The 144179-nt window shown below is 37.3% G+C and overlaps 1 protein-coding gene across 4 annotated transcripts; it reads right to left on the bottom strand.

Moving 5' to 3' along the window:
• Positions 1–52887: 52887 nt before the first annotated feature.
• Positions 52888–134999, bottom strand: LOC131065544 (uncharacterized). Of its 4 annotated transcripts, XM_058000074.2 has the most exons (7): positions 134692–134999; positions 129779–129811; positions 129507–129579; positions 128933–129370; positions 105279–105619; positions 53343–53579; positions 52888–53260 (listed from the first exon to the last, which is right to left on the bottom strand). In XM_058000074.2, the coding sequence occupies exons 1-6, from the start codon at positions 134740–134742 to the stop codon at positions 53364–53366; spliced, it is 1152 nt and encodes a 383-aa protein (XP_057856057.1). In that variant the 5' UTR covers positions 134743–134999; the 3' UTR covers positions 52888–53260; positions 53343–53363. The 4 variants fall into 4 exon arrangements, with proteins under 4 accessions (XP_057856057.1, XP_059075760.1, XP_057856060.1 ...); XM_059219777.1 differs by having other exon boundaries at positions 52888–53579; XM_058000077.2 differs by lacking the exon at positions 129779–129811 and having other exon boundaries at positions 52888–53579; positions 129507–129573; positions 134692–134998.
• Positions 135000–144179: the final 9180 nt, after the last annotated feature.

Below are 144179 nucleotides of genomic sequence, written 5' to 3'. Positions count from 1 at the left end.
CTGATTTAGACTTGCTTCCCAAGGACACAACTCCCAAAAGCTTTATGGAGTTCATCCAACCATTTACAACTCTAAATTCGGTATTGGATGAAACAGTGATGTCAAGTAAATCTTCTAAATATGGAATGTTGACGAAATTGGAGTTGACTTTCCATAGTTTACAGAATATTGACCTTTCATCAGACAAAGAGTGGAGCACCCTACAAAAACTGGCACAAAATTCTTAAGAATCATAGTATGTATTGCACAATTTTCTTCTTTTATTCTTAATTTCAAGGATTTATGTTTTTTCTGTTTGTTATTTTGCTAATCCAGCCTATGAATCTATGATGCACTCGCTATTGGTATTTTGCTAATCCAGCCTATGAATCTATTATGCACACATTGCACAGTGCAAAACTTCAGCCAGTAAATTTGTATTCTCAAATTCTCCCTTGCTTTAAAATTTATGCATTTCTCTATTTCTGATTAGTAGGTTTTAGGCATTGCTATTATCTATGTTTAATTTGTCATGCCCTGAATTAATATTTAATTTTGAACTCTGTTTTTTGAACAAGAGACATCAAACATGTAGCAAATGTTAAATTGCTAATACGGCCTATGATGACCATATAAAACTGTGTTGAGTTTGTGATTTTGATGTTCAGTGTTCACATGTTGCAAACTTGCAATTCGACCTGAAGCTGTTGTTGCTCCCTTGTTTCTATAAAAGGGAATTCAGGGTCATTTGCAATTTTGCAAAGGGTTCTGAAACTTTGTATTCACTTTTGCATGGACATTGGAGAATCACACAGGAGTTGTTGTTGCTCTCTTGTTTCTATAAAAGGGAATTCAGGGTCATTTGTAAAGGGTTCTAAAACTTTGTATTCACTTCTACAATTGGCATGGAGAATCACAGAGATTGGTGTATTACTATTGAATGAATTGTATCATATGGCTATATTTTGAAAGAATTAATGAAAATCTAAGTTCTTGACATGTGTATTACTATTGAATGAATTGTATCATATGGTTTTGAAATGTATCACACATATTTGAGACTCAAACATGTATAAATAAACAATAAACATCTTTGTATCAATAAACACATTATGGTTTTTTTTTATTATGCTATTTTAAATCTGGAAATAGAAAGTTGAAAAATACAATTACAAATCAATATTAAATTCTAATTGCAAAAAGTAATATGCTTTTGTAATATGAATGATGAGATACAGTAATAAGATTAATAAATACCAATCTCTTACAGTTTCCATTCATCCTCATCAAATTCAGTGCTTTCTTGATTCTCGTCTATGGTTTCTTCACTCTGAGTTTGAGTCTGCATATCTTCGCCGAACTGCATCTCAATGCTACTAGTAGGTCCAGTAGTCCCACTGACACTTTGGTTTGAAGTGTTTCCCAAACCTCTTCTTTCACATTTGGACCTCCAAATTTGCAGTGCCCTATCGTAAGGAAAAGTGTGGACATCATACCTAGATGTATAGAGCCTCAAGCAATTTTCCAAATTTTTGTGTATTTTGTTTCTTATCTTTGATTTTAGGAACCTCAAAGCACTGAAAACTCTCTCATCTTCCATCGAACCCAATATCATGGTAAGACATAAATCAACAATCTTCACATATTTTGGCATTGAATCATGTAGGGATGCGTTCTCAGCTATATATTTCCAAAGCCTTGTTACTGATCCCTCTTCGTGGGGGTTCTCCATTTTGACATATTGTTCTTTCATAGTGTATGCAAAACTAGATGATTGCTCTCGAAGATGTGTTTCATCTAATGTTCTATTTATAGTTACTCCATTCAATTCTCTGGATATGCAAAATTGTTTTATCAAAGTCAGTAGCTTACTTCGAAAATCGGATGCACTGTTGAGGCTCCAATAATGAGGAAACACAATAGAGATGGCTTCGAGTAGGCTGTCAGGAGGGAATCTACTTCTAATTTGTGAGGAAAGATCATATCCAATTTTCTTCACAGAAGTAGTTACAGTCTCAACAATCTTGTCGAAATCTTCTTTTTTAACTCTTGCTAGTTTCTTCCTGGGGCGCTTTCTTGGTTCCTTGGGGTCGACCGTGGCATAGAAGTGCATTCGTATCTCAACTCCCCGTACATTGGCACATACCTCCCCATCTGCACCGATTTGTAAAAATTTATCAGGATTGTTCAAATCTGTGAGTGTCCGCCACTTAACAAATTTTTTATCAGATAGTGTTGGTTGATTTCGATAGAGATTGTCGAGGGTCATGCATGTCATCTTACGTAGCGTAGCATATTGTGCAATATACAGAGCTCTTTTTTGGGCAGCCTTCATAATATTCCTCATTTCCTCTATCATGGGTAGAAGAGCTTCTAAAGTTAAGAGTGTCTCTAAATTACTTAACCTGCCAAGAAGTTAGGAAATTTCGGTTGATCTGATTCGTCGTGAGTTGTGTAAAATAGTCCAATCAAGGATGGATATTATGAAAACACTCAATGTGTTGGACCATCCAAAGAGATCCATCTGGTATCATTATCCTTGAGAAGCTTGTTCCCATTAGTCAATCCATCAACAAAGTGTTGAAATTCCATAAATCACTTGGGACTTCGACAGAAGTGTGAGTAGATCTCTCTGATTAAAATTTCAATTTTTTTAACCAAAACAAACTTGCTCACAATTCCAAAAGCTAGATTCATTCTGTGTGCCATGCAGTGAATTGCAGTAATGTACAGTGCAAATGAAGTTTCAATCTTTGTACAAAGACCGTTCCTATGACCTTGCATTACTGAAGCTCCATCTGCTCCAACACAAACCAATTTTTTGGCTACCATCATGTCATCCATACCTCCATATTCAATTAAACTTCTCTTTATTAGCTGAAATAAATTTTCTGCTGTCGCACTCTCCTTCATTTTAGCAATAGATAGTAGATGAGGTTGGCGGGTATGATTCTCTACAGTATAAACATGCATGCATACCCATGAAGTATTGTCTACTGCCATAACTTCATCTAAAGAAAATGCAATGAAGTTTGACTCTCTTATTTTTTCCTGTACATATTCTTTTTCAACCTCAACAAGACAACTTGCTCATTCCCATCCACTGTTTACTGACCAGTGTCTATTAGGATAGTTAGGAACTTTCAAAAAGTGTAATAAACCACTAATTGATGGGAAATATGTCATAGAATGCCCTCTGCTCAAAATATGAAAAACAACGCTTAACTGAACAACTTTTCCCAGATGTTCTATTTGCATTGCTTTTCCAAAAACAACTTCAATAGAACCTTTAACTTCAGCAGGCTTCATCTGTAATTTCTCATGAAAATAATACTCTTTGGCATTCCTCACATGCTTACATTCCTCCTTTGTTTTCCATCTTATCACTGATTTTTCAACCCCGTCTATCATTTGTTTTTCATAAACTTTACCCATATGCTTTTCTATTGTGTCAAATTTTAGCTGCAACCTAATTTCCTTGTTATGTTTCCAAGTGCAAATCTTAGACATGCATTCTATTGGAGGCTCGCCTTCAATTGGATTCTCCACTGGTTCAATGAATAGATACTTTGATGCCCAATTAACTTTAAAATTCCTCACTGACATATCCCACTCCTGATCCTTTTTTGATTGTGGTTCACCCTTTTTTGATATGGCTTTTCTTGTCCCCTTCCGTGCATTATCATCAATGGCATTATCACCCAAGTCGATTATATCATTCCGAATAACTTGGGTATCTACTAGATAATCTTCTTCAAGATCATCCCAATCTGAGATATCAAGTTTGTCAGCGTCTTCAACATGCGGTGCAGGTGGCAAATTTTGTACTTGTACTTGTACTTGTGATGATGTACCTTCCTGGTTTTCACCATAATCTTTTCCAATGCCAAAGTACGAAGACAACGTTCTACTTTTTGTTGGCCTCTCCTGGCCTTCCCCACATTCAGGTTTCCTACCCCTCTTCCTGTTCGACATCTCCAACGAAATAAAGGCAGCCAAAAAAATATCAATTTGTTGAAGAAACAATAATAGACTATAATGTATAATATACCACTTCAAAAATATGATCACTCACCTTTAGGCTTTAGGTCACTAGCAGTCGCCAATGCAGTCAACAACAATGATTTTCCTTGGTTTGAAACTTCACTATTGATCAAAATTCTGACACCAGATTGTGTTGAGATAGATCTGATCTTTGCATATATTTAAATTTTATACCAATCCTTATATGGTGAATTCCGCGGGAATTTTATATGGTATAAAAATATTTGGTGAATCCCGCGTAACTATAACACGACTTATGTAATTTTCGAGGCAATTATAGGTCGTCCAAATACGACTTATGTAATTTTTGAGGCAATTATAGGTCGTCCAAATAATAGGCGAATACAATATAGTTGGCGAAAGTTGGCGTGAATGGAGACACGCGTCGGCAAAATGTCGAGCGAATTGGGTCCCCCTGGCTAACAAATCTTCACATGCCTATAGGAGAATTAAGGTCATCTATTAAGGCAACCTCTGAGAGTGTAGGGGAAACAATTAAATTTACCGTGTGTCCACCATATATTGTATTGGCGAAATCGTTGCATAGAAACATTTAATTGCATAAAACATATGGCGATCGGGTCGTGACTTTGATGGAAATTGATAATGTTCTGGCGACATGCCCCCCCCCCAATTGGTACAAAATATTCGTCATTTCCGACATGGCCGATGTGAAAAATTCACCATTGGCGAATATTCGCCACTAAAGTAATCTCTGCTATTAGTGAGTAGGGTTTCATTAGAGCTCATCAGTGACACCAAAGACTTGGTAGTTGGTCCTATTTGTTTATTTGAGCCTTGCAACTTTGGGGATGGCCTTCAATGACCCTAACCTCCTTTGTGACCTTGTCCTAGGATTTTGGAGACCTTTACCCTTGTTAAATTTAAGTTTTGGGTGTTTAGACTTTCACATGTGCATTAATACTTGTTTGAGATGTGTATGTGTACACTTGAGTACTTCAAAATAAAAAATTTCATTTAAATTATTTGTATTTTTCTCATATCCTCTAGGGTTACTTTGTGTATCATTACATTTGTATCAGAGCCCATTTTGCAACACTAAGATCTCTAGTTACGTTGTTTCCCATGAAGACGATGTTGTGGCACATTGATGCATGAGTGTTTGCATCATGCATCATGAGATAATTGCTATCTTGTTTCTTGGGAGCCTTGTGTGGCATTATTGAGAGTTCAAGATCAATCAACCCAAGTAGTATGTGGTGGAGGAAGAGTTGTAGTACCCTTCCTCGTTTGAACTTATTACACTCATATTTTATTATTGTTTACTTTCAGTGGATACATTACCATGATGTGTTATTCAGATTTATATGACATTATTTCGTGCTTTATCTGGATATGAGATGCATAGTTTATTTGCAGTATTTTAGTACTTGTGATTTATGGTATTTTATGGATTATTGCTATTTACTGACAAATTACTTTATCTATGCAATGTGTAATTATTTAGTTAATATGGTAATAAATTAAATTCCAAATTAACCCCATCCACGCGGGCACGATTCTCGAGGCAAATTTTTAATAATAATAATATTTTATATATATATAGTATTTTTGTGGTTTTAATTATGTTATTTTGGAAATGAAAGATATTTCAAAATTAAATCTTCTTTTTATTATATATTTTAATGAGATATAATTATATAATATTATATTCGTATAATATATATATTTATGTAATTATATTATATTATTATATATAATTTTTAATTTGGAGTTTAATTTAGATTATTGATATAATCTAATCGGGTTTATTTGTAAATTAATCATGAACATAAAATTAGGGGGTTAATTTTTATGTGATTTAATTTAACTTTATTGAACAAATGATAACGTTGATTTCCTTGTATTAATATAGTTGTATTTTCTATTTTCTGGGAAAATCTTTAATTACAAGTTATTTATGCTTTTGGTTGTTTTTAAGAAAAGATTGTCTGTATTAGGATCTTGTGTAAATGGTGTTTGCAGTCAAGCTTAATTTCATTGCAATTCTGGTTGAGTTGTCATTATGTCATATGTTGTTATATCTCCTTGGTCAGGTGTTGTTGTATAACCCTGTTGATGTGAGCCATTGTGTGTTTTATTCCAAATGGTTAATCCTGGGTTAGTGATTGTGTATCCTTCACCTGTGATTTGTCAGGATTAGTTATGGTTGTCTGTTTCGCCATAGAGTTGTCATAGAGAGACCTTTCCTATTAGTGTCCTATGAGAGAGAGTGCCTTTCGAGCAGGGGTCGTGCCCGAAGTGGATGACAGGATAACTCGTCAAAAGTAAATTAAAAAGTCCTAATAATTGATTTGCGAGGGGGGGGGTGGAATAAATATTAATTAAGATAATGTACCTCGTGCATAGGTGAAGTGCTAGTACAGGGCTCATAATGTTACGAGAAGGCCTGGAATGGCAAACTTACCACCTTGTCTTCACGAAAGGATTGGTAGGGTCCGCATGAGACTTAGTTGGAACCGGAGGTTCGGGAGAGGTTACCAAGACAGTGAGTCGGGACCTATGGAGGTTGTACCATGGTATCCATCTTAAGCTATGCGATGACACTCTCTCCTTAGAGTCACTAGTGTTTGTGAGTTGAGTCACATGGATGTTTGCGGAGTCATGTAGTTCTTTCATACTTGTCTTATTTTGCTTGCTTGAGGGTTTTCTGCTATCTCCTAGCACGGTGGGGTGGTTCCATTTCGGGATCACATAGTCGGGTGGTAGTGACACTTCCCATTAGATGTTCTAGATTGTATCTTCAGGTGAGGAAAGGCTTCGCTAGTGTTTCTTGGTTCGTGGTTCATGTACCAGCTCATGTTTGTGATCATTGTTCAGTTGAGACCTTGTGGTCATTGTATCAAACTTTTATGTAACCTTGTGATTGTAACTTTGTAATCTATGGTATTATTGGAAGCCATGTATTTAAGGATATTGTAATAATTATGTCAGTAGGATGTATGTTAAATTCAGTTGCTTTGATCTTATGTATAAATGATTTATGGAAAAATTGAATGCATTGGAATACTTGAATCTTTCATTATGGAATTTAGATGTATGTGTAGTTTTAAACTTAAGCATTTAATTTATCTAATTAAATGGACAATTGGATTAACCGTGGTGTTAATATAATCTACGATTAATCTTCACTGGTAATCCTTAGGAAATCATGTGTTAGACTTCCGCTGTGTTATTAAACGTGCAATTGTTATACTTAATGCACTTAATCTTTAAAAACAAATTATTTCACCCTTTAGTTGCCTAGTTGTGTTGTTTTCTTTTAGGGTTCCTGACGGGGCATTACAAGAGTACCTCATGGATCTTCTGCATCTTTTAGAGATGGATGTATACCCTTGTGCGAGAGCCTCTTAAGAAGACTAAGGATCAGTTGGTCATGCATTGCCCCGTGTGTGTGAGATCGTGTTTGGCCTTCATGTGGTTGGTATGTGTGGATGATTTTGGCGACAATAGTTATGTTGCCTTGTTTGACCTAGCATGATATTTGTAGAGTGTATGTTGTTTGGGTTGATTTACCCTTGTGCATGTTGAGGAGTCCCCTCTAGTATGATGGTCTCCTCAATGATTCATTCTTGCTTTCATGGACGATAAGTGGCCCTATTGCCTTTGTTTCCCTTTTGGGATGATGTGATTGATTTTACTATCTAATTTGTCTTGAGTTCTCAATGATTAGCTCCCAATTGAGCTTTACATGTTGCATTGTGTAATGTTGAATTTATATGTGATAGAGATAGAATTAATTCATGCTTAGAATGTGTTACCAATCATTTTACTTTCATTGCATGTATTGTGCATGATGTTTTTGAGAATACACTATGGCATAAGAGAAATGGATGGAAGTAATTCATGAAAGTGATGTGTTGATATTGTTGTGTTTGTATCGAAATGCATTGTGCAATGTTGTTAGAAATAATGTATCATTGTATATGTGAGATAAATGGCCATAAAAGAAAATTGTGTAAATAATCATAGTAGGTCAATTGGGTGAAGGCCTCAATTGCATTGTATACAGTATTTGTATGAGTGTTCATGTGGCTTAATTGCCTTGTGACATAATGAGGTCCATTGAATTAATTTGTATCATGTACATTTTACATCATGAACATGGTATCGTGTTGTTTTCACCTTGTGTGAGTGCACCATATGGTGTTCTTAAGAGTATATGGCATTGTTGGCCCTGATCTTGTTTGGATCTTATCTTGTGAAGTGAGCAACTTGTATTGTTAATGTAGATTTGTATTATGATACCCTAGTGTTAGTATGATAAGTTCTCTTGATGATTTGTTTTTGTAAGTATGATAATCTCAATATATTCTAGTGTGACAGTGATTTGTAATGTTATTTTATGCATTCCCTTATGAGGATAATATCTGTGAGATCGATTATTGGTTGCCATTGCATATGTTGATGCATAAGAACTCTTGTATTGAAGTCATAATGTACTTTGGAGTATCCCTATGCGGTGAACATATGATTAAGGTGGTTCTTGTGTATTAATCCCTTATGATCATAATTACCTCATGAAAATGTCAATTTAAGAGAACTTCAACCATGCATTAGATGTATTGTCATGTGAATGTGGCATTATATTCCCTTGAATATGTCTTCTTACATAAAGAAATCATTGCATTACAATAAAAGAGTGAATGACTGAAAATAAGTACAAATCAAAATTTTATATCTTATTGCTTAAAAAAAATTGCTTAGTAATGTGGTGCATAATGATTCCATTTTTTGCCATGCTTGGGCACATTCTATAATGCATTTAGGATGTTGTATCCTTGGGTGTCATGTAACAATTACTCCCTTAAATGTGTGATACTAGTAACTCTATATGTGAATATGTAATGCCCCGCCAGGAAACCCCGAAGGGATTAAGCTAAAACACAAGAATAGAGTGCAAATAATTTTTTTAAAAAATTAAATACAACACAATGGTACAACGAGTTATCATAAGTTCAAATACTACTGTGTATGGTGAAAATGGATAACAATAATAACAAAATTGAAAGGCTAAATGAATCCAACCACTAAACCCTAGCCTAACAATGAACAAAGATCCACCATAACATATGAAGATAACCTAAGATGCAAATAACTCAAAATCACAAAGATTATACCATCACATGTCCAATAGGGTTTTGATATCCATTCTTCCTATCTCCATTGATCTTGCTTAATATACTTGCTCTCAGATTTTTATATGCACAAGAGCTCAACAAAGAACGAAATGTGGTTGCAAGTGGAATTGTAGTGTAGCCAAGTACTCCAAAATCAGTCATTAGGATATGTCATTAGGATGTGTCATTAGGGTTTGACAATGAAGAAAGCATCTCCTTAAATAGAAGACACAATGAGAAATGGAGGGTTAAGATTGAGAGGTGTAAAAAGAGAGGTCAGCTAGGATTAGAGGGTAGGTAGAGGAAATAATAAAATAATGAAAGAGGTAGGTAGTGTATGAATTAAGAGATGAATGACATGTGTCATGTGTAGAAAAAGATAATGAATTAATTAAATAAATAAAGATTTATTTAATTAATAGAAGAAATAGGACAATTAAATAAATAAAATATTTATTTAATTTAGGAAAAGGATAATTTAAATAAATAAATGTATTTATTTAAATGAGAAATAAGGCTAGAAGAGGATAAATGAATTAATTAAATAAATAAAAATTTATTTAATTAATAGAAGAATTAGGCTTAGATAATTAAATAAATAAAATATTTATTTAATTAGACATGACAATTTTGAGTGTCTACATTTTGCCCCTCTTTGAGACAATGCGGCTTGTCGCGTTGTTTCAAAGAAGATAAGATGAACTGATACAGAGTTGCCCCAGGATGGGAATGATGTGCCCCCTCGAGAGATTGGATGAAAATGTCTGAAAAGATTGCAGACAATCTCTCGATAAGAAAGACGGGATAGAATGGACTGATTAGATAAAGTGACAAAGTCACGAGATAAGGAAGACTAACTCGGGAAATGAGAGCTAGGGCAGTCGATAAGATAGACCACGGGGGAAAATACATCCTCATTGTCATCTACACCGTCACAACAGCATAGTGCAAAGCGAAAATAAAGCAGCAACAGTCAGCAGCGATGGCTTTTGTTCACAGATTCGACCGTGTTCGTCGATTCTAGAGGCCAACGGAGGCAGGAGAGCCAGTGAGTACCACAAAACCTCCTCGTACTTTGATGCATTTATTATTGTCATTAATTCATACTAGGTAATGTAATAAATGCACATTTATGTCAAGAAAATGTGTTTGTGTCCAAAAATGCGAATTTGTGTCTTCCAGGTCAAATCGGCAGTTTTGTGATGAACATACGCTGTCGATTGGATAAGATGCTGAGAGGATACACTCAAGAAGGTCCTCTAAGGAAGACTAAGATAGATCAAGGCACTTTGTGATGAACAGTGAGTACCAAGATAGAGTACTTTGTGATGAACAGGGAGTACTAAAATATGAGTAGCACTTTGTGATGAACAGGGAGTGCAAATGTGAGTAACACTTTGTGATGAACAGTGAGTGTCACTAGGATAAATAGCTATGTGCATTTAGATAGCGAGTAGCATTTTGTGATAAACAGTGAATGCCACTATGACTGACATGATTTGATTTGCTTGACTGCAGGAGTACTTGCCGATGCTGGAGTCACGGGAGAGATTTCCATCGACTCAGAGGTTGCGACCTGAGTTGATAGCCAAGGATTGAGCTGCGATTGAGGTTATGGGATTGAGATACATTCTGTATGTGCCTGAGTTTCGGGTGAACATGGGATTGCTGACTGCACTGGCTGAGAGATGGCACTCAGAGACTTGTAGTTTGCATTTGCCGATGGGTGAGATGACAGTCACCTTGGAGGATGTATATAGGATTCTACGGATACCGATCGATGGGGAGTTAGTACCCTATGATCGAGATGGAGATAGGGATGCACTGAGATGAGTGTTCTAGGATCCAGGACTAGGAATGAGGGTGGGACATGTGGCATGGGATACCATGACATGGACAGGATTAGCACTACCAATAGTGTTGGCAGGAGTTATCAGTGGGTTCCTCTGTCTGGATAGGACGACACGAGGGGTGACTGCAGGGGACACAGGGGCCAGGAGAGTTGATCTTGGGGTGGGTCCTTCTAGGGCTCAAACTCCGTCGAGGTCAAGCGGCTCCGAGGGAGGGAGTTCATCATAGCCTTAGAGGGCTCCCTATGTATCAGTATTGTACCATTTTTGTATTGTAGACACCTGTGGGTGATTGTAGCCATATGATTCTTTTGACATCATTGTATCATGACACATTTTGATTATATATGAGAGATGATCCATTTTTGCGGCAGCTATATGCATGTGTACCTTATGTGATGAAATGTTCTTATGTGATACATGTTTTATGATATGGATGCTTATATGATGCAATGCAATATTTTTTTGTTCTTTTATGTTGTATATGTGATGCATGATGCAAATGTGAATGTATGTAATGCAAATGAATATGATAATGCAAATGATTATTTATATAATGAAAATGTGAGATGTGTTGTATGCAGGATGTGATGCAATTGTGATATCTATATGTATGTATGAAATGCTTATATGTGGTGATGTAGGTGTAACTATATGAAATGCAAATATTTTTGGTGTGTCATTATACTCAGTCATGTGATAGCGGGCTACGCGGACTCGAGAAGGACAATGGAAGTCAATCAAGAAAGGGGGATGGAAGACAGAAGATATGAACATGAAAGAGCGTCTTGTGCATTATCATCATTGAGCTTATTATGGCAGAATAGGTTATGACAATCGAGGCATTTGTTCAGCCCAGAAAGTCATTGTACATGTTTGCATGGAGATAAGACAGTCACAAACAAGGAATGCCCCAGTTCATACTAGACTCACAGTGTCCTCATATCCTTGGACAAGTCATAGCATTACTAAAAGACAATCGACAGACAGCAAATGCAAATAGGTGACGATACCCCATCCTCGCCTTTCTAGTCAAAGACATCCTGGAGATAGAATCTCCAGTCAAAGACATCCTGGAAAAGCTAAAAGACATGTCACCAAAAAGATAAAATCAAAAGAAAACCAAGACTCGACACCAACATCCACTGTAGTCCTCAAGTTTAGTGTCTCTTGTCACTTGTTTAAGTCTTATTCGATTGTGGTCACAATGTTCACTTTCACAAAAAGGATAGATAGCACTGAACCATATGTTGTCTGAGTCTGTTGAAAGATTTGATTTTGTTGAAGCTCATTGTTGTTGCTGTGTCTCATCTGAAACTAACTGAATCCATGAAACTGATACTTTATTGCGGAGAAGACGAAACTTTATTGCGGATCTTCGATGCAGATGTTGCTTTATTGCGGATTGTGCGCGGACAGACTGAAGAAAGCTGGAAGAAACTGTACTCCTTGAACACGTGACGTTCTTAGTTCCACACCCATTACTAGACTTAGGAATTGGCCGTAGTCACAGATAGGATCCGATTTATTATGGATGAAAAGGGGGTGAAAAGGGAGGGTTATGGATGGCTAACCAATCTTAGGTAGATCAATAACAAGCCATGATGGGAATGGGTAAGTTTATTGTGAGTGAATAGGTTGTGAGTGTGTGCAAAGTGAAAGGATGAAAGAGAATCCTGAAGGAGAGAGGAGCAATGTCTCTACGCATGGCGCTGGTGACCCAGTTTTCACCATGGTACTTGCCCAGGGCGCCACTGAAGTGGTTTTCACCATTGGACGAAATTATTTTTCTTTACTTTTCTCGATTTTTCAATTTTTTTGTTGTCACAAGGCGCCTGTTTGCCAGGTTTTCACCATGTAACGATTTTTTTGTTTTATAATTTTTTTTGTATTTTTGAAAATTTTTGATTTTTTTTGTATTTTTGAATTAGGATGTTCCGAAGAGCTTATGTGTAGAACCTGCGAAGGTGCATGCTGTTGATAAGATCCTCCAAAGATTCCCCTTCTGTAGTTGAGAGCTGATATGCCCCAGATCCATATGCTGCTGTGATAATGTAAGGACCAAGCCAGTTTGGTTCGAACTTGCCCTTCTTATCTCTGTCTTGCTGATTCTTGGGGTTCTCTCTGAGGACTAAGTCACCTACCTCAAATGTGCGAGGCTTGACCTTGTGATTGTAACTGCATTGTTCCTTGACTGAATGATGTGTAGCTTGAGTGACTGTCTTCCTTGATAAAGGAACTGAGATAGAATTACTAGTGTGTGGACTACACAGGCCCATATGCGTGTCACCTGAAGAAGTTTGGGCATCTCTGATAACAAATTCCTTCAAGGAAGCTCCATTAAAGGTCCATGATGTATCGCCAGAAGGGAAAGGATGTGTGGAACAAGTGGATGAGTTATGAAGGCTTATGATTGTGAAAAGAAGTGAAAGTAGGATAGCATGATGGAGACTTAGGATCAACAAGTATGCTTTTTGACTTAAAATTTTAGAGCTTTTGCCCCCAGTTATTTTGGTATTAGGGGAGATCAACTCTTTCTCTTTTTGCTTCATAGGATTTTTATCCTTGACTTTGATTTTTGCTGAGTCCAGTAGCTTTTGATTTTGATTTGGACTAAAGGATTTTTCTTTATTTTTGACTTTCAGATTTTTCTTTTCAAGGCTTGATTTTTGATCCCCAATGAGTAAGGGCTTTTGTAATTCTTGTTGATCCAAGTCTGGAAGTGGAGTGGAAATGGAATGAGTGGATGAAATAGTAAGGCTATGTGAGTTATCAAGAGGGTTGGCGATAGACTCAATAGATTCTTTGTTGGAACCACTCTTAGGGCTATTGATATCAAGAGTTGCTTGCACCACTAGAGGAGATTTGCATTCAGACTTAGTAGCCACAACACTAGGTGGTTCACACCCAATTCCTTGATATTGCAAATTGTTTGTAGGTTGCTCCTGTCGATTGAATGTCTTAGGAGACTGTGGGAGTTGATCAACATGAAAGATATACTCACCACATCCCATGTCTTTAATCTTGAACTTGTCTTCTTTTAGCTCTGCCTGTTTTGATGTAGAGGCTTTTAAGGATTCAGGATCCACATATGCCGATGAAGGAATAGCTTCGCAATTGACTGGGATTGTTATTTCTGATCTAGGTTGCAGATTGTTGCAATGTATGAATGGATTTGGATCCGCTTTGACAGTCACTTCAGCTCCATTGTGTGGGAACTTGATACATCGATGATATGTAGATGGTATTGCTCTCATTTCATGAATCCACGGACGTCCTAGCAATATGTTATACGTGAGATCTAGATCTAGGACTTGACAAACCACATCCTTTGTGACTGGCCCTATTCTTAATGGTAAGGTGACTGTGCCCTTGGATGAGCGCTCTTCATCATCATATGCCTTGATGGTAATTTGGTTTGTAGAATTCACAGCCTTGTTAGAATATCCCAATTGTTTAATGGTGCTCAATGTACAAATGTTTAGACCTGCTCCTCCATCTATGAGGACTCGCTTTATTCGGTGTTTATGTATGAAGGCTTCAACGTGTAAAGGTGCATTATGAGGCTGACTTATGGAGGCATCATCGGCTTCTGTGAATGTGAGGGAGTGTGGAACGGATAGGTATCCCACCATGGCTTGAAACTGGTCCACGTTCAGATCAGTAGGGACAGCAGTGTCTCTCAAGATTTTGTCAAGGATGGCTTTATGTGCAGGAGATATACGTAAGAGCTCAAGAATAGAGATGAGTGCAGGTGTCTTCCCTAGTTGTTCTACAAGATCGTACTCAGGCTTGGTTGATGAAGAATTGGTATTCTTAGTGGAGCATCCTGGCAATGTGATCTTACCTTGACGGGTTGTAACATGACATTCAGAGGTAGATGCGGACGAAGATCCCACACCTTTTAGGACAATCTTGGGTCTCTGAGAAGGATTCTCAGGATTTTTGTTTTTGATAGTAATGGTAGAGATATGATTGTCCATTGAGATGTGATTGATAGTAGAATCATAATTGTAAGGTGCTCTAGTATAATTGGCTTGATCATCTGTGACTTTGCCTTTTCCTTTGTCATGTTTTTGGAATGGTTCCTTAAACACCTCATGCTCTTGATTAGATGAATGCCCCTCAATCTCAATATCTCCTCTGTCAATGAGATCTTGCACAATGTTTTTCAATCGATGGCAATTACTTGTCTTGTGACCCTTGCTCTTATGAAACTCACAAAACTCATCATCATTCCACCAATTCGGTTTTACCTTTGGTTCATATGGAGGAAAATCTAGGACTGTGATCACTTTGTTTGCTACAAGCTTTTTGAATACTGATTCAAGTGGTTCTCCCAATGGAGTGTACTTCCTTCGTGGTTTTGAAGTTGTTTGATTGTTCACTTGATTGTTGGTAGAACTTGATCCAGAAAAGACGAACTTTGGTCTCACTGTGTTGGCATCAACAACACCATCATTAACTGTATTCTTATTCTTGTTCCAAAATTTTGGTTTGTCCTTTCCTTTGAAGTCCTCTTTGTTTTCTTTGAATAGCTTGATAACTCCTTGTTCAATTAAGACCTTTTTTGTTGCTAGGCCCTTTTCAATGACATCCTTGAATGTAGACAAACAAGCTTTTCTGAGATCATAGCCAATAGCCTTGTTAACATTTTGTGTGAACATCTCCACCATTTGTTTTTGCGGGATCTCACAAGAGCATCTGCTAGCTAGGTTTCTCCATCTCTGTAAAAATGTTGCGAAAGATTCTCCTTCCTTTTGTTTCGTATTGCACAAGGTAGTCACTGAGACATCTGTTTCAATGTTGTAAGAGAAATGCTGAATGAATGCCTCTGCTAAGTCGCCCCATGACTTAATACCAGGAGGTAATTGAGAAAACCATTCCATAGCTTGGTCACCTAAGCTCTGTGGGAACAACCTCATCAAGTATGTTTCTTCTGCCGCTACCTCAATGCAAGCTGTGAAGAATTGTCTTATGTGTGCCTTGGGGTCTCCTCTCCCTCTATATTTGTCAAATTTTGGTGTTACAAAGTGCGGAGGAAACAGAGGCATTGGAATGCTCTTATCAAAGGGATAAGGGCATATATCTCTCCTAGTGTATGTAGGTTTGGATGTACTCATGTCCTCCACTTTCTTTTGTAGATCTCTAATTTGTTGCTCCAAATTATTTTTGGGAGGAGATTGATTTCTTGTAGCATACCCCATGTTTGTAACACCCATTTGAGGAGGAACTTGTTGCATGTATGGATGATACTGATCGTAGACATGTCCATATGGAGGTCTATATTGTTGCGACATATATGGAGCACTTGGCATAACTTCTTGTTGAGGGACCCCATATCTGTTTTGTGTGTATAAACCATATTCAATAGGCCTTTCATTTTCCATTGTGTTGCCCCCAATTTTGACATGAGGTCTCCTTGTGTCAAAATTTTGAGGATGTCCTTGAGTATCCACTTGTCTTGATTGATCCATACCTTGAGCATGTGTTTGAGCATAAGGCCTCCATGATGGTCTTTGAATGTAAGTATCATATGTTTGAGCTTGTGTATGTGGGATTGCCGGTTTTTGAAGCAGAACTGATGGTGACTCAGGCATCATATTCGGTCCTCTATTTCCTCCACTATTTGGTCTCCTTTGATCCATGTTGGGTTGAGCTTGTTGTGAGGGTCGACTTTCCATAAGTTGAGATAAGTCAAAATCATGCGGTATTTTAGCTCCACTTTGTGCCATCATGTTTAAAAAGTATTGACGATCTCTCTTCATTATCTCTTCAACCAATCTATTGAATTGAGGATCCATTATGGATTCTTGTATATCTGTTGATAGTATTGAAGAGTTGTCAACATTGTCATTGTGTGTAGTATTGTTGTTTATAGCGTTTGCGCTTTCCACATTTGGATTATGTCTATAAACATTCATGTCTGGTAATGTAGTGTGCTCAGGATTGTAGAATAGATCATTGTCATACTCATAAGAACTCATGTTTACGGATTCTTGAGCTTCTTTAGCTATTCTCCTAGATTTTTGAAGGCGGGTTTCAACCATGAACTAGGTGTTTGACCAATATGTGAGAGACTAGACGAAGAATGAAAAGAGTATGGAAGACCAAGAGTTGTATGGAGTGTAAATGAATCTTGAGATGTACTTGCAATGTCCAAAGTGTAAGACCAAGTATGTAAGTAGTAGAGTAGGTGTGACTTCCAAAGAGAGGATAGTTTCTCTTGATGAGGTAAGCTGACCTTGACTCTAAGTAAGACCAAATGAGACCCAAAGGTAAGAAACCTTGATGAGGGACCACTTAGCAAAGTGTAGTTGTATGTAGTGTGTTGACAAAGTATGATGAGGACAAGCAAGTGACCTTTTGACTCAAGTTTAGACAAGTATGAATGTAAAATGAGATGTGAAGCAATGATGGACTATGTGAGACCTTAGAACAGGCTGAATGCTAGATGAAATCTGAAGAGACAACCTAGGAAGCTCAAGTATGCCGAAACTGATTTCTTTTGTTTGTTGGACTGTGAAATTTTTCCAATTTGTGAAGTTTTTGGTTGTGACCAAATCTGAATGTTTGACTATTTTTCGTGACAAGAGGACACAATGTTGATGAGGACTCAGTGTTTGCAAGTGTTTAGACTCCAAAATGACTCCAAGAAAAGTGTGTTGTTTGATGTAAAATTGTTTTGCATACACTTGAAGACACAAAAGACACAATGTTTTGCTGTTTGGTCTTGATTGTTTGAATGTTTAACATAAGTCAAGCACAATTCTTATGGCTGGCCAAGACAATAGTTGTTGATCCCACATGGGGTTTTACCCCCGAGGCTACGCTATTCAGAGCGGATACTTAGATGCTTGACCTCACTGGCTCCACCCTCGGCACTCACTTCTCGGGTCAGCCAAGCATCAATCCCCATGAAAACTCCCCATGGCAAACTTTGTATCTCTACTAAGAACCGTATGTGTGTGGGCCGCTACTAGAGGTCCGACCTCCTGCCCCAACAACTAGAAGGATTTGGGCTTCTAAAACAAAAAGGTGCTAGTAAGGGCATCCGCTCGTGTGGCCATACATGCGGCACTTTCAGCTATGTAAATACAGAAGGCTCCCAGCCGGTAAGGGTTACGCCCTACAAATGATCAAATAAATTTGATCAAACGGGTTTATGGGGAGACATAGTGTCGGTATGAACTAATCAGCACACGTTATTCATAGTTTTCACCATGAATACATTTGATTATAGTGGTTTGGATGAGGTGGGTTTTCCTCGCTACCACTTGGGTCGTTCTCTTCTCACTAGTAGTCCTAATGACCACACGGGAAGATAGGCCCTCTAAAGATTAAACAAAAAGAGCCTATTGCTCAAGACACAAAAGACAATGATTCAATTTTAGTGCACCAATTGAAGTGTTTGCTAGTCTATGAAAACAAGGCACACAATAAAAATCCAAAAAACCTTGCCAAGGACCTGCAACAAAGATTTATTAGTAGTTTGGATTGTTTCAAATGATCACCCCTTCCTGCAAGCACACAAGTTAGGTAAATTTTAGATCCAAAAGACTTTGTGAAATAGGGGCCTTCAACAATGCGTTTTGTTGACCAATTCAAAGACCTGATTCATCATAAAAAAAAACCACCTGTAAAATTTCAAGGGATTTCCAGAAATGTAAGAAAATCCAAAAAATTTGCTAATTTGCTCCAAAAATTAATTTTTTACGAAAAATCATAAAAAATTCATATAAAATGCAAAATCGATCAAAAAAATCTGAAATTTTTACTGGATATTTTTGATGGTCTTCCAAAACTGCACAAAAAATTTCCTGCAACAAATCCAGGCAGTTTGTGAGATATGAGTAAAATAATGCAAAACCCTAATTTTCAAAGATCTGATTTTTAAAGAATGATTTTGCATCAAATTTAAAATCACAAAGAACAGATCCTGTGTATAATTCTGAGAGATTTCCAAAAATGTAAGAAAATCCAAAAAATTCACTAATTTTCTCCCAAAATTTATTTTTTATGGAAAATCATAAAAAATTCATATAAAATGCAAAATCGATCCAAAAAATCTGAAATTTTTACTAAATCTTTCTGATATTGTTCCTGACCTGCACAAAAAAATTTATGAAAAAATTCGAAGCCGTTTGTGAGATCTGATCAAAATAAATAAAAACCCTAATTTTTAAAGATCTGATTTTTAGGGAAATATTTTGCATCAAAATTAAATTCACAAAGAACAGATCCTATGTATAATTATGAGAGATTTCCAAAAATGTAAGAAAATCTGAAAAATTCTCTCATTTGCTCTCAAAATAAATTTTTTATGAAAAATCATAAAAAATTCTTAAAAATTGAAAATATGCTCCAAAAATTCTGAATTTTGGCTTGAGAGCTCCTGATACTTTCTTCAACATGCAGAAAAAATTTGGTGCAAAATTTCCAAGCCGTTTATGAGATATGATTGAATCTCTCCAAGATCTTGATTTTGTGTCCAAAACCCTAGCTGCACAAGGTTATTCTCAAAATTGTTTTACAAAATAGCAATATAGGGTTAGAAAAATCTGCAAAAAAATATAGATCTAAGAAAAATCCATGTCCCACTGGGCGTGCCAAAATGTGTGGTGAAAATGGATAACAATAAACAACAATATTGAAAGGCTAAATGAATCCAACCACTAAACCCTAGCCTAACAATGAACAAAGATCCACCATAACATATGAAGATAACCTAAGACAATGCAAATAACTCAAAATCACAAAGATTATACCATCACATGTCCAATAGGGTTTTGATATCCATTCTTCCTATCTCCATTGATCTTGCTTAATATACTTGCTCTCAGATTTTTATATGCACAAGAGCTCAACAAAGAACGGAATGTGGTTGCAAGTGGAATTGTAGTGTAGCCAAGTACTCCAAAATCAGTCATTAGGATATGTCATTAGGATGTGTCATTAGGGTTTGACAATGAAGAAAGCATCTCCTTAAATAGAAAACACAATGAGAAATGGAGGGTTAAGATTGAGAGGTGTAAAAAGAGAGGTCGGCTAGGATTAGAGGGTAGGTAGAGGAAATAATAAAATAATGAAAAAGGTAGGTAGTGTATGAATTAAGAGATGAATGACATGTGTCATGTGTAGAAAAAGATAATGAATTAATTAAATAAATAAAGATTTATTTAATTAATAGAAGAAATAGGACAATTAAATAAATAAAATATTTATTTAATTTAGGAAAAGGATAATTTAAATAAATAAATGTATTTATTTAAATGAGAAATAAGGCTAGAAGAGGATAAATGAATTAATTAAATAAATAAAAATTTATTTAATTAATAGAAGAATTAGGCTTAGATAATTAAATAAATAAAATATTTATTTAATTAGACATGACAATTTTGAGTGTCTACAACTACAACGGAAGACTAAATAACACCTAAAGAGTTTCCCAACGTGACTACTTAATTCAACATTTAACTCAACTCACGTTAATTAATCCAATTAAGCTGATTAACTTAATGACAAGATAATACTTAAACAAGGATAATTTATTTCGGTAAGATAAAAATATAGATCACATGATAAGGTTCATCCATTGAGGTTAAAAGTATAGGTGACATGATTAAGTTCATCCAATAAAATTTAACCAAGCATTACGTACAATCTTACATTAAACATATGCCATGCATCTAATTTCATAACGTACTTTAATTTCATCATAAACTAATGAATACTTTCCATGCATACTTAATTGCATAATCAATAACTGGATATATTTCATTATTCAAATATGCATTCTTCATGATCCAATTTACTGCATTTACTAAGATGACCACATACATGCATTTAAGATTAACTTTATCTAATCCACATTATACATACTAACATAATGCCATCCATACATGCTAAATTAAAAGGAAACATAAGAATGTTAAACACCACATAACACCAAAATGATCTCGGAGTTCACCCCTAGTGGGCTACATCTTCGGGTCTGCTCAACTGCAAGACCCCTCTAATAAATAATAGGGTGAAGAATACATAAGGTTCACATCATTTACATCCTTCCATCAAGGCGTACATAAACCAATAATACACACGACCACATCGGTCCAATAAATACATGAATGATCCCTAAATAGGAAAAGATCCAACTGAACATGATAAGAAGTAATTACAAAAGATCAACTAGAGCATCCATGAAACTAAGTTTTTGCAACCCATCATAAGCAACCCAAGGTCTAACATGAATATCAGGTTCTCACAAGGGCATAAACAATAGGACGACTCCACAACATTGCTCCTAACAAAGACAACACAACCAACACACTAGCGAACATAAGGGACAAGTGTCATCACATAACTTGGTATGGTTACCAAGGCAGTTCTCCATAGGTTCCGACCCCATCTATTGGGTTACCCTGGCAACTTATTCTGAACCTCCAGCCCATCCAAGCCTCATGTGGACCCAACACTTCCTTTCGTGAAGACAAAGTTGTTGGTTTTCCATTTCAGGCCTTCTCACTACATGTCGAGTCTGTACTAGCACTCATCCCATGCGTGAGGTACAATTATCTTACTTAGTGTTTTCAATAACTAAACTCTCTAATATGCTATTAGGTTATCACTTATTTAGACACACTTTCGATGGGTTACCCAACAACCACTTTGGGTGCGGCCCCCACTCGAAAGCCACTTTCCCATATGACACTAGACCATAATCAAATGAACTCCTAAACCAAGGAATACACTAGGACAAGATTACAGAGTTCAATATGGTAGGAATACCCACTTGGTCAAACAAGACTTCATACGAGGTGCACTGACTGACGGTACTCTAACTAGAGACCTGACCAATATGGTCAACCACAAACCAACATTTAACACTCGCATAAAGGCCATGACCGGATACAAAATCATCACAAGAAAATAGTCAAAACTCGAGATCAAGGACATAAGCAAGTACTCAAATCAACATACTACAATATCCAACAAACCAAAATCAGGGACTTACCATTTCTTAAGCAAATGTGAATACATAAAATTAAACATGCAAAGGCATAAATCGGAAAAGACAATCTTCTTTCATATTGTTTAAACATTAAAATCGATCTAGTTTTATAATGGATCTAAGTTTGATTGCAGTTTGTCTACCTTGTTTAGGCACGTGTCGCTCATGGTTTTCTAACTCACTAAAGTTCATTTTGCATCAGAAAATAATATGATCACTTCATCCTGAGTTTTCAACCAAAATCACATTAATATAAATATAATATACGCAGAAAACTCAATGATATAAAATCAATTATTCATTAATCACATAAAAATATGATATTCATTTTCAAAATAAAACATCATTTTTATTCTATCTTGATACAGTTTATCTAAACTTATTTTCTTTTCGATACCAAGATATACTTTCCAGAAAATAGAAATATACATTTAAGGAAATTTAAACTAGATAATCATTTTCCAATGAAATAAAGTTCCCAAGCATATATTAAAACAAATATACCAGCTATATATATATATATATATATATATATATATATATATATATATATATATATATATATATATATATATATATATATACCTTAATTAATAATCCATAATTAACAACAATTAATATATATTTAAAAATATACATTAATTAAAATGACAATTAATATATTATTTAATAATACACATTAAATTAGTAATTATAAATTAATATATTATTAATAAAATATATTAATTGAAAAAAAAAATATTTAAAAAAAAAACTTTTTAACAAAAAAATAACTTATTTGTTTTGTTTTAAAATGGGGTCCACGAGCCCCACCACGTGGTCTCCCCTTTCCTAAGGGAAGGGTTGTGGGGACCATGACATGGTCTCCCCACAACCACGGCTGTGTGGAGACCATGCCATGGCCTCCATGCCATGGCTCTCCCCATGGCTTGGGCAGGCCTCGACTCTCCCCAGCCATGGGTCAAGGCCGTGGTTCCCAATTTGCCCCCCAAAACAACATTTGTTTATTAATAATTGTTTTTTTGTTTAATTTATTCTATTAAAACAAAAAACCTCCAATCAACAGTCTCAACAGAGACAATATTCTGAGAATCAGTTTCCAGAATATGAATGCTCAATTTATAAACACAAATATATATATATATATATATATATATATATATATATATATATATATATATATATTAAAACAATGCATTTCCAAACCATAAACCTAGAAAATGGTAGGGAGGATGAAAATTAAGCAATCTATTGGAAATAAACAATCCCAACAAGCTAAAATTGGGGAAAAATTAACCAGCATATCCAAAATGCTCAAATTTGCATTTTTTTTTTGCCAAAATTAAACTGTGGACAGCCAACCCCCAATTTTAATTTTAAAACAACCCGAGCAACCAAAATCTAAACTTGAGGTTGGAAAAGAAGACAAGGAGGGTTTGAATTGGAGATTTAATTACAACTCTTTCATTTTCCCCAAATAAATGAGATTTTTAACCTTCACAACCAGATTTCTACAAAATCCAAAACAATCTCTTTTAAACAAAGAAACCAATGAAATAAATCAGAGACCTACCTGATTCAATAATCCTGGAAGAGATTTGATGAAGAGCCTAACTTGTAAGCTCAAGAAATCCTTCCTTTCCCAAAATGCCCAATTTTCTCCATCCAAAAATACTCTCCAAAAATAATCCTCTCCAAATTATTTTTCAAACCCTAGGTTAAATGGAAGATTGTTGACCGAAATTCATTTTTTGAATTTAAATATTTTCTTTTAAATAAAATCTAAAAATCATTCTTTTCAACAAATCAAATACACTAAACTTCTTGTTCTAATAAAATTGATTTTCTCAAATAATTGGAATTAACCTTTCTATTACCAAAATGCCAAAGAGGTTAAATTATTTCTATTTCGAATAAAATTTAATCTTTCCTTTCAAATGCATAAACTAAATAAATTTATCATTTAAAATTAACCATTTAATTGAACTTGCTACAAATATGAATAGAGCAATTCTAATTAATGATTACTCGCATAAAGGGAACCTATTTAATTTAGTTCCTTAATTACTAATGTGTAAACATACATTTAATCAAATTAAAAACCAAGGATTAAATACTCAATTTAACCACACACAAAACACACAACCCAAGAAAGCCAAACAAACAGACGAACTGCATACCCAACCAAAGGGAATAATGACGGACGACTGACGACGCTCATTAGAGCACGACTAGGGTAAAATGAAGGTCTTATGACCACCTAATCCAATCTCTAAGGACCAAAGAGGTACACTCAAACCTGCAAATCCAAGTGGAGACAAGCCTCGCATCCATGCGGTATTGTACCTGCAATCTCCTGCAACCATGAGTCATATATATATAATGAAAGTGTTAGCTCGAGATTAACACAAATCAAGAGAGAAAATAAACTTACATAAGAATTGGTGCGAAAACCACATTAACAGGTACGCACAATAATCATAATATCTGACTATAACATTATAACATGGAAAACTAACCAAGGTCAAATCAAGATTAGAATCTGATTAGGGCAGGGGTACTACAGAATATGTTTCATGTTTGACAAGTTATTTTGGTTATTGATGAATTGTTCACGTGTTGTGCGATCTAGCATTAAATTTTTGAACTTCCTTATCTCTGGACTAGTCACCGAACTCTTCTATCTATGTATTTTGTGACCCTTGCCACACTTGCTTTATTCTTGAAATTGTCAAACTTATGTGATTTGATGTTGAACTTGATGATTCCCCCACTTGGGTTTTCTCTCTTTGAATATTATGGTGACTGTTCCAAACATTTGATATTGTTGGCCTTGTTTTGTGTTAGGTGTTGTTTCTATCATGTTCATTGTGAACCTCTGATAGTATGTGCAAGGGAGGACATCATAAAGAATGTAACACATATGTACTTGGTGCTAACTAAAAAATGATTAGATTAGAGAATATTTCTAAATGAATTGTGACAAAATCCTTGATATGTATTTAAAATAGAGAAGTGCATTACTAATAATGTATACTTGTATAAGTGTAGCATTAATTAAGGTTGTGTCAGATCACAAGTTTTTTACTCTATGTGGGTACAAGTGTGTGTATTGTGTAACTAATGGTAATATGTGTTGTTAAACATGTGGCTATTGGTCGATTACAATTGTAGTTGGATAGAATAATTATAAGATATTTTCCATGACATAATGCAATTTAAACTTCTTGAATTATATGAAAATGATTAAGAGATGTGTGATTGATCAAATGTGAATTGTATAGTATTGCATTAGTGAAAATAGTAATGAATTGCAAATTCCTTGTGCTCAATGAATGTTAATGTGTGCCTAATGTATTTTTGGTCAAGCATAGATGCCTATGTTAGATTTTTCAAGTGAGGTGTGTATTGATTGTTTGAAATGTGCCTATGGTGATTCCTGTATGATATTTTGCTTATGATAGTAATATCATGTGTTTTTATCATGTTCAATTTAGAGTGATAGCAAATGGCCTGGTGTTGTGTAATCCACCTATGATTATTATTATTCCTTTTGTGGTCTTGAGACTATGTTTGCCTAGTGCTTAGCACTCTTGGTGTAATTTAGAGGTGTTTGGGTACACCATGGATCTTGCTATTGTATTGCTTGCAAGTACTTATCATTTCCTTCTAGATGAGGATTCCCTAGCTACACGCATGGTTGACATAGTGTAGGGATGTAAAGTGCCCTTAGTTAGTGCTTCAACGCTTAATGGTTATATCCTTATCAACTATATTTATATGTATATGTCCTATCATGAGAATCCTTGTAGGAGGTTGGTTTGGTGTTGGAGGAGCTCTCCTTATTAGTTTGTGTTGTTCCCAGCCTAAAGCTACAAGAGGATGAAGCTCTTATGAGTGGAATTGTCCATCCTCAGTTTGGTTGAAGTTGTGAGTGTGGGATATTGACCCTAGTAAGGAATTCATTGTCACCTTGTGGTTTGTGAATCATGATCAAGATGGAGTTAGTAACCCTTCTTTTCGGCCATACTTGACCATTCTATAGCAGAGAAATCTTACTTTACTCCTATTCCTTGTGTTTAGTTGGCAGCCGTGTGGCCCTTCTTGTGGAGATTGGGGTTGGCGAGCCTTTGTAGTGTGGGTATTACTGGTCGTGAGAGGCTATTTCTTCACGTTCCTAGCTCTAAGTGCCTTATGATAGTCTTAGTTTCTTGAGGAGAAGTGGATTGGATGAGGAAATCCTTGTTCTGGAATTATGGTTGAGAAAGTGAGACCTTTTATGGAATTAAGTAAGCTCTGGATGAGCATGATGGTACTTTTTTAGTCTTGTGAGATTATCTTTTTCCCTTGATTTTGGGTTGTATCTCTAAAAAATTTGTGCCTTGCTCTAAAGAGAGACCTTGGAGAGCGCAGTGTTCTACATGGTTACCTCATGACGAGGTAAAGTTGTTTGTGTTTGTACTTTTTCTAATGGAGTTGGTGGCTAGATGGAGTTCCTAGTACTGTGTTGTGACTTGTTTGTTGGATTTAGTGAGTTGTTGATGCTCTTTGGACAACATGGTGGGACCAGTTCCCATTGCAATAATCATTGGTGAGAGAGGTGTGTGTTGTGGCCTAGACTTGTGAGTTAGTAGAATGATTGTTTTTTTATGCTTGATGTGCTTGTTGGAGTATGCACTAATTGTGCCTTAATCTTGATTTGTAGGCTTTTGAGAGTAAGCTTAATCCTTGGGGTGGAGGGTGTAATGTCTCTCCCATTTTCTCTTCTACATTGCATGCTTCTTTATGTGGACTTTGCTTTGTGCTTGTGCTTGTGCCATTTTGCAGTTTGGATGTGGATCATTTTTGTGGTGCTTTGATCTTGTTCTAGATACTTCATTGTTGCAGTATGTGACTTTGGGTACTTATCTTATGCTCTGTTTTGATATATGGACCAATGATGTATTGGATTGCTTCATGATGATCATGATTATGATATTGCATTGAGATGCATGCTTACTTCTTGTGCCAAGTTGTGAGAACCATTCTTTTGTTAAATATTGCATTATGAAATATATTGATACTTGAGTTGAAAGGTGACGGTAACTTGATTAGTCGATTAAAGGACAAAATCATATTTTATGTTATTTGATTTTGTTAAAGGGTTTAAATGCTAATAGACACAATTGATGATGTACATGTTAGAGTTCAATAGATGATTATTGTTAGTTTGATATGGTTATATTGTGATGTACTAATTATATGTTGATTATATTATGTTGATTTGAGGAGATATCATGCTACTAACCAAGTTGTTATGTGACCCCAATTGGGGAATGACTATATATGTATTTTGTTATATTATGCATGTATAGGTATATTGTTGCATTGTGGATGTAGGTATAGGGCATCAACTCTAGCTAGATCCATAGGTCTGAACATTCCCATTTCCCCAATGATGGTTAACAAGAGATAACACACTGGCCAAAATAACCTCGACCCAAAAACCCGTCGTACCTTAATAAGGACGACTTCCTTGCATTTTATTATTTGAGCCTCAACTACCATGGTAGTATTCACAAAACCTAGTCATAATGTTTAGTCGGCCTGTAACAATTGTTTGTGCATAGTCAGTCGTTTGTAAATTGTCATCATTTAATGCATATATTAATGTTATTTTAATATTGTTAAGCTGATTTAATATTTAATTGTGAAATGTGCCTTGATTATTTGAATTGATGAGAATTGTATGATTTGATTATAGGGGTTATTTGGGGAGTTTGATTTTGATTTAAGTTTTACTTTAATTTTTTATTATTTTATTCCCACTCAAAAAGTGAGTTTATATTTGTGTTGGAATCACCGTTGTCGTTACACCAAAAGCTCGAGCTGTCAGTGAACGGGAGAGCGGCCAAAGGCAAGGATCCACAAGAGGTAGGAGGAAGCCATGTCGCGAACCCCGAGGAGGTGTTGACCACCAAGTCAACAATCCCCCCCTCAACATCGACTGAGGGTTCCGCACCGACAGAATGAAGGGGACCTCCTGGGATTCGAACCTGTAACCTAGCGCTCTAATACCATTTGTTGGAATCACCGCTGCCATTACACCAAAAGCTCGAGCTATCAGTGAACAGGAGAGAGGTTAGAGACAAGGATCCACGGAAGGCGGGAGGAAGCCATGTCACGAACCCCAAGGAGGTCCTGACCACCAAGTCAACAATTTGTAATTGGAGTCTTTTTCCAACACTTGGTCACTTTTACTCTCATGTGCTCTCAAAAACCCTACACCATGGTTTTGAAATGATGAGCTTGGAAGATTTCTTTGGAAGATTTTTGTAGGTAGAGGCTTAAAACATTTGTGTTGGTGAATGCTTAAGGCTGTCCAATAATTTCATCCTCTTACACAGTGTGCTAATTGCATTTTAATTTTGAAGATTTGAGCCAATTTGAGGTAGGAACTCAATTCTTTTCTTATATTTTAAATTTGATCATTCCTATTTTGTTGCACATGGTTTATTGAGTGATTTGGAAAAAAACACTTTCAATTCGTAGATTTCCATTTAAGTGTTTTTATAATTTATTGTTTGAAATTTTGGAAATTTTGGGTTATGTGGGGATATGTTGCTCAATTTTTATTGGATTGTTGAAATGGCAATTTGGGGGCATTTTTGTGACATTAGTTTGGTATGAACCAATGGGTTTTCTTAGATTTTTGATCTATGCATTTCAAAAATTTGAGCTTTTTGGAGGTACACCAATGGTGGATGGCCTCTTGGACGGGTTTTTGGTAAAAGTTGGAACATCATACAAAGTGGAATTTGATGATTGTGAATTGATATTATAATGTGGAATGACATGTTTATATATGTAAATCTCATTTTGGGATCATATGGGATTCATCTCCATGATGTGAAGGCCAAGCGGACAATTGTATGCATATGCGTAAATTGAGGATTCATTTGGCAATAGTGCCTTGAGATCAAAATTGGAAACATTTTGAAAATGGCAAGTGAATTATGGCATTGTGTTTTATTTCTTATTCCTCATTCAATTGAATGGGATGAGCTTAGGTCTAGGTATTACAATGATTCTAGGGAGTGGCTCCCACTCATGTCCTCGACTCGTAAGTTACATGCTGAAAATCAAATTTGGGGAGTCTCTTAATCAAATGAAAACTTCAATCTTTGGATTGGTATTAAACATTAGCCAAGATAATTGGTGCCATGAACATTCCTTGAGTGCTAGTATGAGACAGCGGATGTATCAGGAAGGCATGCACACACATGCAGGCATTGTATCTTACCCATAGTGGTATTCCTACACATGTAGCACCAGGACTTGCATGATCGCCATTCTCGTCACTTTCTAGTATTTCACATTTCATTTTGCCTTCTCCTTCCCATTTTGGACCTCAGGTCCTAATTTGAGGCCACATTGGAAGGAGCAAGGCACTTAGAGCACCCTACTCCTGGGAGTGTGCCAATTAGGGTGTCTTGATCCCCAATGTTTGGGCCCAAATTTAATCCACTTACAATCAACTTGGTTAGGTTAGAATTCTTTGCCTGTGTTGGCCTACTTAGAGTTTTGCATCTTGAAATGCTTGGGACAGGTATATAACCAAGGTATCCTCCCTCATTTTGGGTAGGGTAAGAAGAAGAAGTGAAAAGAGACGATGATATGATAATAATTTCACACCTCCAATCCTCAAGAGAAAGAGATCAAGCATCAAGATATTGAAGATTAGAAGTAATTTGCAGATCTATGCATTTGTGATGGCATCCATACTCTTCTCTTCCTAAAGTCAATTACATTCAAGTCAACATTAAGCATCTTCATGAACAATTCTACATCAAGAAGGTTTATGAAGGTATAAGAATTCCTTTTTAAGCTATAACCTCTACTACCTAGCATCGTACTTTCAATTCAATTCAATTTCAAGGTTAATTTCTAGAATTGGGGTTTGACTTGGACAAACCCCTTTCTACCCAAAATTTTCCCTCTTTTATGTGTGCAAGAATAGGTGACAGACCTTCAAAACAAGTACAAAATGAGTGAGAGGGGATCTACAATCTACAATTCGTTAAAGCTAAAATTGCTAAGAGTTGATCGAGCAAGGCACCTCAGTTCTAAGAGCAAGTCGAGTTGGGCACCCCAGTCCCTCCCATTTTGCCTAAAATTTAGTTTGTAGGTTAGTTACAATCTTCTCTACCAGTTCTTCTTCTGGAATTTGTCTGTTACTTACCAATCTTCTTGTCCATGCTAAAAACTATCATTTTAATGTATGTGGACCTACTTGCATTCTTCATTTTCAATCGCATAGTCATATTCCCCTACAGTGAAGGACCATTGCATCTGCTTTGTGCTTAAATCATCTTGAGCCTCATGAATCATTCTCCTTCCAATGTAATGTCATAGGCAATGAAATAGATTCTTTGTTTACATGCGTAGACTTGTGAATCATATTTCCCCTACCTTACAAATGGGCATAAGAGAAAATGGTACGTTCTTGTAGTGTCCTAAATTGTAGTCGCCTACAATTTTGTCCTTGCTTACGCCTCACTATAGTGTTCCGTCCTCCAAATCCTAATTGCAATAATGATTCTGCTCACATCACTCATCTACCTCACATTTTCATCAATTTTCCAGCTTGACCCCCAGTTTGGAGTCTTGATTTTCAAGACTAGGATATACCACGCCTTGGTCCCAAATCAGGACCAAGACGTACTATGCACTAGTCCTAAATCAGGACTTAATTTTGCCCAAAATTGGCCCCCTCTAACGATTTCCTTTAAGTGGGAAATCTAGCCATGTATTGACTTGTTGCAGAAATTCAATCAGATTTTTGACAAGAAGGATAAAAGGAGGTTTACCCCTCTCATTTTAAGACTAATCCAGAAATTCAAAATCTCAATTACACTAGCGAATTCAAGTGAGCAAGCAATTAGTCTTCTATCAAACATTGGAGAAAAAGTGAAGTTCAGATTCAAGCATTGGAGATGACATTCATGTTATATGTTTTATGAAGACAACCTACATGAAACCCTAATTCCTTTGTGGAGACAAACAAACCTTCATTAAGGTATATCATTAATGTTTCAATCATTTTTAGCCTTTCCCTTAGGAGGAAAGTATTTACTGCAATATTTCATTTACATCTTTCAATTCAATTTCATGGTTAATTCCAAAATCAAGGTTTGACCTAAGGCAAACCCCTGTTCCCAACAATTTCCCCCTTCTTTATGTGTGTAGGAAACAAGTACAGAGTTGCATTTAGGAGGATCGACAAATGAACAGGTTCAACTTTCGACAGTGAGAAATTCAACAGACCATGGTGAATTGAAACTACCTAGTCCTAGAAAATTAACCCGATCTTCTAGGAATAGATTTGAAACATATTCTACTACTCAAATTTAGGTTAGTGGCTCCATACGACATTTGTAGCTTACTATTTCTATCATATTGCTTCATCGTCAACAATTCAATTCAAATCAATTTAAAGAAGAGCAACCCCTATCCAACGAACCAGGAATCTGATTAAAATCTTGGTCTTTCAAGGTTAAATCTATTAGATTCTTCTCTTCTTTAATGTAATTGGTTAATTAGGCCACTTAATGGTTTTATTATCCTAATTTAACCCTAACCATAATTTTCCACCATTACAATTCTTAAAGTAATGGCTACACTCTTTGGGAGAGTTTACACAAAATTATTAGATGAGGAATTAAGGTTCAAATCAAAGAGTAAAAGACATAGTGTTATAAGACATTTTAGGTGGAGCCCCTAGAATTACATCAACAAAAAGAATGGAAAGATGTTTTAGAAGTGGACAAGTAGAGTGGACATCACAATATTGAGTAACATCTACAACCACTACAAGTTAAAAAAGCCTATCACATAGACATACAAACTAATCTCAGACAAGTAGCATGGTTTTTAAAGACATTTCATTTAAATTAGCTCTTGATACAAGATTTCACCATATTATAAAACTAGAAACAAGAACAAAACTTGTAATAACTACTCCCTATGGGCATCCATCAAGATTTAAGGAAGAAATTGAAAAAATAATTAAGGAAATTCTTGAGATGGGTCTTATTAGGCCAAATTTCTCATCTTTAGTTGTCTTAGTTAAAAAGAAAGATGGAACTATGCAAATGTGTATTGATTTTAGGGCTTTAAATAAAATATATTAAAAACAAATAGCTAATCCCCAAAATTGATAAATAAATAATGATTTACATACAAAAGTGTATTAAAAAATTGTTTTGAGATCAAGGTACCATCAAATACAAGTGTGAGAAGATGTGCATAAGATTGCTTTCAAATGTCATTTTGAGAAGCCGAGAGAAGGAGTTTTAAGGAAAGTGCTGAAAAAATGGGAGGTAATAAGAAAAGATTCGAACCCACCTCTTCTCAGACTAGAGAAAGAACAACAAACTGTGGGATATCCTTCAGCAGGGGGGTTTGAATGTGTTCGTGGAAAGGCTAAGTGGGAAAGATCCCACAATTACCAACTATTTCATCAAGAATTGGAAAAATGGCAAAATACTGGTCGGGTCCCAGATGATGAATGTTGATGAGGAGGTCATTGCTGAGGCTACGGGGATGAGTACTGAGGGCATGAAATTTTATAAGGACTGTAGCATATCAGATAAAGTAGCAGACAAGTTCCCAGTCACAGATGATGAGAGGAGAAAGATGGTGAAAATCGACAACTCCTACCATGCCCCAAAGGATTTGCAGGCCATGGAAGTTTGTTTTATTTGCTTCTATCGCCTACATTACTTTGGATGGTAGGTTTACTAGAGCCTATGGTCATCACTTTGTCCTGCTCAACCATTTCCGACATGGGGAAAAGGTGAGCTTGCCTTATTACCTAGCCTGTTCTATGGACCACACTATCAAGGAGGTTCAGAAAGATCCCAAAGGTGACCATGCCCTCCACCAGGGGCTTATGGTTCTGGTTTATAAAATGCTTAAGGGGAAATACATTGAAAAGCCTATTAAAGGCAAAAATGCAAGAGATGAGACAACGAAGAGTGAGGCCAACGGATTCAACTTTAATTCGGAGACTGAGGAAGATTCGGAAGAGACTAGTAAAAAAGGGAGGATTAAAGCTAAAAGGAAAAAGATTGTGGTGGATTCAGACATTTCAGAGTCTGAAACTAAATCCTTTGAGAAAAAAATTATTAAAAAAAAGAAAGGGAAAGCAATTGGAAAGCAGATTCAGAGGAAGAACACTAATATGGGAAACAATAAAGACATCAGCGATGTTCTGATTGATTCCAAGGAGGAAGTTGAAGAGAACAAGAAGGATGAGGGTCAGGATAAAGAGGGGGAGGAAAACCCGGTGATGGGCAACATTGAGGGTTTGAACACTATAAGTCTGCAAAAGGAGGATAAAGGGGATAAAAGTGATATCGGTGATACTATAAAAGCTTTATGTGATACCATTGGAACCATGGTGAAGGATATTAACAGTTTGAAGACTGATATGAAGGCTATTACAAGAGTCACGATTGGTGATAAACCCCTGGCCGAACATGTTAAGGAACTGGTTGATGTACTTCACAATGCGGAAGCTATTGAATGTATGGTGGGTGAAATCATAGCAACAGAAAAAAAGGTCAATGAGATGGAAGATAACAAGGAGATTAAAGAAATGGAAAATAAAATGAACAATCTAGGTAGCAGGATCGATAGGCTGGAACTCAATGTTAAGAAGATAGCATATCAAAATTTTCAGATCCTCAAAGCTTCGGTGGATAACATGAACATCCTGATCAATAGGTTTGAGAACAATGCAGAGAAGGATGGTGATAAAGATCAGCCGTACAAGAAGGTCATGAAAAGAGGACCAGAGCTAATACAAGGACCAAGGGCGACATCAAAGGTCGTGAGCTGGAGGAATTAAAGACCTCAGCGAGCAACATGAAACAAATGGTTGTCCATGCTAAGGATATCATGACAAGTATTTAGGTCTCTATCTGTATCTGCAGGGGTTCTAGGTTCTGTCTTTTTGTTGTCGTTGTGTTGTCCTTTTGCTGTCTGTTTCTGGTTTTTTATGTTTTGTAAGCTGATCCCTTTTTGTTCGGGTGAGATCTTTCTGTTTTTTGAAGTGATCAGACACCTTTTTTTCATGTTCTTCTGATCTCCTGGCTTGTACAAGGTTCGGGTACCTTTCAAATACCTGCTTTAACTTAATCAAAACACTCCCAACTTTCAAAACATGTATGAATTGTGTATTTAATAATCCATTAAGAAAGTCTTTGTATTCTTTGACAATATTTTGAACTATAATAAATCATGGGACAAACATCTACAACATTTGGATGGACTTTTGGGAATATTAGAGTAATAATCCTTTTAATTATAACACTCAAGGAGAGAAAGTTGATCAACAAAAGATACAAAGCCATTTTGGATTGGCCCCCATCAACCAATTTAATTCAATTAAGAGAATTATCTAAACTTTGTAGCTATTATAGAAGATTTGTCAAAGGATTCTCTCAATTAGCTATTCTATTGGCAAATTAAACCTAAAAGGGAGCATTTGTAAGGACATAATCTACTCAACAAGAAATAAATTCAAGAAAGTAGTAAAGTCATGCCTTGTACTTTCCATTTGGGATTTCTCACTTTTGTTTGTTCTAGAATGTGATGCATCTAAGGAAGGAGTTGCAGCAATGTTAATGCAAAAGGAACATCCAAGAACCTTTGAAAGTTGAAAGTTAAAGGGCATCGAAAATAATCACCGAATCTATGATGAGGAAAGGTTAGCTAAAATGCATGCCCTCGACAAATTTAGATAATATTTGGTTCGTGGAAAGTTTGTGGTCAAAATACACCACAATTGTTTGAAGTTTGTTCTTAGCCAAAGAGATCTAAATGATAAGCAACAATATTGGGTAAGCAAGCTTTGAACCCTTGAATTTGGCATGGAATATGTCAAAGGTAAGAATGATGCAATAAATGATGCTCTATCAAGGAAATCTTAGTTTTATTCATTATCAAAAACTTATCTTGATTAGAAACTAAAATAATAATAGAATATGGGAAAGGCACATTTTCTATGAACATTTTGGAAGAGAAGATCATGATAAAATATATAAGGTAGTAGATAGCCATATTCTATACAAAAATAGAATTTATCTTAACCCAATATCAAAGATCAATAATAAGGTTTAAAAGGCTACATGTAACATACCACTAGCAGGTCATCAAGGTTACTTTAGGACCTATCAATAACTTAGGGAGAAATTTTCAAGGGTCTCAAAGGAGTTGTACTTAAGTATGTTAGGGAGTGCCTTATCTACCAACAAAATAAAATAGAAAATACTTTTCCTATAGGGTTTATTACAACCATTACCAATTCCAAACTATAAAAGGCAAAGTATATATTGATGGATTTTATTACCAGGCTTCCTAAGTCACAAGTTAATGATTGTAAGATTGTTGTGGTCGACATAATTAATAAGTATGGCCCATCTCTTTGCCATATCCATAGAGTTTAAGACACCTCAAGTAGTCGAATTATTTTTCAAAGAGTTTTTCAAGTTAGATGGCTTAACAAAGAACATAGTAAGTGACAAAGAGTCAATTTCTCAACTTGTTTTGGTAAGAAATAGTTCAGTTAATGAAAATTTAACTAACTCCTAGTATCAATTATCAATAAATGGATTGAGGTTTGTTTACGTAATTATTTAGCTAGGCATCAAACAAGTTGGATAAAATGGTTTTATATGGGAGAACACTATTACAATATTAAATATCAAATATCCATCGGGAAGACACCTTTCAAGGCTCTATATGGTTGTGATGCTTTATCCTTAGTGGATTTAGTCATCACCAATAGAAAATTTCCAAGAGAAAAAGACTTGGTTAAGCAAAGTCAAGAAATTTTAGGATCACTACAAAGAGCACAAAATCAACAAAAAAAATAATGTGAATCATCTAATTGAAAGAACGTTTAAAGTAGGAGATATGGTCTTTTTAAGGCTACAACCTTATTGACAATCTTTCCTAAAGAAAAGTGGAGTGGAGAAATTAAAAGTAAGGTTGGATGGTCCTTATAGAAGACAAAATGAGTTGGGGAGGTTGCATTTAAATTGAAATTACCAAAAAGTAGAAAAAATCATAATGTATTTCATGTATCTTGCTTAAAAGGAGTTTTAGGAAGCCAAGTAATTCATTCATTAGAGGTGCCCCCACTTGATGACGAAAAAATACTAATTTGGATAACAAGGTTATTATAAATTTCATAGAGAAAAAATTAAGAAATAAAATAATGATAGAATATTTGATTCAATGGAAATGTTTTCACAAAGAAGATGCAACATGGAAGAGTGAGAAAATCCTTTAGCATCCTAATTTGTGATTGCTTGAGGACAAGCAATCTTGAGAAGGGTGAATTGAAATGCTCCCTCATATACAATTTTATTTTGTTGCAGTAGCTTCTTCCTTCACTCCTATAATCTACATTTATAGTTGGCAGCAACAAGTGAGCAATTCTACTTAGACTGAAGCATAGAGCCTTCTCTTGTGATTTCCTTAAAGATAATAAAAGCGAGTGCTCAAGGGAGAACAATTAATATTATAAAAAACAATTTTTTTATAAAGTTTAGTTTTAACAAAAAGTCATAAGAAGATCAATCAAGGAGAAGGGGACATCAATTTGGAAGATTTTATATTTTATGCATTGTGGAATGTGAATTGTAGTTCAACGACCTAAGGGCAAAACCTCTCATCCGAGGATGTCCAAAGCTAACCAACACTAATGCTTAAATTAGGATAGAGAGTCATCGGTTCATTCCCCAAAGCTCGACATCAATCGGAGATCAATCACAGGGTTCATCCTTAGGGATGGGTGTAGTAAGCTAGCTAATGTTAAGGGCTGAGCGGAAAGGAGGGGTCAAAATGAGGGACAAATGTTGGGTCTAAGAATCGTCGAATCCCTTTCCCCCAATCATAGTTGTTGCATGTAGGGCCTGAAACTCTTAAAGATCCGCTTGCAACAATAAATTCCACCCTGCATGTAGGATCAACATGTTATGAAAGGAAAGGGGAGGGAGGGTTCACTCCTTTTTGGCTAAAGACATATCCAAATTTGAAGAGCAAAACTGAACCTAAGAGAAAAAAAACACTTTAATTTCCATTACTAAGTTAGTGGACAAAAATTCCTAATTAATGCAAATTCTACGACATTTCAAGGCATTTAAATAGAGTTCACTACAAATTGGAGGAACATTTACAACAAAAATAAGAGGATAAGTTCTAAATTTTCTAAGATATGTTCTAAACATTAAATCTGAATTATGTAATAAACTATTAAGCTACAATTTATAGGTTGATTACATACTTATAATTAATTGCACGACTATTATTTTTAGTTAGGATTTATTGTATTTAAAGAAAACAAGAAAAAATTGAAAGGGGACTTTACACTATCCAATCATCTTCCAATTTTCAATGCATTTTCCTTTAACAAAACCATAACTCTCCTCAATTAGCTCTCCTACAATTTGAATGTCTCTTAGTTAAAACAAGACTACATTAATGACCTCTTCACCATGTGAAATGTTGATCCTAAACTCCAACAAGATAGACAAATCAGCTAGTGGTAGAGAACTATTGCCTATTGTACTATGTTTCATTGTGACTACAACTAAAGAGTTGCTACTAAGTGTTGTAAGCCTAGAAATTTTCTTAAAGCAATTCTCAATTTCTTATGGCTTCCAACCTGCATAACATCTTTATTCAATAATTGGTTGCTAACAATAATATTTTGCTTTGAAATTTGATTGTTTATAAAGATAAACGAGCAATTGTACATGCTCACCTTTTCTAGATCATAGATGGAGCTAGGGGATTGAAATCTTCTTTCAATTTTTGCAGCATGAACGTAGAAAGTAACAGATTTCAAGCATTAGATCTTCTAATGACTCCACAAAAACTAGCCATTTTGTCATTATGCAGGCATTCTATGAGCACCAAAAGAAACTTTTCATTGACAAGTTAATCTGTGAACCCCTTAATATTCATTATTATATAGTGTGACAAGCTACTTCTCACACAAAATTGAGCCCAAGTACAATCATTACCATGACTAACTCTCCTTCCATTGAAGAGGATGATGAAGCTCTTCATTTGAGAGCTTTAAAGAAAAGCCCTACAATCGGTCTTCCTATTGAATTTTATAAGGCTCTTTGGTCCCTCATTCAAGAAGATTTCTATAATGTGTATCTAGAAGGGATTAAATTGCACTCTTTAAGGATTGTTATTAACCAAGAACTAATCAAGCTTCTCCCTAAAGGCAAAAACAAGTATTTTGTGGTTGGTGGCCCATCACTTTGCTCAATACCTGCTACAAGATCATTACCAAAGCATTGGCACATACAATAAAGTATGCTAACCAAGAGAGTGCTACCAAAACAAGCGAGTTTGTTAAGAGGCAAAAATATATTAGACAATATGGTCTTAGCTTTAGAGATTGCCAAATGAGTCCCATAAATTGCCCAAGCTACTTTAATATATTAGATTGATTTGGATAAAGCCTATGATCACTTATGTTGGCCCTTCATTCTTAATATGTTACAACTGTTGGGTTGGTCCCAAGATCTACTCTCCAATTTGCTGTGCTTGTTTTGTCATGCTTATTTTTAGAAGATTGAAGATTGCCTCATTCCTGCATCATCTCAAACAGTCACCCTTTCAACTTGTCTCAATATTATATGAAACTGTAAGTTCAGTTGCCATAGGTTTAACAAGCTTAGTCTTCAAATTTAGAAATCTAAAGCTTATGTTCAATATCAATTCACAAAGTGGAAAGTCTTGCATGTCAAAATTCCAATAAATACCCACCTCAAATTCCTTTACCCCACCTCTTGTCCCTTTCATGCTAAAGCAAACTCTGTAAATCACGCCTTCTAGCTCTAATCTCATGTTTGCAACTTATAGCTATTACTTTTCTCCTTCCTTCTCACGGTCTTCCCACTGATGGAAAACTGTTCCTCTGGGCATCTCTCCTTTTCACAATGTCCTCACCAACATCTATAGACATGATTCTCAAACTCCTTTGGAAGTTTGTTGCTTGACCATATTCTCCTGCACAGTCTACCCCTTACAAATTGAAATTCATGTTTGCTCAAATCCATCTCTTCAAGCTACCAATTTGTTAGCTGTGCTTTGAGAACAGTTGAGGACCAATACCAAGCTGGAAGGAATCACACAAAAGTTTAAAAGTCAGCTCCAAATTGTTTTAGGGAAGCATAAGTTTGTTTGGAATCCTCAGATGCCAATTTTTCCAGTAGGCAATAATTCGAAACTTATACTCTGACCTAGCTGCTAAACACTGATTTAATTTTTCCCATAGACTGACAGTTTCATGAACAGTTTGGATGGTTGGAATTCAGTAGGTGTTAGCAGAAATCAGCTGATGGTCTCTAGTTGTGTGGGCAATGACAAAGGCCAGGAAGTTCTTATTAAGATTGGCATTGTTAGGGTGGAATACTTGCCTTGCAGTTCTATGTGCCTCTTCAATACTCGCAGCATAGGCCAACTGAGAGTCTGCAGGCTGAGTGTTTCTAATAGTTCAATTCATATGGATAGGAACCAGTTGGAGCATTCTGAGTTAAATATCCTTAAGGATTGTGTAGGTGCGAGCTCAATGTTGTGAGCTATGTCTTTTGCATGGCTCCCACTCTATGCAGGCCTTTATCAAAGAACTCAGCTTCAGGTGTTTGGAAGAAAACAAGGATCTGGTCAAACTCACCTTGAGATTGTGAATCTGTCCAAGTTTAAAGCTTAATTGATTCTTAACAAGGTAAGGGTAGATTCATCCACAGTCTTCATTCTCCGTTCCGACTGCTGGAAAAAACAAAGCTAATTTTTTTGCCGAGTAATTCCATTGCTGGTCTTCTGATGTACTGCTGTTAATGACTGGCTATTAGCATGCTTCTTTAGCTGTGTTTATTCTGCCCTGCTTAGTCACCCTTGTGCTGTTCATTACCCTATCTGAATAAAGTAGCTTTAATTTTGTTGCCTGGCTGGGTGCTGTAGCTACTCTTGCAGCTGTTATTGCAACTATTTTTTTAGCTTAATCCAAAATTAGAAAAATGTGTTAATTGGTGGAAATCTCTTAAATCTCTTCCTAGCACAAAGGTAAGTACAGATGACAGTTCTCTCGTCTTATGCACTAGTCAGTTTTAAATTCATTTACGATAACTTGATATAATTAGACAGCTCAATAATAGAAATAAAACAGCTCAATATTTAAATTTCCATCAATGGTGAGGGTTGAAAACAAACAATCATTTGACAAAGCTGCACTCTTTCAGTATGTCATATTTCTGAAGCTCTCTACATCAGGCTCGCAGGCAACTTGCATGGAAATTGCATTTATATCTAGGAATGATTGTATTGAGTATTGACAAACAAATATAAAGCCTTTAGATCCCTAGGAAGTAACACTCAACTAGAGGTTTACTGAGAGTTCTCCACAGGCTTAAGGTGTAGCAGATTGTGCCCTATGATGACTAATCCGTGAGAATCACCCTGTCATGTCCCGTTTTTCCAGAGGCCTCCAATATTATATTATGAATTAATTAAAAGTGTTTTTCAACACTAAATTATATATATATTTGGGACCCATGGACCCTAAAGGAAAAGGTATGTTTACGAGCTATGGTGTTGTTATTAACCAGTGACTGAGAGGGGGGGGTGAATCAGTCAAACACAGTTCAGAAACAATTTAAAATTTCAAACTGACCGGTCTGCAACTACCTTTTCAATTAACTTAAAACATTGCATTAATCATGAAAGCAAAAGCATAGAAGGAAAGAGATTTGCATACACAAATAAACATCACATAACACCAGCAATTATACGTGGAAACCCTCGGTTAGAGGGAGGAAACCACGGTGGGGATAACCCACAATCTCTTTTACTGCAGTGAAAAAGAGTGCCCAATTAAGAGCTTACAATCCTGTTCCTTTTGAGAACATCACCCTGTTAAAGATAACTGGTATCCTGTTAAGAATACCTTAGAATCTGTTAGGATTCACCTTGCAAAAGATTTTACACTTCCATTATGGAGTGACCCTGTTAGGGGGTTTACAAACAGAACCGGTTAAGGTTCACCCTGTTAAGGTATTTAATCTGCTGCAATTATTAGAGAGCAACACATCATTGATCTGATGATGACACTTTTCTATCAAAGAGATCTGCTATGTATCTGCTTCAATCTCTGCTCGGTGAAGACTTCACCGATTCATAAGGAACTCTTCTGCACTTAGCTCGTTCTTCACCTTTCTCTGATTTCCAATTTCAATTCGCTAACAACTCCAACTCCTTGGAAAATCAAGATGAAAAACATGTATATAGTTGTCTTCAATCTTGGCAAAAACTTTCCCTCCAAAATTCGAACTCAAAAATCATTCTATGCGCCAATCTGTTCATTCCTTAAATCTCTTCGATAATATCGGTAGGACTATCCGTTCATGCCTCAAATCTCGCCGGTTCTCTAGCAAGCACTCTGGCTTCAACTGGCTCTTTCTAAATTTGTCAGATCCACATGACTACGCATGCTTATCCTTTTCTCTTCGTATACTTATCAATTACCGTTATGATCTACTACCGGTTGCTTTCTATATATCGATGAACTTGCTTCACTTAGCTCAACTATCGGTTGCTTCTTGTAAACCGGTTTCTGCTCACCGGTGGAAGTCTTTAGTCCCCTGTTTCTCACCGATCAACTATAACCTTTTTCCGATCGGTTATGATGACATTAGAGTCAGTATTGCCATCAATGACAACTTCTAAGTACCTCAAACTTCATCATGCCCACCATGATGCCAACAATCTCCCCCTTTAGCATTGGTGGCAAAACATCTAGCTAGATTGAACTGGATTAGAGGAATAATGAATACCTTCTATCCCTGCTAATTTTCCCCCTGTTTCGGTTCTCCCCCTGTTCTCTGCCTTTTCTGTCAGTACTACTCTACCTCTCTACAGGTACTATTCTGTCGATATACATTCTTTACTTTTTCTGCCGGTACTACTGTACCTCTCTACTGGTACTATTCCGCCTCTGCCGGTACTACTCTGTCTCTCTACCAGTACTGCTCTGCCGATATACATTCTTTACTTTTTCTTTGTACACATAGTCCTTCCTCATATGTACAATCCGATATACATTTATTCTCCCCCTTTTTGCAACAATGACAAAGGATAGAAGAATCAAAGTATACAAAAGAATTCATGAGAGTAAGTAAAAAATGTCTTTGAAATTGACCTTAGCAGTCTCCAAAGAAGATTCCCATGTAGGCTTCACCTATTTCATAGTGTGGATTTGTCCATGCAGTTGTGTGACAAAATCCTCCATGTCATCTACTGTCTTGCAGACAGGTGAACTGATAAGGCTTTCTGCTTGTTTCACATTCCCTTGCAATAAATCAATGATGGGGGCAAGGTAGCACTGTATATCTAGCAAGTTAAGAGCTCGTTTGTCGTGTTCCTCTTTCAGCTTGTTGATTTCATGAGTCAACTGTTTGACTTTTCCACTAAAAGTCGTTGCTGAGCTTGTAAGAGGATCAAAAGTACCTATCAGATCTTGGATTTCCTTTTGAGTCCGTACTCTTTTATGTTCAAGATCTTTGATGAAATCGGGGAAGTTTGAGAATTTGACCAATAATTGGCCAACTTCCTTTAAGATTGATTTCACCTCTTCAGTGCTGTTAGAGAGAGAAACTGTCAATTGATATTTGTTCCATTAATTGCTCACCTCTCCTGGTTTCATACTGCCTAGCTGCAACCTTCTCCAGATCGGTTGCCTCTGAACCGATTGCTTTGACAAGAGTGCCCAATTGATCAATGATGGGTGCATTCTCATCAACAACAATGTCAGGAATGAGATCAGATAAAATTGTCTTTGTTGTATTAAGAATTCTTGCCTTCTTTTTCTTTGCTCTAAGTTTGGCCTTTTCTGCTTGAATTCTCAATTTTTCTGAAACTTTTATTAACTGTTTGGGGGTCATCTTCTTGATATCTATTACTGAGTCTTCCTCTTCTTCCTCCTTTGTTTCTTCTTCTTCTTCTTCAGCTTCTACCTCAGAGTTGGCTGAGGTGGTGAGTTTAGCTTTCTTTTTCTCACTTTCCTTTTCTAAAACTAACTTCCTTTTCACCGAAGGAGTGTCTACCACTGTTTTCTTACCACCTTCAGGTTGACCGAGTGAGCAATCTTCTTTCTTCTTTTCTTGTTCTAGTTCCTTGGTCTCCCCTAGACAAGTATCGGTTGTTTCTGTTTCCTTCCTTTCTATTTTCTTTTCTTCTTCCTTCTCCTCTGTTTCCTTCTTCTCTGCTTCATCAACAGATGGTATTGATGAATCTATCACCTTTGGATTTTCTCCCTCTGCACCTTTTTCTGGCAAATGAGGTTTGTTGCCAATAGGATGTGCTGCGGGAATATTTATTGTCACAGGATTCCTTTGAGGTCCTTCCTCATAAGGGATGTCCTCAATTGTAACTTCATCTTCTCTGGGATGCTTAGTTTGATCGGTTCCCTTTGCCGGTGTATCATCAATATCAATAGTTTCAGCAATTGATTTTTGTTCAATCGGTGACTCTGCATCCTTTGTCAGATTAGGAATATCTGGCACAACATCACCTATGATATCTTCGACAGTAAATACATCAAACTCATCGGTGGTGTCCTTGTCTTTTCCTTTGCTCTTTTCTTGAGCAGCTATATCTTGTTCTTGTTTTACTTCTTTTTCTATTTCCTCCTCAACTTCCTTTTGCTAGCTCAAAATTGTTTTCCACATGTCAACGCCCTCATCATGCACACCTTGAATATCTCTGATGGCCACTTTCCCTGTTTTGTTCCTTATTTTGAAATGTATTTTTTTCGGCCACATAGATGCTTGATTATAATCTAAGTCATGGTGCACTTCCATGAGTGCTTTTATTCTGTGTTCCTTCTCAATTGCTAAGGCAGTTTTCCATCTCCCTTCAATGAGATTTTGTAGATCTGATGGAATAATTCCATGTAGTTCACTGGGAGTTCTGCAGAATTTATGTAAGTTCCAAATAAGTGCATCTTCAATTTTTCTTTTGTCTTCCTCGTTGCAGAGGGGATACTTTCTCCCAACACCAGCTAAACCTCCATACTCTTTGATCCCATGGACCAATTCATCAACAATTGGAGCTACATTCCTACCACTTTTTTTGACTTCTTTTACTATCACATTAGATTGGGTGTCAAAGTTATCACCCTACTTTTCATCCTTCTTGGGCTTCTTTCTAGCCTTTGTGTCAACTGTCCTTTCATTCTTTTTCTGCCTTGCATATGTGACTCCTGTCGGTCCACCTTTACCTTGGGAAGATGTAGGAGTATCTGGGTCCTTTTCTTTCATGTATGTTGCCGGTTTGTTAGATGCAACACCCTTGGATCTTGTCTTGGACATTTTCTTCTTTTCTTTTGTTTGTTCTTCATCTTTGCTTGATTTAGCCTGTGTTTGTTCACTTGTATCGATGGAAGCAATGGCACCAAATCCTTCACCTCCATATTTCTTGTCTAAGGTGTCAATCATTTTCCTAACTTTCTTTTGAATGATAGGCTCCTTGAGTTTCCTCTAAATTTTGGAGCTTGCCTCCTCATAAGTTCAAAATCTCTTTGTTTTTTTGTCTATCGGTTTAGACAATAACATGTTTGCATATACTTTGGCAGTGTCTGCCCCAATCTCATAACCCATAGCGGGTACCCAGAAAGTTCTGGGTTGAACCACTTGAATAATGCAATAGTCAGTATCAACAAGAAAGCAAATGGTGTCCTTGTACTTTTGAACTATACTGGTTGGGATTCTCTCTCTTTGATGCATTCTAGTTTGGAATTCTTTAAAATAACCCCACATTGTTTCTCCAAACTTATCACCTAAGTCTCTAATCATTTCACCTATCTGAACGGTGATAGGTTTATCTACAGACCACATTACATTGCCTTTACCGAGAAAGAAATTTTGCACATAGAAGAAGATACATACCAGTATTGAACCATACTTGAATGATTTCTTCTTGTCCTTAATTTGGTCCATGCTCACCAGGAATTGACTTCTTATCATCTCACAAATGTCGTATGTTGCATCCTCTTTGATGCTTCGGTAAGCTGCATGGATAGCACCGCTCGGCACACTGTTCATGCGGCTTGATTGATACACCCTATAAGCTATCACTACAGAAGCAAACCTCACTAATGCGTCCTCAATGTGAATGATTGTCATTGCTCTCTTGTCAATTTGGGATTGAGTCAACCGAGTGACTTCACCGAATGATATTTTCCTTAGGGTTAGTGCTTCGCTTGTTTCGCTGAACCCTGTTACTCTTTGGATCACATCCTTTGTGATTTTGATTGGTGCTTCAGCTTCCAACCATAGAAATTGGTCATGCACTCTACTTAGCACATACTCGATCCAATTGGCATGGAATTGATTAGGAATATCAACAACATACAACAAACCCTTGGTCTTCAAATGCATATGTTCTGCCTTCAACAGACCATTGTCGCAAAACCCTTTGAATTCATCTTGAATGTATTTGTCTCCAAGTTCTTCAAGCTTGCAGTGGATGAAAGAATGGATATCTTCAACTAGTAACAGCGGAGGGCACAGATGATAGGGCACCAGTCATATCAATCTCTCCAGCCTTCATAGGATGCAGCTTGAACTCGGGTTGTGGTTCCTTAACTACCTCAATCAACACAGGAGTCGACACGGAAGCTGCCATGATGAATTTGAACAGAATTCACAGATTGACTTCTTCTACCGTTTTTGCTAGGGCTTCCGATCACTAAAACTTCACCGCTTGATCTCCAAACTCACTTTGCATGTAATGCACTTAACAGATTTAAAAAGCATTCGATTGCACTAGGAGCTCACGAATGCACAAATGGAAGCAAAGTAGACAAAATGAGCTTTCATTTCCTTATTTATTTGTTAAGTTGTTCGGTGCATTTTTACAACGGTTAAGTTGTACGACCTCAAATGGTAATAACTTATAGTTTACCAGTGTCATTTCCTTACCGGTAACAATACAACCTTTAACACCTATACTCTTAACAATTCACCGATGAAGAATTACAAACAATATGCCAACTTTTTCTGCATCTAAGTAATGCAAATAAGAGTTACCTCACTTTGGTTTCCGGGAATCAGCCATGATTTTTCAATAAGTGCTCCCCCTGAGCATCGGTATGCTTAGTTTCAAGAGGAACTATCATCACCGGTGGATGATGACTTAGTTTCAGACTACTTCCCTCCTCCTTTGCTTTCTTCCTTCTTAGTCCACGTCTTTTTCATTTCATTCTTCACCTCTTCAACTATCTTCTTTCCTTTTAAATCATTTGGCCCTTTCTTCTTGCCAAATTGGTTCCTGTCTTCAGACCGGTTATAGGATCGGTTCCTAAAATCTCTGGCTAAATGACTGATCTTCTGGCAATTGAAACATGCCATACCAGTTGTCTTCCATGGTCCTGCATTGTTTCTCTGACCCATTCTCATCCTGCAATTCGCTGCTACATGACCAAAATTACCACAAGTAGAACATGTGGCATTGAGTTGATTACTCTTTCTATTAGGGCTAACCGGTTTGGTTGGAGATCTTGATGCATTTGTCTTGAACATGCATTCTTCAGCTTTGTGTCCATATTTATTGCATGTAAAGCAATATCCATTAAAACTACTTCTACTAAACATGCTACTTGATCGAGATCTACACTCACAAGCAGTGTGTCCATACTTGTGATAGTTATAGCAATAACCATCAAAGGTGAATGACTTCTTGTGACTGACTGGTCGATTTCTACAGACATCAGACTTATGACCCGGTTTACCACAATAATTGCAAGAAGATTTAGAAAACTCCATAACTTTCATTTCTGATTTGTTCCTTTTATCATCCTTCATCCTCTTGGGATTAGATGATTCTCCAGTTTCCATTGGACCTGTACCGGAGTAACCAAGACCAGTTGTCTCCTTTGTTCTCCTTTGAGCTTTTAATTGTTCATCTATCTTCTCAAAGCTTTCATTAAATTTTCTCAGCTTTTCATTTCTCTCATTTGCAGCTTTCAACTCACTTTTGAGTTGTTCAATGTCCTTCATCATCTTCTCCTTTTCCTCTACTTTGTCATGCATATGCTCATGCATGACTTCATTCTCTTGAGTGAGAATTCGGATTTCTTCATCCTTTTCAATGATGATTGCATCATTCTCTCTTAGGGCTTTTCAGCAAGCCTTTTGGCTCTTTTAGCTTTTGACAGTGCTTCTTCTGCATTTCTCTTTCTTTCCTCTACTATCCTATTGGCTTCTAGTATTTCAGTCATTCTCAAGGCCTAACTTTCATGCTCTCTTTTTAGATCTGTGATTTCTTCAATCAGCTTCTTGTTCTTTCCCAACAGATCTGAGACTGCCTCTTTTGCTTCTTCAGATCCACTCTGTTCAGAGAGTTGATCTATGATATCCCGACTCTCATTAAGTTGTAGAGCGAGTTCCTTTCTTTTAGCAAGTGATTTTTTCAGTCTATCCTTCAGTTGAGCAATCATCTCATTAGCTTCATCAAGCTGCTTCTGATACCGGTATTCCTCCATGATCTTTTCCTCAAGTTGTTAAACTTTTCTTCAAAGAACCTTGCTCTGATACCAATTGTTAGTATTAACCGGTGACTGAGAGGGGGGAGGGGGTTGAATCAGTCAAACACAGTTTAGAAACAATTCAAAATTTCAAATTGACCGGTCTGCAACTACCTTTTCAATTAACTTAAAACATTGCATTAATCATGGAAGCAAAAGCATAAAAGGAAAGAGATTTGCATGCACAAATAAACATGACATAACAATAGCAATTATATGTGGAAACCCTCGCTTAGAGGGAGAAAACCACGGTGGGGATAACCCACAATCTCTTTTACTTCAGTGAAAAAGAGTGCCCAGTTAAGAGCTTACAATCCTGTTCCTTCTGAGAACATCACCCTGTTAAAGATAACTGGTATCCTGTTAAGAATACCTTAGAATCTGTTAGGATTCACCTTGCAAAAGGATTTTACACTTTCATTATGGAGTGACCCTGTTAGGGGGTTTTACAAACGGAACCAGTTAAGGCTCACCCTGTTAAGGGATTTATCTGCTGCAATTATTAGAGAGCAACAAATAATTGATCTGATGATGACACTTTTCTATCAAATAGATCCGCTTTGTATCTGCTTCAATCTCTGCTTAGTGAAGACTTCACCGATTCATAAGGAACTCTTCTGCACTTAGCTCATTCTTCACCTTTCTCTGATTTCCAATTTCAATTTGCTATCAACTCCAACTCCCTGGAAAATCAAGATGAAAAACATGTATATAGTTGTCTTCAATCTTGGTGCGGACTTTTGCTTCAAAATTCGAACTCAAAAATCATTCTATTTTCAATACCAATACTTCTATAGAATCACCAAGGTGGACTTTTCATCTCTCCAATCATAGGGCAGAGTTTTGGTCTATCATTACCAAGGCGGACTTTGGAATCTCCTTGGGCGGACTTTTATGACTTCACCATCTTCACTATCAAGTTTGGGCGGACTTTGGAGCTCTCACAAGACATGGCGGAGTTTTAGAAGACCTCCTCAAGGCGGACTTTTGATGCATCTCTTAGGGCAGACTTTGGAGTGACCTCAACACATGGCAGACTTTTGAAGGTGTCTTCCTTGGGCGGACTTTGATGCCCCTTAAGCATGGCAGAGTTTTGGAAGGTTGGCCATCAACATAGGGCGGAGTTTGAGGCTTCTCTATGCAGGGCGGACTTCTATGACATCTCCACCATAGGGCGGACTTTGGAGAGATGTAATGTCCCCTACTAGTTAGAGATCACTTTCCTGCAAAACAAACTGTTAGAATGCAACAAAATATATATTACTAATCTAATTTGCAATTAAACTTCAATTACTTAATTAAAACTAATCTCAATTCTTAGGTTAAAAAAAGGATACGAATGAAGTATTGGGATATGTCCTTAGGCGGTTGTAATGCCTGCCTTCTTGGAACCCATCATGGTTCCAAGCCTTACCAGGGAAATCGATGGATAATTCGATTCCCGTCTTGGATGTAGCATCTTACATCCAAGCCTACCAAGGAAGATCGTCATATATGATCAATTCCTTGCCTTGGATGATACATCTTATCATCCAAGTCTACCAGAGAGGACCGGCAAGATCCGTCTCTTCTTGGGTGAGCTTTCGACACCCAAGCCTTTAACATATATGCATATGAGTACTCGGTATATACTGCCTACCAGGGATTATCATAATCCCTGAATTAGGCTAAGGGAATTTTCTCCCAATAGCCTCCATCACATAGCCAAATTCATATAACATTTTATATTTCATTATCATTTTTAATCCATAATTTATGCCTGCCTCTACATATTTCTTAATTACTATTATTGATCCTATATACATACAAATATCCTACATACATACATATATATATTGCTACATATACATGAAATAATATTATTATAAAACTATAACTCTGTCAAAGAGACAAATCCATTATAAACATGTGTGTGTGTGTGTGGCACACACATCCACACACATATTTTATTGTGGCGTGAAACTTAACCACTTACCTTTCTCGCAGACTGTTGGCACAGCTTCCTGTACCTTCCGTTTTCCCTTATTCCCCCCCGTGCCTTATGAAGTTCTCTATATGACCTTTATATCTTGCTTTTAACTTTGAAAGGCATACCTTTTCACAAGCGATACACTTGTACGTTAATCATACGATTCACACTTCTTGCTGCCTTTTAACAATTTGACTTAATAGACCTTAAATAGTTGTGGCGACTACTAAGAGATTTGATCAACCAAACATTAGTTATGTTTTAAATATAACACCAATAATAATCGTCATTTCTCTTTAACATGATTGTTGCTATCCTTTTGTACTTTCATAGCTGCTCCTTAGTCAATACCAATACTTCTACAAATTATATTAATACTTATTTGCTGAATAGTTTAGAATACCCATGTGATTTCCTCTTTATGGTCGTTGATGTTTTTAATGTTTTATATCATCATAAGATGATAGGTTGATGACCCACGATAGTCTTTGGTCCAACTCTGCCGATGGGATTACGTGGAACTATATCATCGTATGTGATTCTATTTTCTCCATTTCTTTTGAAGATATCGACCTTGGTCTTTCTTCCGTACTATCATTCCTCGATTAATGTTCTTCAATTGGTTTATTTATTCTTTACGGTGTATCTTCCATCCTCCATGATAATACAAGGCTCCATGTCTCAGCAATGCTACATATTAGTATCGTAATAATTGGTTGACTATCAAATTGATAGAGATAGCCTTTGGAAGGATGCATATAAGAGAATGATTGTGATATCTTATTCACCTATTTGGTCAATATTAAACTTGTACGTCTATTCTCATGGATTGGCTATTAGCATGTATTGTTGTCCATATTTACTTGTGTCTTCCTATCTATAATCTTTATTAACCATAGAGTCATCTTTAATGAGACTATCGTAATTGTTTCCTTCTTCATATGTCTTTGTATGAGTTCCTTGATGCCTTATATTATATATAAAGGAGTTTTCCTTTAGTTGTTCGGTTCTAGAGTTCTAGCATCTAGATAGGACGTCGCACTTGTTTATGGTTAAGAATAAATTATGATTATAATTTATAATATATAAATTATGTTTATAATATAATATTAATTTATTTTTATTTGAATATTTCGAGAATATTATTAGTAGGAAATATAAATATTAATTTAAATAATAAATTAAATTTCAAATAATCATTCGTTGGTAATTATATTAATTAATATATATGCGACGATCGAGGAGGGGACGTGACAAGAGACAACCTCTAAGGCGGAGTTTTGGGATGCCTTAAGAGGCTTGCACACCATCATGGAATGACTTTTAACATCCCTCCAACAAGGATGGTGGAGTTTAGAGATCACTCCTAGGGCGGACTTTGGAGGCATCTCTCCATGGCATCATCATACCTTGGCTAGGCGGACTTTTGAAACCATCTCCAAGGGCAGACTTTTGGCCTATCACCAAGGATGGCGGACTTTGGAAGGCATCAAAGAGGGCGGACTTTCATGAGACATCAAGGAGGGCGGAGTTTTGTGCTCCCTCTTCAAGGCGGACTTTTGAAGGTGTCTTCCTTGGGCAGACTTTTGGTCTATCACCAAGGATGGCGAACTTTGGAAGGCATCAAAGAGGGCGGACTATATATGAAATATAACATTTAAGTATAAGATACTTTAAGTTATATTTCATATATATTGTCAGGATGTTTGAGAGTGGTTTCAGATCTCTAGGACTTATAATGCAAAATCTAGTTTTTGGAGGATTCTCCAATTTTCCAGACAATCAAATTTCAGGATCAGGATGACATTCCAGATTTAGATGATTTTTTGAGCTGATTATCCTTTGAATGTGCCATGACCCCCTAAAATATAGGAACTTAGCTTTTTGGGTCAAAACTTGAAAATTTTGGATCACGGTCGAAGCAGGGCAGTGGTATCAATGCAAACCCTAGGTCCCCATTCCGAAAAAAGCAAAAACCAAACATCCCTAAAAAATAGGGAAAACTTTCTAAAAATAGCCATACCGGGGATTGGGCTAAAAATGCCAAAAACGAAACTTCCTAAAAAATAGGAAAAAGCAAAAAAAGAAACTTTCTAAAAATAGAAAGTCATTCAAATTCGTCCAAATCAATTGCGATTTTTGTCCTTTGGCCTTTCTAGGCACTTTGATGGTATCCAAACTCTGTTATCACTTGGCTTGCAAAAACTGACTTTCAATCTCTAGGACTTGAACCGTTCAAAACTGAGCAAGGCTTGGCAAAACTGAGGCGGAAGGCCACGAGACACTAACAAAACCCTAGAAAGCAGGAAAAGAGAGAGTCCCCATTTGCAATGGGGCGATGTGTGAAAAAGGTCACAACAAGTCGGTATTGCCATCAATGACAACTTCTAAGTACCTCAAACTTCATGCCCACCATGATGCCAACATATGGTTGCTCTTTTAGGGACCTGATTTATTATACTTTCCAGTTTGCAATTTGAATCATAGTGTTTTGAGACCAGCAAGGACAAAAAGCCTCGAAGGCAATTTTGAGGTTTGGACAGAAACCCTTTCCTCACACTCAGTCATTCCAGTAGTTGTTACAGTAATCTGACCAGAGGCAATAATTGGATATTTTCAGGATTTGAAGCTGGTTACATCAATTTTCATCCAGGTGCCATTGGAGAGAGGTCACTTTCAACCAGCTCAAGGCTGATTTCCAAGAATTTCGCCCAGATCTGGAGGCTGTCCACCATCATTTGCTGCAGACTGCTAGAGTTGATTTGTTCCAATCTAAAGAACACCTGGATCACTCTGTTTCATCTGCCATTTAACATCAGAGACTTCTGCAAACCACCCACCATTGAGGAAGGTCACTGCTGGTCACCTGGCTGTCACAAGCCCCCACTATACATTGCTACTGCAGACACTTGGGAGATCGACAAGATCTGACCTTAATCACCCAGATAGATCAGGATAGCCAGATCTAAGAGCAAAACAGCAAACAGGTCATATTAGATGATAAATTCCTATCTACCTCACAAAGTTCTCTTCTAAGTTCTGGTGAATTTCACCTGATTGTAAGCCAGAATAAGATTACAAGACTTGCTGTCTAAGGCTTTGAGAAATAAATGATGTTATTAATTTTCCACTGGTTCAAAAATATGATTACAAGCAGTACTGTTATTATTTCATTTCCAGCTGTAAACCCTAGCACAGTGCTCTTAATTGCTTCATTCCAGCTATAAATTAATGCAATCAGAAGTAAACCCTAGCAGTGATCATTTTATTAGTCCATTAACAATCTACAGGACATATATACAAGTAACCAAAGACAGAAATTTAACTGGGGGCATCACACACCCAAGTGATTTAGCATTTTTCAACAATTCTATGTTAATCATACATGTCTTGTTGCAACTGTCAACTTACAAACTGACTTTGTTTTCAGATTTGTAACATCAAAATCTGTTGGTCAAGTACTTTTTACCAATTCATCTCCTCATATTCCTCAACTTGTGGATGGTTTAGATTAAATTTTCTATCATTCAACAAGGTTCCGCACACAATCTAATGACCAATAAGTGGTAAGAGAAATCTACATGTCGAATCTCCACTTAGTTGCTTCTAATCCTGAAATTCAAGATGGAAAGAATTTTACCATTAGAGGCATCCAATATATGTAGAGGTTATTTATACCTGAAACACTCATTACCACTAAAGCTATATGATGAATTCAAGCAGAGCACTCTGGATGGGATGGAAACAGCTTCATCAGAAAATCTGCCAAAGACCAAATGCAAAAAATTCCAAGAACTTGTATAACATCAAGCAGTGTTTGCAATGATCTATTTACTGCCATTGTCTGCGCTGCAACCTCTGAACCTTTAATCGAAAATATCAAGGATGTTACTAGTTGGGCAGCTCTATTCAATTGATGAAGTCTGTAAACCTACAAGAACATTGAACAGAAACTAAATAAGAAAATAATCTTCCAAAATTTCATGTATTAAAAATAATCATCTAAGATGCTACAAATATAGCTATAGTTATTTATTTATGATAATAATGGCATCTTATTTCCAACTGTCCAACTATTCATTCTTTGTGTCTTAGAATTGAAACAGTTCTTGCAAATGAACAGATGAAAGGTTTGCAGCTGCATCTTAACATATAAAGTCATACGTAGTAATTTATTATCTATAACAACTAATAAACAAAAAAGATATCTACGAATCTAAATATTACATTTATTAAACTCTTGGAAGACAAATTAATGCTGGAACTTGGAACGTATAAATACAGAACTGCCATGGCTTCTATCTCAGCACTGAATCAAATATGATGGTATGCATGAACAACTTCACCCAAAATTCAAACTAAATAATAATTGTGGTCTACCATCTTTTGAAGTGTAATTTCCATCGACAAATCAAATAGGCAAAGTGCAGGCTAATGTGTGAACCTAGCAACAAAGAAATATAGAGTGAGTGTTTATTCTCCGACAACATGGCATCAACGTCCAAAGGATTGTACTCTTGCATTTTAAATTTTGATTATAGATATCCCAATGTTGTGTCTCCTGTCCATCTGCATCATGGAATAAGGTGCTACTACAGTCTAAAAGCTGGATCTTAAAGCAAGTTCTTATATACAAAATTTTAAACATATCCTACAAGATTACAAGCTCTGATCTGTCTATATTTCTTCTAAAAGGGACCAATTAAGTTGGTAGAAAACTTCCAAACGGTTTCAGACTACTATTCTGTTGGACATTTTATCCTTGTAAATATTTAAAGATGTTCGATTGTTGTTATTTATTAGAATGTTTTCATTTTGTCCTTATTTCCTAATAGCATCTACAGCTATGTTTTTTTCTCACAGGAAAGATAACTCTTGCTGAAAGAGTGAATAGTACTACCATTGCTTTGTTTGTCATTTCTTCTATTCAAATGCCAATGGCATGTGGAATTCCCAGAAAATGGTAAAGCCATGGAATAGGATTCAACCACTATGCCTGCAGATTTATTCTAATGGGGCGGTTGGGTGTGGCCTGCCTATGGACAGTATGGCTTCCCGGTAGTCCGAACTAACGGTACTAACGGTGGAGGGAAGGAGGTTGGCATTTGACCTTCTAAGAACTGAGATTAATGATCCAACGATGAATCAATCACTTATATAGAGGTCAGTGGTGACGTTTCATTTTCTCTAGCTTCATTCAAATTCAATACCTATTCATAGGGTGGCATATTATTTGGAATTTTCTACTTGATTGCTTAAGAGAAAGCCTCAACAAGTATATCTGAATTTCTGTAGCTACAAGTTCACGATGTTGGGTTTTAAGACATCTATAAAGTTAATATTTTAATATTCTCAAACTATATTTAGTAATCTAGTTACCACATTACAGATTGTATACTATAAACTTTGACTCTGCTTGCATACCCAAAGCTCTTTTATGTTGTCTAGTGTTCCATGGGAATGCATACCACCCAAAATCCCTACGTTTCTGGGATAAGAACGTCCCCCTGCCGCCCTACTACCAAGTCTTCCACCCCTGGAATGTCTCCCTCTTAGAGAGGATGTTGCATCCCCGAGACATCTAGAGACTCCTAGGAGTCTCCAGACAATCTCGGTGACACCCAAGCGTTTCCCAAGGTCAGACAACGTAAAAGTTTTTCTTTTTAATTTTCTTCAAACCTTGTGCCCAAGGCTGAACCATAATGGCCTACGGGCCCCACCTAAAGCCCACAAACTCTATAAAACTACCTCCTATCCTCATTTCAACTCACAAAAACAAATCAACAAGTTGATTGTTGTCACTGTGAGAGTGAGAGCTGCAAGTGCAAGGTGAAAGTGAGAGTCAAGAGGGTTGAGGAGGAGCAAGAAGAGGAGTGACACCAAGTTGACAACTCAAGGGATTAAAACTAGCATTTTTCAAGCAAGAGGTAAGCTTCTATGACTAATTTTTAGATTAATTTAATGATTTATGTTGGTAGAATTCATAAACTTGTCTATATATTATCATTTATGTTGATAGAATCCATAGACATGGCCGTATATTGCCATCAACATTGATAAAATTCATACACCATGTTGCAAATTTCAATTTTAAATTTTAAATTCAATACTTTTAGTTTTGAAATTTTGCAAATGATTCAATGAATCATAATCAAATTTTGATTTTTTTTAATTATATAACAGCAAGCTGTCGTATTTTAATTTTTTAAGTTTTAGCCTTTTAAATGTTCAATTTTTTTAATTTGTCAAATTAAAACTTTTGTTTTTCCTCTGCAGCTGTGCTTCATGCAACTTGAAGTAAGAAAAACAAAACTGAAATCCTTGTTTGAGAAAGATTAAGAACAAAAAAAATCTATTTGTGTATCCTGTACTTCTGTGCTTTGTGCAACTTGAAGGAAGAAAAACAAAAAGGAAAATCTTTGTGCCTTGATCCCTTGTATCATGCATAGCTTGAAATTTAATTTTAAAACTAAAAACTTATAAATTTATATCGTTTATTGCAGTGCCACTATGAGTTCTCATGGCATGAGTGAGGATGAGGTTGAGCCTCAATAGGAAGTTGAAAGTGAAAGCAAAAATGAATCTGATTATGCACCTGATCATGATGAAAGTGTTGAAGCAGAGAGAGATGACTGTGAAACTCAAACCAGTAGTTCCATTGCCAGTGCAAATATTACTTGCCCTTCCACATTACTGGCAAAACATGCTAAGGGTCTCTTTGATCCTAAGTCTCTTCTACGACAATTGGCAATAAAATTAAAGTAAAAACTTGGGGCATATGGGGGCACTAGGTTGTGAAAGTGCCACTTTTGTAACCTTGAATTTTAGGGCACTGTTACTAGAGTTAATGTCCACTTGCTTTATATTTAAAACAAAGGTGTAGAAGAATGTGAGAAAATGACCGAAAGACTAAACTATGTGGCTGAAGACATTGCAGTTGCATTTGTTTGTTTGTCTCTAAGGTCAAGGGTTCTTTAGGAACAAGGTTCTAGTTCTACTGCTTTACAAAGGCCAGCTGCACATATGTCAATTTCTTCTACTTCAGGGCCGGTAGAGGCTAGGGGGAAACACAAGATGGCAAGTGATGCTCCAAACCCACTAGCAGCAAAACTATTCAAGGATGAGACAAATGATACCATTGGCAAATTCTTGTTTGGCAATGGTATTCCATTCCATGTGGCTTGCTCTCCTTATTATAAGGAGGCAGTGGCAAAGATTGCAAGGGCAAGCCCATCATATGTGCCACTAGGGGAGACAAAATTGAGGACCACAATCTTGGATAGGAACTATTCCAAGATAAATATTTTGATGGAGAAAATAAAGGAATGTTGGATCACAAGTGGATGCAACATAGTCTTGGATGGGTGGACAAACATTAGGCATCATCTACTCGTCAATACCATGGTTACATGTACAGAGGGCCCTTATTTTCTTAGGGTTGTTGATTGTTTAGGGCGTAGCAACGAAGCCAATTTTCAATTTCAGGTCCTCAAGGATGCTATTGAAGAAGTTGGTGTTGAATGGTTGAATGGTCCGGAATATTGAGAGGGTGGGTGAATCAGTATTTCCACACTTATAAAACTTTTACTGATATTTTAACCTTGGCAATTAATCCCATCAACATGAATTAACAAATGCAGAATAAATGAAAAACATAATCACAAGATAGACACCAGATTTTATATGTGGAAAACCCAAATGGGAAAAACCACAGAGAGGGTTAACTCTCAACATAATATAACTAGTTATATGGTGTTTACAAAAAGGGTGGCTCATTGCCGAATTACAAATCGGCTTACTGTTGGATGGCTCACTGCCTGATTGCAATTCGATTTACTATCGGAATGCTCACTGCAATAGAAATAAGTGAACTGAGGAAAATTGCATCTCCAAATGCATGAGGTCAATTCCAAGATAAGCTGAAATAACAACTCACAGCAAATCCAGTAAGGGATCTCTCCAAGCTATCCACAACTGCCTACAGCAAGTCTGGTAAGGGATTACTGCAACACTATAGCTACACTCGCACTTTCCACATACACTTTCGCTCTTACATATACATTATACTCCACTATTCACATTGCACACTGCTCGCATAATGCTACTGCTCTCCTTTGTCCACAACTCATACATCCACATACATATATATACTGGTAAGCACATACAGCGAGATAATATGTCGGCCAAACACAATAAGTTTATACAATAAAGCATTGCTCGGATCAACACGCTACCAAAATATGTCTTGATCAAAGCAAAGGGTAACCAAGTCGGCCTTCACAAATCTTCTACATGCTTCCTTCACCCGCTTCAATTGCCTCAATTACCGGAACAAAACAAGGGTCTACCAGATCCATAGATACGGACCCATAGACACAAATTCCAAGCATAACAACTTCCATCTTCAGGATACAAATGCCACATACTCTGGAGCATAGAATTCATAAATCATAATGCAATATAAACATCCGAATAGCAATTCAACAGACACAACTAATACCAAAACTCAATAAAAACCATGATAAGCAAAACACAAGCTTCCGGAGAAGAGGACCTTCCGGAAAATACTCTCGTAAACCATATATGCCTTACTGCTTCATATCCCATACATACCTATCTTCCACTGTTGCTCAACATGCGACATCCGGTCCTAACCGGATCGCCGGGTTTGACATCAATGACAACATTCACACAAATCTAACAGTTGGTCCACAAAATGTGTTCCAAGTAGTGACAAATGTGGCCCATGTGTGCAAAGTTGCAAGGAAGTTACTTGAGGCAGCTTATTGACATATTTGGTGGGCTCCTTGTGTGCATGCCATATATAAAGCACTCAAGGGCAAGGGAAATATTGATTGGATCAAAACAGTTGTTAGTTATGCTAGAGTTGTGCAGATGTTTATCTGCAACCACCACATTTCACATGTACTTTTTAGAACCTCCTTTAAGAAGGAATTCTTGAAACCCGTAGAGTCTCCATTTGCATCATATTTCATTCTCTTGGAGAGGATTCTCAAGTTACATGAGGAATTGCAACTAATGATAATGACAACAAAATGGAATCAATTGCCTAAGTGCAAGATAGAGCAGGGAAAGAGGGTGAAGAATGATGTTTTTTGGGTGATGCAAAATATATTGTCTCCATCATTACTCCAATCTTCCAAATGATTAGATATGGGGATTCCAATGCACCTAGCCTTGGAGAGTTGTATGAGTGCATTATTTCTTTGCTGGACCAAATGAAGGTTAATGTGTGCATTCTACAATGAGCACATTCATCAAAGATGGGAGAAGCTCAACACTCCCTCACACATGGATTCCTATGCATTGATCCCCAAGTGGTACATGCAAAGGCTTGGTATAGTTACACCCGTATAGGATGTTGAGGTGAAGGCCAGGTTCATGAAGGTCATCCAAAAGATGCATGATCCTATAGAGGCCAACCTCATTGATACTAAGTGGACAAAATTTTCCACTCTTAGGGGTTATTTTGAGGAGGCCAAGATGGATAGGGAAACTATGGCACAAGAGGACCCAATTTTGGGGTGGACTATGCATGGCCGACTTCTTTGACTACTTCTCCACCCATTCATTTGCTACCTCAGGTTTCTAATTCTTTTGCTATTGAGAGGAATTGGTCTTACTTATAGCTTCATCCACTCCCTTTAGAGGAATAGGCTTACCTCTAGGAGAGCAAAGAAGCTTGTAGTTGTACATAGTGCCTTGCATCTCATTGATCACAAGACACTTACAAGGAGAGTCTAGCATCGTGGTGGGATGTAGAGCCAAAGAAGCTAGCACAGATTGATGAGGATGCTACACAGACAGGGCTGGTTGGTATTAATTTGGAGAAGCTTGAGCATGTGAAGTCCAACAATTCTAGGGATGAGGAGTTTGAGGATGATCACAAGCCTCACCTCACTCCATTTTGTTATTTGGAATATTTGTCATTTTAATCATCATTATGAAATTTTGAAAATAAAATTAATCAGAGTTTCAGGATTCGTTGAGTACGAGGTAGGACTTGCCCAACTCGCAAATCCTCAGGGCAACCGAGGAGAATCAACAGGACTCTCAAGCTAAGTCTAGTCAAGTCCAACTCCAAGATTCCCAAACCTTAGGCTCAAAATTCCGTATCTTGAGTGCCTAAACATAACAAACATAGGGACTTAAATTTCAAATTTTGAGAGTTTGAGGGTCATATGACGTGTAATGTTTAAATTATGACAAATTAATAATCAAATTAAATTGTTATGTTCTCTAAATGCATTGATTTGTTTATTTTGTGTAGTTATGAGGTTTTTTTTTGCCAAGCCTATGCTAAGTTTTTTTCCAAGTCCCAAGTCCAAGTCAGAATTTTGGGCTGTTGAGTTGGGTCTAGTTGGTGTACATTCTATCATATACCGAACATCAAAATAAAATGCCCAAGGATACTCTATCCTCTCTTGAAAAACCACAACTTATGCTAAGATTGCGAGAAGACTATATGGCAATTCCAAGGTTTCTTTTGGCAGGTCTTGACATGTGGATAAGCTCAATGGGCGTTGTGATATGCTGGTAATACACAGGGGGACTTACGTTTGGCCTATTCAATTCAGAATGAAGATCTATCGTTTGGGTTTGGATAATGGACTTCAAGAAAACTGAAAAGGAGATAAGGTTTAGAAATTCTAATCTATTCCTAGGAATTCAAGAGATGGTATTGACTAGGTGACTTCAATAACACTTAGTTTCGCCACACTTGGGACAACTACGCAAAGTATGTGCAATCTTCTAGGATCGTGCTTATGATTTTCACACTTAGGAATGATACCAACAATTGAACAATATTATTCAAAATAAAAGTTAAGCATCCACATCAAAGCTCAAGCTAACTTTACACATTGAATGAAAATCACCCATCCAACAAAAGTATGAGCAAAAGTTTCACCATCTAAACTATCAAATCCTTCATTCATCTAACAAACATGAAATAAAATCTAAACTATGATAAGGGATACGAACCATGCCAACTCCAAAATAAGAGAGGTAATCATCATCAATTCGAACAATACATTACTAATTACTTTGGCAGTTAAAAGAAACAATTTACTTATCTCAACATGTTTTGCAACATGCTCCCATGATTTACAAATGAGGGGTGAGCTCAATATATAGGCTCCCCAATTACAATTCAATGCCAAGATTGGTTTCCAATTAACGACTGAGATTAAAACAACCTAACCCTAATCAAAGTTACCCAAAATAGGTCAAATATCCGTCGGATGAGAGACAAGTGGCACAAGATGCTATTTTTTAGGATTGTGTTATGACCATTTCACACATCGCCCCATTAGAATGGGGACCCCCTCTTTTTCGCTTTTGTTTTGCCTGTTCTTCTCTTTGCTTTTAGGGTTTTGAGTGAGTGAGTTGTCTGTCTGGGCTAGGGCTAAACCTTAGGGGTTTCTTCTGACGTTATTCAAGCTGCGTCCAGTCAAATTTTGCAAGTTGTTAAGCGTCCTCCCTAGGATTGAGATTGTTGAAATAAGGTAAGCCTGTCAGGGGAGTCAGATAGGTCTCAGGTTAGGTCTAATCAGGGTTTTTGGGGTAAAATCCAAATTTTGTCTAAGTGTTAGCATTTTGAAGGTGAAATTGTGTGTTCTTGCCTAGGTAAATTTTGATCAAATTTTGGAGGTAAGATGATGCCTGAAAAGGATAAAATCACTCTTGTCCCTTGCTGAAGGCCCAGGGCGAAATTCATTCTAAATGCAAATTCCTTGTTTTTGATAGGCTTGCTAACTGGTTCCTGGCCTTGAAAATGACCTAACTCTGCCTTGTGAAGTGATTGGAGATTTTAAATTTTGGATGGATTAGCCAAAAAGGATAAAATCGCTCCTGTCCCTCTCCAAGGGTCCAAGGCGAAAATGTTATTTGAGGCATATTTGTCACTGACTTTTCTATCTTGTTTTGTGCAAGGTCTCCAGGAGAGATGATTGGACGTGACTTGATGCTTTTGAAGATTTTAAAGGCATGAAAATGATGAATTTTGGAGGTTAAGGGAAAAATCGCCCCTGTCCCTTGCCAAGGGTCCAGGGCGAAATCTTGATTTCCCTCATCTTGCAGTGAAAAAAGACCAAGTGTTGAACATGAATGGAAAACAAGTGATTTTCTCCACCCGCCTGAAGGAGTTTTAGCTCGAGATGATGAAGGATTTTGTTTGAATCATCAAAATCGCTCTTGTCCCTCACCAAGGATCCAGGGCGAAAAACTTATTGGAGTCATTCCTGACCTTGTTTGGTCAAATTGAAACATCAAAGGCATGGTGGAGGACAAAATGAACGTGATAAAGCATCCAGACTTGATTAAAGACAATGAAATGATGGAGTTTCGCCTAGAAGGGTAATTTCGCTCCTGTCCCTCTCCAAGGGTCCAGGGCGAAATTCTTTATATACACATTTTTAAACCTTTCTTAGGCTTGAACTCTTATTCATGGCGTGTAACAAGATGAAATCTTCCCTAGCAAAGGCATTTCATGATGAAAGATGAAGCATTTTGGCCTAGAAGGCAAAGTTCGCTCCTGTCCCTCATTGAAGGTCCGGAGCTTGATTTTCAAATTTGCACTGATCTTGCAGGATCAAAGTGATTTTATGATTTGAAGAGATCAAGGAAAGCATGTTTTGTCCGTTGAATATAATTTGATTGGTCCACAAAGGAGGAAATCAACCCAAATGACAAAAGGCGCTCCTATCCCTCACTGAAGGACCATGGCGTTTTTTAAGGATTCTCCCCTTTGTTTGAGATTTTGAGGCAAAACCTGACTTGGATATGAGGGAGAAATGATGTTTTATACCTCAGATGCGATTGGGGGTCTACAAAACAAGGAAATATACCTAGAAGGCAAAAGGCGCTCCTGACCCTCACTGAAGGTCTAGAGCGATTTTCTAAAAAGTGCAATTTTCTTGCAAGGACGAAGCAAGTTTTGTGATTGAAATGAATGGAAGAAGGCGTGTTTAGCCCGTTGAAGATAATTTGGAGGGCTAACAAAGGATGGATAAACTTGAAATTGCAAAATCGCTCCTGTCCCTCTCTGAGGGACCAGGGCGAAAAACCTAATATCCAGCCTTTCTCTCCAAGTTTGGACAAATCTAAGCCAAGGCGCAAGTTTGAAGCAATGTTTAAAATGCCTTGAGGTGGAATTGAGATGCAAGGATTACGAATTTTGATGACAATTTGCAAGTTTGCTCCTGTCCCTCACCAAGGGCCCAGGGCGAAATTTCCAAGTATGCCCATTTACCTTACATTTCAAGATGATATTTTTGTTTCCAAGATTCAAAAGGGAGTGGAGAATGATGTTCTACGCCTTGAGGGTAATTTGAGGATTGAAGTGATCAAGAATTTGTACAAAGGACTCAAAAGCGCTCCTGTCCCTCACTGAAGGTCCAAGGCGATTTTTGCAAAACCAATAACTTCCCTCCAAGATTACGCTAAGGCAAGGTTGTGCAAGGATGGAAAAGGTCTTCTAAAACATGGTGAACAAAGATTTGACTTCAAAACTTGATAATCCTAGGCTAAAATGCAAAACTCGCTCCTGTCCTTCACTGGAGGCCCAGGGCGAAAATCTTTGGAGCACCTATTTTGCCTTGCAAAAACAAACTAAACGTGTATGGAATGGATGAAAGAGATCATCACTTACCCCACATTGAGAGTTGGCAATTAAAAGATGAAGGATTGAGGACAAAAGTAAAGAGGCACTCCTGTCCCTCTCTGAGGGTCCAAGGCGAAAAAGTCCTAAAGGCACTTTCCTCCTAAAAATCAAGTGAAATTAAACTCAAAGCTCCAATTAAAAATGCCATTTAAATGCCTAGATAAAGTCTTGGACAAGAAAAATGAGGAATGCAAGGCTTAAATTGCAAGTTCGCTCCTGACCCTTGCCAAGGGACCAGGGCGAAGTTAGTGGCATTCATTATTTTTTACCATATTTGGGTGTTAATATCCTCCAAATTGCATTAAATGCCAAAATTGCTAAAACTTCGAAATATTTGGAAAAATTAAATTAAATTGGCATTTAATAAAGAACATATTGGCATTTAATAAATTAATTTTGAGCCTCAAAAAATCGAATTTTTATTATAAAGGCATTTAAAATTAATTTTTTATTAAATTAAAATTGAAAATGGAGCGCTTGAGGTCTTTTTTTATTTATTTTACCAAGTCGGCCTCTCCTTTTTGCAATTTTATTTATTTTTTTAGGCCTATTTTTCCAAGTCGGCCTATGGGGAAGCATAGTGGTGAGCGCCCTATATAATAGGGGTGTTTTGGATCAAGTTTAATCAATCATTCACTCATTAGTTCAAGTGCGAATTTTGGAGAGCAAGAAGGAAGTGCGAAATCTGGTCTATTTGGAGCGAATTTATCTCAAGTGTTGGAGGCTAGAAGGAGGTGGAGTTGATTCTTGTGAAGGCTAAAGGAGGCGCATTTTGCTAAAGGGAGAGCTTTGATCTACATTTTGCCTAGCGAATTCACCTATTTTTGCATCATTTCTTAGAATTAGTACTCAATTGGAGGTGTCCAGATGGCGACTCCAAAGGCAGGAGCATCTACTAGTCGTCCAGCTCTCATGAAGGAAGATCAGAGGAATGAAGAATTGGAGACCAGGATCGTGTCCAAGTGGAGCAATATCGGAGATACCAACTTGGGAAACTTCAGTGTGAAGAAGTTTCGAGAGGTCCCCTACATTGGCAAGCCATCACCTGTCGCAAAAAGAATAATTGAAAGTGGCATCATCAAGGCAGCCAGTTTCTCTCCAGCAGTCCAGTGCCATGAGCTGATGATTGAGTGTGCCCGCCATTATGACTCACAATCAAGATCGATCGTATCCAAGGAAGGGAACACTTTGGCTTACCTTTCAGAGGAGGCTATAAGTGAAGCTCTCCATCTTCCAGAGCATAAAGATATGATTTACAAAAGCCTAGAAGGAGCCAGGTCAATGTATGAAGATGATCCCGACAGTTGCTTGAATATCATCAATAAGAATTGGTTACTCAAAAGTCGTCCTCGCCTGAGCAAGATTCCCAACACACCACATAGGATCGATTTCCAGGAGGAGTACAGAGATTTGATAACTTTGCTCAATCGAGTTACAGGGGCTCCTCAAGCCTTCTACTTTGAGAAGTGGATGTTCTACTTCATCCAAGTGATAATCCAAGGAAAAGGAACCATTCATTGGGCTAGAATTATTAGCCATTGCCTGGATGTGCAGTTGAGAAGACTAAAGCCTACCAAGTCATTCCACATGAGCTCATACGTCATATATGCCTTGATCAGGAGTTTCGAATATGCAAGGCTACCTCACAGAGGAGTGATTGGAAGAGGACCCGGAGAAGTGAGAGTTTGTGACTCTTATGTTCATTTGCATCATCCTCCTAGAGGTGACTACAAGTTAGTCAATGACACCGTCACGATGAACATCACTAGGATATTGCAAGGTGGGATTCACAATCGACTATCTCTAGATGCACAAGAGCTTGTGAAGAGGTATGGTGCTTGGTTCATCCAGTTTCAAAAGTTTACATATATCAGAGTTCATGGGTGTCCTTCACCTCCCTACATGTTGCCGAGGTATCCGACAGACAGGATAATACTACTTGAGGTAACTAGGCAGTTGGCAGCTTACGCGAAAGCATTCAGACACAGGCATGGAAATGGAATTCCCGTGCCCATCATATTGGGGAATTCAGTTGAGGTATGTCCTAATGCTCAAGCCTTGGATGATGCAGAGAAGGAACTGGCCTTATATTCATTCACGTTCTTTGCCTCGAGGGAGAATTTCGATCCTCATGGTTATATGGAAGAGACAACTGGCAGGAAGTACAGACACGAATCTCAGGTAGAGGACTTTTGGATGAATCTCTCAAGTGATTTAGAAGTGAAAAGAAAGATGCATTCCAGATTACCTTTAGATTTCATCAAGAAATGCAAAGTTTACAGAGTGGCCGATCAAGCTCAGGATAGTGGCAGACATCTCCAGTCATCCTATGACCGAGAAGACAAAGCAGTGAAGATAGATTGGAGCGAGCCTGAGATTTCAGACTTGAGAGTTTTGATGGCTCCAGTTTTGTCATGTACTCGCAGATGGGTGGATGTACAACATCAGAAGTTAAGAGAGCAGAGCATACCAATGACTTTTACTTTGGAGGAAAGACCAGAAGAAGGAGGAGCAAGCGCAAGTGAAGGCAATTCTCATCCTAGAGGCGCGAAGAGGAAAGAAAGACCTGAGAAAAGGGAACCCTCCAAGAAGAAGCAAGAAGCCAATCGAGATCGCTCATCAGGCACATCTTCCCGACATGAAAAAAGGACAAGTCAAGTTGAAGGACAAGAGAAGACGGTGCCTGAGGTTGATGAATCTATGGAGTCAATGGTACAGAATGATAAACCTGAAAAGGGGCAAGCACCTCAGCATTCATCAAGTCAATCTCCCCAAGTTGATGAGCTACATGAAGAAAAGAATGATGAAGTGACATCTCCTCTCCAAGAAGACGAACCATTGCTTAAGGAAATACAAGTTAGAGAGACAAGATCCGCCATTCCGGATTGGTTGAAGGAAAGACTGACAAGGGTGATTGTAATTGAGGATGAAGAGGATGTGATTGACTTAGAGAGTCTTGTAGGAAATTCTCAAGAAGTAACGGAGAAGAAGAAGGCCACCAAGATGTCCAAGATGATCACAGATGAGGCAGGATCTAGGAAGTTGCAAATAGCTACACCAGTAGTTGACAAGTATGAAGGTGAAATTCTTGCAGAAGAGTATGATGTAGAAACATTTGAGCTTGGTCCACTCACTGCCGAACAGGCACTAGATGAGGCAACCGATTCATTTGAAGCACTTAAAGACAAGCTTAAGGAAGAAATGGAAAAGAATAGAAAGCTTGAGAGAGAGGTCGATGCTTGGAGAGGTTACTTTAACCATCTCAATCAGCCCCTGGGACGTCAGGATCCAGCAGTGTCTCCTGTGCAAGCACTTCCCCTTGAATCGGTTGGCGAGGCAGAAAGAGTCAAGAGCTTGGTTCAGCTTATGAGCTCTTGGATTGACAAATCCCACATAGTAGCCATTGAATTTACAACAAGAATGATGTAGATAATCCACCGAGCTATCCAGGTCCTTGAGATCGTCCACAACCTAATGATAACGATAGCCGCTTTCGCTCACACTAGAGATGTTATCATTCCTGTTCTGCAAGTAATCAGGCAAACATCAAGGAAGATCCTAGCACAAGAAAAGATAATGGATGGAGGAGCTCATAATTTACTTCAGTGGTCAACTCTACTCCAGATGAAAGAGGTTCTTTTCGAGGACATCAGCACCAAATGCAATCAAGTTGAGGGTGTCATACATCCAATTCAGGATAAGGTATTTGAAGTGTTGTGTACCATTCTTGGCAGGAGGATCGAAGTTGAGACAAATGTGGACCTTCAAGAGTTGGAAAAAAGAGTCAAGGTCATCTTTTGCAAAGATGAGAATGTCATCACAGATGAGCAACGAGATCTAATGTTCACTACTATGCTCCTGATTGAGAAGATCAAAGAACTCGAACCTGGATGGGAAACGGCTCTTCTCAGGGCCTTTGATCAGGTTATCCACTTGGAGGAGCGAATGAGGAATCTTCCCGAGATTCCTATTGCTGAGATTGAAGGAATTGTGTCCAGATGCGTTGCATATGCTAAGAAAGAGCATTGGAAGGGGAATAAGGTTCTAGAAGAGAGGTTGTTATAAAATGATGTGGCATCTTAATTATCATTGGTCTATGTTTCCTCGATTTTTGTGCCAATTAAATATTTGGCTATGCATTTAATAATGTACAACTAAAAAGGGAACTTTTTGTAACAAACCCTAATTAGGGTTTAGGTGTCAAAATCTCAGCCGTTGATCTTCTTTTGATCTGGGCCATTCATTGTAATTGAGGATGCTATATATACCCTCACTCATTTTCATTTTGTCATTAGCAATTAGAAATTAGAAGATTAGAGATTAGATATTAAGGAGAGAGAAGAAAGTTATTTTGTAGCAAGATTGAGTATTGAAGAAAGAATTTCAAACAATTGTTGTCTATTTTGGCTTTGAGATCAATAAAATATTGAAGTTATGGTGTTTTATTGCAATTCTTGTGGCTATCTTCATGGTTGTTTACTTTCTTGAATCATTTTCAGTCGGAGTAGTATTTAAGCTTAAAGGACTAAGTGTTGGGCTTGATCTTTGGTGAGATTCACGTTCCAAACCACTAGCTTCTTACTGATTGTAAAGACGCCTTGTGTGGTCAACTGGAGATATTTATATTGCTTGAGCCTTCAATCATTATTGAACTATTGATATGTATCTTTATGGTAGTATCTATAATTCTTGATGATTTGAAAATCACTAATCACCTTAGAAGATCGCATCAATTCCAGTAGAGTTGTAATTCCTTGGCAATACTGAAATTGGTAGAATCTTATCAAGTCTAGCCTACATTGAGTCATTCTTAGGATTAGATTAGAATTCATCTCTTGCAAACCCTATCTTTTGATTTTTTTTGAGAACCTGTTAGCTTTAGGAAAATCCTATTCCTGCATACCAAGAAAACGTAAGGCCGCTTGAAGAAACAGCATTCACAACGACCACTGGTGCTTATCCACACGTAGAGATCCTACAACGAAGAACCTTGGAGTCATCCTGATTGATCCTTTTTCGCAATATCTTCAGCAATCAGAGGCTTTACTCAAGAGAGGATAAGGTACCCTTGGGTATTTTATTTTGTGTTTGATAGTGTACAAAATACACGTCAACAAATTGCACCCCCTTCTTCTGCTGAGAGACAATGTGTTCAATGAACCTGGACATGCTAACCTAGAACAATTGAATATTCTCCTTGAATTCTCCAATTTGTGCCGAAAAATTGCCTAAGTATGGAAATTTGTTTAAAAAGTCTTCTCGCAATCATTTGGAGCTTGTCTTCGACTCTTAAGGAGATGAAATCCTTCAAGAAGTCTGGAATTTCCGCCAAGCCAGAGGACTTTTCTTGATGCCTAGAAACTCTTCCAAGTGCTTGAATTTTGGAGAAGAATTCCCCTGTGCCTTTGCTACAATGAAGGAAATTGGAACTTTTCTATGAAGTATTTCCCATAAAATTTTGGTTGGCCAATATTTTTACCATTTCTATGCTCGGACACATTTTGCCTGTGGCTTTGCCTTCAATTTGTAATGTCCCCATTTTGAAGAAGAATTAATTATTTAATTTAATTAATTAAGTTGTCCAAATTATTGATATATTTTATGGATAGCTTGATTAATTATTTTAATTAATAATATTAAGTCAATTATTTATAAAATTATCAAATAAATTAACATTAAAAGATGACTTTATATTTAATTAATTTAATAAAGTGACTAATTAAATATTATTTCATAAAGTCACTTCTAGAAGCTTCTAGATGTTGGAGTGAAAAAAGTATAAAGGGAGATCAAGATGAAACTTCAAGGCAGGCTTGGAATTGGATTTGTTGATTGATTGAGTTTTGCAAAACCGAGAGGTGTCTGCAGACTTGGGTCTTTGGGAATGAAAACTCCCATAGATTGCATAACTGAGGGAGTGAAAGACCTTCCGAGAGGTTGCTATTGTGAGAGGGAGACATCTCAGTCTTCCTAAGTGTGCTCATCAAGTATTTGTTGTTTGCCATGGTGGATGTATTATGAATCTTCAGATTGGCAGCTTAGATGTTTATTGTGTTGGCATTATACACTCATATGAGAATAGTTGATGTTGTCATTGATGGCAACAAACTGGTAACATGGTTCACAGGTTACACCGGCAACAGACATCATCTACCGGCACCGACAGTTACAACAAGTTTATTCACATCGGCATCCAATTTACACCGACAACAAATTATACTGACACTCTAAGCCGACTTGAAATAATATTGTTTTGTATTGTAATTATATTTGTATAGCCGACATGATGTATTGTAAAGACTCATATATGTATGAGATCTTGTAGGTCATTTTGAAATGTAATTAGAAAATGTAAGGAAGTGATATATGAGATGTGATAGGTTATGATAGCGAATGAACTGTATATGCATTTTGATGTAATTATCTTATGAGCGAATAAGAGCAGAGCAGAGCGAAGCAAGGTTTATGGCAGAGGTATCAAACAGAGCTTAAACCGGTACTGACTCCAACATTCCAGATGCTATTTTGAGCAGTACATTGTTATTGGATTTAACTATCCAATTGTGTAGTCAGTGTGACTCCATTTTTGTTGTTGAGCAGTGAGCTCTAGGCAGTTGGCCTTCCTGCATATGCAGGCTCCTATTGTACAAGTAATATTTATTCATATTAGCCAGTGAAAAAAATATTGTGGGTCACAAATCCCACCGAGGTTTTTCCCCTACCAGGTTTCCTTGCCAAAAATATCTATGTTATGGTGTGCATTGATGCTTATTCTTTTGTTTCTCTTTACTGCATTATTACTTGTTTACCGGTATATTAATTTGGGTTGTAAAGTTGCAAACAAGTTTAAATCTTTCATTTACCAGTTAGACATTGATTCACCTCCCCCTCTCAGTGTCTTTGAGACTGTCCTAGCATCTAACATATTGCTTATCAATTCTGGTTAGGAAGGATAGCCGATTTCATTGGAAGAGAATTTGAGGGTGACAGGTGTGCTTGCTGGTCATTTACAGGTCTGAAGGAAAATCAACCCTCATGTCCACGATTTGTTCCCTCTTCATCATTCAAGCATTGTAACACATAAAGGAAGGAATCAATAGTATTGGAGGAGAAGGGCGGTTGCCTTAGGAGGAGATTGAAGGAGCTTTGAAGATGAATTCAGGGACAAGACAAGTCTGAAGCAAATCATATCAGACTGCCACTTATGACAAATTGTTCATTATCTACTATTTTGGCATCGAATTTCATCCTAGGAGATAGCGATGATTTTGGAAGGGATAGGCGATCCTTTTAAAAGACTTTTGATGGTGTATTTGTTAAGAAATCAGGGCATAATCAGACTGACAGAATCATATCAGGCAGCCATCCTCATAAGGGTATGGAATCATCTTCATGAAGGCAGCATTAGCATTGGTAAAGGAAGGTGATGCTTTGGAGAGACTTGGAAGGAGTGTTTAGAGAGAAGATCAGTGACAAATCAGTCTGAAGTAAAGTCGCAGCAGTCCATCCTTTCCCTTCGATTTTATTCATAGCTTACCATATTAGCATCAAATCACATCAAGAGGAATAGCGCCACCCCTGAGGACTGAAGGCGATCTTTTTGGAAGAAGAAACTAAAGGCTAGTGGCTGATCTTCATACATTATCAGACCTTCATTGCTACAGCAGGGGCGGTTTAGTGACAGGTTCGATTTGGCAGGTTGGTGGTTCCATAATTCATGGTAATGCTTGCCTCTTCAACTAGCCAACAAGGCGATTTCCGTAAGGTGTATTTGAAATCTTTCTATGTACTATTTTCAGTTAGTTGTTATAACCATGGCTGCCAACTTCCTCAGAAACTCTGAGTGATCAATGGATTGAGTTTTAGTCACAATATTGCTATTGTAAGAACTCATTTGATAATCATTTGAATAAGGGAGGAATAAGACAGCATTTTGATTATATGATTGTCTGAGGTTTCCTGCAAACTGTTTGATGTAATGTCTGCTAGCTGCAAGAGTATGATTGTGTGTCTAATTTAAGTAAATCAATTGTATATGCATTCTTGGCATTCCTAATATCATTCGTAGATGTTCTTTCATGAGAAACATGTGTTTGTTGACCTCCATACCAATCTGAATTTTCTGAGACAACACATCAGCGAGACACAAACTTCATAACAGCAGAGTGAACAGGCAATTGTTTGTAAATATTTTTTGTATTTGAGTCATATCGCTATAGGGGATATTACACAATTCTGGTTGTGGCTTGTGCTAAGTAGAACAAACTCCACCATTGGACAAGAATTTTATTCATTTCTTCTTTATTTTCCCCTTTGTTCTTCTTCTTTCTTCTTGTTTCCTCTCCAACACTTAGTCAAAATTTGATTCTTTTGGTTGTGGAAAATTCCATACTTAGCCACTTTTCATGTGTCCAACTTTTATTTTCAAAACCCGTCCGTTTGTTTGACCCTTGATTTCATGTGTTACTTTGCAAAATTTATATTTCCTCTAGCCATTTTTCTTCCTTTGCCATGGCTAGTTGATCTTCATGTTTAATATCCAAGTCTTGCGCGAATTTTTATGTTTGGCTTAGGCATCTTCACATATTCCATTTATGCCTAGTCAACTTGTCTAAGTCTTGCCAACTTGTGTTTGTTTGTGCCATCTACCTTATCAAATTTTATTTTCTTCTTAACATATCTAAGCCCTTTGCTTTTCTCTCTCAACCTTGTCTTCATGGCGGATTTGGAGGAAGTCATACCAACTTTGTTTTGGGCGAACTTGGAAATTAACATGTTTGCCAACTTCAACTCTTCCTAGGCGAACTTTGATATTCATTAACCATTTGTCCAAGGCGGACTTTGTCAACTCCTTGCCACTTTATCATGGGCGAACTTTCTCATACCTTGGACATTCTTCTTATGCTTGGTGACTTGATGGTTTCCTTGCCAAGGCGGACTTGGCACATGCTTGGACAAGTCGGACTTTGAGTCTTCCTGGACATGGCGGAGTTCATTAAGATTGAGACAGTCCAAGGGCATACTTGATGTGTGTCTAGCCAAGGTGGACTTGGTATCCCTTTAGGCATGGCGGACTTGGAAGTAGTCATACCATACTTGCCTAGGCAGACTTTCACCAACCTCTTGCCACTTCACTTAATGTGTCTAGGGCGGACTTTGACAATTCCTTTCCAATTTAGCATGGGCGAATTTTAACTTGGATAGCCATGTGCCATCTTCCATGCTTCTAGACAAGGCGAACTTCAACCTTTGTCTGCCATTCCTCTCCTTGGGCGAATTTGTCCTTTATACCATGAATTTTGATCTTCCATGCTTCTAAACATGGCGAACTTCAACCTTTGTCTACCTTAACCTACAAAAACACATGAAAATTCCATATTATTTTCAGATTTTTAATCTTCTTTTCTGAAATTTTCACTTTCAGCCTGTCAAAAGGTTAAATTTCTGTGAAAAAGGAGACTGAAAGTGAAGGATTTGGTCAAGAAATTGATAGAAATTGAGAAAAATACGATAGAAAGGTGAAGAAATTCAGTCAGATTGAGTTTTTGAATCCTCTTTATGATTGACATTTACCTCTGATTCTGAAAATCTGTCTTAAAATCAGAAAAAAGTGCTTAATTTCTAGATCTTCAACACTTAGAAAAATCTTCTTCTGGAAAATTCTTCTTCAAAATCCAAAATTCACAAATTTTGAGAGAAAATTTCTTCTCAATTGCTCTCCAAATTCTCAACCTGAATAATGAATTGTGAAAGTGAATGGTTGAAAATATAGAGTCTAGGATTTTTAAATTTAGAAGTTTTTTTTTTGTTTTTTAAAATTATTTTATTATTTTTTTGTGTTTTTTTAGTTTTAATCTTTCCAAAATGGAAAGTTTTATTTTCTCTCTCAAATTCATCTTTATCAAGGAATCTTCTAGAACTTTCTTTTAATTTCCAAAATTCTTGAATTGTTTTTTGAAATAATTCTAAGTGTTGAAAAATAATCCTTGAAAATAATTTTAATTTATTTCATGTGCCAAATTTATTTTCCAACTTACTTTACACTTCCATGCCTCAATTTATTTATTATTATTATTATTATTATTATTTTCAACATGGTCTAATCTCAAGTAGGAGTTTAACTAACTCTTGCCAAGAGTTAATTAACCATTGGTAGGAGTTTACCATCTGTCAGACAATTTTACTTGATCATAAGGTGAGCCCCACTGAGTCTTGGACAACTTTCTTGTGCTCTAGCGAACATTGATCTTGCCTAAACATCTTCCATGTTGAAAATTGTAGCTAGGTCGGATACCTGACTATTAGATTTTAATGTTGTCATTGACAATTAAAATTCCTATGTATTATCTCATGCAATCCAAACCACTTAGGGTTGGGCCCAAACACATGTAACGTGAAGGCAAATGATGTAACTTAGGGCTGGGATCAAATACATGTAACTTGTAATTATATCTTGCTATGGATAGTGTAATGTCCCTACTAGTTAGAGATCACTATCCTGCAAAACAGATTGTTAGAATACAACAAATATATATATATAACTAATCTAATTTGCAATTTAACTTAAATTACTTAATTAACACTAATCTCAATTCTTATCTAATAAAAAGGATATGAGTGTCATACTGTGATATGTCCTTCGGCCGCTGTGAAACTCGCCTTCTTGGAACCCATCTTGGTTCCAAGCCATCCAGGAAATCGAAGGTTAATTCGATTCCTGTCTTGGATATAATTTCTTACACCCAAGCCATCCAGGAAATCGAAGGTTAATTCTCAATTCCTGTCTTGGATGTAATTTTTTACACCCAAGCCATCCAGGAAATCGAAGGTTAATTCGATTCCTGTCTTGGACGTAATTTCTTACACCCAAGCCATACCAAGGAAGACCATCCTATATGATCCATTCCTTGCCTTAGATGATGCATCTCATCATCCAAGTCTACTAGAGAGGACCGGCCAGATCCGTCTCTTCTTGGATGAACTTAGTCAACCAAGCCATATATATGTATATAGATATTCAATATATACTGCCTACCAGGGATTATCATAATCTCTCCATTAGACTAAAGGAGTTTCCTCCCTATAGCCTCCATCATATAATCACATTTATATTACATTTTATAATTCATTACTACTTTCCATTCCATAATCCACATTTACATATTCCTAACTTAACATGTATTCCATAACATATATTCAGAAAATGTCCATTATCAAATATTCACATTTATTTATTAATGTATATTCCTAACTATTCATTGACATGTATTCATTAACATATGTTTATACAAATTCATTAACATACGTTTATACATATTCATTAACCTATATAATAAAATGTTCATTATTTATATTCATTAACATATATAATGAAGTATTCATTCATTACTTACCTGTTGTAACCTGCAGTAGTAGTTCCGGTTCTGTAATGTCCCCTCTTAGGTTTAGACAACAGCAACAGGGAGTATACATGTGAACATATTCTCCTTACCTATTATCCTATGAGCTTTTTTGAATTACGATCTAATATTGTTATTTATCTGATTAAAGACATTATGTATACATTTATATATATGGATATGTATATATATGTATTAGTATATGTGTATGTATATACATATATCATCTTATTGATATTACATCATTGTTTTATATATATATATATATATATACTTATTTTGATTTGAACATAAATAAACAAATAAAATAAGTATATTACATTATAGATCATTTAATTATTTATTAGTTACCTATTTATTAATTCCCATTATATAAATTATCAGTACCATCACTTCCTAACAACATTAATTATATTTAATAACTGTGAGGACAAACAGATCTGAAATGCATCAGATCTGGTCTGCCACTATATATGGAATTAAGGAGTGGCTGTCATACGTATTGCAGTTTATATTAATGTTACCCATAAATTCCGCATAAAACATTATCAGACTCTATATATTAAGCTTACGTATTAAGCATGTTCCCATGCATACCACCAAACAAGGGTGTTACTGCCTGTAACTTAATAGTTCTCATCTGATCGACGGCTATCCCATCCTATATCCCCCCCCCCCCTTTCAATTCTCAATTAATATTCTTTTTATAGCTTCAAGTTTCTTTAGGAAGGGAGACATCTCATCGTATTAACCTTTTCGTGAGGCACCTCTTCATTAATTAAATTACTCTTATCTACAAGTCGCACCATTTGACTATTTGAATTTCATGGTAATCACACCTTATGTGGATAACTAATTTATTAATTAACAGCATTTGATAATGATGACATTAATGTCTATTTTGCTTCATGTTTGATATAAATGCTCAAGGAGGCTTCAATATATACAGATTGTTGTTTGTTAATTATACTCTCTTGATGTAATCCATTGCTTTTATGGAAACATCAGTGCTGTCTCTGATATACGATTCCTCTTGATCAGCGATTGTGGAAACGGAAGGCTGTTGATGATCTTGGTTAAGGATCTTCATATGGCTTAGTCAATTTGACTCCAATCGATGTCTTGCATAATTTGTTTAATCAAATGTTGATTATGATTGAATCTTTCTTAGTGGGATGGTTTAGTTTATTTCATGATTAAGATTAATTTATTAAATATTTACACATTAAATTAATTTAGTAGATTAATCTTTAGATGTAGGGATATTACAGATATTACTGCTTTTTTTTTATTAATAATATCATTAATATATTAATATGTAATATTCCTTTATAATATTTCCAGATGATCATAATATAACAATATTTCAAGACTATTATTATTATTTAAACAAATATGAATAATACTATTTAATAAATAAATAAATAGTTAAATTTCAATTAATCATTCGTCGGTAATTATATTAAGTAATAATAATAATTGATATATATGACGATCAAGGAGGGGACATGACATTTAATTATTTATTAGTTACCTATTTATTAATTCCCATTATATAAATTATCAGTACCATCACTTCCTAACAGCATTAATTATATTTAATAACTGCGAGGACAGACAGATCTGACATGCATCAGATCTGGTCTGCCACTATATATGGAATTAAGGAGTGGCTGTCATACGTATTACAGTTTATATTAATGTTACCCGTAAATTCCGCATAAAACATTATCAGACTATATATATTAAGCTTACGTATTAAGCATGTTCCCATGCATACCACCAAACAAGGATGTTACTGCCTGTAACTTAATAGTTCACATCTGATTGACAGCTATCCCATCCTATATCCTCCCCCCTCCTTTCAATTCTCAATTAATATTCTTTTTATAGCTTCCAGTTTCTTTAGGAAGGGAGACATCTCATCGTATTATCCTTTTCGTGAGGCACCTCTTCATTAATTAAATTACTCTTATCTACAAGTCACACCATTTGACTATTTGAATTTCACGGTAATCGCACCTTATGTGGATAACTAATTTATTAATTAACAGCATTTGATAATGATGACATTAATGTCTATTTTGCTTCATGTTTGATATAAATGCTCATGGAGGCTTCAATATATACAGATTGTTGTTTGTTAATTATACTCTCTTGATGTAATCCATTGCTTTTATGGAAACATTGGTGCTATCTCTGATATACGATTCCTCTTGATCAGCGATTGTGGAAACGAAAGGCTGTTGATGGTCTTGGTTAAGGATCTTCATATGGCTTAGTCAATTTGACTCCAATCGATGTCTTGCATAATTTGTTTAATCAAATGTTGATTATGATTGAATCTTTCTTAGTGGGATGGTTTAGTTTATTTCATGATTAAGATTAATTTATTAAATATTTACACATTAAATTAATTTAGTAGATTAATATTTAGATGTAGGGATATTAGAGATATTATTGCTTTTTTTTATTAATAATATCATTAATATATTAATATGTAATATTCCTTAATAATATTTCCAGATGATCATAATATAATAATATTTCAAGAATATTATTATTATTTAAACAAATATGAATAATAATATTTAATAAATAAATAAATAGTTAAATTTCAATTAATCATTCGTCGGTAATTATATTAAGTAATAATAATAATTGATATATATATATGACGATCAAGGAGGGGACATGACAGATAGGACAAGACCTATGTATAATGTAACTTGTAGATAGGGTAGGCCCAATTTGGGCAGTAAAATCAAATATGTATTTGAGCGATTATGTAATTGGGCTAGGCCCAAACTCATGTAGCGTGTGGTAAAGGCAATCAAGCAATAACGTCTTAATAGGTCAAGACCTATTTGGACGATATACATAATATTATTATTAAATTAACAAGGCAAGCTGACTTGAGACTTGACACCACAAGTCAAGTATATAAGCAAGTCATTTGTATGGCATAATTAATCAATCAACATACAAGACAAATCATTCTTAAGGCTGTCAACACATTCGGCGAACTTCTACATCAAGCATAAGACCTTTGGTGGATCACTTCTGAACATCCGCAAACTATCTCTAATTAGCAGCGAATTTCTCCAGCAGAGATTAGCGAGTTATCTCCTCTGATTAGGCGAGCCATCTAGAGGTTTCAAATCTGCTTGTGGACTGGCAAATATACCTAAGAACTGGCAAATATACATGACAAACTGAGTCTTTAGTCAAGCGAACTATGCAAACTAGTTCTTGTCTGAATGAACCTCATTCTGGGACAGCATACTCCATTCTCACTGGTTCTGGTCTGATCTTCAAGGCAGATTGACATATATCAGATAAGTCATGTGTTGTGCCCTAGCTGGGTGAAGATGTACTAAACTATTGTGAATGATCTAATCAAATCTGCATTTATTGTTGCTAGGTTTTTCCTCCAAGAGGGAGGTTTTCCCAGGGTATCTGTGTGTGATTTGTGTTTGTTTTTCATTGCATTCTGATTTTTGTTGTTCATTATTTAATCTGATTCCTAAAATTAACATTCCATACTTGACATCCTTGGGCAAATTTGACTAATCATCTGCCATTCCATTTGTCTGACTTTGAGCCTTTACGAGCTTGTCTAAGCATCTGCCATTTTTACTTCTCCAACTTAGGCGAAATTTTCAATGTGTCATACCCAAACTCTTCCTCTATACTTGATCAACAATGTTCATGCCATGTTGATACTATGCTGGTTCATCTGGAACAAAACCCTAATTAGGGTTTCCACTCTTCTTTTTGCACTTGGAGACCTTATTTTCAAAATCTAAGAACATGGGCATTGATAATATGGTTGATCTTCTAGAACAAAACCCTAATTAGGGTTTTCATTTTGCTTTTACCCTTAAAGACAATTTTTAAAATTTGAGAACATGGGTAGTAATAATATGGCATGAAGATCAAAACCCTAATCTCGAAAAAAAACAAAAATTTCAAACCCTTGCTTTTTATATTTAGAAACAAAAAATTTCAAATCTGAAGACATGGGCAGGATTGATATGACCTAAAGAACAAAACCCTAATCTCAGTAAAAAAGCAAAAAAATTTAAGCCCTGCTTTTTATACCTAGAGACAAGATTTTCAAATTCCGACAAAATGGGTAGTAATAAGATGACTTGAGGAACAAAACCCATATGCCACTTTCAAAAAGGCAGAAAAAAAGCTAAAAAAACAAAAAATTCAAAAAATAGCAAGTTGTCAAAAATGACCCAAAGCAATTGCGATCCTCGTCCTTTAAACGTTTTGAGCACTTTGACAACATTCATACATGACTTGGAGCGTGATTTCTCAACTTGGCTTGGGATGAATTCTCAAAAACTCTAACTCCTCATTGTAAAAAGACTGCTGATTAGCAGTTGCGACGCCAAAGCAAAAAAAAAAAGGGGGGTCCTCATTTGCAATGGGGCGATGTGTGAAAAAGGTCACAACAGGTCCAAGTCCAAGTCCTAAAACTATGATATAAATTTTGAGTTTGACATTTTCGTTGTTAAATTGTTAATGTTCACTTCAAATTCAAATGTCTAATGCAATCATTGCAATCTGTTTACAACTTTAGTAGTTTTAGTATTTAACATTACTATTTATTAGTTTGCCAAAGTTTCAATTGTAACTCTTATACATCTTTTCATAGCTAATTTTTTAAGTACTATATGTATTTCAATGCCACCTAGTTGCCGCCACTGCCGCCCTGTTGTTGTCCCCTTACTGTCCCCAATCATTGGCCCTTGGTCCCCTCGTCCCTGAAACCCATTCTCCTATCAAGAAACTTAGGAACTATTGTTGTCTTAGGATTACAATTTTGTTGTTCTAAGTTGTAAGCTATTATCACTTCAGTACAATTTATTCTAGACATATAGAGATTCCATTATTTTGGCCTCAAGTTTTGTTTCAGTACTATTCTCCCATTCTTATGCTACTTATAAATGAAGAAAAATTAACATTTTCCTCTACTCTTTTTTGTCTCCTTTTTTTTTTAATATTAAGTATAGAAAGGGGATGTCTTACATCATAATTTGAGGCCTTTACCAGACAATATATCTGAAAACCTTCTAATAGCCCGATATCATGCTAATAATTACATTCGAGAGGACTATACAATAATTTTACATCTTTAAAAAATTTGTACAAAAGAGTGACAATATCTGATTTCCTATACAAAAATAGACTATGCCAAAAATGATTCTCCAAATGATAGCAACTGTTTTAGTGGTCCGGTTGGTCCTCCATCCATGCTGTCCAACCCAATGGCCCTTCCATCTATTTGACAATCTTGCTCCAATTTCCAAATTTGCTACTGGGGGGTCCAACAGGTCTCTCCAAGTTCTCCTCTGCCAACGACTCTTGTTGGTTCCTTTATAGTTTTCTTCCCCCCTCCAATTGGAAAAATTATTCTGTTCTGAGGGAGGTGTGCTCCGGTCTCTTACTCCCCAAGACCTGTTCTTCAGTAGATGATAGATTTCAGTTCTTCAAATGGGAGGACAGTACTCCTCTGCTAAACACCAAGACTAAATCTGTTTATGAATCATTATGATGCAATAAGAATTTAATTTCTCACCTTAATAATGTGTGGAATTTTAATTGTTCTAACAAAGAATGGCAGAATGTTTTTACTATTTTATGGGGCAGTAATGTTATGCCCAAGAAGGAGTGTTTCAAATGGTTGCTTCTTTTACAAAGATTACCTATTAAAAACAGTGAGCAAGGCTTTGATGTCAGTAGCATTTGCAGGGTTTCTGAATCCATTGCTCACATCTTTTTTGAATGTATTATGGCTAAAGAAGTTTGGAACATATTTGGCGTTAATCTCTCTAACATTATTTCCTTTCATAATATTGTTTATGGTTTCATAAAAAGGCTTAAAAAGGACAATAATCTCTACTGGTTTCTGTTATCTTGCGAGATCTTATGGAAAATTTGGACTATTAGAAATGAGGTAAAATATCAAGGTAAGGGTAGGTTGCTTACTGAGTCTTTGAGAAGACTCTTGTTTTTTAATGTTGATGCACAAGTAACTATTGTCATGAAGTTGGCTAAAAAGAAATTTGAAAGATTTGTACAAGATGGAATCACAAGTGTATACCTCGGAGCTATCACATGGGTACACATGGTCACGATATAAGGAGGAGAGGACTCTATTTATTAGAGCACTTGAGACCTTTATGCAAGAAATCAATGAAGGATAGCTGGTATCACTGGCTAAGAGCACTCCAGGACATTAACTGCCCATCACTGATAATATCTTTAAAGCAACTAATGCATTTTATATTCCAACTCTTAGCTGAGCAACCTTGAATAAGAGCAAAAGGCCTGCTTTTGTGGATAAGATTCCACCAAATGGACCTCTCCCCACATAAGGTGTTATCAACAATACTGATGTCACTGTGAGAAATCAAGCCTGGGCCTTTTATATTGCCTTGAAGACACTAGAGCCTGCAAGGGAAATAGGAAATTTTCCAATGATTAGGTCATTAAAATGGAGCAACTTCCAGGTCTTGGCTTGTTTGGGAACTACTAACTTGATGTTGCTCCTTATGAGCACCTTCCATGGCTCATTTCCATCCAGGGCACAAAAAATCCACTTGGCAGCAAGGGAGATCATCTACAACTTGAGATCTTTAAGTCCTAAGCCCCCCATATTCTTCCCTAAGCAACACCACTGCCATTTGATAGAATGCCATTTCCTGTTGCCTTTGCCATGAGACCATAAAAATCTCCTGATCTGTTTCTGAATGTCATTGATTTCGTAGTTACTGAATAGCCAAACTGAAGCATAAAAGAAACTGTAAGATGATAGAATTTTCTAACAAACTTGCAACCTCCCAGCCATAGATAAGTATTGTTTGTTCCATTTGCTAAGCTTGTGATCAATCTTACATTTAATCCATAGCCACATGTCCTTTAGGCATGGATTGATTGCAAATGGAATACCAAGGTATCTTACTTGCTTGTTGGAGCGACCCAATTGGTAGTTGTATTTATTGCGCCATCTGGGGAGGGGGGAATTCTTTCCATCCTAGCAAAATAGATTTCGCTAAGGATATCTTTGCCCAAAAGCCTCATAGAAAAACTCTGAATTTTTAAGCAAGGAATCCATATCATCTTCCTCAAGCTCCAAGAAGAGAGCAATATTGTCTACAAACTGTATGTTAATCAAGTCTTCATTGTGTTGACGTGTTTTTTATGACAGCGCCTAACACAGAATAAAGTTGCCTAACAGTCACTTCACTCTCTCTTGATCAAAGTATGATTGTATGCTAAGATTGTCATGAGTACAAACAATCAACTCCAAGGTTCCTTTTCGCAATGGACGGGGCTCACTTGGCGGATGTGATTGCTGGCAACCCAAGGGGACTTACATTTGGATCGTTCTTTCACTTCTTTGTTGTGGCCTGGAACTTCATCATCGGATATAGCAATTTTGTGATGCTTCTGCTTCAAACAAACCAAACTAAAATGAACTGAACTTAAAGGGGAAAGGATTAGAAAGATCTAAATCTACTCTTAAGGGCAGTGATGTCAAAAGATAGTGCTTTGGTGGACGAATTCCAAATAAACCAAATTCTGCTTTGCCAAGATTAACTACAACTCCACAAGGATCGGTGCAATCTTATAAGGATATTGAAGGATTTTCACATTGAGAAAGTGCATTTGAATACCCAACACGACGCAATCCAAATGACTATTCACAATCGAACTTAGCACAAATTTGGTGGCTCAAGGTAACTTTACATTGTAACTTATAATCAACAAGAAGCAAAAAGTATGAACCATGGAAATTCATCAAACAACATTACATTCTCCATTGAAATCAAAGCACTACTCTACTTCTACTCTAAGTGAGGAAGGTGAAACCGTGCAAGTTTTGAAAAATAACTTAAGTGGACACCATCAGAGAACAATGTTCCACTGTTATTATCTCAAAAATTTATCGCAACAATTTCATACAAATCTCCCTCTCCATACAAATGAGGGGGGTCACCCTTTTATATAGGCTTCAAGCCTTGGCTACATGCAAAACCCTAATTAGGGTACCCTAAAAGATTCCTTGCACACGATGCAACAAGGTGGGAATCAACAATAAATGCCCATATGCAATAAATTCCTGCATGCCAAAAATGGCATCCACTTGTGCATTAAATGCACCATCTTCATCAAATTCGCCCAACATGCAATAAAGATTCGTCCATGCAAAACTGCTCACGTTGCCATAAATGCCCATCATCTCCACATGCAGCGACTGCATGCAAAAAGAATTAGCCATAATGCCTTAAATGTGACGGCTACATGCAAAAAGATGCTCCATTAATTCTTCATGCGTTGACCCGGCTACCACTTGGTGCGAAACCCTTGGAGAGAGAAAACTTTATCTTGGAAGAATTTTCATGATTTTGAATTTCCCTTGCCTTGGAGAAGATTTTTCATCAATTCTACACATTTCCTATTTTTTAGGAAAAATTTCAAATTAGGGTTCTGTTGTGACCATTTCACACATCGCCCCATCGCAAATGGGGACCCCCTCTTTTTGCTTGTCTTTCGCTCGTTTTTGCTTTCGTTTTTAGGGTTTTGTTAGTCAGTTAGTTGTCTGGATTTAGGGTCAAGCCTTAGGGTTTTAATTTTTGTCCTTTCAAGCCAAAATCCAGCCGTTTTTGAGAGCTTTTGAGCTTCCTTTTCTAGGATGCAAATTTTGAATGCAATGAATTCGCCAAAATGGTCTAAGTTTCAATTGGAATGTTAATGCAGAGCTCGAATTTGTCTAAGTGTTGACCGTCAATGTGAATTTTTATCCGATTGAATATTTTGACCAAATTTTGACTTTTTTGAATTTTGATCCTGGGCATTGGAATTGATTTGTTTTCGCCTCGTGAAGTGTTAAAATGTGAAAAATCATGTTATTTTGGCCTGTAGGAGCAAAATCACTCCTGTCCCTCAGTGAAGGACGGGAGCTCATTTTCAAATATCTCATCGTCCCTGCAGAGCCCAGACAAATTTCAAGTTGGAAGTGATGGAGAACAGCGAGATCTTTCCATTGAATATAAATTGAAGATTTTCATGAGCACAGAAATGCCTCCAGGAGGAAAATCGCTCCTGTCCCTCAGTGAAGGACCGGAGCTACAATTCAAATTTCGCCTTGTCCTTGCAAGATTTCGAAAACTTAATGATTTGAGGACGTCCAAAGGAAGACGCTTTGCCAAATGAATATAATTTGAGATGCAAAAACGAAGGAGAATGACCTATATTGACTAAATCGCTCCTGTCCCTCTCCAAGGGACCAGGGCGAGGTACCTTGTAGCTCTCGTCCCTCTCCCAGGGACCAAAGCGATTTCCTTCATTATGCAAAATCCAGACAAGGGTCAAGGCAAGTTTACGTTCAAAAACAAGGGAAAACATGAGATGAACGCATTGAATATAAATTGAAGATTTTTGGGACATCCATAACAGTGTTAAATGCCTAGTTCGCTCCTGTCCCTCAGGAAGGGACCAGAGCGATTTTTGATATAATTGCTTTTCTTGCAAGGTTACGGATGATGTCAAGGCATGGACGAATGGAGTGAAGAGGGACGAATCCGTTGAATATAAACTTGGAACCTGGCAAAGTGAGATAGTGGCCACAAGGGAAGGATCGCTCCTGTCCCTCAGGAAGGGACCAGGGCGATACAATGATGATAATACTCCCTACGCAATTTCAAGGTCGTTCCTCCGAAGTTCAAGGTCGACACAAGTCAAGAAAAGGTGGCGAGGGACATTTCAAGGCGTCTTCATCATGCGCAAACACTCAAAGGACGTTAAAATGAAGAAATTGACACCCTATAACATAGATCGCTCCTGTCCCTCAGGAAGGGATCAGGGCGATGTTAGATGCATTGGCCATTTCATGCAAAATTTACGTAAGGACAAGACGTTGCAATATTTTAGAGGGTCCATGGTATGGTAAAAAGATGATAAACAAGAGTTTTGAACGTGAAATGATCATCATTTTGAGAATGGAGACTAGATCGCTCCTGTCCCTCTCCAAGGGACCAGGGCGATTTGCTTTGGATTCCTTGTTTTGCTTCAAGATCAAGCTAAGTCAAGACGTCCTAAGATAGCATATGGTCCAAGGCATCGTTTGAAGATAATTCGCAAGGGTTTTGAACGTCCAAACATCGTCAAATAATGTGAAAGCCTCACATCGCTCCTGTCCTTTGGACAAGGACCAAGGCGATGCTATTAAAAACACTCTCGTTCCTTCAAGATCAAAGCGAAGCAAGGTTAAGCGAGGTAAGGGACAACGTTTAGAAGATATTACAATGAAGATCGAAGTGCAAACTTGCCAAGGTTAAGGAGAAAACGTGGATCGCTCCTGTCCCTCTCCAAGGGACAAGGGCGATGGTCCCTTAAATGCGTCCAAACACATAATGAAGACAAATGGAATAAGCGCAAAGGACACGAATAAAGGGTGTTATTCGCCAACAATAAAGATCGAAGTTAAAAGATGCAAGATGGACATAGAAATTTGGAGATCGCTCCTGTCCCTCTCCAAGGGACAAGGGCGATGAGCATTCAAGAGGCCTTTAAGTACGCATGCAAGATGATCAAATTCGAAGGACCCATCAAGATGATTGATTTTCAACGTGGAGATGAAGGGGTTAGACGTAAGAAATGCAAAATCAAGACCAAAATCATGGATCGCTCCTGTCCCTCTCCAAGGGACCAGAGCGATGAGGTACGTCCCTTTGTTTTCCAGTTTTGGGCGCCAAATTAAACAATTCAAATTTTCCTTAAATGCTAAATCGATTTAAAAATTGAAAATCCATTTTTATTTAGCATTTAATATGGCGTTATCTTTTATTAATTATTTTTTTGCCTTTATTAAAAATCGAAATTCTCATTTAAAAAACGCAAGGCATTAATAATTAATTATTTAATTAATATAAAATCGATTTGAAGCGCCCAATTAGGCAAGTCGGCCTTGTTATTTTATTGCAAATCATTTAAAAATGGTTTTATTTGTCAAGTCGGCCTAAGGGGTGAAAGGATATGAGCGCTATTTATAAGGGGAATGAAATGTTCGTTTTCACATAATCATTTTTACCTTTCTTCATGCGAATCAAGAAGAGGCGAATATACTGCGAAGTGTGTTCAAAGGTGGTGCGATTTCAAACCAAAGGTGGCGCTAGTATCATCTTGTGTGGAGTGCGAATTGCGTTGAAGACCAAAGGTGGTGCGAATTTCATTCATCCAAGGGTGGCGCTTAGTTATCAAAAGGTGGTGCGAATTTGAAGACCACACCAAGGGCGAACTTGGAGATCCATCTAAGACCACGCCAAAGGCGAATTTGAAGATCATTTAAGACCACGTCTAAGACAATACTTGAAGATCACGTTCTCCCCAGAGGTGGCGAAGTCGATTTTGAGGAAATCATATTGAAGATTATCTTATACCTCAAATTTTGCCTAGGCGAATTTTGTTTTTGCATTCTAGAGTTAGCTCTCTATCGAGGTATGGCGATTTAATTGTTATTGCTTTATTCATTCATCGTCATATTCCAAATTTTGAAATTTTGAATTTTGAATCTCTTGGCTCAATCGTTTTTTTTTAGGAAATAATAACTCTAGAGACTTATCATGAGGTTTCCTAAAATTTATCTCTCTTATTTACGTTATTTATTGCAAAATCTATTTCTTATAATGAAATGTTGTGTAGGTATGGCGACCCCAAAGGCGGGAGCATCTACCAGTCGCTCGGCTCTCATGAAAGAAGATCAGAAGACCGAGGAAGTGGAGACCAAGATCGTGTCTAAATGGAGCAACATTGGAGATACAAACTTGGGGAACTTTAGCACGAAGAAGTTCCGGGAGGTCCCTTACATCGGCAAGCCATCACCTGTCGCCCGGAGAATAATAGAGAGTGGCATCATCAAGGCGGCCGGTTTTCCTCCAGCCATTCAGTGCCACGAGTTGATGATCGAGTGTGCCCGTCACTACAATCCACAGTCCAGGACAATTGTGTCCAATGAGGGAAGCACTTTGGCGTACCTTTCAGAGGAAGCCATAAGTGAGGCCTTCCATCTTCCAGAGCACAGGGACATGATATACAAGAGCATTGAAGGAGCCAGATCAGTGTACGATGATGATCCAGATGCTTGCCTAAGCATAATCAACAAGAACTGGCTACTCAAGAGTCGTCCCCGTCTGAGCAAAGTACCGAACACACCACACAGGATTGATTTCCAGGAGGAGTACAGAGATTTGATTACCATGTTCAACAGAGTTACAGGAGCACCTCATGCCTTCTATTTTGAGAAATGGATGTTTTACTTCATCCAGGTGATTGTTCAAGGAAAGGGTACAATACATTGGGCTAGGATAATTAGCCATTGCTTAGACGTACAGTTGAGAAGACTCAGGGCTACTAAGTCCTTCCACATGAGTTCATACGTCATCTATGCCTTAATCAGGAGCGTTGAGTACGCAGGACTACCTCACAGAGGAGTGATTGGAAGAGGACCCGGTGAGGTCAGAGCTTGTGAATCCTATACCTACTTGCATCATCCGCCAGGGAAGAACTACAAGTTAATCAATGATACTTTCACGATGAACATCACAAGGACGTTGCAAGGAGGGATTCACAACAGATTATCTCAGGATGCCCAGGAGTTCATCAAGAGGTACGGTGCTTGGTTCATTCAGTTTCCCAAGTTCACTTACATTAGAGTGCATGGATGTCCTTTACCTCCATACATGTTGCCGAGGTACCCGACAGACAGAATTGTGTTACTTGAAGTAACAAGGCAGTTGGCAGCATATGTGAAGGCATTCAGACACAGACATCAGAATGGAGTTCAAGTACCTATTATTTTGGGTAATTCAGTTGAGGTATGTCCTAATGTCTTAGCCATGGATGACGCAGAGAAGGAGTTAGCCTTGTATCCTTTTTCATCTTTTGCTTGGAGGAATAGTTTTGATCCACATGGACATTTAGAAGAGACGGTCGGTAGAAGATTTAGACATGAGCACCAAATTGAAGATTTTATGATGAATCTCCTAGATGATCTCGAAGTGAAACGAAAGATGCATTCTAGATTGCCTTTGGATTTCATCAGGAAATGTAAGATTTACAGAGTGGCCGACCAAGCTCAGGACAACGGCAGGCACATCCAATCTTCATATGATAGAGAAAGCAAAACAATAAGTTTGAATTGGAATGAGCCCGAGGCCGTGGATTTAGATGATTTGATGGCACCAGTCTTGTCTTGTACTCGCAGATGGGTAGACGTTCAACATCAGAAGTTGAGAGAACAAGGCATAGCCATGTCTTTTACTTTGGAAGAAAAGCCAGCCGAAGGTGGAGCCAGTGTTAGTGAAGGCAATCCTAACCCTAGGAATTCAGGTGAAGGTAACCTTCGATGTGCCAGTGAGGGCAATCTCCATTCGAGAGGTTCGAAGAGAAAGGAAAGATCAGAAAAGAAAGAGCCTTCCAAGAAAAAGTTAGGTGCCAACAAAGATCAAGCACCAGGTACTTCTTCCAGACCAGAAGATAGAACAGTTCGAGTGGAAGAGTCCATGGAGTCGATGGTACAGAATGACAGACAGGAGGAAGGACAGGCACAGCATGTTTCGTCAGATGGATCTCTCCAAGACTATGATTTAGATAATGATAATGAAGTAACATCTCCTCCCAGACAAGAAGAAATAGTACATAAAGAAATTCAAGTTCAAGAGACAAGATCGAATATCCCATATTGGTTGAAGGAAAGATTGACTAAGGTGATCGTAATAGAGGACGAGGACAGTGCAATTGATTTAGAGAGCCTTGTTGGACGTTCACATATGACAACAGAGAAGAAGAAGGCCACAAAGATGTCCAAGATGATTCGAGATGAGACTGGATCTAGAAAACTGCAGATAGCTACACCGGCAGCAGACAAATATGAGGGTGAGATCCTAGCAGAAGACTATCATATACAAACTATTGAGTTAGGACCATCCACAGCAGAGCAGACTTTAGATGATGCCACCGACACATTTGTGGCATTGAAGGACAAGTTTAGAGAAGAAGTGGAAAAGAATAGAAAGCTTGAGAGAGAGGTCGGTGCATGGAGGACATATTTCAGTCACATCAATGAACCTTTGGGACGTCAGGATCCAGTTAGATCACCAGTGCAGGCATTGCCCCTTCAATCGATCAATGAAGCAGAAAGATTCAGGAACCTGGTCCAGCGTACATGTAGTTGGATGGATAGATCTCATACATTGGCCTTAGAGTTTGTTGCAAGGATGTCGAAGATCATTCATCAGGCTATCCAAGTTCTTGAAATTATCCACAGATTGATGGCAACAGTAGCTGCATTTGCCCATACTAAGGACGTTGTCATCCCTGTCTTGAAAGTAATAAGACACACATCCAGAAGAATTTTAACGCAGGAGAGGATCTTAGAAGGTGATTCTCACAGTTTGTTTCAGTGGTCAACCTTACTCCATATAAAGAGTGTTCTCTTCGAGGACATCAGTGTTAGATGTGGTCAAGTTGAGGAGGTGATCAATCCGATCCAGGACAGAGTATTTGAGGTACTTCGTACCATTCTTGGCAGAAGGATCGAGGTCGAGACAGATGTGGATATCCAGGAATTTGAGGATAGAATCAAGATCATCTTTCGCAAGGACGCAGATGTTACAGATGAGCAGTATGATCAGATGTATGCTACCATGCTCCTGATTGATAGAACAAAGGAACTTGAACCTACTTGGGACGCAGCTCTTCTAGATGCATTTGATCAGGTCATCCACTTAGAAGAGAGTATCAAGAATCTTCCCGAGATTCCAATCACAGAAATCGAAGGAATCGTGACAAAATTCATTGCATATGCTAAGAAAGAGAATTGGAAAGGGAATAAGATTCTAGATGAAAGGTTGTTACAGATGACATGACATCTTATTTCTCATTGGTTGATACCTCCTAGATTTTTGTGCCAAATTTAATATTTGGCTATGTATTTAATATTGTTCAGTAAAAAGGAGGTCATTTGTAACAAACCCTAATTAGGGTTTAGGTGTCATGATCTTGTCCGTTGATTTACTTTCAATCTGGACCTTTCATTGTAACTGGGGATGCTATTTATACCCCCATTTTTCATTTCATTTGGTAATAGTGAATAGTATAATAGAAGAATAGAGTAATAGTCAATAGTTGATGTAAGAGAGATTAGAGTTAGAAGCAATTTTGTAGCAAGATTGAGTCTTGAAGAGAGAAATTCAAGCAATTGTTGTATATGATGACTTGGAAATCAATAAAATATTGAAGTTATGGTGTTTTGTTGCAAATTTCTTGAGTTATCTTCATGGTTGTTGGATGTACTTGAATCACGCTCAATCAAAGTAGTTTGTTAATTTGAAAGACTAAGTGTGAGATATGATATTTGGTAAGATTCGCAATCCAAACCACTAGCTTCTTGCTGATTGTAGGAACGCCTTGCGTGGTCAACTGGAAAACATTTTGAGTCCTTAACCTTCAAGCATTTTCGTATCTAGGATATGTACCTTCGTAGTAGTGTCCTTGGTCTTTGATGCATTGAACATCATTATTACCTTAGAAGATCGCACTAATTTCAATTGAGTTGTTATCTTATGGCAAAATTGAAGTTGGTTGAGTCTTGCCAAATCTCATTCATGCTAAGTCGTTCATAGGGTTAGGCTAGATTAGACCTCTCAAACCCTATCTTTTGCTTTTTTTGAAAGTTCCTTTTAGTTTAGTAAAATCTTCGAGCTTTGAATACGTAAGACCCCTTGGAGGAAACAGCAAATCACATCATACCACTAAAAAGCTTGTCCACACGTGGAGACCCCACTAAAAGAACCTTGGAGTCCATCTAACTGATCCTTTTTGCAGATCTTCAGCAGTTAGAGACTATTTTCTCAAGAGAGGATAAGATACCTGTTGGTATTTTATTCTGTGTATGATTGTGTATAAAATACACGTCAACAGGTTCCAAGGTTCAGGAGAGAAAATTTTGCCCAAGGGGAATTTTTTTCTAGTTCATCCATGACCCTCAATTTCCTTGCCTTGGAATTTTAAATTTCAACCTTGGGCATGGAATCGCTTGGTGAAGGAATTTGATTTCTCCTTGATTTTCCTTGACTCTTCTTATCCAGCACTCCATGCTTGACTTCGGCGCCATTTGCATTAGGTGGAGGAATCTTCAAATTTCTCTCTTTTCCACAACACCCCTTCTCTAGTGCCCACACTTGGACTTGGGCACTATTTCACCCTAGTGGAGGAATTTTGTCATTTGGTAGCTTTTCCTTGGTCTTTTGGTTTTGGCGCCCTTTCCTTGACTTAGGCACTATTTTCATAACATGGTGGAATTTTGAAGTATTAGCGTTTTCCATTGCTCCTCCATTTCGGCACCCCATGCCTGACTTGGGTGCTAAAACACCATAGTGAAGGATTTTGCAATTTTTTGGCTTTTTCTTGGTGCCTTGGATTTGGCACCCACCTCTGCATCTGGGTGCTAAAACATTAAGATAAAGGAATTTTGGGGGTGGAGGAAAATTCCTCCACCACCCCATTTTAGCGCCCCACCTCTGACTTGGGTGCTAAAATGACTATGCCAAGGAATTTCATTTGTCTTTAACCATGCCTACACACTTCCGCCTTGGCAAGGATTCTTACTCGGTGCTTCATCCATACTTAAGCAATTTTCGACTGTTTTCTGGACTCAAGATGCCATGCTTGGAATTGAAGTGATTTTGCTAGACTTAGGAGATTTTCCATGCTTTCCACCTCTAGAATGGGCATCCATACTTAGCCATTTTTCTAATCCATTAGCTCGCTTTTTGACTTTTCGGATTTAGGAGTGTTCAGGAATGCTCAGTCTTCAATGTCTTCCTGCAAAGAACTTGCCACAAATAGACTTTCCAGAAATAGAAAGTGTTTCAAAATGTCAGAGTTAGGGCAAAACAAGATGCAAAGACACTAAAAATAGAAATTACTAAAAATCGTAAGTTTGATTTTTGGCAAAATTAGACCTATCGTAGAGGCAGTGAAATCCCTAAAAAATAGTAACTTTCTAAAATTGCTCAAATTTCATGAGTAGGTTCCTTAAAGGGAAGTAATTCCAATGCAACATTCAGTTTTTCCAAAACCCTAAAGGAAAGGCCTCAAATCCAAGTCCAAAGGATGAAACCCTAAAACGGACAAAATAGGCTCCAAACTTAGCCAAATTTGCTCAAATGAGTTGCAGACTTGATCAAATTGACCCCCAAACATTTGTGAAATGAAAGGACTGACGAGATTGTCGCTAAAAGACCCAAAAACCAAAACTAGAGGATCGAGAGGGCCTAAAAAGTAGGAGGTCCTCATTTGCAATGGGGCGATGTGTGAAGACATCACAACACATCGTTAGGAAGAGTAATACCCTTAATCCTTGGGGAATAGGAAGAGTCTGTAAGAAGGTAGAATATTGCATCGGATGCAATAACAAATAGTGTTGGTGCAAGGGGACAACCTTGTCTGATGGATCTCCCCAAGGTGAAGATGTGGGTATGGGATCCATTTACTTCAACTTGGTCAGAGGCATCCTTCAACAAGACCCAAATTATTTGACAAAGTTCCAATGGAAAACCAAATCCTTCCAACATCCTAATCAGAAAACTCCACTCAACCCAATCATATGCCTTATCAAAATTGATCAAGAACATAGCTACCTTCTAACTAGTTCTATTTGCCCAGCTCATAGCTTCCCAATCTAGTTTGAGTGCTACTAACAATCTTGCAAAGGATGCTATCTAGTCTGAGAGCAACAATTTTTGCAAGAACCTTGTAAGATACATTCAACAATGTTATTGGTGTCCAATTCTTAATGAGGGATTTGTCACAATCCTTAGGGAGGATTTTGACGACACCTTTGTTAATTTCAGTCCCCAATGAACCTAGTCTGTTAGCTTCCTCGTAGACTTGAAACAAGTCAGTATCGATCCAATTCTTAGCCTCTTTGTAGAATTCAATAGGTAGTCCATCAAAGCCAAGCGCTTTATCATTATTAAGCGTGCTTATGGCCTTGATGATCTCCTCCAATGTAATTGGTCTCTTGAGCACGCTTGCTTCTTCCTTGAAGACCTTCTTAGGAATAAGCACTTTACAAATATCTCTAGCTTTTTGGATGTCTAGCGAGTTTCCTTCAAATGAAAAAAGTTTTTGGTAACATATAAGGAAAGCATTGTTGATGTCAACTTGATCTACCAATTCTCTACCTTCCTCCCATACTTTATCAATTCTTTCCTTAAATTCTTTCTGTCTTGGCAAGTTGAAGAAAAACTTGGAGCCCTTATCTCCCTATTGCAGCCAATTGATTTTGGCTCTCACCTTCTAGCCTTGTATTTTCTTAGTCCGCAGACTTCTCAACTGGTTTCTAGTAAGAGCCAATAATTTTGAGATTGTCAAATTGGTAGGATCCAATTGGATTTGGGATTCAAGAGCGAGGAGATTATCATTGAGCTCTTTTTCCATCCTTCTATCATCTTTAGCCTTCTTTCTACCCACTGTTTGAAATAGGGCTTTCCTACTATTGACATTCTTGTTCCATCTGTCAATGGCAGATGGGGTGTTGTTATCCCATTTGTTAATCTATCTTATCATATAGATTACACACATGATATCTTGATCTTTAAGAAAATTGATGTTGAGAATGAAGTTATCTTTCCTTATAAGAGGCTTACTGAGATAATTGCTCATAGTAACTAAAGCCTAGATAGGGTGGTGATCAGAGAGAGTGTATGGACACACTCTAACGGTGGTACCATACTCCTCTTGATTGAAGGAGAAGTGATCCCTATTGGCACAAATTCTATCAAGCCTACTGTACATCCTTTTCCTTCATTGTTGAAAGTTACACCATGTATATCGGATAGTATTGTAGTCTTTCTTTTTTGCCTTCTAAAGGATCAAACAATCTAATTTTCTCTTTCATCCTGGTCCAATAGAATTTCTCATTATTTTTCCACTCAAGATCCTATCCTCCTAATTTGTCCTCTTGGTGCTCAATCATGTTAAAGTCACCTCCTATTACCCAAGGTACATCAAGGAGTTTGAAGAGCCACTTCCAAAGTTCGATTCTTCCTTTGTAGTCATTAGAGGCATATAGAGAACACAAGCCCAATTTGGACCCCTTGTCATTGATGATGACCCAAACTACCCTATTGCATGGGGAGGCCCCATTGTTTGAGACCAAATTTCCCCATTTGTTGGCTAAGAGGATGGCAACACCTCCTTTGCCTCTATTGGCCTAGTGGCAAATTGGGTTGCATACTTCTAGATATACCTAAGATTCACATCCAGGGTGAAACTTGTGGCTTTTACTTCCTACAAAAATACTGCATCAATGTGCTTGTGCTGATTCAAAAATCTCCTGACTACATATTCGAGGATTCAAGCCCCCTAACATTCCACGATATACAGTTTAATTCCATAGGGAACTTTAGTTGGAGGTATCCATAGCAGCCTTAAAGTTGTCAAAACATTTGGGTAGGTCCTTGTTATTATCCTTCTTCTTTGGTAGGGGAGATGTATTATTTTTCGATCTTCCTCTCTTCTTCTTTAACACTACAAACTGGCTATTCCCGGTAGGGATAAGCTTATCAAAGTTCTCTTTTTTAGAATGCTTATCATTGCTTCAGCCAGGAAGTTGCTCCTCCCTGTGGATAAGATCACTGGAACTTATCTTTGTTTTCCAATCAGACTCTATAGGTTGGGACTCTTCCATATCCATGCTGGAGCGCACAATGTCACTATCATAGGGACAATGGCTAGGTGAAGGTGCCCATTCACAACCTCATTACTCATAATGGGATCCACATTGATCATACTCATCCTCAACATCCCCAATCTCAAAAGGGCCCAGGAGAGTAGACTCTCGAAGTCCAGATTTATGGAAATTGGTATTAAGGATCATAATACTAAGAGATTGCTCAGGGGTGGTGATTTGATTCTCCTCAAGAGGGGAAGAGTAGCACTCATCATATTCATTAGGGTGGGGCTTCTCAACAGAAGAATCCGCAAGAGCACTAAAGTTGTTGGACAAGTTTAGTGAGGAGGTTCTCCACTTGAGGTTAATTAGATCATTGAACCCATTCAACCCCTTACTATTATGACTCTTGTTCTCAAAATCCCTAACAATAGACTTAACAAAGGAATCATTACTATTCTCAGACACACTATCTGTAGTTGGTTGAGGGTGAGAGACAATATCCAATTGGGTGAAGGCAATCTCGGTAGTGGAAGTGTCAACATCGATATTATATGATTGAGTCACATCCATCATGTTAGCCATATTCTTCCTAATATAATCCAAAGCCAATTGTTGAGCATTCCTTCTCCTAAACTCATTAGGTTTGGGTTGAATAAATTGACCAATTTTATCTTTTGGGGTTTCCTTGATTTGGGAAAGAAAGACAAAGATGATTGAATGAGGGGAAGATCCGCATTGAATTTCCCAATTTGCAAGAAATTGTCAAAGATGGGTAGCTTAGTAGGAGGATCCTTGGACGCAACTCAAACGGTGTCTCGCAGTGATTTAAGTCATTCGATGAGGGGCCCTTGATCACTATCGAAAGACGAAACATCTGAGGTTGAGGATGGAGGATGACTTGCCTGATTGGGCAGTGAAACTTCAAGATTAGCCTTGATAGGAGGAATAGGGTTAGACCCTTCTACGACTTTAGCAGGCGATTTGCACCATGCAAGGATAGGACAATGTTTCCAAATATGGTCTTCATGGCGACAAAAATTTCGCATTAATTCCACCAAGCACTTCAATAATGCAAGTAATAGGTTCATTGTCTATGAGGATTTCAATGAACCTAGGAAGGTCGCTACTTGGATTGATCGAAATAAGCACTTTGACATCCATATGTGGTAGGATAGATTGGGTATTATCTACCCTCAAAACTTTCCCAGCCGGCTCCAACATTTACGAGATTAAATTCCAAAGTAAAGGGTAGAGGTTTTTGACGACTATCCAATGAGGGCAAGATAAAGCCATGATTTCATCATTCACAGCCTCAGGCGACCAACTAAGAGCCCTAAATGTACAATTGCAAATAGATTAATATTGTCTCTCAACCACAGTGTTTTGTGATTTTGCATCTTTGAAAAAGATGAGAAAAAGCCCTTTCTGTATCATTCTACATAATGAAAATTGAAAACCTAGCTTTTTACCCCACGCATTCTTTAACCACTCATCCAAGAATTTATGAGCTGGGATCTTACTAATATCCATGACTGCTAAAAAGAGTGCAATATTCTTTAATAGAGATTTTTCTTCAGTTATAACATTATTCATTTTAGAATTAGGGACAATAGAAAGTTTAAAAACGGTAATGGCAGGCTACTTACCTTCTCCTCCTCCTAGTTGTTCACTACCTTCAGTTAGGGCAACAAGAATGGTTTCAAACTTTGCAGCCTCTTGAATGGCTACCGGGGCATCAATCAACGCTTCCTTGAACAATTTGACACTAGACAGTTTCATTTTATCTTTACTAGTACCCACTCTTGGCGGATTGCCATCCATAATGGCCAATGGTGCCAAGTAGGGCTATAGATCATTTACTAAGCCAACAAACAAACGCATTATTCGAAGAGAATGCAACAAATACAAGACGGGTAATAAATGTTGAAAACCAATGTAGACAACAAGTTGCTTACTTGGGTGTAGGAGACCAAAGCCCTCCACAGTGTGCAGAGAATCGTTGTATTAGGGTTCCACTCCTTCGTCCGTCCGCTCCAATTCTTCACCCATTGATCCTCCTTTTTCGTCTCCTTTGATTTCTTCACAAAACTTAATATAAAGTTTCATTGCCTTTAGAAATGCTTGAAAGTTGTCCCACCTCTTCCACCAAAGCCAAGGAGAGAGGCCCTTTTGTTCTTTTTGTGTGGCATAAGGTCCTTCAATAGACCAAGAGTCTTGAATTCTAAATCAATTATATGACTAATTGTGTTGGTGCCCACGTGGTGTGTATCTTATGTTCAAGATCTTTATTGAGGAAGACATATTTCACATTGTAATGTCCCCAATTAAGGCTTGGTCGACCAGCCTATTTGCCAACTATTTTAATTAAATAAAGTAATTAAATATTAAATAAATCTGCCTGGCCAACTCAGTCTTCCTAGCCGACCTACTTTTTGAGGAACATTTAAAAATAAAATAAAATAATTTCTTGGCATTTAGTAGGACTGCCTTGAGGAGTCTATTTTGGAGGGCTATAAATAAAAGGTGTTCAGGAGGTATTAAGATGTCATTTTTTCTTGGGACTTTTATCTCAGTTGGATGCAATATTTTTAGCCTTCATTCCAAGGACGAAAACCCTTAGGAATGTGTTGAGTTGGATGAAACCCTAGCTCATCCTTGTGGAGGTTTCATCACGGAGACCTAATCGTAAGTCATTGGCATCATTTGAAGGAGAAAAACTGCATTGTATATTCAGATTTGAAGATCTATTTTGGAGCAGCACCCTGGGTGGCATTGTGGAGTTGTTGCATTGGGGTTTCACCCTACTCAAGCACCACACTTGGGTAGCTTTGGAGAGCACATCTTTGAGGGAATTTTCTGTTGTTTTGGAGGTGGTTCGGAGCAGAAAACCCTAGGCGCATCTCTTGGAGAATTTGCCCAGCTAGGGCTTATCATTTGCCTTCTAATTTGAATGTATTTGGTATGCACAACCATACTTTATAAGTCTGATTTATAGTCCAGAAATTCTGGGCATTGTTTGGCAGGTTGTGCCCTAGAATCTGTTGTAAAAAAAACAAATCAGAACTTTCAGTTTGTAGCAGCAAGGTTTAATTCAAAAAATCAGATTTGTTGTTTCAATTTGGTTGCCCTACACTGTGTATCAACTTGTAGTATTACTTAACATCATTATTTGTCACGTTTGGGCATGTTTATGTTCACTCTAATTATTTGTTTAAGGGTAGAAAATAAAATCAGAAATTAAGGTTTTGAGCAGAAATCTAGGACAAAAATCAGAAATTTGATTACAGAATTTTAGGGCAGATCCCATTGGAGATATTACACACATGCATCTAATGTAACTCCCATCCAAATCTGGATGTTAAAAACACAATAACACTACAGATCAAGTTTATCTCTGCAACAAGGACTTATATCTCCAAATTGAAGAAACTCTCCTTTTGAGAAAATAATGCAGCAACCCTTAGTATTCCTCAACAAAACCATCCAAAGTGAATTCAGTCTTATAAAACTACTTACAATGATTCATAAACTATCAACATAAACAGAACCTACAAATCAGAAATTGATACTAACATACTATATTACTTTTAATTCAATTCATAATTTCATACTAACATAATGTGCTACTTGTATTTTAAACGACAAAGTTAGAAAGAGTGAATCGTTGATCAAAGTAAGAGAAAACAAGCTGCAATAAAAGAATTCCACGTAACTTAGAGTTTCCTCCTCAAAAACTTCTGAGAGAAAAAGTGGACTATAGTAGTGACAAACAGTAATACCATACTACCCATATTCAAAGTAGTAAGATCACCAAGTACAATAGATTGCTTGGATGCAAGCTGTGCCTTGCTCCTTTAATGGCGGATGCGATTGTCTCAGCCCTTCCATCACATTATGAACAGCTGAATCCTCTTTTCCTTCTCAATACAAATCTATTTTATGCCTCATTCATTTAAAATGCTAATTTCTACCTCTCTTTTATAAATTTATGCAATTAGGACAGTTCTCCCAGACCCTGGGGTTTTCCCACATGCACCAGAAGGTAAAGAAGTACCTTTTTCGTTCACATTCCAAACTTCTTAGCCGTAAGTCAAGGGTCACTATTGCAGATGTGTTTCTGTCCTAGACACTACCACAGTTGCAGTCCTGTCCTTGCCATTGTTCCTGATTTGCTACCTTATCAGACTTCTGTTTTGTCTGTTTGATGAATTCATTTTACTATTCACAAAAATACATCTCTGTATACATTTTTATTACAATTTTCATGATCCATACAAATCATACACTTAACAATGTTTTTCCTTTGCAAATAGAGTTGCAAATCAAGTATTTTGTTTTATCAATGATTTATAATCCTCTGACATATCCTTCTCCCATCTAATTCTTCCCTTGGCCTTCTTATCGGATTGCAGGTCATAAGTGTCCATAGCCTGGTCATGAGAGCATAATTGGGCCATTGTTTTCAACTTTAGATCTTCCAAGTGTTATTCCCATTCCCCCTATCATCCTTAGCCTCCTAAAGAGTAATAGAGGCCTACTTAAACAAATACCCTTTCACTAGAGAGAAAAATCATGTGGAAACAACCTTTGTAGGATTCTCATGTATAGAACATCCTTGGCCTTAGTGTAACCATTTCAACTTGCACCTCCAATAAAATTCACTACAGCCACAAATGAATCTCTTGGAAGCAATTTTTACTAAGTTGCCGGTTCAGGTTCAGGTTTGAAGAACCAGTTTGCTGAATTTTGAAATGGGGTTTGGGTTCATCAGTACAAAATCATGCACACACACACACACACATATATATATAGTAGTATATAAATACATATATATGTATGTGTATGTATGTGTATATATATATATGTATGTATATGTGTGTATATGTGTGTGTGTGTGTGTGTGTGTGTGCGTGTGTGTGTGAGCAGCCTATAAGCATGAATTAAGATTAGAATGCAACATAATATCATATAAACAACAAAAACACCATAAGCGTGTAATCATAGCATCATGATCATAGTTCATACCATCATAGCATCATATATTTCAAGACTCAAGTTCAAAATCAAAATATAAAAATGATAATATCAAGTTCAAGTATCATTGTTTCAAAATTCAACTTGCAACAATTGGAACTTTATGCTAAGTTTAAATCACCTAATGGATTCTTCTTTATCTTGCAATAGCAGTCAAGAGTAGCACTAAGAAGATGAAAGAACAATTGGAAGTCAAGAATAAATGCAATAGCAGTCAAGAATAACAGAAAAAATCTTTCACTGAAACAACTAATGCCATTGAAGATGAAGAAGAAGAAGAATGAGCTCAGGAAATTGAATATTTTTGTTGCTTTTCATAAGCCGAGGATTGTAAATTAGAATGAGCTAATGCATGGGTATTTTGCTATTGTGATTCAGAATTGCTCTAGTACATTGTATAAGGTTAACATGTAAGAGATCAGAACTCAATTGTTTGCTGCTCTGTTTTATCTTGCTTCAGACATAGAGAATTTGAATAAATCTATCAATTGTCTGTTGTTCCTAATAATTTTAAGTCTTAAACCTGCATGATAACTTGCAAAACAATCACACAAATCTACAAGTCTGAATTCATTGCTATAAATTTTATAAAATCTTGCAAAAAAATGTAAATTTGGGCACCCAATTGTCCAGGTTCATGCCTAGACGAACCAGCTTGCCTGGGTATGAACCTTGGCCAAACCCAAAGGCGAACTGGACCAAGACCTGAACCCAAAATGAACTGGACCAGAACCAGGGGCCTGAACTGGCGAACCAGACATCCTAGAATTATTATCATCAGAAACAATCATCTCTATGATCAGTAGAAAAGAGCAGTAGTCATCAGTCTTGGAGACTTCATCCTTATAAGGCATTAGAAATCTGCAAACCATCAATACTTCCATGTCGCCTCAAATGATCTTGTCCCATCAAATACAGCATCCTTCTGAATGGCACCTCATACTCAACTGAATCCTTTAGTCTATAGGTTTGTCTTTGGATCTAACTTTTTCCGATTGTCATCCAGAATGTTAGTGCATGTCACACAACTCAACGCTTTGTACTGTATGATCATATGCTTTCTACCACCCTACTTCTGACGTGCTGTAACATCCCTTTCATCCTTTGTAGGGATCCATGTCAGAAAATAATTAGTTCAATTTATAGCTTTTGCCCAAAACATATATTATTTTGTAGTATGCCTTGTGCCATCTCAACCAAAGCTTGATTCTTCCACTAATCTTACTGCTAAAGCATATAGATCATATTCTGCTCCAAAAGACCCCATGCTGAGAACAAAAATCCTGTTCACACACTCTCTCCTCGATCTGATCTCAAACACTTCACACAAAACCTAGGTAATTTCTCAGCCATCACTTTCCACTCAAGGAATTTCAAAGTGAAAGACAGCTTCTACAGAAAACAGAACCATGTCCTTGAAAATTTGTTGATGAGTGTCAAGTTGTATCCTGCTCTTGAAGTAGGTAGAGGCACCATTCCAATATTTTTCCTTGTCCCCAAATGGAGCCCAAGTCTATTTTTGTATTCCTTGTTCAAACTGGGCCTTTTTCTTGGGATGGACCTCCTTAATAAATCTTATTGAAATACTTAGTTGAGCTTAGATAGCTAATGTTTCCTCATGTTTGAAGGACAAGTAAAAGATAAGAGTCCAAAATTAGTGATGTCTTACAATGATGAATGTCAAGGGCATTAGGAGATGTGGACTATGTTCCCATTGAAGTCAAAATGACATACATTTTACTTGTTTGCAAATATTCCATTGTACAATCTCTAATGAGATGTCACTGGTCATCCCAAGGTATGGTGGGAGAAAAGGAAAGCTGCAAAGGCTACCCCTCTTTGTATAGCCCATCCTGAGCACATCCCCCAAACATTCTATGTCCAAGCCCCATTGAATTCGCAAGATGACATACATTTTTCTTGTTTGCAAACATTCCATTGGACAATCTATAATGAGATGTCACTAGTCATCCCTAGGTAGGGAGGGGGAAAAGGAAAGCTCCAAAGGCTACCCCTCTTTGTATAGCCTATCTTGAGCACGTCCCCCAAACATTCCTAGAAAAAGGGAACACCCACTTGTTGGAGACACGTTATGCAACTAAACCTTGAATATCAAAATACAGTATTTGCATTCACTAACGATCTTAGATTTCTACTTTAAATTTGCTCCATCATTAAACATTTTTTGTAGTCCCATTTGCTACTTCTGCATGATTTGCGGGCGTTTGCACAGAGATCATATTCCAATGTAGTTCACATGATGACTAGAATTTTAGACTATCCCTCTTGTCTTTTCTTCTTGTTTCTCGCTTTTGACTTTGTCCATTTGATCCCATTTAATTTTCTCACAAAAATTATAGCCACCACTAGCAGTTCCCCTTGCAAACTGGTGGTTACATTACTAATTTATGGAAAATGAAATGTAAAAGCAGGGGATCTGAAATGAAAGGTCATGGGTGTCTCTAGAAGTCGTGTTTGCATCCATATACTTCCTTGATTGCTACAGCTGGTCACACTCCCTTCCTAGATCCACCAATGCAAGTGTGGTTAAGGTCAAGGACTATTGTGGGATTGAACAATTACTTGTAGCATCAACTTTGCTAAGAATTTACTTCACCACAACCCTGTTTTGTTCTTGAGTTCATAAAAGTGCATTCAGCACTTTTGTAGCCTTTGTATCAGTTGATTCTTTGCTTAAGAGTAGTCATCATCCTTCCAATATGTCTCCTTCACAACATATTATGCAACATTGCCATCATAGAGGTCACTTGCTAAGGACACATCATTCTAGTGCCTTCACCTCATTTCACTTGGTCTGTCACTTCTGTACAAGGCAACGATTTGACCAGTCCATAACATTTCATTGAGTTGTTTTGCTGTCTAAATTCACAGTTATACTTGCTTAGCTTCTATTTTCAATGCATCTTATTTTCTTTCACAGCTTCTAGTTGCATTTCATTGAGTGTTAGAGATTAACACTTTAGGCACTACCCCAGCAATATTGATCACCTCAAACTCTTATAATCTTGTTCAACATGCTCACTTTTCCTTACATTTTCAGTTTGCTTAGGTATCTGACGCTTCGTATTTTCATGTACCTTTACATACCAAGTATTTGACAAAATCTAAATTTTGTAAGTAATAAAATCATATTTATCTCTTGCATCAATTAGGCCATAGATTGTTTTATCTTGCTAAAGTCTTATTTTCAGTTAGATAGTTTTCTCTAAGTATGCCATTGGTTACCTCTTGTTCCCACTCATTTAGTCAGCATTCTACATCATTGTTTATTCGCAAACCCATAATCATTTGTGGGTGTAGGTTCCAGTACAAACTTGAGTCTAGAGCATTCAGTAGGTCCTTTACTCTCATACCATTCAAGTTTAGAATTACATGTTTGGCTTATTTTATTTTATGTCAAGTCTGCCACTTGAGACCTTCTAAGGTCTGATTTTTAAATTAAACAGTTTAGACAACATATCGGCAATACCTTGTTTCTATTGCTCCCATATTGCATATCACATCATTTTACAATCCAGTTTTATGTTCAGTTACCTACAGTTCAGATTTAAATCCATTACAGTCCTAGAAGATGACTTAGAGCATTTAGAGTCAAAATGTTGTTTTGAACTTTGATGGTTTGATTTCAGTTGTGGTAAAGTAGTTTCAAGCATTGAGAAGATAATACATTGCTTGTACTTTGTTTGTATTGCACTTCACAATATTTCAATTCATTAGGTAAAGACAAATCTGCTGATATTCTGCATTCATAACTCCAGTTTCAGCTGATTTTGATTTCAAAAACTGAATTGAAGCACCCCCTAGTTCATTTGCTATATGCGTTGTTGTTTCATATCATTCAAACCTAAAATTACTAACTTAGGCCTTTACAAGTTTGATTTCAATATCAAAATTTGTCTTCAAGCATAGAAATAGTTATTTCTTTCTTGCGCGTGATTTAGTTCATAGTATATATCATTTTTGCACTTCATCTATAAACAGGTTTGCTGATTTAGGCAATCATATGTCTGATATCAGTTAGATTTCAGTTATAAGTGTCATTTTGGGTTGTTAGATATAATGCACATGATGGTCAGTTTTCATTCTTCATTATAGAAACATGTTTTAGAAAATATTTGCAATCTATAAGTCTCTGCATGTATTCCACAATATTGACAAAATTGCGTCAGCATGTTTCTTGTTAAAAAATAAAAAAGTAAACAAAAAATATTGTTAAAAGTGAGGTATGCTTCTTTACAGGAATTGTTTGTTGTTCAAACAAACTATGATGACAGTTTATTTCATAGCTTATTTCCTTTATTTTTCTCGCTTGTTATACTTAGTGAATTAGACAGACATGGTTCATATTGTTTGTTGTTTGTTTCTTGATACTTTGTTTTGCTCTCTTTTTCTTGCTTGTTATCCTTAACGAATTAGACAATCATGAATCATATTGTTTGTTGTTTATTCTGTGGTACTTTTTTTCGCTTTCTTGTCTGTGTTTGATTGGTTTGAGTGTCTGTTTGATTGTTTGATTGTTGTAGGCTTTCTTGCGAGCAGATTAGTTTCTTAGGAAGCCTTGAACCACTTTTTACTTTTCTTCTTGCCTTGAACCACTCTTGCACTGCTAACTTACCCATCCAACATGTTCTTTAGTAAGGAGTTGTCTAGTTTCTATCCTTTCATGTGTAGGCTTGCCTATACAACCTGGTCATTCCTAGGTCTTGACAAGGGTGGTCATCCTTCAATATCTTCCCCATGTCGCCATATTTGACACACTTTTTAGCCTTGCTAATCTGCTCTCAGAAAGGTTGTCTGTGAGATTTGCTTGTTAGTGTTCCTTGCTTACCTGGTGAACCCGGATTTTAAAAAATCTTCTGATTTCTTTCTTTGTTTTCCACGTCATTTTTCTTGGTAAACATGCTATAAGCTCAATTGAATTTTCATGTCTGATTCAAAAGCATTTACACAGTTATTACCAGAAGCTCTTTCAATCAGTTATATAGACTGAGGAAACATCATATCTTTGATATGATCGCTGTCAATGGCTAGACAAAAAAGTTGAATCAAAAAAATTTACACAGTTATTGCCAGAAGCTCTTTCAATCAGTGATCATATTGTCAATAATGACCAAGACCAAAATCATCTTGAAAAGGTTACTTCCTTCAAGGGGTGGAATGCTTTACATGACGAAGAGCCTACTAATTAATTCATCATCATAGGTAGGAACAAGAAACTATTGCCCTTTGTGGCCTTGGCCATTTGATTCTTCGAAACCTGGCAGTGTTAATGCCTTTCAACAATTTGAAACCAACAATTTTCGGAATTTGAAAGTGGCTTATTAAGTTCAGCCCAAAAAGATTCAATCCAACGATTACCTTCAAGGCAACACAGTACTAATGAAATAACACTTACCAGAGCAAGACGTTTCCTAAGACAGTTGAAAATGGGATCTTTAGTCTACATTTGAGTACTCAGGATTTCAGTTTAGATCAAATCCCTGACAAATTAATAATTCCATCGCCATGTGACATTATCCAATCCAAGAAATATTTTAAGAAATTTTGCCATCTATAATTTACTTTTCTGAATAAAATTTCCCTTGCATATATATAATACAGAACAAGGGTAAAACAAGTTAAACTATAAAATAGTAACGGTGGTTAAATGTTGAATCAGTGGAGCAAACATAACCATTAAAAAAGTAAAACAAAGATAATATTAAGAACAGAGAAAGGGAAAGAAAAGGATACCTCAAAAATAATGGGAACAATGGGCCAGGTAGATGTCCTTTTATGTGCAACATATCGTTCAAATGCAAACTGGATTAATAAGCCAACCAAATATGGTGCAAATGCAGCAAGTGATGCAAGTCCTGTCCATTCCCATACTATAACCATACAAACAAGAGGCATTGATACATTGAGCAATAAGTTGGCAACTGAAGGGCCCCTTTTCCGAAATAATTTGTTAATTAAGCCCCATTCACTTGATGTGAACTTCAAAAAGGGTCTCTGCAAATTATCAGTAAGCTGTATAAAGACAGCAACTCCAGCGTAGAAGAAAGCTTCTGTGAAAAACATTATGAGAAAATCTGCAAATACAAAGAGTCTGAAATAAGCAATAAAAACATATCTCCTTGTGATCACTTGATTTGTCTTTAAAAGATGACCAAACAAAACCAAAAAAAGGCACTGATAAAATTTGATTGAGGCACAGTAATTGTGTCCATATACTACTTGTAAAAATTATAAAACAAATCAGAAGCTACATCTAGAAGAATTTATATATAGAAGAGTATGCATTATATTTCAACCTTCTGAATTTTTCAAGAATTTATGATACAAGAAAACAAATCATTCTAAGCACTAGTCTATTGAAATAATATCATAGCTACTACTTGATTTACAATGTCTCAATCTAAGACAAAATCCAATATTCTTTAACAAATCTTTTTGTTTGTTGTAACAATATGACTTTTAGAATTCTAAATAACTAGTTTTTTTCTTAGGATATTCAAATCTTCTAAGCCAAAAAATATATCCACATATCAAACTTTCAAAATTAATCTATATTCCATCACATTTCTGGGATGGGGATGATGGAGCAGCAGTCCAAGGGCCATTTTGGGGGGATGGAAGGGACAGAACAACACACACACACACACAAAGTCAAATTTTCACAAGTTAATGAACAGCATACATACATACATACATACATATATATATATAGATAGATAGATAGAGAGAGAGAGAGAGAGAGAGAGAGAGAGAGAGAGAGAGAGAGAGATTTCCACAAGTTAAAGAACAGCATGTTTGCTGCTACATTTGATAAATTAGGTACAGGAAATAATAATACAAATGATAATGCATACCAGACACAACAGTAAAATATATCTTTATTTGTACATGCAGTTATTACAGAGAAGAAGACCAGAGATGGTTGGCCAAGGATTACAATAGATCCAACTATACAGTACTACTTTCCTTGGTAGTACACAACACATTTAAAGAACCCAATGGTTGCCAAGAGGAACCCCACTGTCAACCAGCAGACACATTAACTACCCGAGAGTGACAACACGCTTAATACAAACAATTAGCAGATCGACAGATAACAAATATTATCAAATATAACCATACGCATTTTATGCCAACTACATCACCCCCCCCCCCCCCCCCGCAAAAGAAAAAGTCGTCTTCTAGATGACAAGTAAACATCAAGTAATATTCGAGAATACTAATGAGTAATGACAGACAATTACTTGGACTAGATGACCCCAACTTGTAGTACACCTGCCAAATCAAATGGGGGCTTGGGGGCAACACCCCCAATGGGGGTCTGGGGGCAGCACCCCTCACAAGGTCTTGGGGCAACGCCTGAGGTGTGCTCCCTGTCGCGATACAGGACAGGTCGAGGGGCGGGCAGCACCCCTGTCGCCAAACCCAAATTAAGACCTTAAGAACCACATGAAACTCCATGGCAAACATCATTTTTTTAATTGTTTAAGACGCCATAAGCAATACTGATGAAGTCAAAAAATTGAGATTTTGTAGTGTTAAACCACGGCTCAAGTGGCATTTCCACATACGGCTTGCAACTTTTATTCACTTGCGGCCTTGACTCAATCCTCACATACGGCTTGCTCATGTACGGTAAAGGTTGTACATCTTTAGTTTGTTGCTTCATATGGCCATTCTCTGTGCAAACACTTTCTCTTTCTCTCTCCAGACAGCATGTCACGTGTGTATGAGCTTACCCTTTGGATATCTGTGGCGTACAACTTCAACTCATATGTTTCCTTCAAATTTACTTTCCCCCTCCATACAATTCTTGTGCATAGCTCATGTGTGTTCCTTTCCTCAACCCCATAGGGTTCCCCAATACTGCTTTGGCCCACAGGGAGGCCCATGTATGGATTTTGCACTTCCTTGATTTCGCCGATCTGTGGCATGTTGCACTCGGGTTGGAAGACTTCATAGTCCTCCATTCACCATTGAAATAATCCATTTAGGGAACTCGTCTCATCTTCAGAGCAATCTTCCAACTCGAGCACCCCTTCATCATTACAGTCCATGTCTTTCTTCCCTTCGTCCATACCTAACTCTCCACCCTTGGACTTTGAGTCGGAGGATGCTTGTTCTTTACTCACCACCCGATTCCTCAGGTCAATGATGTACTTCCTCCCGTCACTCTCCATCAAGAGTGTGTTCCACTTCCAATTATGATTTGCCTTAGCCGCAATCAACCATCCCCTCCCAAGGAGTGCATCGTACGCCTTCTTCTACAACGGGATGACTACAAAGTCCAAGAAAAATTGTTGTGTCCCAATCATTACTTTTTGTGCCATCAATGTTCCCGACAGCTCGATGCCATGCTGGTCGGAACCTACCAAGTGGAAGGTCAGCAGCCAGAGTGTCAACTTCCCAAACATTTCCAAGTGTTCTCCAACAGCACATTAAATCCTAAGCCCCCATTCACGATGGTGATTGCCAACTTTTGGCCCATTATTTCCATCTCGACAACAACTGGCTTCCTCCCGATGCTCACCGTAAGCAACATTGGATCACTAGCCTCATTCCCTTCAGGTGGTGGTTTTCTTGTCAATTCCTCCTCTTGTGGCTTACAGTGTTTCTGCATGATTGTCACCACTAACTATGTTGGCAATTGCCATTCTCAATTACGGCATTGTTTGAAGAAGGTTTACCACCCTGATGGGTATGGTTGTCTGTAGGACCTGTCGAACTATGTTTTTCTCTGACTCCCACAATGACGTACTTGTTAGCATTGTGTTGTCATTGATGTCAACCGGTATAGCATGATCACCGGTATAGGAGATTGTTGGTATTAACCAGTGAGTAAGATTGCAGACCAGTATGGCAATATCAACAGGTGAGTAATATGTTGGCAATGTGTTGTTGTCAATCAGTAAGCATGTGACCGGTGAGAAAGCAAGGTTAAACAAATGGAGAAAGCGCAAACAACCGGTATGCAAGATGTCATACAGTTGGACTCCCACCGGATTTAGATGTTGACACCGGATGAAGAGAAGAATGACAGAGAGTCTACTGCCTCAGTGAGCAAGGAAGACATATGGGGAAGTCTACCGGGTCATATGTCAGGTTGAAGATGCATCTGCTCAAACAGGGAAATCATATTGATGCAATATCGGAACCAGAGAGCACAATATAATGACAACTGGGTCCCTCCAGTCATTGGCTAGCAAGAGACAAGGATCTACTCCCACCGCTAAGTGGTATTACTTGCTTATCTCAACTTGTATAAAATGCATCACAACTCTTCGGGATCAGACAGTCAGAGAAATTGAAGGCAGGTGATTGAAGGCACATACTGGATGACCATAGTGGAACATGAGGATGCCTGAGGTGCATGAAATCGGAGATATGCACCGGTTCAGCAAGTGAAAGCATGATGAGCCACCGGGACAGAAGAGAAAGAGTAAGTTGTGGTGAGTTTGTCACTTTGACAAACCAGTTGTGATGAGGTCCGAGCTAATGAAGGAAAAGGAAAGGGTTAGCCCTGCAGATATGGAGTTACACCGGAAGGCAAGAGTGAGTTATCGGGATTCAGATGGAGATTGAAGTTGCTACCGATGGAGACGGTTAAAGGTTGATGGAATGGTGTCATCAAGGGTGTCACCGATGTGCAGGCAAGAGTGTTGTCCACCAGTAAACATATCTACCGATGTACTGGATAATCTGCATTAGAGATAGTCGATGTGTCGTGTCAATCGCTGAGGACCGACATATTTGATGATTGGGCTGACATGATACACTGGCAAAACAGAGAAGTAAAGACATGAAGGTATACTGGTAAGGTAAGCTTATACCTGCAAGGTTAGAGAACCGGTAGGCAAGATAATCGGTAGTATAGGGTGTACACCGGTTATGTGTTGTTGGTCGATGACCAAGTCTGAACTAACACAGTGAGTTGAGGTGGACACAGATAGAGATGACACATAAACTCCACATGTCAAACATGTAGTTGTCGGTGAAGAGTGTTTTGGCGAGGTTGGTGATGAGTAGGTCAACATCGAAAATCACGGGTTGAGGTAGAAGGATGTGGCTCGAGGCAAATCAGAGGGTTGACGTTTGTGTTGCAACAATCAACGCAAGATGTCCGGGTGTAGATCGAAGTAGGTGAAGCAAACCGCCGAACCATTTATGGTGATTGACCAAGAGATAAGCTGACAGACAGCTTGCAGGTTGCCAAAGATAGAAAACGTGTATTGGAAGGAATAGACATGGCAGGGAGGTTTGATTTGCTGCAGGTTGTCAATCTCGAAGATGAGATCTAATTGGATTCAGTTTGCCTCGTGGTCTGTGGAGAAACCCTAGTGCGCCACAGTTTAAGTTTATGTTTTCACGGGAAAGTGCAAGTATAAAAGTGCAGACCAAAGACCTAAGTGATTGATGCTACCAGATGTCGTGGTGCCAACTGAGAGATAGAGTGTAAGTGTGCATCAAAGAGTAGACCAGTCAGAGAGTTCATCCAAGAACATTGAAACGACTGAGTGTGTGGAGGTGCAGCCGGTAAGAAGGTTTAAGAGGGGTTTAACCGGTAATGTTAGAGTGACCGGTAAGCTGCAAAAAGTGCAACAGTTAAGTGAACCGTTAGTGCTAGATCGGGCAAGACAACAATAGAGTGAGAAGAAGAAAAGAGTGAATACCGGTGGATATCAACCAAGGCAAAAACAGAACAGGGGGTAAGCAGAGTAACCGGTAAAGTCTGAACCGGTAAGGGAGCTGCAGTGAGCAACGGAAGAGAGTGAGAGGAGAGAAGACAAGGCAGAGGCAAAATAGAGGAAGAATCAAAGAAAGTGGGCAGAAAACCGGCTGGGAACTGAGCAAAGGTGGACCGATGAAGAGACATGTGAGGTTACAGAATTCATTTGTAACCGGATTATAACTATTGTATTGAACTGATATCATTCATTGTAATCACTGAGTTGGTGCCCTAAATGTTGAAATCAGTGTTTATTGTGAGGCTGGATTGGAGCAGTAGACTCTAGCAGCATTTCTCACTGAGGTTTTTCCCATATTGGGTTTTCCTCGTATACATCGATGTTATGTGATGTGCCTTTTGTGTGTTTTCATTTGATCTCTTCCCTTATCTCACCGGTAGGTCCTCTTAGTCTTTGATGTGTTAACCGGTACACCCATTTAGGGATAAAAGGTTTAAAAGTTTGGAAACCACTATTCACCCCCCGCCCTCTCTTAGTGGCATCTTGTGTTCAACAATTGGTATCAGAGCCTAGGTTCCCAGTTAGATAAGCTTTCTCTAGCTTGGGTAGATCCTGGTGTGTGAACACAATGGTCAGTTTTGTGTCATCCCTTACTCCGGTATTTGATGGTTCAAACTATTCCATTTGGTGTTGTAGAATGGAAGTATACCTGTCCTCTTTAGGGTATGATGTCTGGATGTCGGTTGTAAATGGTCCCTCTAGTCCTATTAGTCCTCCCACCGGCCCTGAAGTAGAAAGAAGATCCAAGTGCAATGCAGAAGCTATTAAAGCTATCCTTACTGGACTTACCAGTGATGTTTCTTCACAAGTGGATAAGTGTAGGTCTGCAAAGAGTTTGTGGGACAGATTGAAGAAGCTCTATGGTAATGAGCCTACAACTGCAGAACCGGTTTGTAAGAACAAGAAGAGAAATGGAGCACATGATGATACAGATAACATTTGTATATCAGTCAGTTGTTGCAGCAATGATGCGGAGGAAACTCATCTCTTCACGGCCCAAGAGACACAAAGTGAGATGCACACATCTCAAAGTGATCATGCAGATCAATCCTATCGACAAGATGTATTTGGCAGTGATGAAGAAGATGAAGCAGAAGTTGACTTTGAAGGTGAGCTGGTAAGTGCACTAGAAGAGCTACAAAGTGTTAGAAATGAGTTTAAGAATTATTAAAAATCAGTTCATGAAGAATGCAGCCAGTTGAGAACCTGCCTTGAAGAATCAAACAAAAACATCAGCATATTGACCACTCAATTGGAAGAAGCAAAAGGAATGGTTGATGATTTGAAATCAGTCTTGGATGCCAAGGAGAGAAGATGTGAGAAGTTGCAACTAGAAGTGGAGACAAAGGACAAAGAATGCCAGATCCTAAAAGGTGAAATGGAGAATCTCAGGAAAGACCTTGAGAAGTGTCAAGATGAGCTCAAGGTGACAATCTGGTATGATGGCAGCACTGATGCTTTGGATAGAATGTTGAGCAGACAAAAACATTCCAAGGATACCGGAGGACTAGGATTCGATACCGGTGAGTGCTCCACAAGCAAAGATGTCTCCAACAAAGAAATTCACTTTGTTTCCTCAAGTGGAAATAACAGGGGTCAAACCTTCACAGTCTGAAATGCTCCAAGAAGGAAGATAGACCTAACTACAACCGGTGAAGACTTGAGGATGAAAACCGGTACTGAAAGGAGGAACAATGTTGATCCAAAAGGAAAAGGAAAGATGAGAGAAGATAGCTTCACCGGAAGTAAGAACTTGAGAGGACGACCTAGAAGACCTCCAATCGGTAAAAAACAAAAAGATGCAGCTGCCCACAAGATAAAGCAAGTGTGGAAAAAGAAGGGATCAGAAGAAAGGACTGCAGTGACCGGACAGCTCAAGATCCATCCCCGTAGAAGCAAAAATGGAGAAGCCAAATCGGTAAGATCTCCACATGTTTGGCAGAATAAATTTGTAAGTAATAATGAAAAGATTATGGCCATAGGGCAAATGAATGTAGGAAAAGGTTTGTGGATGGTCAAGTTGCATTCTCTAAAAATAGGAATGCGCTATGTTATAGATGTCATGGACATGGACATAAAAGTTCATGTTGTAGATTCATGCATGAATCTGCCTCAATCTATGATAGGAAGAGTTCATTTGCTGCTTCAAGAAATGCAAATACCATGTGTTATAACTACAATGGATTTGGCCATAGAAGTCATCAATGCAAGAAGAAACTTCAGTCATATGGCAGTTGGTGCGACAATCATGCTCAACATGGAAGAGTTTTTAGAACATATGAGCATCAAAGACCTGCATGGAACAAAAGGAGAAATGTTCCAACAAGATCAAGAAGTTTATTGAAACCGGTAGCTGGCTACAATGGGATGATCATGAGAAGAAGATCAAACCGGTTTGATAGAGGGTCCTCCAATCATTTGGCTAGCATGAACACAGTGTGCTTCTACAACAATGTTCTCAGTCATGCTGCAAAGCCATTTAGAGCAAAAGCCATTCAGCAGAAGAAGACGAGACCTGCTCCCAAAACTGCAAATGAAAAAAGGAGTGAGATGAAGCAGGTATGGAGGAAGAAGGAAGAAAATATAACCATAGGCAGGCACTGTGCATTCAATGCACATGTGATATCTCCTAAGCCTTAAAAGAGATGCAAGACTTTAGGGGGAGCTACATATTGTTCATATCATTCACCCCCAAATTTGAAAAGGACAAATGTAAGGACAGGTTGCTACCAGTAGAAGGGAGAAGATGAAGTGACTGTGTGTGTAGTTGCTACCTTGACTACACATTTACTCATGAGAGATGGATCATCGCTGGTGTCAATAGACAATCATTGGTATCAAAAGCATTTGACACAAGAAGATAGAAGTTAAAGGAAGGTGTCCAAGTGGAGGTATTGGACCAATAAAGTAAACCGATATGTAAAATGTGTTACCGATATGAATGTTACCGGAACTGCAAATTATGGGTGTCAATGTATTTCAGTAACATTGCAGTGGCTCCTGTGGCTTGGATAGATGAAATCATGTCTCAGGTGATATTGGAGAAGCCCTGAATGACTATGTGTTGATCCGGTAGTCAACCCTATGAGCATGCATCATTATGAGTAAACCGGTTTGACAGTTGACATGATGTTGAGGTGAGTTGGCATTGTGGTCATGCAATACCATGTCACAAAGTTGTCATGGACATCGTGAGGAGGAAGACCATCTGCAATCCACATATGCTCAGCTCTACCAATACTAGGTGCAGATTGGAGAATCAATTTAGGACCTAAGATCTATGACTCGGGGGGAGTTCACAGCCATATTTTCTGATTGGTATCAGATATGTTGAACACAGGGGGAGAGTATAAAGAATTGTATCAGAGAATATATCAAAATGATATCTGATTGCTATCAACAAATTGGTGTCAGAGCAACCCCCAAGAGGGAAAATATACCAATGGTATCATTGCCTGCTTCAACAATTGGTATCAACAAATCTGTGTCAGAATAACTTGCTGCATATCAAAGGAGGAGAAGATGCAGTCAGACCAATAGGTAAATAATCTCCACTAGCACACTTTCCAGCAATTGGTATAAGAGATTGGTATCAACCTAGTATATACATTTGGTAGCAGAGCAATCGGTGTCAGTTGGTATCTGAGCCCTCTATCTCAAACATTGTTGGTTGAGAGGATGCTGAGTATAACAATCAAAGGGGGAGAAGCAATCAATAGAAAGCTCTGTCAATACCCGTTGTCATTGTGTCAAAGGGGGAGAGAAAGCCAATAGTGTACCGGATACTGCATGTGTTGACATCAATGCCAAAGGGGGAGATTGTTAGCATTGTGTTGTCATTGATGTCCACCGATATAAGAGATTGTTGGTATTAACCGGTGAGTAAGATTGCAGACCAATATGGCAATAACAACCGGTGAGTAATATGTTGGCAGTGTGTTGTTGCCAACCGGTAAGCATGTGACCGGTGAGAAAGCAAGGTTTAACAAATGGAGAAAGTGCAGACAACCCCTATGCAAGATGTCATACAGTTGGACTCCCACCGGATTTAGATGCTAACACCGGATGAAGAGAAGAATGACAGAGAGTGTGCTAACTCAGTGAGCAAGGAAGACATATGGGGAAGTCTACCGGGTCATATGTCAGGTTGAAGATGCATCTACTCAAACAAGGAAATCATATTGATGCAATACCGGAAGCAAAGAGCACAATATAATGACAACTGGTTCCCTCCAATCATTGGCCAGCAGGAGACAAGGATCTACGCCCACCGGTAAGTGGTATTACTTGCTTATCTCAACTTGTATAGAATGCATCACAACTCTCCGAAATAAGACAGTCAAAGAAGTTGAAGGCAGGTGATTGAAGGCACATACCGGATGACCATAGTGGAACATGAGGATGCCTCAGGTGCATGAAATCAAAGATATGCACCAGTTCAGCAAGTGAAAGCATGATGAGCCACCGGGACAAAAGAGAAACAGTAAGTTGTGGTGAGTTTGTCACTTTCACAAACCAGTTGTGATGAGGTCCGAGCTAATGAAGGAAAAGGAAAGGGTTAGCCCTGTAGATATGGAGTTACACTGGAAGGCAAGAGAGTGTTATCGGGATTCAGATGGAGATTGAAGTTGCCACTGATGGAGACGGTTGAAGGTTGATGGCATGGTGTCATCAAGGGTGTCACCGGCATGCAGGCAAGAGTGTTGTCCACCGGTAAACATATCTACCGGTGTATTGGATAATCTGCATTAGAGATAGCTGATGTGTTGTGTCAGTCGGTAAGCGAGAAAAGAAGCAAAATGAAGATCTCCCATCAGATGGAAAAGTGCATGATAACTCACCATGGTTACCTGTCAAGGACCAACATGTTTGATGACCGGGCTGACATGATACACTGGCAGGACAGAGAAGTAAAGACATGAAGATATACCGATAAGGTAAGCTTATACCTGCAGGGTTAGATAACCGGTAGTATAGGGTGTACACCGGTTGTGTGTTGTTGGTCGGTGACAGAGTCTGAACTGACACAGTGAGCTGAGGTGGACATCGACAGAAATGACACATAAACTCCAGGAGTCAAACATGCAGTTGTCGACTACGTTACCCCGAGTTTCTGGGGGAGGGTGGGACGCATTTCCAAGACGGCAATTTTTTTTGCCAAATTTGGGGACGGCGAGGGACGACAAAGGGGAGGGCTATATAAAATATAGGGAAAATTTAAAATATATTGGAAAATTCTAAATGTTCATATGAAAACATGGATAAAGCATGCATATATACATTATATTCATATGAAAACATGGATAAATCATATATCATATATATCATATACGATATATATCATATATGAATATATCGTATATGATATAATTAATTTTTAAGTGTTTAATTTATAACTTATAAGACGTAAGTTAAACTTACGTCTTTGTTTTATTTTTAAGTTTTTAATTTTATTTTTTAAAACTTGTGCATTAAATTATTAATATTTTATTATTTTCAAATTTTGATTTCTTATTTATAATTATTAATTTTATAATTTATAAATTATTATTTATTAATTTTTAATTTTTAAATGTTTAACAATTTGTCAATTTAATATTTTATATTTATAATATGAATTAATTTTAAATGTTTGATATTAAATTATGAATTAAATTAATAAATTTAAAATTTAATTAATGTTATCTTTTAATTTTTTTATTTTTAATAACAATTTGAATTAACAAGGGGCCTATATTTTTTTAAAAAAATTGAAAATACAACTTTTTTTATTTTTTTAATGGCCTTAGATATGGGGGACATTTGGTCGTCCCCGGGACAGACTGGGGACATCCCGGTCGTCCCCGCGACAGATTGGGGACGTCCTGGTCCTCCCTGGGACAGATTGGGGACGTCCCAGTCGTCCCCGGGACATACAAATGTCCCCCAGAGCTAGAGCAGGCATCCCCCCGTTTCAAAATGTCCCCTCAAAATGCATGACAATTTGGGGATGAGGGGGAGCGTCCCCTGGCTGTCCCCAAGTCCCTGAAACGTCCCCGGGACTGAGACGGGGGTTTTCAGGTCGGGGACGCGTCCCCGGGTAACGTAGGTTGTCCGTGGAGAGTGTTTTGGCGAGGTTGGTGATGAGTAGGTCGACATTAAATGTCGACGGCAAAAATTACGAATTGAGGCAGAAGGACGCGGCTCGAGGCAAATCAGAGGGTTGATGTTTGAGTTGCAAAGATCAATGCAGGATGTCCGGGTGCAGGTCGAAGTAGGTGAAGCAAACCGCCGGACCATTTATGGTGATTGACCAAGAGATAAGCCGACAGACAGCTTGCACGTTGCCAAAGATAGAAAACGTGTACTGGAAGGAACAGACATGGCGGGGAGGTTTGATTTGCCGCAGGTTGTCAATCTCGAAGATGAGATCTAATTGGATTCAGTTTGCCTCGTAGTCTGTGGAGAAGCCCTAGGGCGCCACAGTTTAAGTTTATGTTTTGGTGGGAAAGTGCAAGTATAAAAGTGCAAACCAAAGACCTAAGTGATTGATGTTGCCAGATGTCGTGGTGCCAACCGAGAGATAGTGTAAGTGTGCATCAGAGAGTAAACCAGTCAGAGATTTCATCCAAGAGCATTGAAACGACTGAGTGTGTGGAGGTGCAACCGATAAGAAGGTTTAAGAGGGGTTTAACCGATAATGTTAGAGTGATCGGTAAGCTACAAAGAGTGCAACAGTCAAGTGAACTGGTAGTGCTAGATCGAGCAAGACAGCAACAGAGTGAGAAGAAGAGGAGAGTGAATAACGGTGGAGATCAGCCAAGGCAGAAACAGAGCAGGGTGTGACCGATAAGCAAAGTAACCGGTAAAGTCTGAACCGGTAAGGGAGCGGCAGTGAGCAGAGGAAGAGAATGAGAGGAGAGCAAACAAGGCAGAGGCAAAATAGAGGAAGAATCAAAGAAAGTGAGCAGAAAACCAGCTGAGAACTGAGCAGAGGTGGACTGGTGAAGAGACATATGTGAGGTTACAGAATTCATTTATAACCGGATTATAACTATTGTATTGAACTGATATCATTCATTGTAATCACTGAGTTGGTGCTCGGTGCAGGGGTTGGTGATATCATTCATTGTAATCACTGAGTTGGTGCTCGGTGCAGGGGTTGGTGCCCTAAATGTTGTAATCAGTGTTTATTGTGAGGCTGGATTGGAGTAGTAGACTCCAACAACATTTCTCACCGAGGTTTTTCCCATATTGGGTTTTGCTCGTATACACCGGTGTTATGTGATGTGCCTTTTGTGTGTTTGCATTTGATCTCTTCCCTTATCTCACTAGCAGGTCCTCTTAGTCTTTGATGTGTTAACCGATACACCCATTTAGGGATAAAAGGTTAAAAAGTTTGGAAACCACTGTTCGCCCCCCCCCTCTCAATGGCATCTTGTGTTCAATAGTACCTGCAGTTCCATTGGAGGTTACTCGTTCCTTCACCAGCATTTGTTCTACTTCGGCTCTAGCTTCTCGGAGTCGTTCCTTCTCCATACAAGTGTTCGGGTACATCGCCTTTATCATTTGTGCTCTCATGATTGCCAAAACTGCCTCGTCTTGTTCCTCTATATCCAGCATATTAATTCCCTTTTGCTTCGGGTAGTTAGTGTCTTCATGATTCTCGGGTATACACCATTTGCACAATAGTTGTGCGTTGTCTTTCTTATTTTGGCAGTCTCTTGCAAAGTGTCCCCATTCACTACACTGTCGGCACTATATGATAGGACGTCCTCTAGAGTTGTACTGTGTTTGGGTTCGCCCTCATTGATTTCCATTGCTGCTAGACGATACATTTTGTGGTTTCGTGGGCTAGACTCTCCCTGTGTGAAGAGTACTTGCGTACTTCTAGTCTTCAAATTATATGGACACTCCTTTATTGAATGACCCATCACCTGGCAAATCTCACAAAACATCTTTTTAGGACAATTATCTTTCGTGTGCCCCTCAATTTTGCACTCATTACGCCATAGTTCATAACTTTCTTTATTGGTTTCTTTCTCAACCTTCAATTCTTTCATCATTCTCAACATATCCCATCGAAGGGCTTGTACGGTTTTGGAATCTTCAGCACTGCTATCTTCGATGCTCTTGTAATCGATCTTCCTCTTCCCTTGGGAGAATGTTTTGCTTCCACTCTCGATGTCCATCACCCGATTGTAAGCATCGACGTACGAAGACAAAGGCACTACTTTCATCTTCTTGTGCAGCGAAGGGATCAATCCCTCAGTGAACCACCTCTTCTTTAACTCGTCGGTCAACTGGTGTTCCATCTTGTTTAACAAATATTTGAGCCTACAATTGTAAGCGCATCCACTGTCATTTGTCCCTTGCTTGGTATTGTAGATTTTGGCCACAATCTTGTTGTCATCCCTCAGGAGTTTGAACTCCTCTTCGAATGCCTTCTTCAGTTCACTCCACCTAGCCTTGTCCTTTGCATCTAGGTCTGTGTATCAGTCAATAGCAATACCCTGAAGAATGGTAGGGGAAATGCCTTCAGCCAATAATCGTGGTCATCTTGGTCACTCGCCTCCCATATCGTTATACATGTCTTACAATGTCGTACAGGGTCCTTTGATCCATCTCCCATGAACTTTGGAAGTTTTTGCCTCTTCGGGTTATTCTGATTGTGCAACATTGTCCTTAATCGAAAGGTATTGTGTGTCGCTTGGAAGGTATCGTGTGCGTTCGACCAGATTGGACCGTCCCGCTCCCCACATTCCGGTGCCTCTATTGCACTCCTGGCCACATGCAATGAAATGTCCCTCATAATTTTTTTCAGATTTTTGACACCAGAAATTCACCCATTAGCATTAGCACAATAAAATATAGAGAGCAATACAAATTGGCAGTTGGACCAGCCACTTCCACTTTTTAGTGGGATAAAGAAATACTGAAATTTAACAACTATTTGGTGGTATAACCAGCTAATTACAAATCCAAAATAACTGAAGTAAAGAGACAATCACTCAACCACTTAATTCAATGGGAGGACTAAAAATAATTATTACAATCCACTCAAACGCTTATTTAGCGGGAGTACAGAAGTACAATGAAATAAGATAGGCAGCAAAGCCAGCCTCTTCCACCTATTCAGTGGCAAATTAAGAGCAATTCAAAATATAACTACTTGTTAGTACTACTAATCAGCATTACAATGATAACATGAACCACAAAGTAAGATATATCGCTGTCCACAGCTGCAAATAATGCTCAGTCTAAACCACAAGTTACAACACTCTCTATCCAAGAAACAACCCTCAACTCCAAAATCTCTAAATCTGATATACTTCCACAAGACTAAAAGACGCAGACCAGCAACCAAAATTCACACTAAATCACTCATAACTTCATCAAAACTTGACGGAATGACATGAAACTGCATGCAAATGACTCCTTGGAGGTAGGCGTCCAAACCTAGAACAATAAATGATTGCAAGATGACCTAAATGATTAGTGCACACTTCCCGAAGCATTCAGCCACATGGTACAGCCAGCCAAGGGGCCGATTTACAATATAAAATTCAAGACTCCAAATTAATCTCTACAAACTTGCAAAATGCATCACCCAATCCATAGGAAAAGATAGAGAAAATACCCAGAAGCACACAAAATTTCTCCTAAGACTTATGATAAACAAACCACTTCAGCTCTACAACCAACCGGCAACTTGGAAACTCACAAACACTCCAAAACACAATAGAAAACATCAAATGACCCTACTACAATGAATTCCATCTGTTCTTCAATGTAAAGAACAGTCCTCAGTCTCAACTAGTTGCTATCTTTCAAGCAAGAAGCCAAGAACCAACTAGGAGGTATGCATTCCCTGAAGCAATGAATCAAAATTTCGGCAACACTTCATTGCAAATATTCATGGATAGTCTCAAATGAAGGCCAAGACACATATTTATAACTTCCTCCCCAAATCGAACTTCTTTTCCCTCCAATATGGGATTAAACAGCGACATTCAAATTTCTTTTAATTTACATTTCATTTCCTGCCCTCACCAAATTGCCCAAGTAATAAAATATTTCATTTAGCAACAAATGTATTTCTCCCTTAAGTGGCCGCCCAAGATAGGCAAATATTAAATTAGTGCAACGTTTATAATCTTTTAATGAGAAATATCTCCAAGGAGGCATCCAACCCATTATTATAAAATTGATATTTGAGCACCAAGTCGACCTCCTTAAGCCATAACACCAATCATGCCTAGGCCATGGGAAATATTAAAGTATTAAAAATTACTTTTATTTCCATATACTGAATATTGCCAAAAAGAGTTGTAGGCTAAGGACCGAAAACTGCACTGCCTAAAATATCCTCCAAAACAGGATCATTGCAACCTGCCAAAAATAGCACTGCCAACAATAGTACTTACTATAAATAGCATATTGCTAAAAATAGTAAGTGTCTCCAAAGCAAAGTTCCCAAACTCGGACTCAGCTCTGACTCGGCAAGGCTAACTCGGCTCATGACTCGGCAATGACTCAGCAACGACTCGGCAAAATAAGAAAACCCTTGAAATTTAGAGATTTTTAACGATTTAAAACTTGTTTCATACACCCATTATTGAATTAAGCTTAAAGACACTATAACATCATCAAATAGAAGCTAATTTGATCACATACATAAACATACATCCATCACATGCATAGAAGATAATAATAAAAGTTACAGTTTTTATCCACATTCTTTTTCTAATCAATGATATTAAATATATGTTTTTTAATTTTTTCATCATAATTTATTTTTAATTAATATAAATGTAAGCATGGTTGATTTCTTTGAACCATTAGTTTGAAATTGTAGGTTGTCCATTACATATAGAGAATGCTTTGCACATAAATATAAATATAATAATCAGAGTCTAATTTCTTTGAACTATTGATTTAAAAAATAAGGTTGTCTATTTCATACAGAAAATACTTTAGACATAATAACAATGGAAATCTAATTATTTTAGATACTGCATATCCAACCTCTGAAAATATATTTTATTATTCATTAATTGGTAAATATAATCAAATATGTACTACAAAGCTGAGTAGATATAATTGAAATCACATTTGAATAGTATCACACTTTTTATTTTCTTAGTATGTTGAAGCCCTCTCTAAAATCATTTATATCCTGTTAATAAGACTCTCGTGATAGGAGAGGGGTTTTAACCTTCACATAGTGCAATACTTTTGTAAAACTAAGCTGTAAAAAATTGAATCTAATAGCTTATATTATGGCATTGACAATGGCATTCTCTTTTGAATCCAACTTAATGACATGTGACTGGGTTGCAAATGAAGCTGAAAGATCCTCAAATATATGAATAGCTGATTCCATCTCCGGCCGGGTCACGACCCTCAGACTCGGCGAGTCAGGTAGTGACTCGCTGACTCGGCAAGTCAGGCGAGTCACGCCCCCTAACCCGTCCAAGCCCGAGTCAGGGTCACCGTGACCCGGCAGGGGTCACCCGGTCCGCTGACTCACGTGACTCGCCGCGAGTCACGGAACTCTATTCCAAAGTGATTTTAACCCCACCTAGAAAAACCCAGAGAAATAAACTGCCCTCGCCTCCACTTACTAAAAATAGTAAGTTTGTCAAACTCTGAACTCTGCTCCAAAGTGATTTTAACCCCACCTAGAAAAACCCAAAGAAATAAACTGCCCTCGCCTCCACTTACTAAAAATAGTAAGTTTGTCAAACTCTACTGCTTGCTATGCATGTACCATCATTGCGAAGCTTTCAGAAAACCCAGAAGGAATCTAGAACCAAAACTGACAAACTCCAACATGCAAGCCACCAAAAATGCTGAAACATCCTCCCAGGGGTAGGAAACCCTAATTTCTGCTTCTGACTAGCCTATGGGTCTCCGGAATAGTCTAACGGTCAACTAAGCTAATTACTGTTGAAAAGGGGACATTGCATGCAAGCTCTCTACACGGCCATCCTCTGCACCTTCTACACCTTGGTCACCTTCGTTTCTATAGTCTCTCCTACCTAGAGTCTTCAGGTCAGGCCCCCCAATTCTCGATTCCTCAACGAGGGGCAAGTTTGTGCGAATTGGTTTCTCGCCTGCTTACTCCCTTGTGTGTCATACCTGGGTGGATTGTTTCGACTGCTACGTTTTGGTGCTTTCCTTGTACTCTCGGCCACACGTGCGTCCTCTACACGTCTACCTCCAGTGTCCCCAACACTCCGAGTACTTCCAGGTGTGCCAAACCTTGGTGGATTGTTCTGACCGCTACGTTCCAGTGCTTTCCTTGCACTCTCAACCACGCACGCGTCCTCTACACGTCCACCTCCAACATCCCAACACTCCAAGTACTTCTAGGCTCTAACTCGTCCCTGTGCTCCCTCCGGTCGAGGGTCGGCGGATCACCTAATCACTTGGTCTTGACCACCTTGTGGCCTCTTCTCACCTTTATTGGGGTCTAGGGACATGAATCGCTCAAGACTGACCTAATTTCTTTTAAGGCAACAATGCCAAAATGTTTGCTACTATATTTGATAAATTAGTTACAGGAAATAATAATGCAAATGATAATGCATACCAAACACGATAGTAAAATATATCTTTATTTGCACATGCATTTATTACAAAGAAGAAGACTAGAGATGGTCGACCAAGGATTACACTAGATCCGACTATACCGTAATACTTTCCTCGGCGGTACTGTTGTGACGTCTTCACACATCGCCCCATTGCAAATGGTGACCCCCACTTTTCGCTTTTTAGAGTAAAAGTTTTGCCTAGTTCCTAGTGTTTGCCTAGTGTCGTCTAGGGTTTTTGAAGTTATAGGATCAAGTTGCTAACGTTGATATTTTAATGATCCTAAATTTTGCCTAAGTGTTGACCTTTTGAGCGTTAACGTGTTTTTAAACACACGCATCAGTGATTTTAAAGTGCCAAGGTATTCTCAGACCTTTTGGAGTTGTTTTCTCGCTCCTAAGGTATTATTTAAGTTGATTTCGCACTTTATCCCAATATTTTCCTAGCATTTCACTCAATATTTTGGAAAATTTGCCTAAGTCCAGTTTAAATTTAATGTTTCTAAGTGATTTTGAGTGGTTAAAATGATAAATTCCTAAGGGAAATCCATATTCCAAGGGTTAGAAGGTCAAATTCCATGCTAGAGGTGCTTTTCCCCTCATATTCCAAACTACCCAACCCATTCCCCCACTCAAAATCCATACTACACATGGGTTTCCCCTGGAATCCATACTGGCTACTATTTTCCCCCACTGTTTAGCCATACTTGGGCCGATTTTCCCCTGGGAGTGCTAAAATTTGGCTAAGTGTCAGGATTTATCCAGACTGCCATCGATTGTGCAGACTAGAGTGCAGACTATAGTGTAGACAACGTTAAGGATGATTCCATGCCTAGGTCAATTTTCCACCAGGATATTTGTGACAAGTGACTGCGGATTTTTGTTCGGATTTTCATCCAGACAGAGGTCGATTTTCCACCAAGGAGTTTTTGTAGAATTGTTGGTATATGTTGCAGCTATTTGAATCATAATCATTGTTCAATTGTTGGTGATTTTGCTCTTCAAGTGTTGTATTTGCATTCATGGTTTTCAATTCCTCCAAGTTAGATTAGAATTTTAGTTTAGAATTTATTTTCATGTATGTTAGATTGAGTGGAAGATTTGTTGAATTCATTTTTGTGGAATCCTTAATCCATACCACTAGCCTCCTGCCGTTGGTAAGTGTACCTTGTGTGGTCAACTGGAATTTTAAGTAAGCTTAACTTCAACTATTACATGTCCCTTGACAAGCATCAACTTGGATGGTGTCAATGTTTGATGGTAATAGCCTGAAAATCTTTAAGTATACCTTAGACGATTGCACGAAGCTTGTGTCAATACCTGATTGTGAGACCTCGCCTGGTTTGATTCCACTAGATCCATTCATCATTTCCTACATTCCTAGGCTTAGAATAGATTTCTTGAACCCTATTCCTTTTGCTCATTTTTTAGTAAGAATTAGGTCCGGAGCTTCATTGCCAAATCCTAAGTTATCTGCATAATTATCCTAATCCATGATAAGATTGAGCATTCATGTACAACGTAAGTCCCCTTGTGATTCCAGCATTATCACATCAAACCACTAAACTTATCCACATGTCAAGCCCTAACATTTCGTAACCTTGGAGTTGTCTCATTTGATCGCGAAGCATAGCATATGAGAGACTTTGTTCAAGAGAGGATAAGATACCTTGGTATTTTATTCTGTGTTCGCATGTGCATAAAAAACACATCAACAGGTACACAACACATTTAAAGAACCTAACGGTTGCCAAGAGGAACACAACCGTCAACCAACCGACACATTAACTACCCGAGAGTGACAACCCACTTAATACAAACAAATAATACATTGGCAGATAACAAATATTATCAAATATAAACATAGGCATTTTATGCCAACTACACAGCAGTATAACAGCAGCAATATAACATGACACTGTTAAAATTATGCTGGATGATATATGCAGAATCCAGCATGACTACTACATTCCAAAATAAATTGTTTCTTTGTACTTCTCACACTGTACCAAACCATGGCCAATGCACCTTTAATCTCTTTTGCAACTGACAATAATAACTGGCTCTAATACCATATCAATAATTATAAAGTTTGAGACATTTTTCAACAATGAAATTAGAAATCCAAATTACTGCTGTTTTAGTGTTATCTATTATATAACTTATATCATTAACTATGAATCTGAACCCTGATATATTTATTGCTGTTAAACTACAGTTGTGGCTGTCACTGCTGTCATGTTATACAGCTGTTATAATACTCTCATGATGTATCTAACAATCTCTTTTTAATGTTATGAACAATTTTTTTTTTTTAAACATAATAAAAAATTGCTTTCCTGTAGGGGACAACTGGCTGTCCCCGGGACAATCAAGGGATGTCTAGATGTCCCTGGCCGCCTCAGGGATGGCCAGGCGTCTCCTAACCATTTCCTGCCATCCCTTAAAATGGGAATTCTTTTCCAAGACATTTCTGGAATTTGCTTGTTGGGGGGGCAGCCAGAATGCTTACCCTGCAGTCCCGCCATCCCTGAAATGCCTGAGGGGATGGGAATGGAGGTTTGAGGGGTGGGACACGTCCTCGTGTAACACAGATATTAATAAATAATTAAAGGAAGGATTCTCATGTTGCATTTAAATCCTTGGATAACATATTTTAGATATGGTCTCTATCTTTCTGCAAACCTGCTCAGTTTTAACGTTATACTTATGACTGATAAATTTGTAGTAATATTTCTATAATTTGAATCCTGCTATTTCCTCAAAGCTCAAAGGTTATGGGCCATAGCTATCAAAGCCTTCACTCTATTGGGTCATTTTGTATTTTAATTCTTGTCAAATTTTATCAAATCGTTGGGTAGTGAAAAGGTTTATGGGTAGTTGAAACTTGAGGTTATATATTGACTCCATCTCTGCTGTTAGTGCTTTAGAAGATATTGCGTTTCAATGATTGACAGTTTTAGACAAAAATTACAGGAATCATCTTTCAGCCCAATATGTCTATACTTGTTAAGGGCCAATCTTTCATACTAAAAGAACAAGCCACCAAATAAAAATCATCTGAGACAGTGTGAGCATGGGTACAATCTTTTTCACAATCTAAAATTATGTAACTCTTAAGCTTTGCTTTATGACTCCATAAACCTGCACCTCTAGGGAAGCATTTATGCCTGTCACAAACCTCCCATATGAGAGCCTCTGCATATGGTCAACGTCACTAGTCAGGCATTGCTATCCCATAGGCATGGTAATGGCTCACCCATGGTTCTAAACGCTACACATTCCACAAGTACAACATAATTTGGGTCCCTCTGACCCCCCTTATATTGGTGGTTAAAAACAAAAGATATAACAGGGTTCATGGCAAATGCCATAAATTCTTCACCCTTTGCCAGAAATTTTCTGATTGCACATGTAATTCCCTCTACCTCCAAGCGTGCATTCTTTATTACATAATGATAATATTGATCTGTGAAAGCGGTTCAAAGTGTAATGGACCGTTGGGGTCATGACATTCTATGTTTGTGAAGATGGTGCAATGGGTTCAGAAATTGAGACCATTGCAAAATGATGTGTTACAGAGAAAATAAGATGTGATGATGTCAGAGGGTTGACTGAGGTGATACAAAGCATCTCGGGAAGAGTCAAAGACAAGTTGCAGAATGAGCACCCAAGATTTGGTGATGAACTTGGCAGTAAATGCTGCGACAAAAACGCAATGCCCCTGGCAGAACCGGCAAAAGCATTACAATGCAGACGGAATGTTGAATCAAAGGGTTCTGTCAGTTGAAGTCACCTTTCGATATTTGATCTTCCATTTTCCATGGTTAGGAGGTAAAGGAAATTAATATTTGTTGGACCATGGAATGTACAAGGTTAGCTCTCATTGGAATGGTAGTTTTAGTCCATCTCCTGGCTGCAACAAGTGTCTCTGGAGTTTTTATGGTGGCAGTAGCATTGCAGGTACTTTTGGAGCTTCTACAACATTGTGGAAACTTCGGATACACCATTATGGCATTGTAATCATCTGTAATAAGCTGTTGCATAGTGATTTGCAGAGTTCATAATTCACTTTGGCTGGAATAATTTTTTTTGTATGTTTGTTCTTTTATGTGATGATTATCTTTTGTTCTTCATTGTTTATGATGTCTCTGTGATATCCCCTTTGATATGCACATGATTTGTTTTATTGATCACCAGTGCAAGTGGTTAGTATGTGAGTGTTTGAAGCTTTCAGAAGAAATATAGTCACTGTCCATTGATCAATTATAGTAGTCCTCGTCCTATGTATGTTCATGCCCCACGTGCATGCACCTCAACCATGCCTATTTGTGATCTTAGTTATACTGGTCATTAGAAGGTGTCTTGATACAAAAGAAGTTTTTGGGCATACATATGACATGTTCACAGTATTTAAAGTTAAACACATCATTCTTTAACATTCACTTTCCATAATTACCTCTTACGTGTCAACTTTTAAGGTAAAGTTACCCACCTACTTGTTCATCTTCGTGCTTTCTTTGGTTTACATATATGTATTTATGTATGTATGTATATGTATGCATGTATGTATGTATGTATGTATGTATGTATGTATATGTGTGTGTGTATGTATGTTTATCTTATTTCCGTATTTTAAAATTGTTTTTCCATTTTTATTTAACATTATTTTATTATTTTATATTATAGTATTCATTTTCGTTATTCTTTCCTTTTATTTATATACTTTTTTCTTTGTCTTTTTCTTGTTTTCATTCTTCTTTCCCTTCTTTCCTTTCTCTTATCTGTCTTTCCTCATTTTCTCTAATCTATTCATTGCACTGTCTTATCCACTTCATCCAACCACATGCTGCTCATTTCCCCCATCCTCCAGAAATCGTGTGCCACTTATCCTCTCTCCCCATATCTTTTTAACATGGCTAAGTCTGCAATTCACTCATTTTATTCCTCTTGCTCTCTTAGATCCTGATGATAGATCACGGAGTGTGATCTGTAACATCGATGCTAAACAAATCCAACACAGTTGAATCCAGAAGCTACTCTCTACTATTCTTCATCAACGTTATCTTTATACTATAGACTGAATTTTACTCAGGATATAGTGGCCAATGGTTAAACCAAGACTGGGAGTTAGCAACCCTTACATATATACAGACATTCATACAAATACATTTTTTTCAAGCACATCTAGAGGCTTGCACCTTGATGGATCTACATAAATCTCTTTGCAGTAATTTCTCTGCAGATGATACGTTATGGAGCAGCAGAGCCATCATGTTTCTCTTATATTGAGTTTAAAAATAAAAAATTAACTGGCATTAAGGATCATCTCACTGTTGTTCCAGGAAAACTATTTCCTATCATTGACAAGGGCATAGTACACAGTAGCTTTAGTGATCAACAACAAAATCGAAAATCATTGTGTCATGCATTATGATTATTCTATAATTATGTTAAACCGGATGATGAATTCTGCTTTGTGCAGAGATGCTGCTACTTTCTAGGCACGCTCCTGCCCTTCTGGTTGTTAACATGCCTTCCAAGAAAGTAATCAGCAGCACTACCACAGCTTATTGAAAAAGGTCCTGTGCTATAATAAAACACTGCAGATTTTCTGAGAAGCAGTGATGATGACATTGATGGCCTTGTCAGAAAGCATGTTAAAACCAAAAAGTGATAAAGTGAGACACATCATCAGTTTTAACATAGTTATTAAAATAAGAATTAGACATACAATTGAATGCCTGAAATAACTACTACAGTTTCGTTGTGGAAGTAATTTCTAGCCCCTATATAGTTCATCTGGAGTATTCCTTGCATCTAGCCTGTACGAGCTATATTTGATAAATAGGCAACAGAAGCAACACAAAGCCAAGAGAATCTGCAAGACTCGTTCAAAAATTCTCCTGAAGATTATACATACAATTAAATGTCTGCTCCTATAATTTCATTGTGGAAGTACTTTCTAGTTTCATCTGGAGTAATCCTTGCATCTAGCCTGTATAAGCTATATTTGATAAATAGCCAACAGAACCAAACATTAAATTTGCAACACAAAGCCTAGTACCTGCCAAAAGAGAATCCGGAAGCACTGATTCAAAAATTCTTCTGAAGAAAAGCGGTGGCAGCATAATAGATGTTACCAGTACTGCTGGACCCAAATGCCATATGAAAGGAAACTGCCTTTCTTTGGCAGATGTATTGTTCATTGCTCCTAACAGATTATCCTGGGTGCCTCCATAGAAAGAAATAAAACCTGATTTCCCATTACTGGTTTCAACATGAGGTACAGAATCACTCTTCACAGAAGATATGCTTTCCTGGACAGTATCGTCAAGATATCCCTGCAGTTGTACATCAGATTGCAATGTAGTGCTCAAAGCCTGATCTTCGGAAGATTCTGCGGAAAAAACTCTAATTTGCTTTGTCAGAAATTTTGCCCTGGACTTCTTTGTAGTGCAGAGAGAAAATGCACTAAGAGCCTGGCTTGAAGTGTCCATCTTCGCTGAAAGCAGAATGCCTGGTAAGTATTACAGCTAGGAACTAAAACAAAAATTTTGAGATATTAATTAAAAAGACTTGGAACTAAATGCCTATAGAATTAACTCATTGCACTACAAGTTAGAGTGATGAAAACATACATTTTTGAGAAAAAAGTTGTTGAACCCAAGGTTTCTGGCGATATCCAAACACATTTGATATTATTGGCTGCAACTGGGAAAACAAGCTCTTCTTGAATTTAGAACCAGCAACTGAAACAGTCCATACAATTCTACAGTGTACAAATTTTAACTTCTAACATAAGCAGAATCTAGGTTCAGTAACAAGACCCTCAAACAAGAGACTTTAGTCCTATTGAATACAATACTTAACCAACTCACAACTCAGTCCAGATAATTCAGAAGATAGCTACCTGGAATATACTAAAAGGCCACCTCTGGAAATTCTATAAAGGCATAAACAGTTCAGATTAACAGCGGTGTTATTTGATATATGCATATAGCAATTCAGCGATCACACACAAGTGTAAAAATCAACTAATAAGCAGAACAAAACAGTGAATATTGCATAATACCACAGCTATATGACCGCATATAACTTCTTGATCAAAAGACGTGCATGCCTTAATATAAGTATTGTAGACACTAGAAGAGGCATCAATTATGTTTGTACTAGCAGTTCATTTTGCAGTAGGCAATCTGACACTTTGTATTTAAATGTCTATGTTTAAATAAAGTTATGAATTAAATAGAAATGTCTTAGTGTAGTGCTGTGGAGAGGAACTCTGTGCAGAGAAGAAAAGAAGTTGTGCGCTATAGGATCTCCCCATCAGAGTTGACAGTGAACCCCACAACACCAAGAATCACCTTCAACCAAAACATCTATCACATCTAGAGAGAAAAAGCTATGATTGTATGCTATGCAACCTTGAGAAGAGAATTGATTTAAACAGCAACATGATTGAACTTCTATATTAAATAAACAATTGGATAATTACAATGTACAATAACAAATGCTTATAAAAGCAAAAAGTAAACCCTAGGTGAGAATTAAGTTAAATCATGACAAGTGTCCTCATACTATGCTATGAGACAATGTGACCTAAAAATAGAAAAGCACTCCTAAGTTTAGCTTAAGTATAATAAAGTAAAAGGGGACCTAAGTAATTAATTAGTTAGGTGATGACCTATTTTACTCCAACACCCCCTTAAGTACAACTTAGGAAGAAGCTATCAACCTAATGATGAATGTAAGAATGGATGCATGGATGGTCCCAACTACAAGGCCTGATGAGGTACCCATGTACAAACAAATGAATCTCTCATAACCAAAAAAAAAGGAGAAAACCTCATGGGAAAAGAACTCCTCTCCAAAAGAGAGAAATAAAAATTAATGCATACTAATGAAAGAAGGAAAGGAGGACTCAATATGAACCCTCAAGGACTGCTTCTGTCACCTAAGTACATTAGATGTCTCCTTGATAGGAGAGAGAAAATGAAGATATGAATCCCCCCATAAAGGAGTAGCACATGTGCTAGTGACGAATGTTTGAAGACAAAATATGATCCACTGCCTGCAAACAACATAAAGACAAAATATGATCCACTACCTGCAAACAACATTTCTCACCTTAGAAAGAAATAGATCCACTAGTGATAGGAGTCATTCCAATAAGCTAGATGAACAGAAAATCCAAATCCAAATAATGTGTGCCTCACATGTCGAAATGAGATGATGTCAATCCAAAGTACTATGAAAATCAATGTAGAACAAGCTTCAAAGACAATGATGATGGCCTAACAATGATAATGTGGCTATCAACCAAGAGGAGATGAATGTCCTCAAAATAATACTCAAAATCTACAACACTAGACTCCACAAACAAGGATGATATGTCCACTAGATAAAAATCCCAAGTAAATATGTTGAGAAGAGGATGAATGTCCTATTGCACTGAATCAACAATGGCCATGGATGCGACAATACTAATTTGATCAAGAACAATAGAAGATGGAGATTGGGTCTTGGTATGAAGAGTGGTAACAAGGAGAGGAGCCTCTAATCCATCAAAATATGCAGGACCCGTAATATACTCAAGCTCTTCTAAAGTATCATCATCAAAGGGTATGTTATCTGCATCATCAAGGGGAATGAGACAATCTACAATAGGATAATGGAGAGATATTAGGATCTCCATGGATTTCTCAAAGTCTTAGTCCATAATGTGTGGGGATAACCAATGTCCAATACCTTTCTAACATCGCAAGAATCATGAAATTGGAGATACAAGCAGAAATTTATGAGCTTGGAAATAAAAAATGATGATCTAACTTTTACAAATGATAAAGTGTACCAACGACAAAACCTAATGATGAGATCTGCACCACTGGAAAGTGCTCATAATCAATTTTCCAACAATATCTAATTTGCGGAAATCTAACACTATATGCCCAAATTATGCTAGAAAGAAAAAAATGCTCACTTGTGGCATAGTGATTAGGGTTTGGGGCCAAGGGGGCAGTACAAGGGCTAATGTTGAGTGACATCATTTAACATCAGCAATTTTTGGCTATTGGTATATGCTTCTAAGGGTCGAAATATTCTTGCTGCTGCAAAAAGGTGTCAAATAAAACTATTTTCCAACAAAAAATGCTTAAAAGCCTGCAAGATTTTGTCGATCACTAAAAGATGGTATTTCAAACGTAACATGCCCTTCCAGCACAAAAGATGCCTGGATTCTTGGATGGCACTTGGAGAGGGTTGCTGGAGTTTTCAAGGTTGTCGCCAATGAGGTTTGAACTTCCACCAACGGTCAATAGGATTGTCACCAACGAGGTTTTGTAGGGTTGTCACCAGTGGTGAAGTTGTAAAAAATGATGCTTAGGATAACAAGGCACACGTGGAGCCCATTGACAGGGGGCAGTAGTAGTACTGTGCACGTTTGTACGGGGTACAAACCCTACGCAAGTTATTCAATTTTTATTTTTTTTTTTATATATGAATTTAAGAAAATAGATTTATTTTTTTTAACCTATACTAGATCACAGCAGACACAGCTAGATTAATGGCAGCTTGGGGCATATGTATTGTACAATCATACAAATTTTCATGCACAAATCCCTAGCCCCTAAAAAATATATTTTTTCTTTTTCAACTTCTTCGTTTCAATGTTAGGACATGTTATCTAAGGTTTTTGGCTGTTCAACAATTGTGTGCTATACAACCTTGAGAAGAGAATTGATTCAAAAAAGCAACATGATTGAGCTTTTGTATTGAAAAAACAACTAGATGATTACAATGTGCAATAATGAATGCTTACAACAGAAAAAAGTAAACCCTAGATGAAAACCTAGGTGAAAACCTAGGTGAGAATTAAGTTAGATCATGACAAGTGTCATCATGCTATGCTATGAGACAAGATGACCTAAAAATAGAAAAGCATTCCTAAGTTTAGCTTAAGTGTAATAAAGTGGGGCCTAATCAATTTATGATTGATTAATTAGTTAGGTGATGACCTGTTTTACTCCAACACTCCCTCCTCTCCCTCTAAATTCTTTGTTCTTTTTCATCTTTGTGTCTTTTGGTTCTTTTACGCTTCTTTTGGTTAGTTGGTTCCTGCTGTTTGTTATTGTTCTCTTTTTGGTTGTTGTCTTGTCCTCCATATCTAGCTCAATGGCCTATCAAATCATTATTATTATTGCTGCTTATCAACGTGACTAATTTTCTACTTTTCAGTGTGAGATGCAATGTCTGGAACTTCAGGAGATAAGATTGGCAATAATCTTTCTAGAAATGGGGGATTTGATGTGGGTGGTAATTTGGAAGGAAGAATAGGTGAGAATTAATACAATGTGGGAGGAGAGAAAACTTTTAAACAAGTGCTAGTGAATGAGGACAGAGTGGAAATTTCTGCGGAGGCCAAATTCATGGTTGCAAGCTACAATGGAGGGATTCTCCAAGAGGCAAGTTGTTGAATAAGGTGAGATTTCTTTGAGTCCGCATCTGTGCCCTAATGATGATGCAATGAGTTTGGTTCTTGAAGAGGAAGAAACTGATTGGTGAAAGTACAAATAAGACTGAGATTGATTAAAAGTTTTAAACAATACAAACAACTTACAAATTAGACGAGGGGAATGAAATACAAAGCTACCAGACCCACTTCATCGACATCAGCAATGTGTATCCTGTGGTTAACCGTAAAAGACATTTCAATTTTTGTCTACACATACAAAGAGATTACAAGCTAAACATAAAATTTTAGAAGTGTTCACCTTCCGTTCCATACAAATATACTTATGATTGCATTTCAATTCCAGCTTTCTTTTAATACCATCTATGGAAGGCTACTCAAAACATTCCTCACCAACCCAATCCTGCCAACCTAGATTTCTCTACAGATATACCACTCAGGAAAAGTTCCAAGAACCACCCCAATCCTATATATCAGCAATTTAGCAAACCAATATGCAAGCAAAAAGCTTTAAAAGTTGTTGAGATAAGTGAATATACGAGAAGGGAGCTTAGAGAGAATTCTAAATCTGTTTAATCATATTTGGTATCACCCGAGCTATGTGAATAGTAAAATTCCAGTAGTCTCACCTTTATATACCCAACAAAAGTGTTGCCCTACCCACCTAGGGAGTTGGCTTGAAAAGACCCAGGAACGTGACAATGCAGCTAAATACACTTAATCCTGAGTGAAATTGCAAAAAGAAATAAAATCACAAAACAACAAGGTCAATAATAGTAACCTAGCCTCAATTTACACTAAGCTACTTGAGCTCAAAGAAATCTAATAGTCCTATGCATGCGTGCCTCTTATGCATGAAAGTTACTGGTCAAAATACCATATAGTACAACCTTTCTTCCCAGGGAAAAACCCAATAGACAGAGTTAATCATTGAATACAGGGATGTGTATATACTCTTATATTCTAACATGTATGCGTGCCTCTTATGCATGAAAGTTACGGGTCAAAATACCATATAGTACAACCTTTCTTCCCAGGGAAAAACCCAATAGACAGAGTTAATCATTGAATACAGGGATGTGTATATACTCTTCAAAAGAAAAATGTTCGGTGCATAAGCAGGTTGAAGACAAAACGAACTGCAAAATTAATTTTTACTTTTGTCATTTGATAATACTGATAATACAAAACAGAGACTAGAACCCTTTTGCTAGTTTTTAGCCTAATTGAGCCGAAGTTATATTTGGGCAGTATACAGTACAGTTCTATTGTCATAAGGCTTTTTTACAGCATTTAAGAGTTGAATGCAATTTATACTGAACGTGCGTTAAACTTTCAGAAGATGAACTGGATACCTTAGGGTCCCTGGAAAGCATTAAGATCGATGTCCCAGAAACAGCTGCCATTTCTTCTTTATGTGTAAAACGAATAACAATAGCAATTACACTATTGAAAGGTCTGGATAGATTCAAAAAACATATGTATTATTCCCATGAATGTCTCCAAACATACAAATAACCAAGTTCCTCTGTCATGTTGATAGTGTTGAGTCTCCTGTCTTTCTTACTGGTTTCTCTCCGGAAAATCAAACTTCAAATAGGTTCTTTATACTCCGTCATCGTTTGTGTGAGTACATTAAAAAAATTCAATAATCAATTTTCAGTTTTAAATGATTTGAATTTTAGATGGATAGATAGATATAGACACATATTTCAATCAGACAATAGAGTTCGATTTATGTAGTTTTTAGGGATAAAATAATAATAATATTAATATTTATCAAAGATATAAATTGGATTATAGGATTGTAAAAGTATAATGAAAAATTAGAAAGAGGGTATGAAGAAAATTTGAGCAAATAAAAAATAGAATCAAAAAAATAGATGGTAAGACATCCAATAAAAACAAATAATATTTTTCAATACTTCATATCATTCAATATCATATTTATAAGCATGTCATGGGGCCGCTTCCAAAAAAATCTTAAAGAAGAAACAAGGTTAGTAAAAGAAACAATCGTCTGAGCATAGAGCATTTTGAAAGCAAAGGTTTTGGACAAAGGTTGAAAAGGATCAAATATCTCTTTAAAAAAAAAAAGCAAGCATCTATAATCCTCGTAAGCCATAAAGATATAGAAAGAGTTCTATGATTGTTTAAAGAGAAAATAATTATCCAATAATCTAAAAGTAAGAAGAGTATTTAAAAATAAATTGATCCTCATTTTTAGGATTCATCAAACAAATCTAACAAATACAATAAACCTAAGGAATATGGTGATCAACCTTTCTATGGAGGGGGTGTGAACAAAATAGAACCCTCAAATAGAACCCTAAAATTAATCGTACAACTATATGGATCAAAATCTAGTACTTGTGGGAGTTGTTGCAACATTAATGACGATTTCTAGGTTGAAAGATGAAAATTTAGAGGACCTTATCCAAATATCCCTTGGAGACCTGAAGTTCCACCAAGCCCAAAAGGGAAGAAAGTGGGAAACAAGGAACAAGGAAGGAATTTGGACCTTTGCATTTTTTTCAAATATCCTTGGGTAACTCAGTTTTTTGACATGAACTATAAGAGGTGACAAAAACTAGGGCATGATGGGAACTCAAGAGTAACATGAACTCGGGTAAAGGGAGGATGTTGGAACCAAGAAAATTTGTTCAAAAAAATCTCTATGGGACCCAAATTTTTTATAGGACCAAAGGCAATGTGAAATTAGGAGGTGGCAAGAACTTGAGAGGTGATAAGAGCACAAGCGACTAGAGGATACTAGAACTAGGGACTTTGATCAAGAAATCCATGTGGGACCCAAATTTTAAATGACAAAACCAAAGGAAGAAAGTGGCCCACACTTAGGCATTTTTAGGATTTTTTAAATTTGTATTTGATCGAAGTCTAGGAAAGGGAACCACAACCATCAAAGGCATATTTTAGTAGGATAAACTTATTAAGATTTTGAAGATTAGTTAAAATTGGTGGGTTTCATTGAGAAATAAAAGTGGCATGAAATGTCAACATTTTGGTAACTTACGTGGGATGATTTCTAGCAAATCATGGAATCCAAGGGGCCTTATCAATCCATTGGGAACAAAGTCATTAGAGGAACAAAAATTACACAGGGTCAACCTCAAAACATTAAAAATAACTCAACAACATGTGATGACATATGGGCTAGTCTAAAGGACATCAAATTTGATATGGCTTCCAACATTGGTTTTATCTGTATCCCATTTTAGCACCAAATCTCCCTCATGGAAAACTCTATCAATAGATTTCCTAACAAAATTCCTCTTGAACTATGCTTCATGAGTCCCAAATGCTTTCATGTCCTTGATCATGGTTTCTTTCAACTCCATTAGCTCAACCAACATTACTTTCATGGCACTATTTTCTACTAATTCCAACTATCGTGCTTGTTGGGATTTATAAGATAAATAAGCAAAATCCAAACTTCCATAAATTGTAAGCACATAAATCCAAATGAATAATATCAAAAGGTTGAGTAGAATGTATAATATACGCTTGCATATATAGGCAAGCTAGTGGAGGTAGAAAGTTGAACATAATGACTAACTATCCTTCTAAGGATGAGACACATGTTAACTAACTTGACAAGTATTCTAGTAAGTGACATGTGTGTGTGAAGACATGTCTCACAAAGTGAATACACATGTCTTAGCTGCATGAAGTGAGACAAATCACAAAAATGTCTAAAGTATATTTAATTTTATGTTTGAATAAATCAATCTAGAAAGTGATGACAACTAACTAGCTATCTAATGACACTATTTACATTAACACCCCCTTAAGTGAAACTTAGTGAGAAATGTATGGGTGATGATGATTCCTAGGTAATAGACCGTGTTAGAAACTCATATCCAAATTTCCTATAAAGTGGAGTAAAGGAGAAAACTCAATGAGAACAAAATTGTTATGCACACAAATGTAATGAGAGGGAGGTAAATTGGTATACACCAATTTTAACTTCAAAACTTAAAGAAATATTAATACCATTTTTGCAACTCACAATGACAGATGAGAAAAATGTGTAAGAGATAAGCACATCCACATATCAATATAAGAGAACTTCAAATTTACATGGAAACCTAGAAGGAAAAAACCATCGTGATAATAGCTACTTGGATCTACTACCCAAATCCATCCTCACAAAATATTAATGAACTTATAATGATTTTGTAGACACCGACCCACAAGAATTGCAACCCAAGAAGGAGACACCAATCCCCAATCTGATTTGTAGGCACCAAACTATAGGAGATACCAATCCCCTAATTCAAAGAACTGAGCACCAACTCAAACTATGAGGCTCCAACCTCAAACACAAATTATATATAAGGAATACAAAATATATGGCATGCAAACCTTTCAATCTCAATCTGCATCATCTATATAATTTGATCAAGTTCACAACACTCTCACTATGTGTACAAGATATACATATTAGTTTTCACACTTCATAATGTATGTTTACCAACTTCCCTTCACCTCATTGCATAGAAGTAAACACATGTACACATTCATCCACACATTAGAATGAAATTTATGAGTAACATATATGAATTCCAATAATATTTACACCTTCATGACAACTTGGAACCCATTTACAATGACGGAAAGTTGGCCACGGATAAATTCCTTAATTCAAATGTTTAGTCGGCTCGGTCATGACACCAACATGTTACACCAAGAGTAAGAACATGCTACATGTTCATGAACTCAACTAGTCCCAAACTACCTTCACATACTTCCTTCAACTGGCATATATTTCCTTTCTCTACAGTATCAAACATAAACTTTTGCACAAAGTCAACCTAATAGAGTGAACACTCTGTCACTTCTAACTTTTGGTATACTAGAGAAAGACCTCTAAAATTGAGGAATACTTGTCTTCATGTATAGCCCTATTTAGTATCCAAACCACAAGCCAAAATAATCAATTTTAGTAGTATGTGGTAATAATTATTTTGACAGTGTAACTTGATGCACATATAGTCTCTAAACAACGAACCTTGATAACTCAACACAAACACTTCCAGACTTCTGCAAATACACTATACATTCAAGAAAAACTAATATTAGTACATAATGATAACATTAACATTTTTCATGAGAGTTATTCATGATATTAACATAAATAAACTTTATTTTACTTTTTCCTCAAATCCTCTAATATGGATGACAACAATATATTCAACAATCTCCCTGACATCAATGACAACACTATATTCAATAATCTCCCCATTTGTCATTGATGACAACAACAAAATTATCTTCATGTGAATGATGCTTTGTTCTCTATCTCTCCCGAATGTGAGATATTTATTTTGAACCTCTATTTGAGACATTTTGACACACCCTCCTTTCCTTGATGCTACATTTTGGAATCTCCCCTTGTTGATGCATTTTGAATTATCCCTTTTTGACATTAATGGGAAAGGGATACTTGGATCCTTACTTTAAGACTTTCTCTCCCCCTACTAGATATAATCCATTTATTGTAACAAACTACTCTTCACCACAAGACCTTGTTTTCTACTTGCAATAGAGATTCAACACTCCCCCTAAACTCGTTCTTACTCTTAAATTAAGAGGGAGACATCACTCCCATCTTTTCCCTGATATATTCCAATATTTCCTTTGGAAGATTTTATTTAAAAATATCTACAATTTGTTATTTTTTCTCAACATACTCCATCTTAACTTTTTCATCTACTACCTTCTCTTTCAAAAAATGATAATTAAAATATGCTTTATCCTCAAGTGCATCATTGGATTCTTTGAGATAATTATGGCACTTGTATTGTCACAAAGAATAGAAATAGGTTTATCATACTCAATTTCCATATCTTTTTAGGGTCTATTTCATCCAAAGTACCTAAGTGCAACATGAAACTATTGCAACATACTTCACTTCTACTATAGATAAGGACATTGATTCCTACTTCTTTCTCAACCATGGCACAAGACTATCACCATGAAATAATGCATTGCAACTAGTGCTCTTACAATTATCAACACTTCTAGCCCAATTTGCATCTATGTATGTTGTTAAACTAAAATTCTTGCATTTAGGATACCACAAGCCATAATCCAAAGTAGCTTTCAAATAATTGAAAATATTTTCACTCCCTTGACAAATTTCCTTTGGTGCAGCTTGAAATATAGAAACCAAACATATTGCTTGCATTATATCTAGTTTGAATTAGTCACACACAATAGACTTCCACTCATTGATCTTTACAAAGTTTGATTTGTTGGAGAAGACTCTCATTGTAATGTCTTATGTGTTTGCATTATGTCATTTGTTTATTTTGATTCGAGTTAGACTTTGTTATGCTTTATCCCATGATTGTGCATATATTATTCTTTTGTATTGGCATCCATGTGGTGTAACTGACGGTCGTTATATTATTTTGTTTATATGATGGTATCAATGTTAATGTGGATAGTAGGTTATACTTGTAGTTTCAATGATGTCATATATGCACGATGACTCTAAGATGATGTGGTATGATGTGGTATGATGTTATATGATGATGCATGGATTATTATATGAGGATATTCTAATTTATTAGTGTTATGCGATTATTTGATGATGCTTCAATGATGTAATGTTTTGACGAGATGTGATGTTACTGGCCATGGTTTTATGTGATACTGATTAGGGAATAATTAATGATGTTTTGGTCATATTGTATTATATGTATAGGTATGCACAAGTGTTTGCATGTCTTGGTTGATATAGGTACTAGGCATTGATTCCACGTAGCTTCACAGGTCTGAGTGTGCCAGCATTCCCCAATGGTGGTTACAAGAAATAGCAAAAGGCCAAACATGTTTCCTAGCCTTAGCCATAATTCCTAATTAGGATGATTTATCTCCTAACTCATGTTATTTCACCCTCAGATTGCCATTCAGGTGATGACCTAATACCTTACTGCATCATGTGAGAAGTCAACAAAGTTTTTGTGTGCATTAGTTGTTAGTCGCATGATGTCATCACTTAATATTCATACTAGTGATATTTAGCAATATAGTCGTAATATAATATCATAATGAGTAATGTATCTTATATACATTTAAATTATGTTATGGAGTGGTTTTGTATTTCAAGACTTTTGAGGTAATTCATAGTTTATGAGTTATATTTGTATTTTTAATTTGGTTTTATATTGCTCTCTAAAAAGTGAGCATATAATTTAGAATTGGGACACATTCTTTATACACTTAATGTAATTTTGCATGCTCTCCTCACAAAAAACCCTCTTCATGACACAAAGTTTTTGTTGATCTTGAGAGATTTAAGAGGTGGAATTTTATGGGAAAGGACTTCAATGAATTGGATTGGGTAGGTCTTCTTGATGTTTAAATTGTAGGGTCATTTGTGGAGTGTGTGAAGAGCAATGTGTATTTGAAGTTTCCTCTTCAAACTGAGGTAGGGTTCTTTAAAATATATTTCTCCTTTCAAGTTTGATTTCCTTGATTTTTTGCAAGTGTTTAGATATCAATTGAGGCCATGTTGGACAATTGTATTCAATCCTTTTAGTGCCTATTGAAGTGTTCAATTGTTTTGGATGATGGCTTGGGAAAACTATGTGAAAATTGGGGTTTCCAAGGGAAACATTGTCCAAATATTTCTAGGATTATTGTATGAATGTTGTATCAATGTTTTTAGAGTGTCTTTAGGTAGTATTCAAATGGGTTGTTTCCCAATTGGACCCCTCATTCCTCATAGGTGCCTAGATTGGATGCCCTAGTTGGCTCCTAAACTCATCTCACACCCAGAAATAAGAATTTTACAATTGAAGCCTTGAATTTTGTAATTGTCAATTGAATTTGACAACTATTGATAACAATTTCTGATAAAAATTTGCAATTTCTCATAGAATTTCACTTTTTTTTATCTGTGTGTCGCTACCACACAGGTTTCTACAATTGGCTACTCTAAGGTTGACTTTTGGGTTTTAGCCTTCCTTGTTGCCCCGATGAGGTATTACTCCTATTTTATTTTGTTTTTGGGCCTATTTGGATTGAGGAATGATATTTGTGATGTTGAGGCATACTTCCATGAGGTGCCATAAAAAAGTTGTATTCATACTTGTGAATTACGTTCAATCCAAGATCAAATACATGTTTAGGAGACCATGAGGTTGCTCCTTAGGTCATGATATGGTCTTGCATTGTTAATATTATCTATTGTGATGTAATTATGATATTTAGCATATATGTATCTATGAATTGTTCCTTTTTAGCATGAGCTTGGGTGTGGGTACCTAGAGTCGAAAGGGGAGTGGCTCTCAATGGGGGTCGAGGCCCAAAGTGGCTGCTAGGATAACCTATTGGAAGGTTGAGTTAATAAGTAAAAACATAATAAAACAAAAGGGTAAAAATATTAACAAGATAATTATGGATTCCCCTTGCATGCCTTGAGTGCCTGTATAAGCTAAGGATATATTGGGAAGGCTTGGCAAACTGTGGGATGTTGATTTGGCATGATCAAGTCTTCTTGTCTTAATGAAATGACTACTCAATTATACACGAGTTGTCTCTTTGAGCTATGTGATGAAACTCCTTACTTTGGTCTCTAGTATCCAACCTCGTGTAGATTTGAGTAGTGCCTTTGGGTGGATTCATAACTTAGCATTATTCTTATGCTTGTTTTGCTTTGCATCCATGCATGTTGTGTATGCTCTATATGATGTGAGTGTTAGCCTATACCTTAATGTTTTTCTTGATTCTTTGGCCCTTGTGACTATCTCCTCTAGAATAGTAGGGTTAACCTAAGGGTACCACATGGTTAGGTAGTGTTGCACGCCACTATTAGGGACTAGTGGACCTTGTTCGCGAGAACCTTGGAGAGTTTCATCACTACCTTCCTCTCTTGATCTTCTTCCTTCCTTGTTATTGCAAGATGTAATACATATTTCATGTGATTTGAGCATTGTAATTATAGAAAATTATATATTGCAAACACTCCAATCCGAGAATGATGTATTAAACACACTAATGAGATGAGTAGTGTAGATGTTACTAGACCGATGTTGAGATTGACCACCACTCATGTGTATGCTTGTTATCTATTGTTTCTAAAATATGATGTTATTATAGGAACACTTCAGTTGGTACTTTAAAATGAAATTTTAGATGATTAACTTGATGAGTAGAATATTAATCAAGTTATCTTGTTATTGGCTTGAGGTTATGAACCATGCTTAGATGTGTTACAAAGGTAATGACATTAGGAGAAGTTCGTTAGAGGTGGATTTTGAGACTTCCACAATGTCTAGTTGTAGATGGTTAGTTAATCTATCTTGAGGAGTGAGCCTAGTCATGTGTATGTTCTCACTTATTATTATTTTTTAAAATTGCATGAATTTTCATGTGCTTTTTGCTCATATCCTCCAAGGTTCCTTGGTGGGAAAATGTACATTTGGTATCAAAGAACATGTTTAAACATTGGGAACTCTAGTGTACATGAGCTCATTGTAATTGGCGTGAATGGTGTGCTTGTTACAATATTTTTATTGATGCTTATCAATGTATTCTCATTACATTGTTTTCATTGATGTTTATCACTGTAGGAGTGGTGTGTCTTTGTTACATTGTTTTCATTGAGGCTTATCACTATATGATTGACGTTAGTGGTGGGTGTTAGTTACACTATTTTAATTGATGCTTGTGTGATTTATTTTATGATTTCATTTATTTAATTTCATGCATAAAGATTTTGGAATGAATGACAAGTAAAAAGGTTAATTCTATTTAAGTTTTTGCATATGCTAATTCACCCCCCTCTCAACATCTGGTAGTGATCAGTAATTGGTATTAGAGTAAGGTTCCTGAAGTAATAGCCTACCAAATGAGGTAGATCTAGGTTTTTGAACACTATGTTTGATTCTAATTTGGATGCTATGAACCAAAATGAATGGGACATTAATGTTGTGGTAGACATGGATTGAGAATTGAGACACGCTTTAGCAAATCTGGATGAAATCAGAAACAAGTGCAAGAAAGCTAAAGAGAAGATCAATTATCTGAGAAAGCTACTCGATGAAGGAAGAAATAATATTGATGATCTTGAAATAAAGCTACATGACAAATATAGAGAATGTATTAAACTTGAGGAAGAAGTGGATATGTTGAGGAAAGAGCTTAAATAGGCAAAATAACAAGTTGAAAAAGGTTTGAATCTTAAAGGTGGAAGTGAAGTACTTGATGTGATGCTTAGTGCTCAAACACAAAACAAAGATAAAGGTGGACTTGGATTTGAAAAGGGTCGAAGTTCTAAGAGGTTCAGTAAAGGAGACAAAGGAAAGGAAAAGGTCAAGGATGAATTGAAAGACTCTAATAATAATCAACAAGGTTTCATTCTGATTTGAAACAAGAAGATTGACAAAAAGACAACTCCTACTCAAACTAGGTTTTCATCAAACTTTAATGGTAATTATTTTTCATGTAGTAAACTTGGACTTTAAGTTAGTGAATGTAGAAGTCATATTAGATCCCAATCATTTAATGGTCAATGCTACACTTGCAATAAGTTTCAAGACACAAGGCAAATGAGTCTAGAAGTAGGATTGTATGGAATGGATATGTGAACATAGGCTATGGTGGAAATATTCAGTCATTCAATGGATATTGTTATTCATGAAAAAAAAATTGGGTACAAGGTTATTGAGTGTGGGTCAAACATAAAAAGGAATGGAAATGGTTCGGAACAAGGTTTGACTTGTTATAATTGCAACAAAATTGGACATATTGCTAGGTTTTGCAAATGAAGGAATGAAAATTCTACTATTCTAGTAAAGAAGATTGATGT

Source organism: Cryptomeria japonica, chromosome 4, assembly GCF_030272615.1.
Source record: "Cryptomeria japonica chromosome 4, Sugi_1.0, whole genome shotgun sequence".
Taxonomy (NCBI): Eukaryota; Viridiplantae; Streptophyta; class Pinopsida; order Cupressales; family Cupressaceae; genus Cryptomeria; species Cryptomeria japonica.
This window is presented reverse-complemented; position numbering and strand designations above follow the sequence as displayed.

Excerpts from the sequence above, each read along its gene's own strand:
- LOC131065544 (XM_059219777.1), bottom strand. The coding sequence starts at position 134,742 with ATGGCAGCTGTTTCTGGGACATCGATCTTAATGCTTTCCAGGGACCCT. Across the intron at positions 129,812-134,691 it reads TGCTTTCCAGGGACCCTAAG|AATTTCCAGAGGTGGCCTTT; the intron begins GTATCCAGTTCA and ends ATGCCTTTATAG. Across the intron at positions 129,371-129,506 it reads ACAACTTTTTTCTCAAAAAT|CGAAGATGGACACTTCAAGC; the intron begins GTATGTTTTCAT and ends TTCTGCTTTCAG.